General features: G+C 44.5%; 4 protein-coding genes and 2 long non-coding RNA genes across 16 annotated transcripts; 3 read left to right on the forward strand and 3 right to left on the reverse strand.

The window, feature by feature from the left end:
* The first annotated feature begins 1,556 nt into the window (after positions 1-1,556).
* On the forward strand, positions 1,557-7,450 carry LOC309524041. Its single transcript, XR_014215765.1, has 3 exons — positions 1,557-2,661; positions 3,371-3,785; positions 5,268-7,450. It is a non-coding gene; the product is annotated as an uncharacterized lncRNA (long non-coding RNA).
* A 6,083-nt stretch (positions 7,451-13,533) lies between these two features.
* On the reverse strand, positions 13,534-35,530 carry UTP14A (UTP14A small subunit processome component). Its single transcript, XM_082207553.1, has 14 exons — positions 35,261-35,530; positions 34,095-34,168; positions 33,913-33,977; positions 33,303-33,445; positions 30,064-30,219; positions 27,056-27,175; positions 26,839-26,933; positions 25,403-25,526; positions 25,214-25,291; positions 23,760-24,057; positions 19,350-19,699; positions 16,992-17,182; positions 16,803-16,902; positions 13,534-15,998 (listed from the first exon to the last, which is right to left on the reverse strand). The coding sequence occupies exons 1-14, from the start codon at positions 35,330-35,332 to the stop codon at positions 15,708-15,710; spliced, it is 2,157 nt and encodes a 718-aa protein (XP_082063679.1). The 5' UTR covers positions 35,333-35,530; the 3' UTR covers positions 13,534-15,707.
* Positions 35,531-36,085: 555 nt separating this feature from the next.
* Positions 36,086-57,483, forward strand: ZDHHC9 (zDHHC palmitoyltransferase 9). 6 transcript variants are annotated; one of them, XM_082207589.1, is made up of 10 exons: positions 36,088-36,438; positions 38,875-39,139; positions 49,269-49,429; positions 50,131-50,289; positions 51,161-51,298; positions 51,464-51,510; positions 51,673-51,777; positions 52,590-52,693; positions 54,876-55,026; positions 55,279-57,483. In XM_082207589.1, exons 2-10 carry the CDS (start codon positions 38,973-38,975, stop codon positions 55,378-55,380), a joined length of 1,134 nt encoding a protein of 377 aa, XP_082063715.1. In that variant the 5' UTR covers positions 36,088-36,438; positions 38,875-38,972; the 3' UTR covers positions 55,381-57,483. The 6 variants fall into 6 exon arrangements, with proteins under 6 accessions (XP_082063719.1, XP_082063715.1, XP_082063714.1 ...); XM_082207588.1 differs by having other exon boundaries at positions 36,088-36,408; XM_082207590.1 differs by having other exon boundaries at positions 36,434-36,541.
* SASH3 (SAM and SH3 domain containing 3) lies at positions 52,716-71,050 on the reverse strand. 2 transcript variants are annotated; one of them, XM_082207595.1, is made up of 9 exons: positions 70,851-71,050; positions 66,911-67,006; positions 65,299-65,451; positions 63,635-63,746; positions 62,980-63,146; positions 60,762-60,968; positions 59,598-59,748; positions 59,131-59,309; positions 52,716-53,397 (listed from the first exon to the last, which is right to left on the reverse strand). In XM_082207595.1, exons 1-8 carry the CDS (start codon positions 70,905-70,907, stop codon positions 59,137-59,139), a joined length of 1,116 nt encoding a protein of 371 aa, XP_082063721.1. In that variant the 5' UTR covers positions 70,908-71,050; the 3' UTR covers positions 52,716-53,397; positions 59,131-59,136. The 2 variants fall into 2 exon arrangements, with proteins under 2 accessions (XP_082063721.1, XP_082063720.1); XM_082207594.1 differs by lacking the exon at positions 52,716-53,397 and having other exon boundaries at positions 58,029-59,309; positions 70,851-71,047.
* Positions 71,051-74,461: 3,411 nt separating this feature from the next.
* Positions 74,462-110,616, reverse strand: XPNPEP2 (X-prolyl aminopeptidase 2). Of its 2 annotated transcripts, XM_082207566.1 has the most exons (21): positions 110,410-110,611; positions 106,433-106,506; positions 105,198-105,308; positions 104,250-104,313; positions 102,291-102,395; positions 99,133-99,219; positions 96,844-96,990; positions 95,547-95,648; positions 94,606-94,687; positions 93,423-93,621; positions 91,496-91,585; positions 90,668-90,777; positions 90,067-90,144; positions 85,784-85,855; positions 83,735-83,795; positions 79,202-79,271; positions 78,116-78,220; positions 77,489-77,548; positions 76,877-76,953; positions 75,585-75,683; positions 74,462-74,954 (listed from the first exon to the last, which is right to left on the reverse strand). In XM_082207566.1, exons 1-21 carry the CDS (start codon positions 110,456-110,458, stop codon positions 74,760-74,762), a joined length of 2,037 nt encoding a protein of 678 aa, XP_082063692.1. In that variant the 5' UTR covers positions 110,459-110,611; the 3' UTR covers positions 74,462-74,759. The 2 variants fall into 2 exon arrangements, 1 of the variants encoding a protein (XP_082063692.1); XR_014215469.1 differs by lacking the exons at positions 74,462-74,954; positions 75,585-75,683 and adding an exon at positions 75,904-76,462 and having other exon boundaries at positions 76,777-76,953; positions 110,410-110,616.
* LOC309523649 lies at positions 93,955-133,133 on the forward strand. Of its 4 annotated transcripts, XR_014215488.1 has the most exons (4): positions 93,955-94,584; positions 106,177-106,243; positions 112,573-112,748; positions 133,064-133,133. It is a non-coding gene; the product is annotated as an uncharacterized lncRNA (long non-coding RNA). The 4 variants fall into 4 exon arrangements; XR_014215489.1 differs by lacking the exon at positions 106,177-106,243; XR_014215490.1 differs by lacking the exon at positions 112,573-112,748 and having other exon boundaries at positions 133,064-133,125.
* The last annotated feature ends 8,943 nt before the right edge of the window (positions 133,134-142,076 follow it).

Below are 142,076 nucleotides of genomic sequence, written 5' to 3' on the forward strand. Positions count from 1 at the left end.
CTTTCGACTACAATTCCCATAATCCCTGACCACTGGTCCTACTAGCTAGGGATGATGGGAGTTGTAGTCCAAAAACAGCTGGAGCCCCAAGTTTGGGAAACACTGGATTATATATAGAGCGTGGTGCCATGAGTAAAATTCCCCAGTTGATACAAGTCAGGAGTTCCCAAACTATGGTCTGTGGACTGCCAGTGGTCTGCTAGCTTCAATCAGGTGGCTGTGGCATGTCTATATTAAATATTCATACTGGTTTTTAATTGTACTTTAACTGCTTAAAAAAAATTATATCTTATTGTATTGTAGTTTGAATTCTATGGAATGCAAATTGTACTACAATGAAATACAAGATAAGAAACAAAAGAAGCAATAAAAGTATTGTTTAAAACTATACAGCATTTAGCACAGCTACTACAGGCAGAAAACTTGCTGAAGTGGTCCAAGACCCTCAGCAATTTTCAAGCAGTCTGTTAAGAAATAGATGGGAAGCCACTGGTGTAAGAGATCTTATTATTTACTGTTATAACAGTAAGTGCATTTTAAGTTCTTAGGAATTTTCAGACCTCAGACACAGGGGCTGTGGCAGAAGAGGGTGGGGACTTTAGGAATGAAGGAGACAACCCCCCTCCTTTTTTAACACAGTTCCCTCAACTTGTCAGATCCAAAGCACACACAGGATGGCTTTCGTAAAAGAGAAAACGGAGCTTGCTAAACTACTCCAGCAGGAACGTCAAACTCTCCAATAATTCAAACTTTCCTGGTCCAGAGTTTTACAGCAACAAGGATTTACTTGCAGCTAAATCTGGAGCACCCTCCAAATATGTTGCAAACAGCTCCCCACCACCACCACCACCTTCAGCTATAACCAGCCGTAACAAGCAGAACATCCTCCCCATGTGGTAATGTGGCCATAAAACACACACACACAACCCCCCTTTTTTCAGAGGCTGCATTTCAGGAATCCAGGACCAAGGGTCACAAAAAGCTTCCCTAGCATACAGCAAAGAGAAGGTAAGAGGCCACAACTCACTAAGGGAACTTCTCCTGTGCAAGCCTCACTGGTATGGCTGGGAGCACATGGGGGCACCACAGAATGTTGGGGAAGGGCTGTAGCTCAGTGGTAGAACATCTGCTATGCATGCAGAAGGCCACAGGTTCAATCACCAGCATCTGCAGGGAGGGCTGGGGATGTCCTCCACCTGACACCCCAGACAGCCAACTGCCAGGCGGTGCTGACGTACCAATGGACTAATCTGGTATAAGACAGCTTCCTATGACAAAAAGCCATAAATGGTTCTTCCCTGCTTTGTCCTGTCTCCACCTGTCTGGCTGCCCTGGCCAAGCCTCCACACAACCTGTCTCCGCTCCTCCACATGCAGCTGCTGGGTGACCTTGGGCCAGTCACACTTCTTTGAAGTCTCTCAGCCCCACTCACCTCACAGAGTGTTTGTTGTGGGGGAGGAAGGGAAAGGAGAATGTTAGCCGCTTTGAGACTCCTTAAAGGGAGTGAAAGGCGGGATATCAAATCCAAACTCTTCTTCTTCTTCTTCTTCTTCTTCCTTCCTTCTTGCCATATTTCCTGACCCATCCTGCTGAAATTCAGCGGCACTGTCTGTGGTTTCAAGCTGCTGCAGAGACTTGGGCGGTCAGAAAAGGTTGAGCAACCTTGCAGAGCAGAACAGCCATCATTTTATCACTCTTTTTTACTCAAACCTTGAATCAGCTTTGGTGGCCCAACCTCAGTTCCGGGTGGAGTAGGAAGGAGCAAGCGCTTTTGTAAAGCCTGGAGTCCTGGACTCTTCCTTGAGAAATGTGGAACAGCAGAACACCTCCTATAAGCAAAGTATTCCCTCTCTTGCTACTCAATTCCTAATTCCTAGCCTCTTTCTCTACCAACACCAACAAAAGGGCTCTCATGGGAGCAACCCTCACTTTCACCGCTTCCAAGTCTGGAGGTGGCATTTTTAGGCAAGGCTGAAATTACCTAATGAACTGGTGATTCGCCTAAACGAAAAAAAGATTAAGAAATGTTTGAGTTAAAAGTGGCTCCTGGGTCTGAGAAGGCTGAAGTCTACTGACCCCGAGAAGCCCAAGGCTCCTTTCCCATGTTTTGCACTTCCATCGCAGAAAGCAGGTTGTGGGAAATAGGTTGTGGGAAAGGGACGGCTACCCACATGTCGAACGTCACATGGTATGACAGCACACACGTACATTTGGCATACCTGCAAGGGAAGCCTCAGCCAAACTAGAGTTACGCGGCTACAGCAAATTGCACTCGTGACTATCAACTGCCCCCACCCCGCCAAACATTCGTTACCACAGCGGGCAAAGTCGCCTTTAACTATGCTCCCGCAAGAGCTTTGCAGACGTGCGCGGTGTTATGACACGAAGTGGGGACACAGAGAATAGAGATAGGTGTACCTAGTTTCGTGGCTAGGGAACGCATTCATTTTTCTTGTGGGTCCTGTGAAAGAAGCCGCGGCTCGAACATTACTGCGTCCCCACTTCAGACGTTCAGTGAGGCTGGACGAACGGGGGTGACGAAGGGGGGCATCCTGCAAAAAAAACAACAACACCTATCCTCGACGGCACCAAATCACTGACGATTTATACATGCGAGTTGCCCGCACGCTACTGCCTGCAAGGAAGCGCTTTCCTTTCCAGGTAAACGACACGTGTGTAATGTGTGAAGCGGCTGTGCATGGCCTAGAGGGAAGGATTGGGGGGGGGGGATTTGGCTTGCATTTCTCTCCAGGAGACGGCGAGGAGGAGTCCGCCGCCTAAGGGCGTGAGCGCGGCGTTTGTTTGTGTTTTTCTAAACGGCCGCTTCTGACCCTGGTGGGAACCGGACTCCGGAGCGGCTCCGGCACACGCGTTTCTCCCCTTGAGTAAAGGCCGTCTTGGTTGCGAATCTGCCCGACGTGTAGTCGGGGAAGAGGGTGGAGGGTATCCGGGTGAGCACGCAGCGAGGGAGGGCGGCAAACCAAAGAATGGGAAGCGACTCCCTTTCTTTTCTTTGCAATTTTTTTTTTTTGGCTGTGGCTGCTTTCTCCCTCTAAACCCCGCCGCCGCCAATCTGTTCCGCGAAGCTGGTAGGGGACGCGCGCTTTGCTTCTGCAAAGTAGGCCAGGCAGACTCTGCTGCGGCCGCTCCGCTCGCCTTTGCCGCAAGTGAACCCTCCCCCGGCACCACCCGCCCTGCAAGGTGGGGAGGCGACGGGCCTTGTGAGTGTGTCGGAGCCGGAGAAACATATCTGCTGGCATTAGCAGATCGAGCGGTCGCAGGGAAGGAGGGAGGTTCCGCAACTAACTACATCCTCCGTCTCTGCTTGCAAAACCTGCGTGTTTATTTCACTTTTCCTTTTCTCCGCCAGAATCTGCATTCCTCTCTGCGCCCCTCGGAATCATTGTGTAGCACGGCAGAGAAAGCGGAGGCTTTTCTTTCCACATGTGACGCTAAGAACCGCGTGGCCGAGCTTCTCCCTTGGTTATTTATTTATTTGATCAGTGCTTGCCAGGGGCAGGGCGCTGGAGTACATTTAGAAGAAGGAGGCAGAAACATTTAAATGCGCGGTAAAACAACGATCCATATCGCTGGTGTTCTTCCGTGCAGCATGTATGATGGTTAGAGGAACAGGAATAGGACCTGGGAGACCAGAGCTCAACTTCTCCACTCAGCCGTGAAGCTCACTAGGTGCCATCCATCTTTCAACCTAAGCGTACCTCACAGGGTTGTTGTGAGGGTAAACTGAGGATGGAGAGAACCACCTGGAGCTCCTTGAAGGAAAGGTGGGATGTAAATGTAATTATAAAGAGAATAAAATTGTCAAAAAAAGAGAGAAGGGTCGGGGAGTCCCACACCTACCAGGAAAATATACCATTCTTAATTTTCTGGGGATGCTTAGTGAACTAACTAAGCTGTGTGCACATTGGAGGAGGGGTTCCTAAACTGTGGTCTAAGGACCACCATTGGTTCACAAGCTGCATTCAGGTGGCCTGTGGCATTTCCACATTAAATGCTCATATTGATTTCTAATTGCATCTTTGTGGCTTTTTTATTTCTTATATTGTATTTTTTTTTCTTTTTGAATTTGAATTCTATGGAATACGGATCATAATGCAAAAAAGCAAAAAACACACAGAAAACAATAAAAATACAATCGAAAACCATGCAGCATGTTAGCACGGCACATTACAATTGTGACAACAGGCAGGGAAAAAAATCAAGACTTATCAGCGATTTTCAAGTGGTTCATGGAAAGGGGAGATTGGGAACCAATAACATTGGAGCATTTGGGGAACACTTCTGATTCACGCATGTATCCCCGTTGCACATTGGTTGCTGTGCCTTCACACATATAATTTGTGGGATTGTCTGTAGGAGGTGGTGTTGGCTACTGGTTTCGCCCTCCAGATGTGGATGGACTCCAGCTCCCCTTCAACCCTGATTGTTGGTTCTGTTGACTTGGTGTGATGGAAGTTGGGTCCAGTAACACCTGAACTCTAGCATAGTAACATTCCTGACAAATGGCCACCCAGCCTTCACCAAGGGCCCATCACCTTCCAAGGCAAGTTGTTCCACAGCCTCCTAATGCAGGGAAGGGGACGCTCAGGCCCACGGGCCAAATGTGTCCGTTCCTGGTCTTTCTGGCCCTTGGGACTCTCCCAAGTCCACACACCTGCTCCAGTGACACCCATTAGTACACTCCATTTTATTCCTTAGGTAGTTTTGCAAGGGCTGGAATGTGTCTTTGAAACCTCATAATATATGTGTCTAGATGAAGGACTACTGCAGAAAGGCAAAATTTTGTATGCATGCTCTGCCTGCTTTTTCCTATGGTCCCGCCCACCACTGTCATGTGGTCCTTGGAGGGTTGCCCAGAAGGGAATGCAGCTCTCAGTGCCATTCTCATGTTGAACTAAAATGTGCAAGAAGCTAAGCAGGGTCAGGCCTGGTTAGTACTTGGATGGGAGACTGCCTGGGAATACTGGGTGCTGTAGGCTTTCTAAGGGAGTCTTTGGTGAGAAGGGTCAGTGCATCTGGCTGTTGGCCAGACGTTTGTTGGTTTGAGCCAACAAGGCAGCTGTGGGCAGTATTCCTGCATTGCAGGGCTTTGGATTAGATGACCCTCGTGGTCTCTTTCAGCACTATGATTCTATGAATCCCTGTGAGTTTACACCCATTGTTTCTAGTCCCATCCTCTGCTGCAATTGAAACCAAATCCTGCTCCATTTTCCACATGACATACCTCTTTCAACCATTCCTTATAGGGCTTGGCTTCCAGACCACCTCGCCATCCTAGTTGCCTTCCTGTTGACAAATGCTTCCATCCTTAAAATGTGTTGACCAGAAGTGGATGCAATACTCCCACCTGCAGTCTGACGAGCGCAGACTTAATTCATGAAGCCTCTGCCTACAAGTGCAGCTTCACCCTCCGCTAAGAATGCCACGTTACTTTCCAGTGAATGCAAGAGCAGAGAATCTCATTTCCCACTCACTCTCTGCCTTTCGCCTGCCCGGAATATCCACTGTTGTACTGCAATAATGATGGACAGCAGGCCAGTGATGTGCATCAGGTAGAATATCTCTCCTTGCAGGTGACGTAAAAAGTGCAAGAAAATGTCCCGGTTATTTGCTGTGCACTGATTGTCTGGCTTGAATAAGCTATTTAGAATGTGATTCTGATTTTGTATTTTTTAAATGACACAAATCAGGCAGATCTTATACATATCCTTTAGGTAGCTTTTATATATGTTCTTTAAAAGCTTCAAATTCTTTGCGCGCTCTCTCTCTCTCCCCACTTTTCTGCATTTGTTTGCAGAAGGGACCCCTGACCAGTAGGTCCAGTCGTGACCGACTCTGGAGTTGTGGCGCTCATCTCGCTTTATTGGCCGAGGGAGCCAGCGTACAGCTTCCAGGTCATGTGGCTAGAATGACTAAGCTCTGGTTATTTGTCTCCAATAGCAAGTTCTGAGACCTCTCATTCTAGAGGTCCAGGCAACTTAAGACTGGGGGAGCTGAGGAGAGCTGCTTCACATGTTCTCTCTTATCTACCTGGAACATATTTCTTTGTATAAAATATGGTGCATTTGGTGTGAATTGGATCACATGGGAAGTACATGAAAGGCCCATTTTGGTCCAGCACCCTGTTCTCACAGTGGCCAACCAGATGCCTAATGGGAAACCAGCCAGAAGGAACTGCGCTCCACTGCAGTCTTCCATGCTTGCAGATCCCAGCACCTGGTGTTCAGATGTAGAATGCCTCCAAACACTGGGAAAGGGCACTTTCACACATAGGTGTGCAAACACTTCACTTGCCATTTGGGAAAATTCTTAGCTCACTGGCAGGGTATATGCTTTGCATGCAGAAGGCCCCAGTTCAGTTGCTAATACCTTGCATTGCTGATTTTGCTCCTAGCAGGTGGCTGGACTAAACCTTGGAGAGCCTTCCCGGTGTTATAGTTCTCTCAAGTAAAAATATTTGCATGTGATAGTTGTCAGTCCAATTGTGTGGGGGAAGGTGTGAACCCCCGAGCATAGCTGTCAACTTTCAGATTTGAAAATAAGCAATCAGCAGCCTCACCTGTCCCGGGGACAGTCTACAGGATATCTAACAATCTGGGATAGCAGCTGGAAGCAGCAGGAACGGCGCTGGAATAAGGGAATTTCCTGCAAAAAAAGGGAAGGTTGACAGCTATGACCCTGAGCCTACTAGTTCATTTAACATTCATTCTGTGCCTGCTGTAATTATCTGTCCCTGGTGGAGAGGGGCTCATAATCTGTGCTTGACCTGGTCTTTAGCTGAACTGGGGGTGGGGTGGGAATGCAGCCCTATAATATTTTTTTAAGGCTTGGCCACAGTGGAAATAGAAGAAGAAATGAGGGAGGGAAATCCTATTTCTGAATGTTTGCAAAATGCATTTCCCTCTCTCCATTTCGTAACCACGGTTCCACCTCCTTCAAATCAGGAGGTTTGAGAAGAGGTGGGTTTCCAGTTGAGAAACAGCGTCATCTGCACAAGCTTGCGTTGCAGCAGCACTCTTAGGCTATGTACACATTGCCGTTTACTCTGGCTCCCACCACTGGTTTCTGAAACCAAGCGCACATGATGTTTGCCACAATCCATCTGCATCCTGTATCTTCTTGAGAAATATTGCTATTTGATACATTTCAAAAAGCCATTACACATGCACAAATGGCAGTGCATGTGCAGTTGACAGCTTCATTGAATAGGACTTTGGAGGTTTGGGATAACAAATCAGGTAATATGTGGGGGGAAGCAAGTAATGGTGTGTACAGCAACATAAAACACAGCTTGAAACACAGTGTGTGTATGTGTGTGGGAAATTACCTTCCTGTATTTTAAGCTGCTAATGTGTACATGTCATTAGATACTAGACCTGGGATGTTACCCTTCATGTTGCTAGATTGCATCCTGCATCATTCCTGGCCAAGGGCCATGCTTGCTGGGGGTGGGGTGGGAACTGGGAGTTCAGCAACACTTGGAGAGCCACAACTTCTTCACTCTTCTAAGCAGATTGATCCAGATGTTTGGTTCAAAACCCCGGTCCTTTTTAAACATGATCACCTTCCTTACGCTTTCCAGAATGCCGCAAATGCACACCTGCATAACTCACTGAAATTTAAGTCAGCATCAAAATAAAACATAAACATCTGCCTGAAAGCCTGTGTTAGTTATTAAAAGCTCATGTTCTGCCGTAATAAAGGTTTCTAAATTTAACAGTCCTTGTAGGAGACAATATGCATGTCATTTGGGGTGTCCTGGAACTTATTGCAGAGAAGCTGAATCTGTCTTCTTGCATCTGTCTTCTCAGAAGACGATATAAGACAAACCTTTCTGCCTGAAGTAACTTTTGCAGAAAGGTAGTTTGAGGAACTGAGGCAAACAGTGGTGGTAGGTAATAAGTTTTACACCTAATAGGCAAAATAAAAACCAACGAATCGCCAGGTCCAAAGGTGAAATTACTGGTCTTTCAAAAAGAATATGTGACTTATCCCTAGTGTCAGCTTTCATATCTAAGGACTAAAAAGTAGCCAATGCAATACCAATTTTTGAAAAAGGGATCCAGGAGGAATTCTGGAAATTATAGGTTAGTTAATGTATTTTGCTGACGGACAGTGTTGTTAAAGATAAAATAGCACTGTGTACGGTGTTGTTGAAGCAGAACAAGCATGGCTGCTGCCAGGGGAAGTCCTGTCTCATAACCTATAGAGAGTGTCAGCAAGCATACTGATAGAGGTGATGTGGCTGATGTGTTGGACTTCTAAAAAGCTTTCAGCAAAGTACCTTAGCAAAAACTGAGTAAACTTAGCAATCATGGAATGAGAGGTGAGGTATTGATCAGGATCTGTTTAAGTAACAGAAAGTAGAGCATAGGAGCAAATGATGATGATGGCAGGATATAGAAAACGGAGCCCACCAAGGATTGATACAGGGACCTGTGCTTATTTTATTTTACTTTTTACTTCCCTGGATGTTGTCGTTTAGTCGTTTAGTCGTGTCCGACTCTTCGTGACCCCATGGACCAGAGCACGCCAGGCACTCCTGTGTTCCACTGCCTCCCGCAGTTTGGTCAAACTCATGCTCGTAGCTTCGAGAACACTGTCCAACCATCTCGTCCTCTGTTGTCCCCTTCTCCTTGTGCCCTCCATCTTTCCCAACATCAGGGTTTTTTCCAGGGAGTCTTCTCTTCTCATGAGGTGGCCAAAGTATTGGAGCCTCAACTTCAGGATCTGTCCTTTCAGTGAGCACTCAGGGCTGAGTTCCTTAAGAATGGAGATCAAGAATTTGATCTTGCAGTCCATGGGACTCTCAAGAGTCTCCTCCAGCACCATAATTCAAAAGCATCACTTCTTTGGTGTTGCTGTGGCGAAGGGGCTTGAATAACTCAGAGAAGCTATGAACTATGCCGAGCAGGGCACCCAAAATGAACAGGTCATAGTGGAGAGTTTTGACCAAATGTGATCCACCTGGAGCAGGAACCGGCAAGCCACTCCAGTTTCCCTGCCAAGAAAACTCCATGGACAAAGACAATATCCCTGGAAACTCCACCCAAATACATTATGAAAAGCAGTATTCTCATACATGCACCTCAATTTTTAACTGTATACATCTGTGAAACACATTCTTATTAAGTGGTCTACAAGTTAGTAGAAACCTTTGGAATTAGTCTTTGGTTTTCTGGAGAGGACCTGTGCTTTTTAACTTGTTCATGATATAGAGTTGGGGATGAACAGTGAGGTAGCCAAGTTTGCTTATGATACGGAGCTGTTCAGGGTCATTAATAAGGGATTGCGAAGATCTCCTAAAATATATCTCCCAATTGAGCAAATTGACAGTTAAAATTGTTGGTTAAAGTTAAAAAATAGGTATATAGAAACCATAATTCCCTGGATACCAAGATCTAAGTTGGAGGTAAGTACTCTTTGATGAGAGAACCCCAGCAGAGATTTTAAAATGCACCAAAGTAAAGCATGGAGATATGGGCTGTTAGACCTTTAAAATAAGCCCTTCCAAGTTCCTTCCAAAGCTTCCCACTTCCCCTAGCATAGAAAAGGACGATTCATTTTGTAAGCTAAAAATTGTTTATTTACACACTCTCCAAAGGTCAGGTTCATGTGCTTTACTATATAGCATTCAGAAAAGGTTGCACAGGCAGTAAAACTTTAGTTGCAAAGCAGTGAAAGTCCCTAAATTATTGGTATAAGAGCTCAACAGAGGCTTGTAATAGCCATGTGATCTGAGCCTCAGCAGTGAGCTCAGACTTCCTCACACATTGAGCTTCTCTGGTAGACTCAGTGGTAACAATGGTTGTCTATCTAGTTCAGGCATAGGCCATAGCTGTCAACATTTCCCTTTTTAAAGGGATATTCCCTTATTCTGAATAGGATTCCTTGCAAGAAAAGGTAAAAGTTGACAGCTGTGGCATAGGCAGATTTGGCCCTCCAGATGTTTTGGGACCACAACTCCCATCATCCCTAACCACTGGTCCTGTTAGCTAGGGATGATGGGAGTTGTAGTCTCAAAACATCTGGAAGGCTGAGTTTGCTTATGCCTGACCTGGTTCCTCCCAAGGTGAGCTAAGCCTGGCAGGACAGCTTGCAGTATGGTATTAACCCCTTCATTCATTAAGTAGACTTAAGCAGGTTGGTTATCCCACAGAAATGGCTAATGCAGTTCCAGGTAAACAAGTGTAAAGTGCTTCAAGTCAGGACAAACCTCTCCCAGTGGATTTGATATTGACAATTCACAGGGGTAACTATGCATTCCTAGGCAGACATCTTGCCTTCTTCCAAAAATGGGAACTTGAGAGGATGGAAACTATATTTAGCAAGTCTGTTGCATGGCTCCCACAGGAGGCAGTGATGGCCCAACTTGGGATTAGACAAATTCATGGAGAAGACTGTTAATGGGTACTGGCCATGATGGCTCTGCTCTGCTCCCATGATCAGAAACAGAAATGCATCTGAATACCAGTGGCAAAGAGAAATTTCCAAATTCTTGTGGGAAGGGAAGAAATCTAGGATTAAACACCTGATCTTAATAGACATAAAAGAGAGAGGAGGCTTTTCCCTACCCGACCTAAAACTCTATTACGAGGCAGCCTGTTTCACCTGGCTAAAAGATTGGTGCACATTGCAGGATCCGGACCTCCTGGACCTGGAAGGTTTTGACAACCATTGGGGATGCCACGCCTACCTAATATATGGAAAAGCAAAAATTCATAAAATTTTTACCAACCATATAATAAGAAGGTCACTCTTTGCTGTATGGGAAAAATATAAAGATCTGATGGAGCCTAAAGTCCCGTGGTGGACTTCTCCAGTAGAAGCCGTAGCAGTAAAACGGAAAAATACTCAGGAAAGCTGGCCAACATATAAAATAATTCTAAAAAATGAAGATAACCAAATAAAATTAAAGAACTTTGAGGAAATAAGAGAACACATTTCAGACTGGTTCCAATACCATCAGTCATTTGAAAAATTTAAATCTGACAAACAAAAGGGGTTCTCAACAGAAATTTCCCGATTCGAATCTGATCTTGTAAATTCTGAAAGAAAAACTCTTTCCAAAACTTACTGACTCCTCCTTGACTGGACAGTCAAGGAGGAGGAGGTAACAGTGGCAATGGTGAGGTGGTCCCAGGATTTTGGCCATTCAATAACCATGGCCCAATGGGAAAATTTATGGAAGATCAATTGGAAATTCACAAATTGTTACACGATTAGAGAGAACTTTCAAAAAATGCAACATTGATGGTATCTAACACCATGGAAACTTTCAAAAATGTATAAAAATGTGTCAAGTAATTGTTGGAGATGCGGAGACTCAAGAACATTCTACCATATGTGGTGGACATGTAGGAAAATACAGGTATTCTGGGAGAGTATACATGCAGAACTGCAAAAAAATGCTAAAGATCTCTTTCAATAAAAAACCAGAGGCCTACCTCCTAGAAATAACAGATTTGGATATTCCACAAAAGAGGAAGGGTATCTTTTTATATGCGACAACGGCAGCAAGAGTTTTGATCGCACCAAAATGGAAGAGTAATGAAATCCCCTCTATACAAGATTGGATCCAAAAGCTGACAGAATATGCCGAATTAGATGGTTTATCAGAAAAAATAAATAATAAATCAAAACAGGAATTTGTTTCTAAATGGGAGGTTTTCAAAGAATATCTGAAAAATATAGTAGTTTAAATTCTGTTGCAGCATTCAAGGAACTTCAGTAATAGTTGCAAGGTAGATATAAGAAATTAGATTTATTGAGAATAAGTTTAATTATGAAAAAAATGTGTATTGGCAATAAGTAATATGAATTTGAAATATGGAATAGACGGGAGGTTGGGTCTTTAGTGTTAAGACCAATAGATGTTTTATTGTTTGCTAAGAAAATTATGTGTCTATGGTTACTTTTGTAATTTGTGTGTAATTCGGTATTTGGGTTTTTTTGTTGTTGTTTTTTCTTGTTGTATAAATAAAAAACTTTATTAAAAAAAATACCAGTTGCTAGAAGCTGCAGGAGGTGAAAGTGCTATTGTGCTCATGTCCTGCTTGCAAACTTCCCACAGGCATCTGCTTGGACACTATAAGAACAAGATGGTAGACTAGGTGGGTCACTGGTCTGATCCAGTTGGGCTATTCTTACATTCTCAACATGCATGTTTTTAAATATGCAAATAGCAGCCTCCAGACCATGGGAATCGGAGAGGAGTTGGATCCTACTGTACCTTGAGCTAAAAGCTTCCATTGGTACAAAGAGCAGCCCAGTGAGGGCCATTGTGGTGTATTGGTTAAGAGTGGTAGTCTCGTAATCTGGTGAACCGGGTTCGCGTCTCCGTTCCTCCACATGCAGCTGCTGGGTGACCTTAGGCTAGTCACGCTTCTCTGAAGTCTCTCAGCTCCACTCACCTCACAGAGTGTTTGTTGTGGGGGAGGAAGGGAAAGGAGAATGTTAGCCGCTTTGAGACTCCTTCGGGTAGTGATAAAGCGGGATATCAAATCCAAACTCCTCTTCTTCTTCTCCTCCTCACATCTCATGCAACCAATAGCTTCTGGCAGGTGATTTCCATTGGGACCATGGGCATGCGTAGGGTTAATCTTCCTCTCCAGGTCCTAAATCATGAGTAGGCAACCTAAGGCCCATGGGCTGGATGCGGCCCAATTGCCTTCTAAATCCAGCCCGCGGATGGTCCGGGAATCAGCATGTTTTTACATGAGTAGAATCTGTCCTTTTATTTAAAATGCATCTCTGGGTTATTTGTGGGGCTTAGGAATTCGTTCTCCTCCCCTCAAAAAAATATTGTCCAGCTCCCCACAAAGCCTGAGTGATAGTGGACAAGCCCCCTGCTGGAAAAACTTGCTGACCCCTATCCTAAATGCTACAGGCATTAACTTGGTCATGTGAAATCATGTAACTCTGGGCATCAGACAAATGTGGACATGCCCTAACATCCTTTTGTGCAGCACCCTTGCTGTGTCCCCAACCTCCTGTGTGTGGAGCATGAAAGGTCTGCAGGGCTTTTTGAAAACTTCTGTTTTCTTAAACATAGAACATCTCACATTGAGGACTCTGATATACCTTTCCCACTTAACATTGGGCACAGTGCACCTTGGGAGTGGGGCTGCCATGCAAACCCCTGCTTTTGCCCTTGGATACAGAGTTTGAGAGTTCAGGCAAATACCTGAACACTCCTTATCTCTATAGCAGGCTGTTCATATGTTGCAGCAGGGGCAATGGAAACACGTAGCGTGACAGTGCTGATCTGCAAAATATTCTTTCAGTCTTTAGAGCCAACACAGGAACGATTTGCCATAGAAGGGTCATTTGTAATTATTTGTATTCTGCACTCTCACTCTCATTTCTGCTTATAAGGTGTAGTTGTTTTCTACACACACATGCACACAATTAACAAGCATTTTAAATGTGCAAATATTAATAGGAAGCTTTCAGCACCAATTCTGAGATTTACACCTCAGGAAGTCACAACAACAACAATCCCACACATGATGCAATCAAAGGTAGAAGTTTTATTGGAGATAAATACATGTTAATAGCTTTATTTCCCTTGAGCTTGTTGAAGTAGCAGTATATTTATAGTTTCCCCCCATAGTAGGTTGAGTAGAGTGTGGCAATTAATCTTGGAAGAGATGAACAAACCCAACTGCATTATTTTTAAAGTAATTTGCTTATGAAAAAGAGCCAGGTATTAAACATATCTTTCAATACAAGCTTGCACTTTTAAACCAACCAACCTTGTCACCAAATTCGTGGCTAGTAGACCAATGTCTTCACATGGAATACCCTATCCCATCTTCCCTTCTTTCCCTCCAAGAAAACACAACTGGCTGAACTCACAGACAGCTAGCTTCTTCAGTTAAGTGGAAGCTAAACACTAGAATAAATTCCAGTTGGCCTCAAAAAGCTAAATGCTGGAAATTTGGTGATGGGTCTGTCACTTGCCTCATGATGTACGCGCATATGGGCTGTTGAGTTATCAGGAGAAAATGACATTGAAAATTTGACATTGAGGGAACAACTGGCAAATTGTATTTTGTTAAATTTGTTTATTGATTTCTCAAAAAACAAATAACACTTATTTAAAAAGACAGAGTGGTGGTGACGTCATCTGCGCAACGGTCAGACTTACCCTCTCAATTTATTTGCTGATTATATCGCACTGATGTTCTCTGATCCAGACTAATCACTGTCAGAGGCCAACAGGGAGATGGAAAGCACATGGTAAAATTGCTGGGCTATCTCTGAACAAGTAGTTGTGTTTTAGTTTATCCTGTGAATTGTGATACATTCAAAGTGATCACAGGCTTTAAGATCTGTCCCCAGCATGTAAAATATTTAGGAATTCTTGGGTAAAGCTTGATAAAAGTATTTTTTTACCATTACTAAAGATACTGTTAAAGACCGTAAGTAATAGGCACAAGTTAAACCTATCATGAATGGTAAGAGCGTCATCGGTAAAAATGACGGTATTACAAAAATTGTTTTCATTTCAGACTATTCCTATTTGTATATTGATCGAAACTCTTAAAATTATTGGTAAGGTTTGTCCATTAAGGCAAAAGGCCCAAGATTGACAGTGATTTACCAACACTTCCAGAAGTATAATGATGCGGCTCATCTACAAAATACAGTTAGAATGATAATATGCAATACAAACCTATGCTTTTCAAAATACTCAGCCAACTAACAATTGGACAACATGATCATGTAAAGTGGCTGTGGGAAACTGATTTAGCATAGAAAGTGAAGATGCGGATTGGAATAATTTATGGGCCAAAAAACCCTTAGCATTAGTCTCAACTCATATATGAGTGATTACATTTAAGCTGTTACATAAATGGCATCTGACACCACTAACATGCAGCTATAGTAATAAATCATTATCATACTTGTGTTTGTAAGCTTGCAATACAATTGGTACAATGTTCCACATGTGACTTATGTACATCCTTTTGGTAAAAGGTGTTCACAGGGTGGGGGGAGGAAGCCACATCAAGGGGCAACATGCAGATTGCACATCAAGTTTAGGACTGTTAACCATTTCCAGGGAAGATCAGCTTAATTTCAACTGCAGCAATAAAACTACTAACACATTTGTAAAGCTGAGCAGGGTCTGGTATGGTTTCAAATTGGACGAGGGATCGCGTATTGAGATTCCTGCATTGCAGGGGTTAGACTAGGTCACCCTCGGAGATCCCTTCAAACTCTACTGTTCCACGATTTTATACAAATGGTTAATTGATTCACTTTCCACTTGGTAGCACAGAAATGGAAGAGACTGGATCATTTACAGAATTCTGTGTGGAAGCAAGATGTACGGACAATTTCCCTTACTGGAAAAACGAACAAGGCGAGTACAAGCACTGAACAGCACAGAAGACATAGATGTCTGAAACTTGTCATCCTTTCATTGGGTTTTCAAAATGATAACCCTGATGACCGGCATCCACCTAATTCACTCAATGGACTCTGGCAGAATTTAATAAACTGATTTGTTCCGTGGGAATAAATGGAGGAAGGGAGGGATGGGAAACGAATACATTTGTTGTATGTGTTTCTGTGCTATATACTGAAAATCAATAAAATTGACTGAAGAAAATAAGAAGACAACAACGCCAGTTAGCCGAAGGAGTCAGGCCTGTATGGCAGAGTCCCTGTAGGACCTAGCTCCGCCGAGCCTTCCTCCTTGAGGCATGGCGTGGGTGATGATTGTGGGGTGACAATGACAGTGCCAAATCCGGCTCCCTTCCCATGCCGTTTGCCTTTTCCGCTTTGCAGAGCAGCTCACTGTCCTCAGCACTGATGGGCCGGATGATGTGGCCAGGCTTGGTGACAATGTGAGGAGCTGTCAGACGCTGGAAAGCACGCTGGGTGTTCCAAGTGGGGCCCATGGGTGCTTGGATGCTGCGTTCAAACTGCTTGCTGTTCTCAAAGGGGAAGGGCAGCTGGCTCACCTGCAGTGTAGTGAAGAAGTAGTTTAATGGCACCCTGAAAGTGGAAGGCTAGGAACAACACACAGCTAAGCAGGCACTTCCTGGGAATGAGGTGGCACGTGCACAAAGCCTTGGTGAGCTGCTTGCATTTTTTAAATTTTGTAGTTGCAACCTGCTCTATCAACCTTCAGGCAGATAAAACAATCCTTATAAAAAAGAATTGCTGTCAGGTCAGGTACATAGGACAGGCAGTGACCATTTTCTGCACATCTGATTGTAGCCTGGCCTCTGACATGCGTGCTGCTTTTGGCCCCGTAACAGGGCAGAACAGGCTTCTGCGCAACTGCTGATGCGTGCGATAACCCAGAACACAACCCCCATGCAAACAGGGTGTTGCCTGTACATACCCAATCAAGTACATACGAATTTGCCTTATAACAGGTTGGACTATTTATCCATCTGTCCCAGAACTGTCTACTTCTCAGAAATCCACGCAGACCTCTTTCCCATCACTTCATCCTTTTGACTGGCGAGGCAGGGGATGGAAACTGGGACTTTCTGCATGCAGCGCAGATGCTCTCCTGACTGAGCTATGGTCTTTCCTCAGTTAAATTCACAGAATTTAATTACATTCCTGCATAGCAGGGAGTTGGACTAGACAACCCTTGAGGTCCCTTCCAACTATAATTAAGAAGAAGAAGTCAATTCTAACATCTTAGAATTCTATGATTCTAAGAACATTTATACTGCATTTTCTTTTCCCTACATTGTTTCTGAAGGTGAAAGTGTGAACGGCAGTCTCCCAGGCCAGAGTGATAAACTCACCTGATGCACCGCTGCTGAAATATTGCGCTTTTCACTCAGGATAACATTGGGCAGGTGCCTGTCTTTCCTTGGGGGCCCAGCTGCTGGTTTGATAAGGAACCTAGAGGGCAAAAAAGAAAAGGAAGAAGGGAGGTGAAGCAGGTGACAGCTGGCAGTGACAGACCACCAAGCTTCCACCCTGAAACGTACCGTCTCTTCTTCGTCTTACTCGGCTGTAGTCCTGCGCCTCCCCACTCGCCCCATCCTGGAAGAACCAGATTGATAACTTTTGGTTTGCTGTTCTGCTCTGCCCGACGCTTTTCTTTCATAAAGTCGGCAACGACGTTGTCACTTGCAAAGGCCTCCCGGATCACCTGTCGCTGGTCTTTGCCCATCTCTAGCTGCAAGGGAGAAAAAGATCAGCAGGCAGGTGGACAAGGAGTCTCACAGGATTTCCAGACAATAGGTAACTAAAACAGGAAGAGTATAATCTAACAGTGACCTTGATGCTCAATTGGAAATGTAATTGTTTTACGGAAAATGCTGTTAAGCTTTCTTGAAGGCCCTGCTGGAGCCAAAAGACAGGTGTGCAATGAATGAAGAGAACAGACAAATGAGTCTCCTCCCCACTTTGCATCCTTAACCAACAAGGAGCAAGATACTGCTGAGTGGCACGGAACTGCATCCAATGAAAGCTCATTTGAGGAGATTGCTGAATTGCTTCTGCTCACAGAGTCTGACTCAGTGCAGGGATTTGGAGCAGGAAGGAATTTCTCTGCCCAGAGCTCTGGTGTTTGGATTTTAAAACACCTCCTTCCCTTTCCCAGTAGCATGTGACTCAGCTCCCTTGCAAGAATTCTCTGGAGCAGTTCGGTCCTCGAATACTTTCCTGTAATACACAAGCTGTTTGCTTAAGACATGCTGGCGTGATTCAAACTAAATGACAAAGCATGCTTTGTCACATTGCAGCCTACCCCAATGTGCCCCCCCAATACTGATGGACTCCAATTCCCATCATCCCCCAGTTAGCAAAACCAATGCTTACAGATAATGGGAGCCATAGTCAAACACCACCTGGAAGGCTGATCAGATAATAATACACTTGCATAACAAGAGGGTTGGACTAGATTACCCTCATGGTTCCTTCCATGGCTCCTTCCAACGATTCTATTAGCGTCAGTGTGCTGCTGCTGATGTCCCTTCCTCTCTCCCTTCTTTATGTGAAAGGAGGTTGAAATCACCTGCTTGTAAGCTCTGGACAGTTCCCTGGTATGTCTGCACTTGTGGAACAGAAATTTGTTTTATCTGCTGTTCTTTAAAAAATAAACCAGCATATTGAAGACACCTAACCACAGTTCCTCAAGTTCGGACTTAACAGGGAACTGTGATTAATTCAAAAGTGAAAGCATAATAATGTCCCTTTGGTTATACAGTGGAACCTCGGTTCCCGAATGCCTCCGTTGTCATATGTTTCGGTTCTCGAACACTGAAAACCCGGAAGTAAATGCTTCTGTTTTTGAACGCTTTTTGGAACCCGAATGTGCAACGCGGCTTCCGCTGAGTGGAAGAAGCTCTTGAAACCAATGGGAAGTCTTGCCTCGGTTTTTGAAAAAGCGAACGGATTTCGTCTGAGAACCGAGGTACCATTGTATTATTAGTTGCTCCTATTTAATGTCTATGTTTCTCTAGGCATATAAATCGTACTAATGTTAATAGCCCAGTTTTTGTTTTTTGTAATTGCTGTTGTTGATATTTAGGTGCTTTCACCAGGTTTTTATTCTTAATACTCTATTAGTACGTATGTATGCATATATGTGTGTGTGCGTGTGTGTATATATATATATATGTATGCATACACACACACACAAAATATGTGTGCATTTAAATAAAAACATTTTTTAAAAGGGGTAAAGTAGAAGCTTTCAGCCTCCTCATACATGTGGAGGAGTGCATGAGCCTCAGGTTTCTTCTTCTAACAACAAACCCTAATTTGCCATTCATTTCTGAACTGGGCCAGCCTGCTCTGAAAAAGCTAATCTGTGAAGGCAATTATTGGCTTTCTCATACAGTGAGACAGTTGGTCCTTTTAGCTCAGTGCTGGCTCTCCAATAACTCTAGGCAAATATAGCTTCCAGTTCTGCTACCCAAAATCAGTTTTTAACGAGAAACAAAACAAGGAATGAACCAAAGCTCTTCTACATGTGATGCAAGGAGACCTCCTGATGTTATTGGACTACAACTACCCTTAGCATAGTTGGCTATGCTAATAGGAGCTGATGGGTGTTGACTAATGACATCTGGAGGGCCACAGCCCCATCCCATCCCTAATGTAAAGCATGTTCTCTCTTCCCTGATGCATTGGGATAAGGCTCCCTGCAGCTGGAAAACAAACACGCCAAGGAGATTAAACCTTCTTCCTGACATACTAGCTTTCTTCCATTGGGGAGCTTTCAAAGATGAACGCTTCCCACGCCGTTAGCCTGAAGGGGCACAGTGCAAGTAAAGCGCTAGCACTTAGCTCTTCCGGATCCATGGAACCCCTGATTAGCCCCTTCTAATGGTGCTCACCTCATCCTGTACAGCAGAAGGCAAAAACGGACACTGTATGGGACGAAGTGGCTGAGCCAGCACTGCCTTCAGATCAATCAGAGCCTTGCGCTTGGCTTTCTTCTTGGAGCTCTGGGTCTTGCCACCCTTGGGCAATGACTCAGCTTCCGGAGGCTGCTGAGGTTCAGCACCTTTGACTTCTGGCATTCCATTTTCCAGTGGCACTTCCTCTGTCTCTATGGCCTCCATATCCTCTAAGGTACGAAGCCGCTCCAGCTTCTCACTCAGGAGTGGCCCCTCCGGCACAGGGCTTGGAGGTGCTGGTAAACGCACGTCCGTCAGCTTGGGCATCGCTTCCTCACCGTTAAGACCTGAAGCAAGAACACGACATAAATTAACATAGCATCTGAAGGGCACTGTTGGATCAGACATCACTCTAGCCCAGCTTCCTGCAGAGTAGGAAAATAAAGGCTCTCTCTGTGTTGCTGCTCTTTAGCAACTGGTACTCAAGGGTACACTGCCTTGGAATGTGGATACTCCATATTGCCATCATGGTTAATATCAGCAGACCCAAAATTTTCACTGATTAACTTTTTGGAATACATCCCCCCCCCAGCAAGCCTACCCAGGCACATCGTTTTAATACATCCAATTTTATTTCTATTTATTCTGAGTTTTAAAATAAATGTTGACCTGCTTTTGCATTTGTCAGTATTTTTAAAAGAAAAATTTCAGTTTGTTCCTTCTAAAACCGTGTGGAGATTTAAGCAGTCAAGTAAGCAGTATGCAAACCTCTGTCAACTAGCTAAATAAAATGATTGCTTCTTACAGCCGTCAAAATATACTTTTTCCCCCTGAAGGAAACACACGTAGCAAACAAACACAAAATAATTCTGATTGATAAAAAAAATTAGGAATGGATTTTATTTCAGCAGACAATGCTAAAAGACGTGGTGTAGTATTTTATATTAAACCTGCACTTGAACCCAAGCTAATCCAAAAAGATAATAAAGGGAGGATTCTAGTGGTACAAATCAAAGTCCAAGGAGAAAAGATAAAAAACCAAATAAAGACATGGTTAAACAGGCAATTAAACTATTACAAATTCAATACTCACTGTTGATTAATGAGGAAATAAGCTGGAAAATTAAAAGGATGAAACAAAAGTATTTTGAACATGCCAACAAGCCAGGGAAATTACTGGCATGGCAAATGAGGAGAAGTGAGCAAAAAAATTATATAAATAAGATAAAATATAATGGTAAGGTCACTGACAAACGAAAGGAAATAAGGGAAGACTTCATTAAGTACTTTACAGATCTTTACAAAAAAGGAATTGAAAAGAAGACACTGATGGAAGAATATATAAAAAGCAGCACTCTCCCAAAAATAAAAGAAAAACGGATACTATTAAATGGCGAAATAACATCGCAGGAAATATTAGATGCAATAAATCAAGCAAAGACAGACAAATCACCAGGACCAGATGGAATTTCAGCAAAGTATTATAAAAAATTAAATGAACAGCTTGTGATTCCCTTAAAATATATGATGAATGAGATTTTAAAAACAGGGGAAGTCCCAGAAACACGGAAAGAGGCCTATATAACATTAACACCAAAACAAGATTCAGATATAACATTAGTAAAAAATTATAGGCCCATCTCACTATTAAGAAGAAGAAGAAGAGTTTGGATTTGATATCCCGCCTTTCACTCCCCTTCAGGAGTCTCAAAGCGGCTAACAATCTCCTTTCCCTTCCTCCCCCACAACAAACACTCTGTGAGGTGAGTGGGGCTGAGAGACTTCAGAGAAGTGTGACTGGCCCAAGGTCACCCAGCAGCTGCATGTGGAGGAGCGGAGACACGAACCCGGTTTCCCAGATTACGTGACTACCGCTCTTAACCACTACACCACACTGGCTCTAAACAACAATTACAAACTGTTTGGATATATCCTTGCTAACAGAATGAAAAGTTCTTTGGAGGAACATTTACATCAAGACCAAGCAGGATTTTTTCCAGGTAGACAAATGAAAGATATTATCAGAAACATTTTAAACATAATTGAATACCTGGAAGTGCAAAATGAAAAATAAGCAGCATTGATGTTTATAAATGCAGAAAAAGCATTTGATAATGTTTCTTGGGACTTCATGAAAAAGTTCTTGAAAAAATGGAATTTGGAGTAAAATTTAGCAAGGGAATAGATATTCAGAACAGAATGCAAAACTGATTATTAACCAGGTGATAACAAACCAATGTAAAATACAAAAAGGAACTAGACAAGGATGTCCATTATCACCGCTTTTGTTCATTCTGGTCCTGGAGGTTCTGGCAAGGAATATTAGAATGGATAAAGAAGTAGCAGGAATAAGAATAAAGAAAAATGAACATAAATTGAAAGCCTTCGTGGACAATTTGGTTATTACTGTAGAAGATCCAAAGAATTCTCTTGCTAGAGTAATAGAAAAAATTCAAAAGTTTGGACAAGTGGCAGGTTTTAAACTTAATAAAAACAAAACAAAACTGTTAGCTAACCCAGAAATATTACCTCAGGTTAAGAACTTTGCTTCAGGATGAGAAGAGAAATCATGCAGCGGCGGCGCAGTGGCAGCAGGAGGCCCCATTAGCTAAAGTGGTGCTTCAGGTTAAGAACAGACCTCCAGAACGAATTAAGTACTTAACCCGAGGTACCACTGTATTTACAAAGACAATTATGAAAAAAAATTGGAATGAAATAAAAAGGAATTTGGAAATATGAAATGGGATGAACCTCTCTTTTTTAGGATGAATTGCTGCAATAAAAATGAATGTATTGCCAAAAATACTGTTCCTTTTTCAGACAATTCCGATAAGTAATGCTGCTTGCTTCAAAACATGGCAGCAAGATATTTCAAAATTTATCTGGAATGGGAAAAGGCCAAGAATAAAGCACAAAATACTTGCAGACTTACAACAGTGAAGAGACTTTTCTCTTCCAGATTTTAAAATTTACTATAAAGCAGCATGCCTTATTTGGATTCAGGATTGGATTAAATTGGAAAAAGAGGAGGCAATAGACTTAGAAGGACACGACAACAGATTCGGTTGGCATTCATATCTGTGGTATGGAAAAGCAAAGGTACACAAAGGATTCCACAATCACATAATTAGAAAGTCCCTGATAAGGGTATGGGAAAAATACAAAGAATTACTGGAATCCAAAACCCCATGGTGGTTGTCACCTATTGAAGCATTATCACTTAAAACATTAACAATGAAAGGAATATGGCCAACATATAGAGATTTATTAGTAGAACAAAAAGGAAAGTGGAAATTGAAAGATTACGATGAGATAAAGGAACACCTTCAGAGTTGGTTGCATTATAGGCATTAAATGAAATCTTCACGGAAGATAACAAGAGAGGATTCACTTACACAGTTTCCAAATTCCAAAAGGATATCATAGATGATAATTCTAAATTGTTAAAGAAGGCGTCTAATATTCTGTTGGAATGGGAAACTAAAGACCAAGTGGGCACAGAACATAGGTCATAACATACAATTTGAGGATTGGATAAGGCTTTGGAAAGTGAACTTGAAATTTACGGATTGTATATTGTTGAAAGAGAATTATATGAAAATGATGTACAGGTGGTACTTTACACCATTAAAACTGGCCAAAATGTACAAAACAGAAGAACTTTCGGAGATGTAAACAAGGGGAAAGTACATTTTATCACATGTGGTGGGATTGTAAGATTATTTTAAAAAATTGGGCAATGATATATAATGAATTGAAAAAAATGTTTAAAATAACCTTTGTGAAAAAACCAGAAGCCTTTTTGTTAGGTATTCTAGGACAAGAAATGCCAAAGAAAAATCGGACATTATTCATGTACGCTACCTACGGGAGCAAGAATCCTAATAGCACAAAACTGGAAGACTGGAGAAATACCATCTAAAGAACAATGGCAAGAAAAATCGATGAACTATGCAGAACTGGCAAAATTAACAGCCACACTGCGTGAAAAGAGCAATAGTGACTTTGGAAAAGAATGGGAACCTTTTACAACATACTTGCAGAAACAAGAAAAAACATGGACTCGTTGTCAGGATTTAAATAAACATTTACAACTTTATTTACAGATAACAAGAAATATAATTAGTGATAACAGAACATTATGTATAAACAGAATGTGACAAACCAGAAACAGAAGTTGGGAGAAGTCAATAGGGAGGGGGGGAACTAGAAAATGGATGTTAAATGATGATATTGAATACTTGTTATGAGAAAAGAAAATTAATTTAAAAAAAAATTGTATCCTGAATATACAGCCTATCGTTTTCACTGGATGACCCTGCCCTGGTATTATACAAGGAATAAAAGCACATTATCTGTTCATTTCCCCCACACCATGCATGGTTTTATGGCCCTGACCCTGCTGACCTGCAACAAAGCCTTGCAGCAAAGTCTCCTCCTTGGCTGCAGGTGGCTCCATCTCTTCGTCACTCTCTTCGCTGTCTTCTGGTGCAGCTGGAAGGTCCTCCTTGGGCTCTGGGTGGGGCCGTCCCAACATCCAGGGGTTGTCTGGATCCAGCCCAGCAGGCCTCTCATTGACAACACTTGGCACGAGATCCCCCTCTGCGTCAGTGTCGTTGCCACCTTCCTCGCTATCGGATGCCGGGCGTACTTTCTGGGTCAGTTCTTTGTTCCGGGCCAGCTGCTCCTGCATGGCTTCCCTAGCCTAGAAAGGCAGGCAGGCAATAGCATTTACTTGCAGACCTTAGGCTTATGAAAGCTATTTTTTGCTTCTTCACTAGAACCCTCCCAGGTCCATCCAACCCCCAAAGCCAGATGCAAAGAGTAGAGCCTTTGAATAGGGTTGCCATATGCCTGGAATTTCCCGGAATACTGCAGATAGAAGCAGTGTCCAGGTGGAAATCAGCAACACGTCTGGGAAAATCTGGACATATGGTAACTCATGTCAGCAGTGTTGTTTTTGCCTATTTTCCATAAAATAGATTACAAAATGTCTGTCACACACACACACAGCTCAAAAACTCTGGCAAAAAAACAACCAGCCAAAATCTCAACAACTTTTGTGTCCGGATTTTCACTTTTTGAAATATGACAACTCTACCTTTGAAGGTGGTGCCATATGCAAAATGGAGGCTTAGGGGGAGGAGACAGTTATCTGCTGCACCCCAAAAGTCAACATGGATACTGGGATGGTTTGCATAGACAAACCTGTTTCTATATTATTTCAGATAAGAGCTTGAACGGTCTGGTGCCAGAGGATTCTTTTTGACCCAGCTGTTGTTAAACAATCAGAAGTCAGAAACCCTTGCTGATCTACTGCAAATTGTCCAACAATCTACCAGTAGATTGTAGATCTATCTTTGGCCCTCCCCTGACTTACAGTATCCCATGTTTTCAGCCACAAGGGGATCAGCAAAGCATACACCCATCTAATAACTACCCAGGAAGCAAGTAACATATTTAACAGCCCAACTTACAATAATTCACTACTATTTCCTCCCCCTCCCAAGTAAGAATTTCAAACAATACTCTCCAGAGAAAGTCAATTTCCCAGGAGAAAGGGTATGAATTGCAACTGGCCAGAAAATGTTTTGCCATCTGTTTTTGGCTTTGGATGTAAATCCACCCAATGGCGGGAAGGCAAGTGGACAAAAGAAAGGCCTTTTATCACCCACTTGCAAATGTTGTTAAAGGTGCTCTAAAAACCACTTCTATGGGAATAGCCTGATGTTTTCAAGCCAACCCTTTTCTGGAAGGTACGTTTCAGCTCAATCAAATCTCTCAAGCACCTGCCTTGGTTTAATTACATGTTAAGAGCGGGTTTTGGCTGATAAAACCTCCTCGCTCCACACGTCTCTCACCTCTAGGTTGTACTTTGCCATGAGGACTGTAGATTTGGCCCACTTGCCCTTGTTCTGGTGTTTCAGACTCATCCTCTCCTGCACAGAGAAATAAGGCAAAATGTCACGATGGTGGAGTACAGTAAGATAGCACCCCCCACTAGGCAGAGGGGCCTCATCTCGGTACCACAGGAAGAGGGCTGCACTCACCTCAATACGCGCTTTCTCAATTTTAGCTAGCTCTTCTAGAGCTGCCTCAGGGTTAGTTTTCCGCAACGTCTCGAATTCTTTCAGCACCTTGCGTTTCCTGCTCTTCCTAAGCATCCTGTGATACCTTCAGGAAGAGGAAGATAGCAATGTCTGAGGCTTGAATAGCCAGGCCAGAGGGAAAGGACACACAGCTAACTGACATCACTGCCAACTCCTGATTCAAGGGAGGCAACAGAGCTGGTGTCTAGAACCTGTTTGCCCTGGCCATTGGCAATGCTTATTGAGGCTGATGGGAATTGTAGTTCAGCAACATCTGGAGGGACAGAGCCTGCAGCTCTGTGAAGGCAGAGCCTTCACATTCAGTGAAGTGGTTAGAGAAGGGACAAGAAAACTGTGACTCTAAATGTTGCTGCCCTCCCCTCAACTTCAGCCAGTACAACCAATGGCCAGGGATGGTAGGGGTTGGAATCCAGCAACTTATTGAGGGCTACTAGTTCCCCACCCTTTGTGTGGAGTATCAGCCTAAGACCAGAAAGTCTCAGTTTCAAATCCCTGCTAGCTGTCAAGCTCAATGGGTCACCCTGATTGAGTCAATGTCTCTGCCTTACCCACCTCACAGGATAAAGATAAAATGGGCATGGGAATGTTAAGAGAGAGGGGGAGAGCAATGTATACCATCTTCTCAAGAGATCATTGCAAGAAAAGTGTAAAAAATAAACAAACAGAGCCCACACCTGTTGGGGAACAGAGAACCGTACATGGGGCTGCATGTTTTCATTTTGCGTACACAGGGATTTGAATCTGTTTTAGAATTCCTCATTCTAACATACTCCAAATGTTATTTATTATTTAATTATTTTTAAAATTACATTTATGTCTTGCCCTTCCCTCCCAAAGGAGCCCAGTGTAGCAAGTCGCAAGATGCCTAGTCCTTTGTGGGCTGCAAGGAACTATGCAGAAACTGAACAGGGCTCATCCACAAAAGTGAGAAAAGAACTTTTCCCACCCAGCCTCATTTCTTTTCGGCAGCCAACTTGAAAGGGTGAAGGTAGGTTGGATGGCTGTTCACAATTTTTCTCCAACTTAAGTCAGCTGATCAGCACTTACAGCAATGCCAGCTTTGGGCAGGGATCAGTTGATCAAGAACTCTGTAGTGCAGCCAATCCCTGCAGCCTTGCTGTCGCGACCAATCATCTGATCAGGACTAACAGCAAGTCTTTCTTGGAACACGAACAACTGGGAGCATACTTTGCAGCTTCCCAATTCATCTTCCACACCCATGTCTTTACCTGCCCCCACACCCAATGTAAAATTTGATATCAGGTACGGAGCAGGTAACTGTGCTTGAGTGAAGGGGGGAATAACAGTTTTGTGGTCCGCTATCAGAACTAATGGGACTGTAGGTTCCCAGCCACTGCTCTACAACAATTGCTTACCTTTTGCTCTTGATCTTCCGCTGACGTCGTGCCTTAGCCTCGTAGTAGGACTGCAGGACTCGAGCCTTCTGGCGCTGCATACGTCGCAACTGTGCCTGAAAATGCGCACAAATGGAGAGGAGAGCTGACTGTAAAAGCTTACAGAGCAAGGCAGCGTGGGATCCAGGAGGGAGGGAGAGATGGAGAATAGGACAGAAACAGCTAGATCTAGGCTCACCTCCTCCAGACTCATGGCCTGCAGCGAGGACTTCTCTTGTGGCGTCAGGAGTGGGTCCTTCACTGGCTGCTTTCCTCTGTGCAGAATATCAAAGATTTCTTGCTCCAGGGGTGTTCGTGCCTTAGAGCAGGTGAGAAAAGGGAAGGATGGACACAGAGAGATAAGTTTCAGCTTACTCTAAAGACTAGTCCAACAAGTTTGCAAAAGGTCACGAACAAAACAGGGGACCCCCACCCACCCCGACCTCACAATACTTTATTTGCCAGTCTGATTTAGGTGAAGGGATACTACCTTTTCCTTTGCAGACTATGCTTGTCATTGCTGCCTCTGGAGACTATCTGGAAACTTGAGGCAACATAGGAACTTAAGAAGTTATGAGCATGTTACACAGGTGCTTTCCCATATTCACTGGCTCCAAGTTAGTTCCAAAGCTCGACTGGTTTTGACATTTCAAGCCCTTCATGGCTTAGGGCTGCAGTATCTGAAGGATTGCTTCATCTCACTGTGTACCCACAAGTGCCCTGAGATTATCATTGGAGGGCCTTTTCTGGAAAACTCTGCCAGCAAAGTTATGGTGAGAAGACCACCAGGTAAAAGGGCCTTCTCTGCAGTGGCCCCGGCTTGCATAAGACCCTCCGCAAGAGGGGATTGCTTGAACTCTAAATGTTGTTTTATAACCAGGTAAAGCCTTTAAAAGGGGGGGGGGACCCCACAGGCATTCAAACTCTGTTTATTTTACCCCGAAATGTTTTAGCTTCTGATTAGATACTGTCATTATGGTTTTAGCTTTTCTCTGTCCCTATGCAGACTGTTGTAATACTACTTTAAGAATTTATTTCCTATTTTATTGTTTCACTGCTTTTATCGTACCAGGAGCATGTTAGTTATTGGCCGAGCAAAAACCATAGCAGGCAGATAGAGAGATGATAGATAGACAGATAGATAAATAGAATGTATTATTACAGTGGTGCCCCGCAAGACGAATGCCTCGCAAGATGAAAAACTCGCTAGACGAAAGGGTTTTGCAGTTTTTGAGCTGCTTCGCAAGACGAATTTCCCTATGGGCTTGCTTCGCAAGACGAAAACGTCTTGCGTTTTTTGCAATTTGGTTTCCTTTTTCTTAACACCGTTAATACAGCTGCGACTTGACTTCGAGGAGCAACTCATAGAACGCGGTGTGGTAGCCTTTTTTGAGGTTTTTGGCGATTTTTGAAGCTTTCCCAAAACTTTTCCGACACCGTGCTTTGCAAGATGAAAAATTCGCTAGACAAAAAAAACTCGTGGAATGAATTAATTTCGTCTTGCGAGGCACCACTGTATTTATTTGTTACATTTATATTGCACCCCTACTGAAGAACAACTCATAAATAATTTCTACACGACCCTCCTTTTCAAGAAAGGGAGAATACCACACCTTTCAGAGTCTTTAGTAAGGATAGGTTTTAGTTCCAATACAGACAAGAAGCTTTAAGAATGAGTGCTCTCCAAACATGTTGAGTGGGAGGGCTGTCTTGGCTGAAATGGCAAAGCTGTATAAAAGAACTGGCTCATGGAGACCAAACAGCATGATAGAGGCAGGAAGAGCAGTTAAAGCGACAGAGCTTGAATGGGCACAGAAACAGAGGGAAGTGGTTGGTTGCTACCTTTTCCTTTTCTGTTGCACTTCCCAGTTTTCAAAGTGCCACATCATCTTAAGTAAAATGTAAACACTTATAAAACTTTCAGAACGGTACTTTTCTTTCAGAAAAATGCACCCATGGCTAAATTCTCTAGATTTTTCTTCAGCTGCCTTTTAAAAGTAACTCAGAGGTATGGACAAAGATCAGCTGGAACTGGATAGCCCATAGAAGATAGCGTTACCACATAATTGCCATATATTATTTCCAGCAACAACAAAAAAAGAAGAAAAAAAATTCCAAAGCCTGTATCAATAAATTACAGTTATTAGACCTTTGATGATTTTTTTCCTACTCAGTACCACTACTGGGCAAATTGTATTCTTAAACTTCAGGTTAAAGATATTGATGCAAATTTCTCCATGACAGCTGCTTATAAAACCTGCTCCCCAATTTATCTTGATTTGTCCACTGACTGCTTCAAGCGTTGTGCCAAATATATGGATAATGTGACTGTTCCCAAATATTGGTTGATCTTCTCTAGGACCAAATTTAATTGCCTTAATTGCCTATTGGGGTTTTCTTACAATGAACAATTCTGCCCTTCATGGGGATGGAGCGATAGAAATCCTAATATGTATTCTTTTTGTAATTTTTTAAAGAGATGAGCAAAGCAAATTTATTCCTGTCTGACTAAAATATCCAGAAAGGTCTTTTGAGTGTTATTTAGCTTGCTTATTGGCTGATATGAATAAAACAGTAACAGAAACAGTTCATAGATATTCATTTCCCATAACAAACCTTCATGAAAATATTCTAACAGTTAAGTGTGGTATGGGCTGTTTTTCTTTTCCCTGTTTCATATACACCTGTGAACCATATCAAATTTTATGCTAGAAGTTATATGGTTTGGGGGTTTCCTTTGTTTTTGAATGGGTCTGTAACTGCATAGTAACATTGGATTGCCTAACAACTTATATGGTATTAATCTGCACAATAAAACAGGTAAGTGTCTCTCTAGTTCTCTTTTTTTTCAGAGGAGGAACTGAGAAAGCAACTTGGTAAGTTCTGCTCAAATAGATTAGAGCTATGAAGCTGAATAGCTAAGTCAGAGTTCCGTCTACCAGACCACAAGCTATAGAAGCCACAGTAGATGATTGGCACACCCACATACCTCCCAGGTAGGGCTGGGAGAGAACTGTGCCTGAAACCCTAGAGAACTGTTGGCAGTCAACGCAGAAAATATTAAGTTAGATGGGATACAGCAGAAGAGCAGTTTCCTACACTCCTAGGGATATAGCTTGGCTTGAACATGAGGCAAGAGCACCGTGCAACAGCTGGGTCCAGCTCAAGCCTAATTCTCACTTCTTGCTGAGGTCAACCAACACCCACCTGCCATCCATTTATCACTTCCTCAATGGCCGCGACAGTCACTTTCTCCTGTTGCAATGGGAAGACTAGCTGCTCAGCACGTCTGTTTTGCTGCACCACTGGCTGCCACTTAGCTAGGGCTTCAGATGTCTGAGTGTAGGCAGCTTCCCTCACCACCTGCAGGTAGACAGATAAGGCAAGCACAACCTTCAGCAGGAAGATCCCAGTGACACACAGGTATTTCTTTAAGGAGACGTGGGAGTTGTCAAGCCAGAACCCACTTCTGGAAGAACATACTATAAAAGTGTGACCCTCCGTTGGCTCCGACCAGTCTGAAACATATATATATAGAGAGAGAGAGAGAGTGAGAGATACACACACACACACACACACACACACACACACACGCATGTATGTATATGTATAAATAAATATATGGTAGACCAGCTACAGCGAGCTTTCCCAGAGGCATATTTTAGAGCACCCACTATAAAGATGCCCATAGTCAAGCCTCCGTATAAGTTATTTAGGAATTTACTTCACCCAGAATATGATGCAATCCCATTGTTGGAATCTTAATACTTCATTTAGTGAGAGCTGGCAATGTAGCCAGGTATCAATTCCGCTCCATCTATTTGATCTGAAACCATTAACACAGCACACCTAAGTTAAATTCACGTCCATGAACCCCTCCTCTTCACAAGGCAGAAAAAAATACCTTGCTTTATAACACAAGACAGGAACATTTAGTTCTACATTCCACCTGATGGCTTTTTCCTGTTTATGCTGTCTAGCATACTGCCTCAGAATTGTTCTGTTAGAGCCGATAACCCCTGATGGACCTATTCCTCATTAATTTATAAGACCCTTTATTTATTTTTTAAAAAGGATAAGCCTAGGAGCAAACCTTGAGAAAATGAATTTGACAACTTAAAGAAGTATTAGAGGAGATAGAACAGTTTGGGCAAGTGGCAGGTTTTAAATTGAACAAAAGTAAAACTAAGATAATTGTTAAGAATATGAAACAGGACTTGGTTGATACATTGCAGCAACAAATAGGTATAGAAGTTGTTAAAAAAGTGAAATATTTAGGAATTTGGTTAACTCCTAAAAATACTGATCTGTTTTAAAATAATTATACGCCAATGTGGAATAGTGTCCAAAGAGATCTAGAGATATGGGGGAGGTTGAAGTTATCATTTTGGGGTAGGATTTCAGCGATAAAGATGAATGTGCTACCAAAGATGTTATTTTTGTTTCAGACAATTCCTGTAATTAAAGGGGCTGCAATATTTAAAGATTGGCAAAAGACAATTTCAAGATATATCTGGCAGGGTAAGAAGCCGAGAATTCAATTTAAGTCATTAACAGATGCTAAAGAAAGAGAAGGCTTCACCCTGCCAGACTTGAAATTGTATTATGAAGCAGCACGCCTCTGTTGGTTGAAGGAATGGATGAAACTAGAAAATACGGAATTGCTGGACTTGGAAGGTTATGACAATAGATTTGGTTGGCACACTTATTTATGGTATACTAAGACGAAAGTCCATAAAGGATTTGGAAACAATATTTTTCGAAGATCTCTAATAGAGGTTTGGGATAGATACAAAAACCTATTGGAACAAAAAACACTGCATTGGATATCTCCATTAGAAGCGATGAGTGTGAAAAAGGTCAATATGAGTGGGAAATGGATAACATATGGGAAACTAATAAGTAAGGAAGATGGTAAATAGAAAATGAAACCATATGGAGAAATCAAAGATTATGTTTATGATTGGTTACATTATTACCAGGTCAATGAAAGGTTTAAACAAGATTTTAAAGAAAGAGGATTTGACAAAAAGGAATCGAAATTTGAACAAGAAATATTAAATAATGATTTTAAAAATTTGTCTAAAATGTATAAATTGCTGCTGGAATGGCATTTGAAAGATGAGGAGGTTAAGTCGGTTATGATTCATTGGGCTAAAGATTTTGGATATAATATACAACTGAGTGACTGGGTGAAATTATGGAAAGAAGGTTTAAAATTTACTGCATGTAATGCATTAAAAGAAAATGTGATGAAAATGGTGTACAGATGGTATATCACTCCTGTCAAGCTAGTGAAAATGTATAAAACTAGTAATAAATGTTGGAAATGTAAAGAAAAAGAGAGAACATTCTATCGTATGTGGTGGGAATGTAAAAAGGTGAAATGTTTTTGAGAGATGATATATAACGAGTTGAAATTTTTTTTTTAAATATACATTTACAAAGAAACCAGAAGCATTTCTATTGGGAATGGTGGGAAGTGATATAAATAGAAAAGAATGTTAGCTTTTCTTATATGCAGTAACAACAGCTAGAATACTATTAGCCCAGAAATGGAAGCAAGAAGAATTGCCAACGATTGAAGAATGGAGGATGAAGTTGATGGACTACGCAGAATTAGACAAATTAACAGGAAGGATCCGAGACCGGCGGGACCAGAAATTTACCAAAGACTGGAGTAAATTTATGAACTATTTGAAAAGTATTTGTGATGATCAGACGATGTTTGTAGGTTTGCAAGAAGTTCTGTGAGGAGTATTGTTGGAAATATTGTAAAAATAGAAAAGGGGGGATGATAAGTTAAGAGAGGTAAAAACAATATAAAATTAAGAATGCATAAAATGCATTTTAATGCATAAAAAGAATGCATTAAAATGCATAAAAAGAGGTTAAGACGGAAGATCATCAGAGGTGCTGATGGAAGTCCAAAAAAAAAGGTGTATTTGTAATAATTTGTGTGCTATGTTTTATAATTTGCATGTTAAAATTAATAAAAATGTATTTTTTTTAAAAAAAGAGAAAATGAATTTGACAACAAAATTTAAGAGATGTACAGGTAACTTCCAACATACACACATTGAACTTGCATGCATTCAGCTTCATGTGCTTGGCGAACAAATTTTGTAAAAATTTAAAAGAGGCAGGGTGTATCTGGGGGAAAATGGCAATCCCACCCATCACTGTACCCAATGTGCTGTGATTATATGTGATTTTGGCTTTATGCTGTGACCACAGAACATAACAGTATACCTGTACCACAGGAAAAGATATTTTTGCCAGTCTATCCTACTTGTGCCAACACACACACACTTTTCCTCTGTTCCTCTCCTTTTGGTTTCTCCCTCCAGTGCCCTTTCCTTCACATTTCTACCTCCAATGGCAACATCTTCCTTCCTGCCACCACCCCAAGCACAGCTGCCCCAAAAACAGCCGACTGAACTCACCCGCTCATTCTCCTCCTTGCTCAGTGGGAGCTGGATGGCTTTTTTGTGCTGGGATTTCTTCAGCTGCTTCTGAATGGAACTCAGAGCTGGTGAGCTGGAAGCTGGTTGCAGCAGTTCTGAGAGGAGAACTTTTTCTCTGGCATCTGCAATGCACAACACATGGTGACACTAGATGACAGGCCAGATCTGGGTGCATCGTCTTGTCCAGTATCATCACTCTGATTAGCAGCAGTTCTTCAGGGTCTCAGACAGAGAGACCTTCCCCATCACCTGATTTGTGACCATTTAACCTGGAGATACCAAACAAGGGACTTTCTTCTGCATGCAAAGCATATGTTCCATAGCAAGTGTGGGGAACCTCTGGCACCTTCAGATGTTGCTGAACTACAACTCCCATCAGCCCCGCAAGCATGGTCAATAGCTAGGGATCATGGGAGTTGTTGTCCAGTAACATCTGGAAGGCCAAACTTGTTCTATAGCCATGCATCTCAGTTCTCTAGAGATTGAGAAATGGTACATGGATCTGGTCACATGCTCCCTCCTAGCTATGCCCCAGGGGTAAGAGACGATCCATCTGTGCCAGTGATTGCTAAGCTCCAAGAGCTCTCACCTCCACCACAAAGATCAAATTCTGAGATCTGTCTGCTCGCCTCAGTGCGTTCAACTGCCCTCCGTCTGCAAAAAAGAAAGAAAGGATATTGACCTAGTTAGGAATGGAAAATCAAGCTATTTAGATTGCTCATTCTTTGTCTCCATCACCAGGGCTGTGAAACAGTCTCCCTTCCTTCTTACCGCTTCGCTCCAGCCAAGGCAGTGAGTGAATCCACAAGCTGGTGGTGCTTCTTTGTTGCTTCTTCATTGTCCGCCTGGGGAACAAAAGGTTACCAATGAATAAGAGCCAAGGACCATCTCACCGAGGGCTGAACCCAGACATCCTTGCAACATGATGAATAATAACTTCAAAGGGTTCCACTGAGCATACCTAGCCTCTAGCATGACAGTGCTAACCTGTGAGGAGATGCAGCTGCCAACTAATCAGACTGACCTGCTCACTGGACTTACTGCCTTACAGCCAGGGCTTTTTTCCCCAGCTGGAAGTTGCCGGAACTAGGTTCCTGCACCTCTCAGGTGGGTGCCATTGCCATTTCAAGGTGAGTTCCAGCACTTCTTTTAATAGAAAAAAACACTGCTTATAGTTTTGGAGAGTGGCCGTAAGGAAAAACGCAAAAAGGAAAGGACAAAGGGAGACACAGATGTCGGGATCAAAACTCAGGATTAAGAGTAGAATTTTCAAAAGCCGTGTAAGCCTTTGCAAGGAGGCAACAATCCAGTTCTGCTATTTAATCTCTCAGAGCTTGAATATATTTATTCCTTATTGCATAAGCGTGGCCAGAATTTTTGTGGGGGGTGAGTCAGGACGTGGCTGGGGAGCAGGACTTTTGTTGGGGGGGGGGCAGAACCGACGTTCCTGCCCCCCTTCCCCCTTGGCTACGTGTATGGCATGCTGTCCTGGGCATCTTTCACGGGGCAAAGAAATCCTTAAAGCCAACTGCATTAAATACCGCGGCACGACGAGAAGGCAACAAAGGTATCCCCCCGAGCTTACAGAGCGCTTCTCCCACGCGCGGATGGCTCTAAACCACCCCCTCCTTCACACATGGGTTCACACAGAGTACAGTGGTACCTCGGGTTAAGTACTTAATTCGTTCCGGAGGTCCGTTCTTAACCTGAAACTGTTTTTAACCTGAAGCACCACTTTAGCTAATGGGGCCTCCTGCTGCTGCCACACCGCCGGAGCCCGATTTCTGTTCTCATCCTGAAGCAAAGTTCTTAACCTGAAGCACTATTTCTGGGTTAGCGGAGTCTGTATCCTGAAGCGTCTATGACCTGAAGCGTATGTAACCTGAGGTACCACTGTACAGCTTTGGAAATAAATACGGTTGGGCTTGAAAGTTCACCTCCTTCTCCTCATCGTCCTCACTCATGACCAGCCCGTTCCTCAAGGGATGTTCCTCTTCTGCGGCCGCCATGGGGGGGGGGAGCTCAGACACCCCAATACTCCCCTTCCCTTTTTCTTCAGTCCAGGAAGTGAGGCTGAGAAAGGGAGATTGAGCACGTGGATGGTCAAGCCCCGGCAGGGAGCAAATAGCACCCTGCGCGCCGTAAAGCACGGCAGCACTTCCGGCTGTGAACCTAATTTTTTGCGGTACTTCCCCTCCCTCCCCCACTGGTGAGGCCATAGGGACCGCTATTGCGCTGCTCTGGGAGGGCAAGGACATGTCGCACGTGACCCGCCCTTATTTAAATATGCCAATTAATTATTTAAAATATATGCAAATACGTGCAACGACACCCTTGCAATCTAAAAGGGAAGTGAGCAAGAAGGGTACAAAGGCTTCTTCCCTGAGGCTATTGGCTATTTTAATAAGGGGCGTGGCCAGCTCATGACCACGCCTAATTGGTGTGGACAAGACCACAGAAGGCGGGGCTTAGCAAGAGCCAATGATGTGCCCGAAACAGCAACCACGTGAATGCCCGCCTTTGATCCATTGACGCAAAAAAACTCTGGTCGGGTCCTGCCCTTCATCCCTGCCCGTCAGGCCGTTCCGCCCCCCTCGTGGCTTGGTTTTTTTTTTGGAATGACGTGCGGTTCGGCCAATGAAAATGCGAAAGCAGGGATAGCAGGCGGTTCTTGAGAACGAGATGCCCAATGGAAAGCCTAGTTCCTCTCCTCAGGAGGGTGAAAACCTCCCCCCCCGTTTTTTACTACGATCCTGACGTAAACAACCTGCCGCCCCGTTGCCGATGAGCCGCTTTCTTGGTCTTAGGAAGCGGCCTCTGAGCCAAGCGCACTAGTGCTCGCCCCCCACTCAGGATCCTAATGGGTGAGGTGGGAGGGAGCGAGAAAAGGCCCCGCAACTTAGCCTCACCCTCTTCCCTTCACCACATTGTGAGTGAGCGATCCTCAGCTCAGCCAATCGAGCCATCCCCTCTGAGCTGGGAGGCGGTGCTGAAGCACAGCTCAACCAATAAGCAGCCGATCTGCCAGAGAAAAGGCCTCGGCAGCACGCAACCCAGCCTCGGCCCCAACGGCGCTGAGCGGCAGGTGAGGGGGCAGAAATACGCGAGCGAGCCGGTGAGCGGGAAGGGAGGAGGATCGGGGGAAAAGGCAGTGGGAAAAAAGATCCAGAGCCATGGCAGAGGAGAATGAAGCACTCCCATACCCGTTCCTGTAACGGGTGAGGTCGGGGCCCCGGGTGTTCCCTCAGGACAGCGCTCTGTGCTCTCCGCCCCTCACACAAACGGCCTGTCCTGCTCCCAGTCGCGGCGGTGGGCGTGGTGTCCCCCTCCCATCTTTCTTTTTGTTACGCGTGGGGCGTGGTCCGCGAGTGGGCCCCTTTCCCTGTCACCCCGACACGAGCTTCCCTTGCTGTCATTCTGATCCGTGGAGCCAGCCGTGCACGGCAGGAGCGCGGCTTCTCTTTCTCCCCATTGCTGCCGCTGAACGTGGTGTGTGTGTGTGTTTGCGTTTCTTGTGCGGCGGTTCTTCTCTCGCGCCGCACGTGGGAGTTGGGAGAGACACGTGTCGGACGATCGTCGGGATCCTTGCGGATGGCGCAAGGTCGCGGAGCGCCCAGCTGGAAACAATGGGCGGCAGCCGCGCGTGGGTCTGGGGAGCCCGTTGCAGGAGCCAGGTTGTAAGAGAAGGTGGTGTGTGTGTGTTATTCGGTTGTCATGTTAATGGTGGTTGCTTTTGTTGTGCTCGGGTTGGGAGTGGGCATGGGTGGGGTGGGACGAGAATAGAAATCACGCTCAGTTTTGTAATGCATGTTGTTACTGTTGTTCTTTGTACGTTTAATTGTCTGTGCAGAACGACAGGCATTAAACGTGGAGACGGCAGAGAGCCGCTGAAGAAAGATGGACCTTGTAGTAATCGAAACCAAAATAAACAAAGCGGGCGTCTTGGGCGGGTGCTTTTTAATCCCAAAGAAAGAAAGACAGATTCCCCAGTGTTTTCATGGGTAGGCGCGTCAGTACAATCGATAGCCCCCCTCCCCACCCCGCACATTCCCCTTCCCCAAACAGGCTCCTGCTGTCCCACGTGCTGAAAAACCAAGGAAAAGGAAGAATAGGCAAATATTACATCGACAAGAGCCTAAGCTTCGCTTCTGTTTAGCTAGGCTGGGTTATTTCTCCCTACTGCTCAGTCACTGTAGTGCAATGATTCTCACTCTTCATTAAAAAACCTGCTTCTTGAAGGTGTGAAAGATTATTAAATACAAAGAACCTTGCTGCTTTCTTGTTGTTACTACAAAGGGTGGCTAGAAAATTCTAATGGGAACGAATATGTTCTAAGTTATTGAGCCTGCGTCCAGAATCCCAGACAATTAGAGGCCTATTTCATTTCTAGAACACCATGAAGAAACCTATATTGCATTGACCATATCCTTGTTGGATAGTTTAGAGAGCAATGGCTATGAGAGGATTTGTAAAGCCAAGGTGGAAAGCGAAAGCGGGGAATTTTTCTTCTTCATGGTTGTCTGTTCTTATTGCTGGGCAACAACAGAGAACCAAGAAATAGATGGGAAGGTGATTTTTAACAGCTGTTGGACAATACTCTGTAGAAACTGAGTGGGTTCAATCACTGGATTATTCTGGGGCAAAGCACCAGGGAGGTTTTTTTTGTTTTGTTTTTTTCATGCTGAACCATAAACTCTGGGCTGGATCCAGGAGCTGCCTGCTAGAGAGTTCTGTGGTCTATGTGATGCAGGGTATGAAAATGGTTGATGTTCATTTAGTGTGGAAATCCATGTGCCATTATGGATCATACTATAATGTAAAGGTAAAGGTACCCCTGACCGTTAGGTCCAGTCGCGGACGACTCTGGGGTTGCGGTGCTCATCTCACTCTATAGGCCGAGGGAGCCAACCTTTGTCCGCAGAAAAAGACAGCATGACTAAGCCGCTTCTGGTGAACCAGAGCAGCAGAAGGAAACACCATTTACCTTCCTGCCAGAGCGGTACCTATTTATCTACTTGCACTTTTACGTGCTTTCAAACTGATGGTGGGCAGGAGCTGGGACCGAACAACGGGAGCTCACCCCATTGCGGGGATTTGAGCCACTGACATTCTGACCGGCAAGACTCTGCTCTTTGTGATCCAAACTGGCAAGTCATTGGGAGAAGAGCAAATCTATTGCAATTCTTGGGACCTATCTGGCATCCATCCTGGTTGAGGTATAGGGAAGGATTCTGAGAAACACACCCAGCCACAAGTGTGTGTGAGGTCTCTTTTATTGCAATTGTTGATGAACTGTAAAACATTGGGAGTGTGTACGCCTTCCTCATACTAGAGATATGGCGCAAGCCATATTCTGTGCTTCCTGTTGGATAAGATATGCACTTAATGTCATTTAAAAGAGTGCTTTTCAGTGAATGACTTAAGCTTGGGAGTAGGATGTGAGTGTACCAGGAAGGAAATGCTTCCAGCAGTGATATTTCAGACAATTTTTTTAATCCAGGTGTCACGTGACAACCATGCTAACTAATATCCTTGTCTTCTACCTCTACAGGGGCTGAGGCTGGATCTCTGAGAATGGTGTGTGGCTAGTGTGGCTAGTGTGGAGATCGACTGTTGCTCAGTTGTCCTGCCTTCTGTGAAGGTGCAGCCATGTCTGTGATGATAGCAAGGAAGAAAGTGATACGGAAATGGGAGAAGCTGCCAGGAAGAAACACATTCTGTTGTGATGGACGCATCATGATGGCTCGACAGAAAGGCATCTTCTATCTGACCCTCTTCCTCATTGTGGGAACTTGTGCTCTCTTCTTTGCTTTTGAGTAAGTTCACAGTGGTTGAAACTTTTGTTTGTGTGGGTGTTTTCAAGGCTGTGGTTGGTTGGAATGGCTCTACTCTTTGAGTTGCTTTGACTGTTAGAAGAGTACATATTCATTGGAAATACTGAGCTGCTGCCTGCTATTGTAAGTAGATTGGTTATCAGATGTCTTTATCCATCTTGAGAAGTATTTGTGAAACTATGCTGATATTTTTAAAATCCTTTTTTGATTCATAATCTGACACAGCCAACTCAAACTTGTGTGAATATATTGAAATCATTTTGCCTTTGTCCCATGCAAGGCTATGAATAAGGGTGAGGCCCTTTAGATCCACAGGGCTTGTTAGCCTCTATAAAGTACTACTGTACCACCTCTGAAAGGTGTTGTTTTTGGTTGAGGACAGAAAATATGAATATTGTATCTTAGTGATTTGCTGCTGCCATTGTGGATTTGATATGTGTGAGTTGCTTGTGAAAAGATAATCTGATTATGATGGCTTGTAAACTAGGAAGTGGCATTGCAGAAGATGTTACTTCAGTTTTGTTTCTGCCAAATATGCTTACAGCGTCATTTGTGAGAACCATTGGCTTGCTAACTGAACAGCTCATCACTAGAGCTTATGAATCATTTGGTAACACAAAGGATCTGAAGTTTATCTACTCAGATTGTTGAAAGTCCAGGTTAATAAACTTATGGCTAGTCACTTACCCAGGACAAATGAGTGTGCTTTTTTGGAAGGAGCTTTCCAGATTAGCTATTGAAACCATGCTGCAATACAGTATGCATCAAGAGAGACATCTCTGAGTGTAGATTATGTGTTACTGTAAGTAAACTTTGGAGCCAATATTTGTAGAAAAAAATAAATATAAGAAATAACCTTCTAAGAATCCCATAGTTCACCTTGATTGCATTGTTGAGAGCTGAAATTAGGATCATCTCTGGGAATACAGTGGCACCTTGGGTTAAGTACTTAATTCGTTCCGGAGGTCCGTTCTTAACCTGAAACTGTTCTGAACTTGAAGCACCACTTTAGCTAATGGGGCCTCCTGCTGCCACCACGCTGCCGGAGCTGGAGCATGATTTCTATTCTCATCCTGAAGCAAAGTTCTTAACCCGAGGTACTATTTCTGGGTTAGCGGGAGTCTGTAACCTGAAGCATATGTAACCCGCGGTACCACTGTAGGTGCCAGTTTTTTAACTCTTAAGATGCAATTGTTTTGAATTCATGTGTCATTGCAAGAAATAATATAAAGAAGAAGTTATTGAGACTGGGAATTTTTTGTGAAGGCTTCTAAACTTTGATATTAACATTTTATGTAGCCAAGCATGAAGTCTGTCAACTAATTATAACAGTGCAGATTGCTAGATTTAACTCTGCTCTCATCAAGAATCAGCTTAGAAGGCACCTCTTCACACTAGTAAACTTGAATTCTGATTTGGAACCTAAACATGGTCATATTTGCTTTATTCTGAATGTCTCTTCTAAAATCATCATTATAATCTGATCCTATGTACATTTACTTGGAAATAATCCCCAGTAATTAATGAAAGATGGTACATTATACAGAAAGAGGTTAATATAGAATCACACAATCACTTAAGGGTTATGATCCTTTGATTTCTTAATCAATATATATGTCCAGATATATGTCCAGGTATGTCCATATCAAGATCCTGAAATCATGGATGCTGCCACAGGTTCAGCCTTCTTTCTAAGAGATTTTGCTACCTTACGTTTGTAATGAGCCCCTTAAGACACTGTGCATGTGACATTCTGGCAGATAATAGACTGATCCATTTTCTACCCAGCAGCTGTTGCGCAAAACTAGATTGTGTGTTGGCACTCACATCATTTCCAGCTCACCTTGCTAAGCACTTAAGCATTTGCTGATGAGATGGAGGGAGGGGTAGGTAGGGCTAAGCTAGTATTTCTAATCCAGCTTGGAAGATTCAGGGCAGATAAAAGAAAGTACTTCTTCACGCAGCGCATTGTTAAACTATGAAACTCCCACTCACTGGAGTCATTAATGACCAGTAACCTGGATGGCTTTAAAAGAGAGTTAGATAGATTCACTGAGGATAAGGCTATCAATAGCAACTAGCTATGACAGCTATGTTCTATCTCCACTGCCTGAGGTAGTATTCCTCTAAATACCAGTTGCTGGGAATCACAAGTGGGCGGAGTGCTCCTGTACTGCTTGCAGCCTTCCCATTGGTATCTGGGTTGGCTACTTTAAGAACAGAATGTTGTACTAGATGGGCCATTGGCCTAATCCAGAAGGTTCTTCTTATGTTCAAATTCCATGCTGTTGAGTCTCCAGGTTTATCTGCCTGAAGGTTTACTTTGACTCTCTTCTAAACATGATACAAACAAGTTGACAGATCTACCCCTAGGAGCCAGCTACCTGTGGGAAGCATATGAACTGATGCTTCAGAACTAGCATAATAGAGTTTATTGTTGTATTTTAAATCCTGCCTTTTCTCCAATAAACTTAAGGTATACATGGTTCTCTTCCAGCACCACTTTTATTGTCACAGTGCCACTGTTAAGTAGGTTAGGCTAAGACAGGGGTGAGGCCATCCAGATGCTGGATTCCTGTCAGTGCCAACAAGCATGGCCATTGTTTTAGGATGATGGGAATTGTAATGTTGTTGTAATGCAACAACATCAGGAGGGCTGCAGGTTCCCTATTGCTGCAGTAAGAGATTTTAACTGGCTCAAGGTGATCTAGTGACCTTCATTGCCAAATGGGAATTCAAACCAGGGTCTCTCTTGATGTACATACACTACTGTAGCTGCTATACCTCACTGACTGTTGAGAAGCTGCCCTCTGATCCTGGGTTCGGAGTAATGATCATCACTACTGTCATAGTAGTGCCCAGCAAGTTATTGCCAAATTAGCAGCAGATTCTGATAAAACAGTGAACACCCAAGACTCATTTGACTGTTGTGTGATTTGGCATCTTCTTGTTGAGTGACACATGCTCCTTGATGGGTCCTTGTTTGGGTAAGGTAGATCCCTAATTGAGAACACTGAACATTTGTCAAGCCATTTAAATGTTTTTGACAATAATTGACTATGGATGGGAAGAAGTTTTGGAGTAACCAGGTCCTGGCACTTTGTGCAGCTCTGTCTCACTATATTAATTTTATTATTTATACCCCACCCATCTAACTGGGTTTCCACAGCCATTCTATTTTCCTGATGCACATTTGAAAGCAGATTGTGCAGGGATTTTTCTTTTCATCTGTAATGTTGGGGAGTGCTTTTAAAGGGAAAAGAAGAGTTTGAATCTTCGTACCACTCCAGTTCTCTTGTGTTTCTCTAAGGTCCTGGGCACCACCTCCTTACGCAAATACAATAACAGAAATGAGAACAGGACATGGTGAAGGGTAAAATCAAGGACTGCTATGTACATTCATTGTGTACATACCCTGGAACTTATTGCTGATTCTGTTGTATTGGTCTAACCTTAGGGGTCAGGTTAATTGGTTTATTGCGATTTGTTCCCCTTCTTGTGGTCAAAGTGAAACAAATTTTTTTTAAAAAACACATTTCACTTTTGAAATGGCGTTGTGGAGAAAGTCTGGAATGTTCAGTGTTTGAACCTGTCTTCTAGAGGAGGTCAAATCAGTGTCACAGATTCCTGAAAATCTTAATGTACTATTCATTTGACTGTTACTTGAGTTACTCTTTGGGTAGAAGAGTGCCTATTTGCTGCTGTTTTAACTATAGCAATGTTGTGTTGCCTGCTGAAACTGAGTTAGGAGCTTGTTGTTCAAGCCATGGAAGAAATCTCAGGACACTTCTATCCATTTATCCTTGGATTAGAAACATAAGTTATACTGTGTCAGACCATTGGCCTGTTTAGCAGCTTCAAAGTACGGGTCAGAGTTCTTTGTAAGAAACTTGTAAAGAGTCCTGCATAGTGTTTTAAAGTCCTGGCATTGCTTGGCATTGTGTCATCAGGTGATTGACAGATTGGTGGCCCTACCCATTTGTCACATTGGGCCCATAGGAGGTAGGTGTGTGATGATCTGACCCACCAAACAGATCCAGTTTCTCACCCCTGATTTAGCTCAGTTTTGTCTACACTCTCTTGACAGCTACTCTCTAGGGTTTTGGATGGGTATCTCCCTACCCTGTCTGCAGACACCTGGACTGAATCTGCGACCTTCTACCTGCAGAGCAGGTGCTGTCCTAGAGCTACAGTCCTTTGGTGAAAGTCAGCTTCTCAATTACTCTTTTTGGGGATGCATGTGTTCTCTCTAGTTACAAGAACTATCTAAGTTTTATTATATTCTGTCTGGCATGACCTCAGTTTGCTCTGTTATTGTTGTCATGTGGCAACTTGGCTTTTGTCCCAGCAAGGTGTAGTCATGTTTTGTATATGCACCATCTGCCCTTCTGTTTTTATTTGTAGAGTGCCTCCCAAAATGTGGCTTCCAAACCTGATGCAGTGAATTAAACCTTTGAAAATGTGTCTTTTCTTGGGAAATACTTGCACGAGCAAAAGAGAAAGGGAAATAAACGGTCATTCAGTTTAATCTTAGTGTAGCCATGCTCACTTGAGCTTGGATAAACAGACCCCCATGTTCCTATGCTCTGGCCACTTCGCTTCACATCTGCCATTGATTACTTGCTGACACTGCTACACCTCTTAGCATTAGCACCTAAACCTGGGACTAGCAGCTTAAATCCCCCTGGCTGTGTATTGATTCTGTAGTTTTCAAAGAGCTACTGGCCTTTTAAAGCAAAGGGGTGTGAGAGACTGTGCTGAGAGAGTGTGCCACTGGTACAACCAGTGTATTTGGGATTTCTGCATGGGAAAGAAGTGCAGACCCACTCCTGACTGTAAATGACCCAGCAGTTGTATATAACAGATGGGGAGAAGAAGCTGCATAGACAAGTGGAACAGGAGATGAATGATCATCCTCAACATTATTATTCTTCACAAGGCTGTGTCAGTGGGTGTGTGACTTGCTCTTTGCTGCCCAGTAGGCATTCATTTAAAGCTGGTATGCCATGTAGTCTGTTTTCAGTAATGTGTTTTGCTATTTTGCTAATGCGATGCGATTGTGTCAAGACACATTTGCTTCCTGGTACAATTTGATCATGACTATTTAAGCCTTGCTATTATGATAGTCATGTGGCAAAGGAGGCATGCCCAGGAGAGCCTCTTACATCCCCTTCTTTGCCCAACTCTGCACAACAGCTGTGCAGTGTTATCAGTTGGGTCCTGCTCTCCGATAGTTGCTGCCACCCTCCTTTTTTGTCACCCACAGCCCCAGAGGCAAGGGGGAAAACTGAGCGTGCACAAAATTAATTTCTAAAAAGGTTCTGAGCCAGTGTACTCTGCAGTCCTTGGTTCAACTTGCACACAACTTGCTGGGAAAATCAGGGCTAGCTTCCAATTGCCTTCTCCTACTCTGATATCAAGGCAGCTTTCTCGTTTCCCTGTCATACCCCCCCTCCCAAACTTCCTAAAGCCCAGGAATTCTGGGACCAATGCACCCTTCATTTCCCAGACAGTTACCTTCTAAGTTATTCAGAGTTTAAAGGCAGTCCACACTCCCTAAGACTCACCCAGATGGCACATGGAGATTTTAGAATCCTGAGATTGGCAATTGCACACACATCGGTGGCCAAATTGTGAAATTTTATTAGAAGTAATAGATAGAGGAGGAGCAAGTGGAAGGTAAAAACTGAATACAGAATAAACCATAGCACTGTGGCGCTAAAACTGGGCTAATCCTAATTCACCCACTACAATAAAATACTTCTAATATATTTAAGAGTAGGCTTCAAGGATGGTCAGCTTCCCAGTGGCATGGAAATCCCAATCTTCAACCCCCCTCCCCCCAAGGCAGGCAGCTCAACTTTTTAAAGGCTCTTTACCTCTCTTTTGAGGGAATGACCTTTGACTCTTTCTAACCAATGGGGAGCCAGAGCTAGTTGGGCAGATAACTCAAGTCTCCCAGGTAGGCATCTTAATACCTTTTTGCATTTGAAGAGCACATGAGGAAGGTATATGACAGCTTGACTTAGGAATGGTGGGGCCAGGAGATTCTTCCTTCACAAGTGGGACTTGCTTGTTGCTTTTGCTAGTGCTGCCTCGCTGGCTGGTGTTTGGTTTTGTGGAGGAAAGCCCAGCAAGCTAAACATTATTTAATAGGGAAGAACCCTTATATGATATCCTGAGAGGGGAGGTGGAATTCCCAAGGAAGCTAGTGGGCTGGCAAGAGTTTCACGTGATGTGTATGTCTTCCTGATGAGTCATGAATCTGTCCAAATTCTTTCTAAAGTTATTCTACCTAAAAATCTGTCTGGTGAAATAGATCTGGATATATCAAGTGACTTGTGCACATGTAGAAAAACAGACTTAAAATGTGAGTCTTGGAACAAGAAATGACAAAGAACAGGCTTTTTTTACTTGACACCAAGAACAGAGATTCTCTTTTAGGGTGATGCACAATGAACCTGCAGGTTTGGCTAGATCAGTTTCATAAATGATGGTATGCAAAATTCCTGTCAAAGTACCAAGCTTCTGTGTCATAGTTGTGCCTACAAATAAGGTTTTTTTAAGTCTTTTGCTCGTATTTCCATGAATGATTAAAGTGCCCTTTGAATTTGAACATATTCCCTGCCTGCCACCAAACTTCTAGTGCTTTCAAATAAAAATTTCCATACTAAATATTTAATCTCTCTTTTCCCCCCAGATTTTTTTATTGGTTTTCCAAATTTATAATGAACATACAAAGAAAACATTACAATAGACAAACAAACAAACATATATCTTAACTGTTAAAGACCCAGTTTAAATAACATTGTTAAATGACTTCCTCAGATCCGCCCTAACTGTGTTTCCATAGTACTCATTTTAGCAGTTTTCCAAAATCCACTTTCAAATAAAATTAACTTGTTCCATTAACATCTTTCTTTCTTATTAGTCTTATTAGTCCATAATGTTATACAATTCAATCTATTTTACTCCTAGGCCAATTTGTTACTTACAAGTAGTTCTACTTAAATTATGTTAGAATATCTAGCCAAATAGTCCTTGAACTTCTTCCATTCTTCTTGATGCTCCTCCTCCTGATCTTGGATTCTTCCAGTCAGGTCAGCCAGCTCTAAAAAGTTCATCATCTTCATCTGCCATTCCTCCATTGTTGGTATTTCTTGTAGCTTCCAATTTTTGGCTAACAAAATTCTTGCTGCAGTTGTGGCATACGGCTAAATATTTAATCTCAGATATTGGAGGCATTTTTCACTGAAAGGGTTGTGGCTGGCAATCCCACTTGCTAGTAATATGAAGGTTGCTTGGAGTACAGAAGAGTGCATTGAAAAGTATTTCACTATGGATGCTGATGAGCTTTTAGCATTGATTGATTGAGGGGTGGGAAAGTCACCACTTGGCTGGATTTGGGTGGTGGTTGCTGCTGCTCTTGCATCTGTTCCTTCTATTTTTGTGTTTAACTGTATTGGTTGGTTGGAATTTCTATTACTGTAAGCTGCCAGTTGGAAAGATTTTAAGTATGGTCCATATACTGAAAATTTCCTATTAAGGGATGGAGGGAGAGGCATGGGCTGTTTTTGTTACTTGGTAGCCACTATCAAATGGGGCTTCTGTTTGGCTTATGGGCATACTGGACATTCAGCTAAAGATTCCTCTTTCTGGGGTTCTTCCCATATTCTCTCTAATGAGGGCGTGGAAGGAAATTCTGTCTGCCAGTTCCAGTTGATTTGTTTTAATGGTGACACAAGTTTAGCTGGCTGATGCACGTGACCCCGCCCTTGTTCATATGGTGGTGTTTTTGTTTTGAAAGTTTAATTTTAGTTCGCTAAAGAGAGCATATCAGATGAGTAATGAAACAAGCCTTCTGAATGTTTGGAATGCCAAAAATATGTGTGAAGCAACATTAGAATGCTGGGAGAATGTAGTTGCTGGAGTGGATTTCTAGTGGCTGGTGCAAGTTACTGATTTCTAAAGTACTAGACATGGGGCCAAATAACAATATAATTCATTCTTCTTTCTTAAAGTGTGTTTAAAACTGACCCACCTTTATTTTGGAGAAAGCAGCTGTGAGACCCCATTCCAGGTTGGTGGCCCATACCAGTGTACTCCTGAAAGGTAGGAGTTTTTGAACAGAAAACTACTTCTGGTTCCTAATCTGGATTGGGGCCCCACAACATTTTCTTCCAAATAAAAGTGCTCATATTTAAGCACATACTTTTTATGAAGTGTAAATAATGTAACATGTATTTAGCCCCCAGATAAGCTGGTTTGAAAACAGTAAAGACTTGTTTGTCCCTGATACTAGTAAGATCATCTATTTTCTTCCAAATAAATGCTCTAAAATGGCGCAAGAGGCACTGGAACATTTACAGTGGTTTTCCATTTCCGAAGGCTGTTAATTAGCCTTTTTGACCTTTCAAGTTGACTCCTATCTCAATTATAATTCCTTCCCTCCCTTCTAACAATTGTTAAAACAGGTACTGTTGTAAACACCTCATTCTTAAAAGCAGAATTATTTGTGCAAAAGAAGTATGTGCACACTTCCATGATTAATTATTCTGACTCCCAAATTCAGAATTGAGGGGTCTTGTCATATCAGTGAGCTGTTAAACCAGAGGTAGAAACTTGGAAATGGTGTCGCAGCATTTCTTGTTAGATATTAATTCAATAGGCGAGTGTGTGTAAAAAAAGAAAACCGGGGGGGGGGGGGAGAAGAGAAGGCTTCCAGAGAGTCAGCTGTTCTTCATGGGTTGTGCTCCCTCCATGCAGAGGTTGTTCCCTGCTGGCTCCAGCAGGGATGTGGAGGCCGCAGAGCTACTGTCAGCATCCCACTTCCTGCTTTTGCTGTAGGAAAGGGGTTGTCTCCCCTTGTCCTTTGTTTCTCTTGTTCTTGCTCTTGCTAGATTTTTCTTCACAGTTTACCTACCTCCTTGTTGTCTTAGTGATAGCGTCCTTTTGGGCAGGAACATTGTTAAGATAGGCATAGGATAGACATAGTGATGCTCTGCAGATCTCTGTTTCCTGTCCTTTTTTTTTTTTAACTGTAAAAGGTCAGGATGGTGATGCAAAGGTGCATGTTGTAGCAACCATTCTGAAAGTAAGCTGGTGGTCTCAGTCCAATCGGCACTTGGGTGGGATACATATTTTGCAGTAAGAACATCCCAGGCTCAGTCCTACCAGGTAGGCCTGGGAAAGACTTCCTGTCTGAAACCCCGGAGAGCTACTGCCTGTTACTCTGTAGACAATACTGAATTAGATAGACTGTTGATCTGACAGCTTTCACAATCCAGGAACCCTCTCCATGTCACCTTCAGTTCTGACTGGAAGAAGGTGGGTTATAAAATGGAAATAAAATCCCAGGTGGTGGCTGGAAGTGGGTGTCATTAGCTGTTAGAAAATGGTACAGTGTGCCTATTCTCATACAGGGCTTTTCTCCTCCCCCTCCCACCCCATTTACATCTCTAAAAGTAATTGCTGTTTGAGTCCCCTGTATTTTGGTGCCCACAAGGCTCGGATGCTAGAATGGAAAGTCCAGCCTATATTATGGATGCAAATACATTGTACTTGAGGGCTGTTGCCAGAGTCTTGCTTTCAAAAGACTGCCCTTTGATTTCAGTGCTTCCTGGGGCAGATAAATGCTTTCAAACATTAACTTTCAAACATAGGTATATGAGAAGGCCCCAAAAGTGTGCTGTGTAGACTTTGTTCGATTATCAGACTTCACTAGCATTTGCTCAGCTTTTTCCTAGTTCTTCTCGTCAACAAACAATGGAAATGAAAAGTGTATTTTTTTAAAAAATGGCAGAGTTAAAATCATGTTTTGAAAAGAGGGGTTCTCAAAATAAAAACACAGAAATCTGCAGCAAATATCAGTTTCTACCCTCCAGCCAGGGGACTTTGGAAATCCATGACGTTTGCTTTAATCCTGATTCTATTGGTACAAGGTCTTTTTTTCATGCCTCACTGCCTCTGAGCATCAAGGAGACATGAAGTCAAAGGGCAACATTTTAAAGCAATTATGCTGGGGGGTTTTTAGCCCCCCCCCCAGCATAATTTGGCACACAACAGGCTTTGTGTCTGATTTCAGTTGCTATGGGCTTTTCTTGCATTGCAGGTGTCGCTATCTTGCTGTCCATCTGTCCCCAACTATCCCTGTTTTTGGAGCTGTCCTCTTCCTATTTGCGATGGCTACCCTCCTGCGCACAAGCTTCAGTGACCCAGGAGTGATTCCTCGAGCCTTGCCTGATGAGGCAGCTTTCATTGAAATGGAGATTGGTGAGTGGGTGGCATCTTCCTCAAGCTTTCCAAACATAGTTCTAGCCTGTTGGGTGGTGGCTTCTTCAAACCTTCCAAGCATAGTTTAACCACTTGAGTCTGTAGGTATGGAAAGAATTCCCCCACTGCTCCTGTATGATGAAGGGTATGAGAGGGTAGGGTCCTGCCCAGAGATATGGGCACACACCACTTACCTTACGCTGCATATCAGGGTGCTGAACCCATGGGCTTAATCAGGCCTGCCAAGCTGTCCAAAGTGGCTTGTCAGCCCCCCTGTAAATGCACCTTTCCCTCCCTTTGTGCACTGCCTTTGCTATGACATCAGAGTGCTTTGGAAACAGGAAGTGCTCCTTCCTGTTTCCTGAGCACCTCTAAGCCATTAGCAAGAGCACAAGGGGAAGAATAAACACTGGCAATAGCAGGAAGAACTGTCTTTGCTTCCTCCCAGTCCAACCCTGTGATGGGGAACAAAATTATGAAGAAGACCACCGTCTCCAAAGAGCAGAGATTTAAGTTTTGTGGAGTGGTTTGTGCATTGTGTGTGTGAAAGATACCCTTATATCTGTCGAGTTGTCTGCCTGGGTGGGTGGTGATTATTCTGTGTGAGAGAGTGTAGACTGGTAGTGCCCACTTTCACTTTTACCCTGGCATACAGCTCTCAGAAGTTTGACTGCCTTATTCAAAGTGGTTTCCATTTGCAGAGGCAACCAATGGGACTGTGCCTCCAGGCCAGCGGCCACCCCCACGCATTAAGAACTTTCAGATCAATAACCAGATAGTGAAGCTGAAATACTGCTATACATGCAAGATCTTCCGTCCACCACGTGCCTCGCACTGCAGCATCTGTGACAACTGTGTGGGTGAGTAGTGGGACTGTGATTGTGGTTGAAAAAGGAAGCTTAATAAAGGAGTTCGCCTGATAATCTGTGGCAGAGGTCACAAGAAAACTGTTGTACATTTACTACAAATAAAGAAGCTCCCTGCTGTGAATGGCTGAATTCTGTGTCCTGGTTCTGTTAGTCACGGAAGGAACACTGAATTTCCATCTTTACGATATGTAAAATTTGACCAGGCATGGTCTCCACACCTTCAGTCCTCTGTTCAGCCATAAGGGCTAGGAACTTGATTTTGGTTTTGTTACATAAAAGCATTCTCAGTTTTTTTCACATTCTCAGTTTTTGTTCTTGGTGCCTAGACAATCATCAGGCAGTCTGGGTGTGCTATGATCTGGAACCTAACCAATAGCAAGGTTAGGTTACCTCTTCCTGAGAGTAGTACATCAGCAGTTGTGTTTAAGAGTTGTCACAGATTCAGAGGGAGGAGGCATTGCCCTACACCAATCCCCTCCCCCCGCCAAAAATAAATAAATCCATGTGGTAAAACTGCTTGTTCTATACCTGTGAAAGGTTAGAAAAGAAGTGTATTTTTTTCCTGGGATGTGGCCACTTCGGATATAATCACAAAAGCCTCCTTCCAAAAGGGCAGTTTTTACCATGTGGGTTCTAAAGCAAAAAGTTGCTCCTTGGCAGTTGTCCCACCCCCAAAATGGGTGTGTGAATCTGTCCATTAGCAACTTAGTACAGGAAATTGCAATGTATCTTTGACATGTTAGTGGAATTCAAATACATATATATTTATATATGTATGTACTGACTTCTTGCTGAGAGTTATACGGCTAGGGTGGAGAGGTACAGCTTTGGCTCTGCTGATGTGCTTGTCTGGCTCTTGCAGAGCGGTTTGATCATCATTGCCCCTGGGTGGGCAACTGCGTGGGAAAGAGGAACTATCGTTACTTCTACCTCTTCATCCTCTCCTTGTCTCTTCTCACAATCTACATCTTCTCCTTCAACATTGTCTACGTTGCCCTGAGTGAGTCCATGTTTTTGGCGGGGGGGCGGAGGAGGAGAAGAGGGGCTGTGTTGCTGGTGATTGAAAGATCACTTGGGAAGGGGGTGGTTTTATTGGGAAACAATCCCTGCTCTTCCTGGTTTGTTTGGCACCTGTAGACTAACTAACTTTTCTCCTTTCACATAGAATCCCTGAAGATTGGCTTTTTGAATACTCTGAAAGAAACCCCAGGGACATATCCTTTTTGCTTCCGCTACAGCTGTCTCTAACCTGCCTGTTGCAGGAGAATGAGAGAGACCATCTGGAATGGAGGGGCATCAGGGTGGGGTTGTCTGCAATGTGGGGGGAAGCTAAGCCATCTGTAGTTCAGTTCTTGTTCCCTAACTCAGCTGCTCACAGTCCTGGAGGTTTTGATCTGCTTCTTCACACTTTGGTCTGTCGTGGGTTTAACTGGCTTCCACACTTTTCTGGTAGCGCTGAACCAGACAACTAACGAAGATGTGAGTGTCAATACAAAGATACACCCCTTCCAGCAAGCAGCCTTCCAGCTTCAAATGTGACTCCTCACACTCTTTATAGGAAGGCTGCTAAATGCAAACATGGGTTGGGAATCCTGATGGGCAGGAGTGGTTGAATACCATCAGAACATGGTCCAAAACATATCTTGGATGGATTTGAACTAAATCGGATTCCTTCAAATAACATTGCAGAACCTTTCTTTTCTTTTCTTTTTAAAATCTCTAATTCTTTCTGCAATGTTTTAGAGGTGGGGGGAAGGTGCAGCTCTGGCTTCTCTACTTTGGGAGCCTCTCTTTCAGTCATAGCCTCCAGAGACTACCAAACTGGAAGAAACGTTTTCAAGTGCAGATTAATAGGCAAGATAAAAGTTTTGCTGGACAACAGTTTGTCGAGTCTTTCAGTGACGTACCAGATTCTGGGACATGGGGATAGCCAGGATTTATGTTAGCAGGGGGGGGGGGGCTGGGGGGGCAGAACTGAGTTATCTGTGATGCGATTGGTCAGTTAAGTATTTTTATTATTTATATGATGGGCTCCACCACCCCACCCCTGGCTGCACCCATGTTCTGGGAGCAAATCTGCTCTGTAAATGAGGAAGGCTTCTATTAGGACCAAAGTAATTAAGAAAGCAGCAGGGACCATCCTCTTAGAGAAGCGTAAGGGGGAGAGGGAGAATCAGGATAACAAGACAGGTGCTTTTTTGGTTTCGGGGGGTGGGGGGAGGTCTGTCATCATGCAGATGAGTGCTAATTTTGCTGTTTGGCCTTCCTTCCACCTTTTGCTGTTCTTTCAGATCAAAGGTTCCTGGACAGGGAAGAACCGTGTCCAGAATCCCTATAGCCATGGCAACATTATGAAGAACTGCTGTGAGGTCTTGTGTGGCCCTCTGCCTCCCAGGTAATGGTCTGATTTGGGCTTGGATATTACATTATGCCTCTGAGAATAGTGCTGGGCATAGTAGGGTATGGGGTGCTTGGACTGAAGGCCCTCATGTGCATCTAAGTGATGAGAGACTAATGGCAGTTTCTGGGAATTGGGTGGGATAATCTTCCTCCTTGACTACCAGCTCCCTATTTTAATTCCTCCTGTTTCCATCTCCCAGTCTTGCTTCAGGTTGAGGTCACAAGGAGAGATGGACAGATTCATCTGTTTCCAGTCCATTTAATTTAACTTATTTTAAATATTCTTGACCCACCTTTCATCACAAGTGATCCCAGAGTGGGGTACAATAACTGAATTTACAAATAATATCCATCAGCGCAGTAATATAAAATAAGGGCAGAAAAAAACAAATAACTAAAACAACCAGTTAGAATGGCAGAAACATGTCTTTCTGCTAATCTGTAGAACTGATAGCAATTTATGCTCCTATATGGCTGAAGATACTTTTACAGACACGTGCACAAAAGCTGATCATGTTATAGTTTATTACATCTGGCATGGGGAACTTGTGGTCCTTCAGGCATTGTGGGATTATTGCTGTCCTCATTCCGTGTCCCTCGGGTGTGGTGGCTGAGTCTGATGGAAGCTGGAGTTTTAACAACAGGGCCACAGGCTCATGTCAGTTCTGCAGGTGTTGATTTATACATCTGTTCCATTCACTTTCCATATGAGTCATTAAAAAACACATAATTGCATAGTACTTAGAATGTATTTCAACAACATGTATTTAACAACTTATTTTATTTCTAAGTACACATTATTTTTGGTACTTGGTGGTGGTTGTTTAGTTCAAGCACCATAAAATTCACAGGAGTACAAAACTGGACAGCTAATCATGTTCTGATATGTATGTCTAGGAGGTGTGGTGTGTGTGTGTGTGTGTGTGTGTGTGTGTAATATCACATTCCAGGGAAATGGATAAGGCAGCTTACATTGCTACTGCTTCATTGGGCTAGTTCCTTGCTACTCTTCCCAGTGGAGCAGGGAAAGCATGTCTCAAGCCTTCTGTGTTTGTTTATCTAATCAAATAGTTCCATTTGAACTGCATATCTTTAAAGCCCAGTAGTAGGTTGAGCTAGAATTAATGACAGGCAGAGCCACACCCTCAGTGGTTATCATAGAATTATAAAGTTGGAAGAGGGACTCCAAGGATTACCTAGTCCAACCCCATTGCAATGCAGGAATCTCAGCTAAAGCATCCAAGACAGATAGCCCAGCCAACCTCTGCTTAAAAACCTCAAAAGAAGGAGAGTCCACAACCTTCTGAGGGAGACCATTCCACTGTCAAACAGCTCTTATCGTCAGAAAATTATTCCTGATGTTTAGTCAGAATCTCCTTTCTTGTAACTTGAAGCCATTGGTTCAAGTACTACCCTCCAGAGGAGGAAAAAACAAGCTTTTGCTTCACCTTCTCTGTGACAGCCCTTTAGATACTTAAAGATGGCTCTCATATCTCCTCTTTTCCAGGCTAAACATACCCAGCTCCTTCAACTGTTCCTCAATAGGCTTGGTTTTCAGACCCTTGGTCATTTTGGTTGCCCTCCTCTGCACACATTCTAGCTTGTCAGTATCTTAAACTGTTGCACGCAGAACAGGGTACAGTATTCCAGGCATGGTCTGGTCAAGGTGGAATAGCAAGGTACTATTACTTCCCTTGTCCTGGACACTATTTCTGTTGATGCAGCCTGGAATAGCATTCATTTGTTTTGCTGCTGTATCACAATGTTGGCCCATGTTAAGCTTGTGGCGCACTAAGACCCCCAATATCCTTTTCACATTTACTGCTTGTAAGCCAGGTGTCCCATATCTTATATTTGTACAGCTGGTTCTCCCTGGTGGGTGAGGGCTTGCTGAGAGCAACTGAGGTTGGTGCAACAGTGACCCACTATTATTATTACTATTACTATTACTATCATTTATTTATACCCCACCCTTTCCCCTGAAAGGGAATCAAGGCAGCTTACAGAAAGAAATAAGAACAGCTAAAAACATAGGAGGGGGAATAATAAAAAAAGCATAGACCTATTCACCCATCCAGACTCCACTCATTAAAACACAATAAAAGATTTTTATTTTTAAAAGATCAAAAATGTATACTACTATTCTTGATTCACCCCACCGCATCCTTTCCTTGTAGCGTGCTGGATAGGCGAGGCATCTTGCAGCAGGAGAGTGCTGCCCTTGAAAGCAGTGCTGGACCTGAGCCCAACACTCAAGAAGAGGGGACCACAGAAAAACCCAGTGCCCAGGAAACCAGTGGCGACAGTGCCCTCCCAGAGGAGAGTGTGGTAAGTGTGGTAGATGCCAGCTTGCTTTGAATGTACTCAGTAAGCAGCTCTGCAATCTGGTGGCCAAGGGCAGGGAATTTGGTTGGGGTTTTCTCGGGCGGGGTGTGTGTGGGTGTGATTTCTGCTATGCAGTCCTAAAAGAAACCTCCAGGAATTGCCAGTTTTCCTTCTGAAATAGATTTTTTTTTTAATACTCTGCTGTGACTCACCCTTCATTCTCTTCTCCCTCTTTTTTTCCTTTCTCCTCTCCAGCTCCCTGTGCCAACAGGCAAGGTGCCACAGGAAACAGCGCAGCCCCCTTCTGCAGCAGAACCATCTGTTCCATCCCTGGATCACGAGCAGACAACGCACTAGCCTTCAAAGTGGACATGAACGCTGTTTTTGTTTGGCATACTCCTTGTGGAGAGGACCAGGGCAGGAAACAGCTTGGCAGGACAGTGGCCTTGCTGTTCCCTTTGGCTGTTTGTTCACCAGTGGTTGTGACCTGTGTCTACAAACTGATGAGTGCCAGCACTCCCCTTTCTAATGGATGCTGAGCACCCACTATGCTGCTGAGGGACCCTTCCCCCCTCAAAAGGCAATTGCTGCTGCCTAGGGCAGGCCCACTTCCCCTGTCTTTGGTCTCTTAACACTACTAAGTGAGTGCCTCTCTAGCCTGACATCGCTGAAGCGTGGAGCCAGCTGGGAAGAAGATGGAGCTGGTGGCACTTTTCTGTACTGTCTTTCTACCTGTGGTTGCAGTATTTTATGTTGGCTGAACTCAGCAGCCAGCAGAGCCAAGTTGATAATGGGAACATAAGACAACCAGGTTTCTACATAGCGCTCCTTCCCAAATGTTTCCTGCCGGACCGTGCCATATGGTACCTCTGAACCCCAAGTGGTCCTAAATCATCAAACAACCAGCCAAGGGAGCTCTAGCTTGTCCTTGCCCCCCAACTCCCTCTATTTGTCTAGATATTGAAACTCTGGTACGTTTTTCTCTTTCCTCTTTTATCCCAGTTAGTATGTCTTCCTGGTCTTCTCTCAGTCCCTCTTCCCAACCATTCCAGTCTTCTGAGGTAGCATTGGTAAAAGCTGGCCCCTCCATTCTGCTGAGCTGCTCAGTCAGGGCTACTGAAGGGGCAGGGTGGACCACAAGGTGGTAAAGTGACTTGGGAGCAAAAGAGCCGGTGGCATTTGCTCGGAAAGGATACTACTATACAGGCATAGGAGGTATGCCCTTTTTCCATTACTTCCTTGTGGCCCATAAACCACCTGGTGCTCTTCAGCTCAGTTGATGCAGTGTTGAGTGATGCTCTTTGTATTATCTGGCTAAATGGTAATTGCTCTGTCCAGACCTTCTTGTGCCTCCCAATCCCTCCTTGTTTATAAGTGGAGGGGAGTTGCCAAAAAAGGGCTCTGAATGAGTGGTAGTATGTTTGGGGTGGGTGGGTGGAGTTAGCCTTCAGTGCCATTTCAAGCAAGACTCATACAGCTTAACTGCACATCATCAGGATTCTTCACCATAGGATAATTTTTTGGCTGCTGGTCAGACTGTTGGTAGGAACATGCTTCTTTTTTAAAACTCTCCCTCCGCATAAGAAGCCAATTACATTGGGGAGAAGACTAGCTGGAACCCTCACTCCCTGAAAAACTAGCTTTCTTCCTGCATCATGCAATTCTAATGTAGGTCAGCTGTCACTGAGTAGACCATATCCAAAGTGCAATGAACAGCACCTCTGAGGTGGGAACAGAGCATTGCTTAGCCTATTCCTAATATTTAGCTAACTGTTCAGGTCAGGGCAGCAGAGAAGCTTATCTTCCCCTCACCTCTCCCTGATGGTTTGCAGCTGTTAGAGGTTATATCTCAGTGTATCCCCACTTGGCTTAGGACAGTCACATCACCAGTTCTTCCCACTGTGTTTCCAAGTAGTGAAGCACTCTGGCCAAGTTTGTGCTCTCTTCATCTGCAGGGGTAGAATCAGTGTGTTACCAGATAAGGTTACCAGATGTCCCTGTTTCCCGAGGACAGTCCCTGGATTTACAAATCAGTCCCCATACAAAATCCATTGATGTTGAAAAGTGTCCCCGGATTCATTGAAAAAAATCTGGTAACCTTAGTTTAGCAAGTCCCCTGCAGTGACTGAGAGAAAGGTGGTTCCTCTTCTAACATGGTGGTGTGGTCCATGTAGCTTCCTTATTTCCCCCACTGGGCATGGTGGGAGCCAGGAATAGGCAGATGCACCTCCAACAACCATTGCTTGATGCCTTGCCAATGCTGCCCTCCTTCCTTGAGGCAAAGGTAGAGGCTACTCCCGTATTTCCCCAATTACTGACCAAATCTCAAGTGTTGCAACCATATTGTTTGGATTATATTTTCTAATGTACTGTGTCAAATTGCTCCAGGGAGCAGGATGGTCCTGGCTGCCTTGAAGCTTTGGTGTGCTCCTCTGATCTCAATGAAGGTATTGGAATTTATCTGGTGTGTTATGTGTGTTGCCTTGGCACTAGTTTGTCTCCACTGCTAGTCTCCATTATTGGTGTTAGGCTTGTAGGTAGCCTGGTCCCCCTGCCTCTGTTTATGGTGCAGCATTTACTTTAAACTGAATCTTCCGTAGTAAAACAAGAGGCAGCCTGCCTTGTGAAGCAGTACTTTGCCAGGACACCACCCTTTTGATACAAACAGAGAAGCCACACTGAACCAGTGGCCATAACTCTTGTCAAAGTGGGAGAACCAGATGTGGTATACTTGACTTCTCTTCCTGCCAGTCATTATCATGGAAGCTTGCTTGGAGGACTGCCTTCAAGTTTTCATAAGACGTGGCTTCTGTGTAGGCTGGCGTAGGGCAATTGAATGAGGGGCTGATGGAAACAAACAGGATGAACTGGCTGTCACAGTTGTGTGAGAGGGGTCAGTATGCCTCACTCCACAACAGAGTGGAAGGTTTCTTTTTTCTGCTGCTTGGGTAGAGGGTGGTGGTTTTAAACTCACTTTTCCAAAAGGTACTGTACCAGACCTGTGCTTTGGGATGTAAATGTGCTTTATTGGGATCCTGTACAAAGAGGCTAAATCTGACCCAAAGAAACCCTGGTTCAATTTGCCAAACACAGCTCAACATCCCCAGCCAGTAAAGTGCAGACCTCCTAATCCAAATGGTGCTGCTTCTCAGAGGCAGCTCAGCCAGCCTGGGAATTATACCTACCTGATGTTGACCAGATACACAGGAAGCTTCCTTATATTTAGCCAGACCAATGGTCCATTGAGCTTTAGTCCACACTGCCAGCAGCATCCCAAGAGTTTCAGACGGGAAGCATCCCGTGGCCCTACCTGGCTATGCCATGAATCAAACCTGGGACTGTCTTTGTGAAAAACATGCATTCTGCCACTGAGTTATGGCCCTTCCCTGCTTTCTTTCTCTCGATGCAGTACCACACGTCATTTTAAACAAGATAATTATGGGTATATTCAAAGCGGAAAAAAGTAGCAAATTGTCCATCTTCATTTCCTCCCCACATTAGAGCAAGCCACCCTGCTTTTTAGGTCGTCGTTCCTCCTGGGGAGCCTTTTTCCACTCCACAACACAAAGAAGGGGAAAGCAGTGGCTACGTTCAGAGCATTAATCTCTGCATCTGCTGCTCTTCTTCAGGGATACAGACCACAGTTATTTAGTTCTACCTCCAGCCTTCAGTCATGACCCCTATTGTGTCGGTTCTGTATTTTGAGTAAGGGGGGTGGGGTGTCCTTTGAGCCAGAAGGTACTGAGTCTATGGGGAGAACAGTAACTATCCTCAGCTCAGCAGCATGTTCAATAGTTCTCAGTACCTGTGGGTAGAGGGACAGCTTGAGCCAACTGCATGCAAGAAGGCTAAACAACAAGCCTTTCTAAATGCAAAAACCTGTTCTTAAAATTTCTAGCCTGGGGAAAGGCAGAGTTTCTGGGACCTGACAGATTTATTGATTTATCCAGCCAATACTCCGGGAGTAGTAAGGCTGCAGCAATGCTCTTGCTCTTTCTGAAGAGGGAGCTTTTGATTTTGCAGCTGTATCTTCTGTCTTGGAGGCAGGCGCATTTTGGATGACTGCTTACATTTGCCAAACCAACCCCCAGGATGAAGAAGAAAAACCTTTTCTCAGCGTGAGCCAGCCAGAGAGAGATTTTGCAGCTCTTCCCTCAGTTTAGAGTCTTCTCGCCCGCTGTCCAGTGTCTCTGTCCCTTCAAAGCAGCCAGAATCACGGGGAATGTCTCCCTTTGGCTCTCCAGGGCCCCCCAAGCTTCCTTCTTCATCTTCAGCCTCACTGCTTGCTGGGGAGAGAGAAAGCAACTATTGTTACTGGAAAGCCCACCTGTAGGGAAATGGGAAGCTGTTGGACATGAGGCCAGATTGTTTGGCCAGTGTTGTCTACCCTTGAATGCAGTAGCCTCCCATGATTTCAAGTAGAATGGGGTATCTTCTATTGTCTGCTACTTGACCCTTTTAACTGGAGATGGTAAGCTTTGAATCTAGGACCTTCTGCAGGCAAAGCAGAAGGTCTGCTAAAGAGTCTGTGAATGGGAAGGGAAAGAAACAAGCTTTTTAATAAAAGCACTTACTGTCATAATCAAGCAGGAGGTCCGCTGCTGTTAGCAGCTTGGCACGGTGTTGTGGGTCAGTTATATTCAGTTCATTCAGGTGGGTCTCTTGCAGCTCTTTGAAGTCCTCCAAGGTCTGGTAGCCATTCAGTAGCAATGTAGAGGCATACTCCTGATGAATGGGAAAGAGCATCAATGTGCTGGCTATGAGCAGCTAGCCAGGTTCAGTGACTGGGGGACTTCATGTGTAGACTCTGGTAGACTTACCTGACATTGACCACAGCAGCATTCTGATCAGTGCTAGGCTGCAGTTGCTTCCATTTAAATTTCCCACAATGCCCCAGAAGTCCTGAGCATTGTGGGAAATTTATTGGTGGCTACCAGACCCAATCACCCAGTGCTAAGAAAGCAAATTGTTTCTTCAAGTGGAGTCCAAAGCAAGGATCTAGCCCCTGCCCCCAACAACTGCCCTAGGGTCCTACATGCTGATAAAAGAAGAAGTAAGTCTCAATGTAAACCCCCAAAGGGAGAAACAAGAGCAGAGGCAATAACAGTTCTGACAGAGGCCTCTGTGCAACAACATAAATACGGTAAGTGTTTTTATAGAGAGAGGGAGGATTTAAAAAGTGGGGACTAGCAGCTCAATGGAGCTCAAATGCTAGTTCTTGTGGAATTTTTGCCAATAAGTTTAGATCCTTCATTGCTGCACTTTTGTACTAGCTGCAAGAGCTTTTATGCAGTGGCTATGACAGCTCTATATGGTTGAACTCAGGCTGCTAAAATTCAGGCTGGCCTATTGTTCCTTTATGGGGAATGAATTACGGCTGTATGTACATATGTGGACTATATGCTAGCCTGGGCTAGTTAATCACATTTGTTTCTAGCCTCTCTGTACAGCAAAATGCCAGCAATGAGCTAGAGCTACATGCACCCTCCAAACATTCCTCAAAAACAACTCCACCAAGTCAAACCATTAGCCCATCCAATGTCTATCTAACTATAGTTTGCTAATTAGCAGTAAGGCCCAGAGTTTCAGACAGGTATCGTTTCCGAGCCGTATTTGGAGATTCCAGAGATGGACCCTTAGATGTCCTCCACGCAAAATGTGTGCCCAGTCCCTGAACCACAAACCCAACCCTCTAGTAGCCTTGCTGTTTTGCTCTACTGGTAGGGCAACATCCTCACCTCAAGATTCATGCGTTCCAGCAGTTCGTGCAAGGTTTTGGGTTTGGGCCTCTTGCTCCTGCTTCGCGAACTGCTTTTTGCAACTGGCGCAGGGTCTTCTGGGATGATGTCCACATAGATGAACTTGAAGGAGCCCACTTTGTTGTTCAAAAGACCAGTCCAGGTACCTGCAGGTGCCTTTGCAATGATGTGGATGACATCTCCTTTCTATGCCAAATGCAAAATCATCACATCTTTTAGTTGATCTTACAGCACCACACAGCATGACTATTCAGTCCTACAGGAACACAGGTGCTGGTATCAGCCTGGTATCTCTCTACTTCCTCCCCACCCCACCCCCGAACTGAGGATGTGGGGTTTCTGTGACCTTCAGGTATGGTTCAGTCAAGCTACTGCCTTCCTTTTTTTTTATAATATTTTTATTGCATTTTTTCAGATAGAAATAAACAGCACAGAAGAAATCAACAAGAAAAGAGAAGATAGAAAAAAAAGAAAAGAACAGACCATTTCCAAATCTTTTTTCAATCCACCAACGGACTTCCCCACATCTCCCGCACAGTGCATTCTCAACAATAAATTTGACAGCAAATTATAACCTTATTTCGTGTGTTTCTTTTGTAACTTCAAATACATTTTAAGTTTAAATTACTTATTATCCAAATTACTCATCCTTTTTTTTAAAAAAAAAAACCTTTAAACCTTGGTTCTTTCATAATTATTATCTAATTTCATATATATTCCACTCTCGTTGCTGGGGCTAACCTTCCGGATCGTGCAAATTCCTATAGTTCATATAACTTATAAAATTTTTGCAAATAATCATTAAATTTTTTCCAGTCCTCCTCCATTGCTTCTTCTCCCAGATCTCGAATCCTGACAGTCATCTCGGCCAATTCCATGTAGTCCATCAATTGCGTTTGCCACTCTTCCAGTGTGGGCAAATCTTGAGTCTTCCAATGTTTAGCGATAAGAATTCTTGCTGCAGTGGTTGCATACATAAAAAATGTTCTATCCTTCTTTAACACTTTTTGGCCCACAATGCCCAAGAGGAAGGCCTCCGGTTTCTTGGGAAAGGTGTACTTAAACACCTTTTTTAACTCATTATAGATCATTTCCCAGAAGGCCTTCACTCTTGGACAAGTCCACCAAAGGTGAAAGAATGTCCCTTCAGCCTCCTTACACTTCCAACATTTATTATCAGACAGATGGTATATCTTTGCAAGCTTGACTGGTGTCATGTACCACCTATATATCATTTTCATAATATTTTCTTTCAAGGCATTACATGCCGTAAATTTAATACCAGTGGTACATAACTTTTCCCAGTCATCAGACATAATGTTGTACCCAATGTCTTGAGCCCACTTTATCATGGCTGACTTAACTGTCTCATCCTGAGTGTTCCATTTAAGCAGCAAGTTATACATTCTCGATAAAACCTTGGTCTTTGGTTCTAACAACTCTGTCTCAAGTTTCGATTTTTCCACCTGGAAACCTGTTTTTTTGTCCAGCTTAACCACCTCATTAATTTGGGCATAGTGAAACCAATCTTGCACCTCAAGCTACTGCCTTCCAAGAGAGGAGCTATCAGCCTAGATCTGTCTTGTTTGAGATACCTAACCTCTGAAAACTAGTCCCACTCTTCATGTTGCTGTGGTGTTGCCAGCTGTACACAAGTAATGACCACACATCTATTGCTGCACCCACTTTTTGCTTCTGGCCTTGCTCACCCCTGGTGTGCTGATCTTGGGAAGTTGCCTAAGGGAATGAGGCCCTTTGGCTGAAAAAAAAGAGAGGCTTCTCACCTGCTATTATACTGAGTGAAGGGAAGACAGCCAGAACCAACACTTGAGAAGTGACAAAGGTTTTTTTTAATTTAATTTATCCCTCTCAGTTGTTGAAGTGCTCCAGTTTGTGGAGTTTGTGGTCCTGCAGGTGTTGCTGGACTATATTGTCCATCTCTGACCACTGGCCATGCTGGCTGCAGTGTTGGGACTTGGGATTCCTACAACAGCTGGAGAGCCAGCTCTTGCTACACAGTCCTAATCCTACAATGGGTCACCATTTTTCAGGATGATGCCACATTGGCCTGATCAATAACATGGCATGAAATAGTTCCTTTGTAGGCTGATGACAAAAGAGATCTCTCTGCTAGAACAAGTCTGCCTTTGCAGACTTGCAAGGGAAGATAAATGCCAAGTTTTGCATTGTTGCTTACCTGAAGTTTCAGAGAATCTTTATCATACGGGCTGGGGAGGAAGTCAGTGTGAACTTTGGCTTTTCCACAAAAAGGGCCAACATAGGGTATGGGGCTGGCCTCGTCTCCCTTCTTGCTGCTGCTGCTGCAGCTGCTTCCCATCAGTCTGGGATTGGACAATTCAGTCCCTGCAGGAGGAGAGGTTCAGATCAGAAGGAAGAAATTGTAGTGGGTGGATTTTGCTGGGGCTTACAGTTTGGACACTGGACCTCTGGTAGGTTCAGTGAAATGGAGACAGAGTGATTGATGGATGTAAACTGCCTCCTCCCCTTTCAGCAGGGGGTGAGCTATTCAGGGTTTAGGAGATCTCGTCAAGCCACATCATTCAGTGTGTGGCAGTGTGTGCTGATATAAAGCTATCCTCCAAGCTTGTGGTCTTTCTCCTGCTTCCTCCAGAAAAAGAAATCCTTGCAAACAGAAAGCTAGTGTGCCAAGGAAAAAAAGCGATGTTCGAACCCTTCTCCATGAAGCCTCGTTTCCTGTATGGAGGAAGCTTGGTGTTGGTGTTGCAGGGTTTTATTTGTACAGACAGGCGTCCTCTTATGAGAGCTTCTGTCTGCAGTCCGAAGTGTTTATATAGCCCAGCCTCAGTGCTAAGCCTCCATGCTGGACTCACCATTTGGTGATTGAGAGCTGCTGGTCTCCTCACTTGATTCTGGAAAGACTGGGCCTTCGTCTTCAGTGGGGCTGCTGATGGGAGATGCAGCAGCCTCGTCTTCAGCCTCCCCCTGCATTAGGGCAATAAGGCACAATGAACACTTTGCTCGGGTCTAGTGTCTAGACCCTGTTTCTTGCAGCATCCTGCTCGGTTCTGTTCTTCCCCCAACTACCAAAAGTCTTTCCCAGCTGGGCAACCCTTTAAATGAACTTAAAACATGTGCTCTGCATGCCCAGTGGTCCACCACTGAGCCACTAGGGCCCATATATTTTGGAATTAATGGTCGTATGTTCCTTCTCTCCCCACTCCCAAACCTTCAGAGGGTATCATGAATTATGTCACTCCCTTCAAAATACGGTATGTAAATCCTACATAAGTGTTCAGATGCCATGCTGCTGAGTTGGGACCTGGATTTCTCCCTTCAAGTCCTAAACATCAAGCTTAGCTGTGGGTGCTTAACATGTCATTAGCAATCATGTATCTGTTCTTACACACCCACACAGGGAAGGGCCAGAGCATCTGCTTTGCATGTGTCCCAAATTGAATCCTTGGCATCTCCTTGTAGAGTTGGGAGAGAACCCTGTCTGAAACTCCATAAAACATTAGCAAGTAGAGACAGTACCAAGCTAGCTGGACCTTAGGTCTGATTTTGTATAAGTCAGCTTCCTATCTGCAGCATTCTGGCCATTTCTTACCCCTGCCGTGTGCTCTTGATAAGGGTTTCCCAAAAATGGGTCTCCAACTGTTTTGGGACTACAACTCCCATCATCCCTAGCTGGCAGGACTAGTGGTCAGAGATGATGGGAATTGTAGTCCAAAAACAGCTGGAGATCCAAGATTGGGAAACCCTGCTCTAGATGAATATCCCCTTGCCCAAGCTGCTATTAAGCTCAGAAGGAAAGTTCTTGCTGGTGTTTTCTTGATGGGCTAACAGAAGCTCATGGATCTCTGCACCTGTTATAAATTTTTAATTTTTTTAAAAAAAACACAAACAAACAGTGATTAATGATGCATTTAAATGTCATGTCTTGTTTGGTGCTTAGGCTTCAGTCTTATCAGGCTCTGGGCAAGTATTCAAAGAGTTATTATTAATAAAGTATTTATAAGCCACTTAGCATCCAAAAAAAATCGCAAAGCAGTGTAGAAAAGGATAAAAGGCACACGGTGCCAACCACTGAAATAAAACCTGTTCAAGCATCACAGTGGCCAAGTAAGAGACAATAAAATGCACAGCCAGCGAGCTACTCCATAAAGGGTTAGGTGAAATGAAAAGTCTTTAGCAGGTGTTGAAAGCATAAGGTTGCTGGCCCCTTGACCCAAGGTGTGCTAGGTGTCAAAGCATCACAGACCTTGGTGGTTTTGTTTCACACAAGACACCAGACCCAGGCCTTGCTGCATGAATTGACATCACCAGGCAGCTGTACAAGGGGCCTATTGCTGATCCCTAGAGCTTCTTCGCTGGCGTTGCTCTTCGTTTCTGTTGCTGCCTATTCACTTTCCCCTCGCAAGCATGAGGGCTGAGAAAAGAACAAGAAAAGAGCAAGCCTCTCCCTTCAGGCAATGACGCAATTTAGGTCCAGTGGGAAAGGAAAGTCGGCTGGTCACACTGCCTCGTTTCTCACCTGCTCTGCGAGAGCTTTGGCGGCTGCTTTGCCGGTCTTCCTGTTCATGGTCCGGGAGATGGCAGCTCTCCATCTCTTACCCAGCTTTGAGGTGCTGCTTCGGCCTGAGTCATCTGGGCTGGGCACAGAGTTTGTATGACTGCCTTCGGGGACCTGTACAGAAGAGGAAAAGTATTGGGAGCAGCTGGCCTGGAGAGGAGGATGCCTCCTTGCTGGGTGTGGGTTGCGGTGAATCAAACCTTCCATGTGCCCCCGGGAACAGATATGAAGAGGCCTGCCTTTTCAGACAGGCTGAGCTATTGTACGGCTGTCTACACACCCTTTTCCCACTGAATATGAGGGGGGGAAGTGCAGTTGCTGAACTGTAGCTTTTGAGATGGGGCAGAGATGGGCAGCACAGCGTTTCGGACAGTGCAGGAACCACGGAAGTGGGGAAATAAGGACCAGGCGACATCCCTTGAAAGGGGCAGAAGCTCTGACATTGTCAATATAAAACAGAAATGGGGAACCCGTGGCCATTTGGATGTTGTTTGGGATGCAGCTCCTGCCATCCTTGACCAATGGCCATGTTGGCTGAGGCTGATGAGAGTCCCAACAGCTCTGGGATGTCACAGGTAGGAGAAGCTAATACGAGCTGCAATACGAGAGGCAAATGTGATGCAGCTGATTCAGGGCTGCAGCAGTGGAAGCCCAAGGCAGATAAGAGCAGGACTGACTGTAGGCAGTGGATGGGAACAGGTATGGTCCCAAGGCACATGAGACCACTCCTTGCTTTGCTGAAACTGGTGGTCAGCACCTGGAAGGTGATTGGTCGGAGCCATATTGTTATGTACTGAGTTGAATAGGATCCAAAATGCAGCAGTCTGATTGGTCCTAGAACAATAGGATCCAAAATGCAGCAGTCTGATTGGTCCTAGAACAATAGGATTCAGAATGCAGCAGTCTGATTGGTCCTAGAACAATGCAGCAGTATGATTGGTCTGCAGGAGCCACCCAATCCAGCTCCAGATGGAAGTGAATCCACAACCTGATTGGCCTACAGGATAATTCCGGAATTAGCCAATCACGTGCAGCCCATTGTGTAAATAATGTATATAAAGCAGATTCATTCCTCCTCACCACTATGAGCTGAATAAAGAGCATGAAATCCACTCTTGACTCAAGAGTATATTTCACATATAGATGTTGCCTGGTAGCACCATACATTTAAAGCACACACATATTGCTTAAACAGTCATGGCTTCCCCCAAAGAATTGTGATTTGTAGCTACAATTCCCAGCACGCAAAGCAAATCACAGTGCATAGATAGAATTTTTTGGAGAAAAGAATGTGACCATTCCATGATGGATAAAAGGTAGGATATTAGGGTAAGAAAATAAACAGATTAATATGTGAATGAGCCTGGGCAGAGTCGGATGCTCTGTGATGAAGGTGATATGGTCAGAGTATTAGAGCCTAGAGTTCGAATCCCCATTCAGCACTGAAGCTCACCTTGGGACAGTCACTGTAGCTCAGGGTTGCTGTGAGGATAAAACTGGGAGAACCACCTTGAGCTCCCTGGAGGAAAAGGTGTCCTACAAATGTTATAGGTAAATAAATGGGGGTACTCACCTCCTCCTCTAGGTTGAATTCCTTCTCACTAGGTAGAGGGGAGCTGGGTTTGGATTTAGGAAAGTCCTTGAAGCTGCTGGATCGCTGCAGGGACAGCTGATAAGGGGAGCAAGAGGGTGCAGCATGTAAATATAGGAAAAAGCAGGGAGCATACATCGGAAAACGGGTGGAGGGGAATGTGAAGGCTCAGCCTCCTAGTCCTCATGTTGTAACCAATTCTGCAACCAAATCCAAGCTGGTGTAACTGGAGAAAATACAGATTCTTCCTGTTAACCCAGCCTCTCATTTCCTCATTCCTCTCTTGCGTCCACTGTGCAGTATTTTTAGATTTGAAAGCTCCGCGGGGCAGAGATCTGGCCTCTTATGAAGTGCCACGCGCACGGATGGTGGCACCCACGTCAGACTAGCTGGGACTGATGGGAGTTGTAGTCCAAAATAGCTGGAGCAGGTACTAACTTAGCGATGGCTATACCTTAAACAACAACAACCTCTCCCACATCAAGCTCTGTTATTAATATGTTGGCTGGGGAAGCGGGGGGGGGAGTAAATGGGGAACTGTGGGAAGGCGTGGCTCGGGAAGGAAGCAGGCCTTTTTAAGGAAGCATGAACTGTTGTTACGAGGGAAGTACTGTAGAAAGCTGCACGTCTACGCTCCTCGCTAGCTCACGATCTGACTGTACATTTTGGTAAGAGGAAAGAGCAAGTCGCTCCTGTCCTGCTCTCTCTCCAATTAGCATCACTTGGAGTCCCCCGTCCTCCCATCTCGCAATATACAGTGGTACCTCGGGTTACAGACGCTTCAGGTTACAGACTCCGCTAACCCAGAAATAGTACCTCGGGTTAAGAACTTTGCTTCAGGATGTGAACAGAAATCGTGTGGTAGCGGTGCGGCGGTAGCAGGAGGCCCCATTAGCTAAAGTGTTAAGAACAGTTTCAGGTTAAGCACGGATCTCCGGAACGAATTAAGTTCTTAACCAGAGTTACCACTGTACATGCATTGCTCTGGATCGTGCACGCCATCAGAGACGGGAAACGGGTGCACGGAAGAAGCATTGGCCTTAAGCCAACCTGGCCGTTCCCGCTTTCACATCTGGCGTGCATCTCTTTTTTTTTCTTTTGTAAGGTCTTTACAAAAATCGCCACTCAGCGAATGAAGCGCGTGGGTTGGCACCACCACCAACAGCAAGCTCTCTCGAGCCTAAGCGCTAGAGCGGCGAAGGTGTGCGGGAGGTGGGGCTTGGCTTACGAACAGAGAAGCTGCCGAAGTCAGAGGACGGCTATTGCGTGCGTGCGTGCGTGTGTTTGTGTGTGTGTCCGCACGCGGTGGCGCATTTGAGGTCCGAAAATGCAAATACTTGCAAAGCAGAGTTCACGCCTCGGTGCATAAGCAAAGCAGGAGGAAGGGGTGGATGTGGGGAGCTGGGAGCTGCTGGTAAGCCTACACCAGATCCACACAATACGAAGCCCACGACTCCGCCCCAATGCAAAAGCTGCTTATCATCGCAGTGCCCCCGCCCCCTGAGAAGGACTATCAGCCGGTCATACCAAAAACACACACAGTCAGTTCTTTTGCGGTAGCCCTCCAGTCACACGTAGGAAGGCTCGCCTCAGCTCTTGTCGGAGTGGCATGCTTGCAGCGCTGTGCAAAACTCGGAACTGATTTGCTCAGAGGGCTCCCCAGGTGGGGCGGCCGCAACGAAACTGTGCAATGACAGCTCTACTCGCGGTCTGTAGTTGAGTTGCAGCTTGAGATCTCACGGGCTGCAGCCCATTTCATCAAATGCATCCGAGAACAGATGCATCTGATGAGGTAGGTTGTTGCCTAGCAAAGCTCTGTCCCCCTGTAAGAAGCCAGAAAGAAGATATTCTAGAGGGGGTGCTGTTCTGTGGGAATTTGAACCATTGTTTGGTTTTGGAAGAGAGAAATGAGGAAGTGAAAAAGGGGGGGGGTGACAGGAGAAGATGGAGAGGTGAAGGGAACAACATCCCCCAAAGAATGAGAGAGGAAGAAACTGGGGCACTAACATTTAATCCACTAATGAGTGAGATAAATGGGAAATAATATGCCCCGAAATCAGGCTGCCGTTTGGAAAATATATAAAAGCTGCAGAGGACAAACACCATCTTCCTTGTTTTAGGTCCAGGAGGAAAGCAGCTTTGAAGACGGTGCAAGCTACGCAACACATGTGAAGAGGCTAAAAATTGGGAGAAAGTCATAGCGCAGCCATAAGGCATTACATTTGCATACAGAGGGTCCCAGGTCCAATCCCTGGCATCTTCAAGTACAACCGGGAAAGATCCCTGCTTAAAAGCCTGGAGAGCTGCTATCTAGCCGGTGTAGACAACACTAAACTAGATGGAGTCAATAGCATGAATGCAGCTTCTTGTTCCTAAAACAAACTTATTGCTTCATAAACATTTGCTTCTAATGTGTGCAAATTTAACTGAGAGGTTAATGACCAATACTGTACTCATATTATAAATTCTTTAACATTTATTTAATAGGCCTAAGAAAGAGCACCCTCTGTCTGCAGAGAACAGAGTGGGCACTGAGCTCTGATCTTTCATGTTTCTATGGCTTGATCATTTCACTCCTCTTTTCTCCTGTGTTTCTGGATGAAGTCTTCCCTCCCCTTTGCCCTGGCATAAGTGCCGCACTGTTTATCAGCTGCTGTTTTCCGTGGTGTGGAAAATGTCCCTGATGGATTTCTGCCCATCATACCACTTAAACTAGAACAAGCTCAGAGTCAGAAAACAAACACACAAACACATCCACATATGCAGTACACAGACACTGCCTAACAAGGATGCCTGTTGAAGGAAACTGCCCCCCCCCCCAAGAAGCAGGGATGGAAGGCTTGGATAGCCACAGTTTACCCACCCCTGCCCATGAAGCAAGCTGGAGGACTCGTATCTAAAAAGCATCTGTCCTAGACAGTTTGGTGCAGGGCTGTCAACTGTCCTGGAGAGCCCCTCTAGGATTGTGGCACTCAATTTCACTGGTGTGACAGCCTCACCCCAAGGAAACATTGCTGCCCAAAGAGACCACTTGAGCAGATTTTGCAGTTGCTGTGAACCTAGCTGGATCCAGCTTTGCCTAACATAGCACAACCACAAAGGGACCTGAGACAGCTTCTACAGCAGCAGGTGCCAAGCAGCATGGGGGAAAGGGGAACACAGAAGCTGCCATATTTTCAGAACCTTGCTACAGCTACCTCAATATTGTCTATTCTGGCTGGCAGTGGCCTTGCAGGGTCTCAGCTAAGAAGCTTTTACCATCCTTACCTGGAGTTGCCAGGGATTGAACCCAAGACCGTCTACATGAAAAGCAGATGCTCTACCACTGAGCTACAGCAACCCTTGTACCAAAGCGTAGCCCCTAAGGCAGGGGTCAGCAAACGTTTTCAGCAGGGGGCCAGTCCACTGTCCCTCAGAGCTTGTGGGGGCCCGGCCAGACTATATTTTTTTGGAGAAAAGAACAAATTCCTATGCCCCACAAATAACCAAGAGATGCATTTTAAATAAAAGCACACATTCTACTTGTGTAAAAACACCAGGCAGGCCCCACAAATAACCCAGAGATGCATTTTAAATAAAAGAACACATTCTACTCATGTAAAAACACGCTGATTCCCGGACCGTCCACGGGCCGGATTTAGAAGGTGATTGGCCCCCCCGTGCCTTAGTTTGCCTACCCATGCCCTAAGGAAATCCACAACCCCTAGCCTCTGGCTGGCAAACTATGCCCCCCCCCCAAGTCTTCTAAAAACAATAGGTACAAAGGACTAGCATGAAATGTAAGGAATTCAGGCCTTGGTGCTCTCCACAGCCTCATCCCATTGGTCAAGTGCTGCTGTTGTGCCCCTACTAGCAATCTGTTGGGCAAGAAGAGGTTCTGGGAAGAGGTGAGGACCTGGTGCTTGCCTCTCCAATCACTCACCTTCCTCTTCTGCACTGGGTCCTTCTCACTGGCATTGGATGGCTTCCGGCGCAACATGGTGCTCTCTCTCCAGAGTACATTAAGTGACAGGCAGAGCGAGAGAGTAAGCCAGAGAGAAGCAGCAGGCGACTACGAGAAGCGACAGAGGCCAGGAAGTAGGCAGGAAATCACTGCATCACATGGGCTCCTTTCCCAGCAACTGGGCCTCAAGCAGCAGAAGTCGGGGGCCCAGCCCCACGCTTGCACATTTGCACAGGAAGGAAGTGGCGACTTACATGCAGAGGCAGACTTCTCCACCCAAGACCAAGTGAGAGGTTGATGCCTGTCTTCTGGAAACGAGAGACTCAAAAGGGTGCCTCTCCCCCTGAAAACGCAATAGTGGGGGCCCTGCTGCGATGGTGTGGGTCTTTGGAGCACAGGGGTTGTTTGGAGATCCAAAGGAAAGGATTATCTACTAACACTTCCATATTTATTTCCATTTTAGCCCACCTTTCCTCTAAGGCAGATGGGGGGAACCTTTGGCTCTCCAGATATTGCTGAATCACAGCTTCCATCAGTTGCAGCACACATGCCCAATGGCCAGGGGTGATGGCAATTGCAGGCCGGCAACATCTGGAGATCCAATGGTCCCCTGCACCACCTGCTGTAAGGAATTTAGCAGGCACTCCACTCCATTTCATCTGCACAATAGCTGTGAGAGGTAGGATAGGCTCAGAGAGAGTGTCTAGCTGAAAGTCACCCAGTCAGCCTCCAAAGTCACATTACATTATGGGCTTTGTAGTTTTCTGAACAGCTTAAACAGGCCACCACAATACAAGTGTGACGTGCTGAAGCCTAGTGAAGTCAACGGGCTTAAGTGCACCTAACTTTGTAAGTTGGAATGAGGCCCTGGTGGTTTCCTGTGCAGGATAGTGACAGATTGCTCACTGCACAAGCACTAAAAGCAGCACAGCACTTCCTGGGTGAATACTGCAGTTGATTTCAGAAAGCCTCTGTATAATTTCAGAGCATGATTTTGCACTGTCAGGATACTACATTTTGACACAAACTCCATTCTGTGCAGGCCCCCTTCCAGACAGACTTCTCAATGTGACTTCATGATGATTTGTGCCCACAATTCTATTAGGGTGGTCATGTGCAACAGCAATGGGTTTAGGGCACTGCAGGTTGCCCCCCCCCCCGGGAGCTGAGCTAAGAGGGCACATCATCATACCTATATTTATGTGGGTACCTACTGAGAAGATCCTGAAAAAAGCAACTGTACCAAAATGAATTATTGTGAGGAGTGGGGGTGAGCCAAATTTTGTCCTCAGTCAGGGCACCATATTACCAAAGTCCACCCCTGTGTGCAATCTCACTTTCGATACTGTTTGTCACCTGAAAAAGTTTTTAGGTGATCAAACCGCTTCATTTCCAGTCAGTATATATCCCGTAACTTAAAACCTATAATTTTTAATGCCACAAATGGGCAATAAGGTGGTAGCATTGAAGATGCATCACAGAGTAAACTAAAGCAGAATAAATACTAGCGCACGAGTGCATGATTATTGTGCCAAGAACATGTTACAGAATACACCCAGAATAAAACAATAGTCTGGTAGCAATATTGGCCAGCATAGTAGGAGCTGCTGAATTTTTCAACTTTCAAATTCAGCAAATGAGAGGTGCTAAAAGGTTGTAACATGACTTGGAAATTCAAAAGATACTTTGGTTGTATTAAAGTAATTTAGTTTTGCTTGGTAAGTGAATTGTTAAATTGCATAGAACTCATTAAAAATGATTGTCAGATATATGCATTTGTTTGTTTGTTTGTTTGCATTACCTGACATTTTCAGAAGGTAAAATTAAAATTGTTTGATTTTCTGAAAGCATCTTGATATGCTTCTTCAACACATGTAGATTTACCAAGCTAAACGTTTAGTCACGAATAAAAGCAGATCTGAATTCCTCACACCCAAAAACATAGGGTTAAAACTCCTCACTGAAGAAATTCACAAAAATTAAGTTTAACTCCCTAAAATGGCATGCCCTATCTGCACAGTAAATACACAACCTGGCCGTATGCGCTTTGGGCATGTGTTTTGTTTGTGCCTGCGTTATGCGCTCTGTGGCGCAGCTGCTACTGGGACCATCTTATTTTCCCTCACAATGAATCTCTCCCACAGAAGATGAGTATGACCTTGGTGATTTGAAGCAGCAAGCTCAAGCAATAAAAATGGAATCCAACAAAGTGGATGAATAATAGTCCCAGGCTGAAAGCAAAAGAGGGATGTCTTTTAGAAAGGGGGGGTGGGGGAGAAGAAATAAAAGAGAGGGAGAAATTAATTACATTCCAGCCCTGCCAAGGAGATGGTAGGCACACAGAACATACAAAATGTTATGGGGCTGCGTGACATTTGCAATCCGGCTTCGTGCGATGTCAAGAATGAAGGACGCACGCTGCTCACGTCAAGAAATACTGGAATAATTTGTACTTTATTTTAAAAATAGTAAAGGGTTTCTTGTCCATGCAAGTCATAACACGTGACGTTGACATTTTGGCTTTTTCGAACACTTGACATTTATTATGGAACTTTGTGTTTTGTTCATTTGCTTTTTATAGGACACCTGCATGATACCATGATCAAAATATGCTCCTCTCTTGTTTTGGTCCATTCGCCCTCCTCCCATCTCAGAAAATCAGACTTTTAAAGCATAATTGAACTTCTGTGCATTTCCCCCAAGGGTAGATGGTCTATTGCACAGCCATTTTGTCTGGTTATGGCCCTGTATGGGTTGCTCTAAAAGTTTCCTTCTCTATGGTCCATCTCTCTTCTCTCTCCCTGCCCCCACCCCCAAATTGCAGCAGGGCAGAGATCATGATCGTAAGTGCAGTAAGAGGGAAGAAAATATATAACCTTCTGATCTGTTTGCAAGGTGGTTTTATACAACAATGAGTGTTTGTCCCACATTCATCTTAATTTGCTTGCAGGTGTTTATACATCATTCTTTCAAGCCACACTTTCGAGACATTTCTCTATTGCTTTCCAAACTGCAAAAAGTCTGTTTCTTTTTTTTAAGTGGATTTATTGAGCAAAGGCAATGGATCACTTAGGCCCACTTTAATTGGAAAAAAACTGAAGTTACAATATGCACTTGAAATTGGGCTTATCAACATTTACCTTTCCTCTGCTCTTCCCAGGAACAGTCTGTACTTTAAAGCTCCATGTCAAAGCACCTGTTTTTGTTTGTGCTTAGGAGCTTTCTCTGCAAAAAAACCCACTCTTTAAAACTCAATCGGAGCAAACGACAATCCACAGAAAATCCAAACTGAGGTTTCCCAAGCCTGGTGACCTCCAGATGTCATTGGACAGCAACTCCCATTAGTCCCAAGGGGGGACTGACTCAAGGGAATCAAGTACATTATTTCCTCCTTTTATATTTCTTTGGGGCTATACATATACTGCTGTATTAAATCCTGATGTCAAATAGGGATGTATCTTTTTCTGCGTGCCATTTTTACATACAGATGTATTTTTTTTCTTAACTGGGGGGGAAATGACACTGACACATAATGCAGTAAGAATGAAGGAGGGCATTGAATGAACTTTCAGACATGGACATCTCCGGTCTTCTTTTTAAGGCCTAATGGCAGAGCCCTTTATTGGATATACTGTAGGTAAAGATGAGCACAGATTCTCCAAATTCTCAGAGCAGACTGGATCTCTGTAGATCAAGTGCTGTTTGCATATATTTTGTCCTGTAAGGAGCCGGAGATTTGATGGGCAGAAGGCTTTGGAAGCAACAGCGTCTGGCAGCCATAGATGGCTGCTAACTGTAGGCTAAGTTTGGAGGTGGAACAGCATGGAGAGGCAGGCTTAAGTGCAGCAATGTGGACCAGTGAAGTGGTATAATGCCCCCAACTCAGCCCTACATCCTAGGCAGAAGAGTAGAGGTCAAGGTGCCTACAGCCAGGGTACTTAGGGATGTTGCCAGCAGGTTGGTGTGAGAAAGGGGCTCTGTGTTCTGCTCCAACCACAAGTATTCCTCATCCAGTTTGCGTCTCTGTAGCTCACGGCCGATGTGCTCACGGATGGACTCGTAATACCTGTTGATGTATTTGATCTGGGGTGGGGGTGGGGGTGTGGCAGGCAGAGTGGGAGAGACAGAGAGACAGAGAAATGGAACACTGTGTTTGGTGTGGCAGGCTCCTCCCCTCTGCACGACCCTGCTCTCTTTACCCACCAGGCTTTTGCTAGAGATGCTTGAGGATTTTAATCAGTCTGTAATTTTAAGCAAGCAAATCTAATTCATACACCCTGGGCCCTTCTTTGGTCTGTTTCAAATTGTTTCACTGGGTTTTAATATTCTATGAGTGCAGGTTTGCAACCCACCCCAGGACCTTATGCTGAAGGGCTGGTAGGAAATCCTATTAAATTAAATAAATACTAGTTCACAGATCGAGCACAGTTCTCTTCTAGCTTTTGCACTTCTCCAAATTTTGCAGTTCTTGGCTCAATATACCAAAATGCATACAGAAATGCATGTTTTAGATGCACACCAAATACATGTTTTATGATCATTTATGTACCCCTATCAGGGCAAAAACGCATATTTTAGGATAAAGTGCATGCAAATATAATGTTAATTTTTGTATGTGTTTTCTTAAAAATTGCAGATGGGTGTAGAAATGGGCTGGAATGAATGAACAATGCCAGAAACAGACTGATCTGCCCACCCTTAGCTTGCACCCACCTGTTCCGAGGACAGGAGGTTCACATCAATGAGGTTCCGGTCGTAGGGCACTAGGGACACCACCTCAAAGGTCAGGTAGGGTTCTTCAGACATTTGGTACTATGGCAGACAAAGAAAGGAGGTGGCTCACTTTTTTTTCAGCAGTTGCATCAATTTTGTGAGGTTGAGTTTTGCATGTACATTCTCTCTTCTGTAGAATCAAAGAGCAACTTGGGCGTGTGAACAAGCCAAAACCACTCAGGGGTTCCTCACATACTACAGTCCTAATGAAAATTACACACCACATTTACTTTTCTTTAAAAACAACAACAACAACAACAACAACAACAACAACAACCACCACCACCCATGGGCATGGTTTGCCACGACACCTTTAGATTCACATCTTGTCTGGCCCTTAGTCTGTTCACATATATAATTGCCAGTCATCAAGTTATAACGTGAAGAAGTCAAATGTTGTCCATACACGACTGAGTTGACTCCAGGGAAATCCAAGGGATGATGGGGTTGTCGCCCACCATCCTACGGGTGACAATGACCACCTACCCTTGCCCTGGATATTGCGTTATAGCAGGTATGAAGAACCTGTGGCCGTCCAGATGTTGCTAGACTACAGCTCCCACCTGACCCTGCCATCATGATCAACTGTCAGGGTTGATGGGAGTTCACACTTCAGCCAAAAAGGCTCCCCTTGTCCTCTTTCTATGCAATTGGTCCTGGATTAGGGGCTGCAGTTATTTCACACAAAGGACAATTATAAATGCTCCCCCCCTTTTAACATGCAGAAGGGTCCTCCTTAGACTGGGAAATGGGAATGAAAGAGACTTTGAGGATTCCAAATACCTTAAGGCCTGACCTGTATGTTGCAGAATCTCTACCTGTTTAAGTTACAGATAGGTAGCCGTGTTGGTCTGCCATAGTCAAAATAAAAAAATTCCTTCCAGTAGCACCTTAAAGACCAACTAAGTTAGTTCTTGGTATGAGCTTTCGTGTGCATGCACACTTCTTCAGATACACAAGTGTGTATCTGAAGAAGTGTGCATGCACACGAAAGCTCATACCAAGAACTAACTTAGTTGGTCTTTAAGGTGCTTTGTGTATCTGAAGAAGTGTGCATGCACACGAAAGCTCATACCAAGAACTAACTTAGTTGGTCTTTAAGGTGCTACTGGAAGGAATTTTTTTATTTTACCTGTTTAAAGTTATAGCTCATGGTTTGTACAGAAAATGTCCTGCAGGTTGTCTTGCGCCCACCCATTAGTGACCTATCAAAGGCAGAGAAGGAGCATCACCTTGGTCTTTGCTTCTACCACAACAGCAATGTCCTCCAGGCGGATCCCAAACTCACCATCCTGGTAATATCCTGGCTCTGGAGAGAATGGGGCAAAGGAGAGAGGAGGCAGAGAGAGAGTTCAGAGTGCTTCTGTGCCTCCCCCGCCCCTCCCCCTCTGGCAAATCTTCTTACTTCATTGCCCAAACCAGTCAGGCTGTTTATTTAAATGAGACCCTCTTTAGCAATGCAAATTCCTGGGTGGGGAGGGTGGAAATTCAGAGGGAAGGTGGTCTTACGAAATGGGCTCAGAACGACAGACACTTATGCTGCAATAAATCTTATTAGACTGAAACTGTGGACAGCTTTTACTACGGACACACGAAGACTTTTGGTAAGCACGCACATTATTGTGATTTCATGTGGTTTAAAGAACTGCAAAAAATCTTACTTCTGCTCGCTGTAACAGACTAACACAAGTACCCCTCTAGAATATGGTGTAGTGAATAAAACATTTAGCAGTTCCCAGATACAAACGCCAGAAAGAAAAAGAATCCCTGCCTGCGATTCAGGATGGGGAGGGGGAAGCAAGGCTTGGTGGCATCAGAACCAGCGAAGATCATGTGGCACTTACCTATGGAGGTGAACATGCCTTTTCCCAAGGGCACATTGTTAGCCTGAAAGCCCACAGGCCCTAAAGGTGAGAGGATCAGTTATTGCTATCAGAAAACCAGCCCAAGAGATTTTGCCATCCCTACTGAACTATGAAGTCTTCCCCTCTTAACGCAATGAAAACCAATTCTCCCATGGCATTTCACCAAAGCTACACAACTCCTGCAAACAGACATAATATCATGAGAAATCTTGGTTTTCATTTTTTCATGTTAAAACTCCCCAAGTTTCTAGTCCTGAATATTACAGAGATCATCTTGAAAGTATCCTGATAGGACTGAGCTTAGTTAAATGTCCATAGTATATCTGCAAGGAAGGAGGACGGGGAGGAAATTGGAATAAATTGGCCCCACCTCCAGTGACCCCCAAGCTTGGCAAAGCTTCAGTGCCCTGTGCAAATTACTGGCCTTTGCTACAGCAGACCCGATCTATGAACAAATGTGTAGGGCAGGCTGTTATATAGATTTTCCAGAATTCAGCTTCTAGTAGCGTAGAAGGTGGATTACCATTTTTAAAATGTTTGTTTCATTGTTTGTCACTGTTGAAGGGCAATATAAGCGCAATTCAACTTGACCCTGGTGCGACTTACACTCATGAACAGACAAAAAGTTGCCAATGCCATGACCAGTGCCATGGCCGTAGTTGAGCCCAGCTTCCCATAAGGCTCGGCGAGCAAGGGCCTCCACAAATCTCCCTAAAACAGAAAAATCAAGTTTTGTTGAGGAACAGTAGGAGAGAACACTTAGTTTTTCCGCACACCCTTTCCCACACCTGCAAATCTCAGCAACAGGTAATAAAAGGCATACTGTATTTTTCGTTCCATAGGACGCACCGGCCCATAGGACGCACCTAGTTTTTTTGGGGGGGGGAATAAAGGGGAAAAAAATCCTTTTATTTCCCCCCACCAAACCAGGTTGGGGAATCCAAACCAGGTCGGGGAACAGCGGGATGGCGGCGCTGCGCCTCCCCGCTGTCCCCCGAGCTTGTGGGGCTGCCCGATGTCTGCCCGAAGCACGGGGCGCTCTGCTTCAGCACTCCCCGCGCTCCATGCAGCAGGCTGCTACCCGCAGCCTAGGGATCCTTGCGGGAACTCCCGCGGGCTCCCCAGGCTTGCTGATAGCTTCCTGAAGCCTGGAGAGCGAGAGGGGTCAGTGCGCACCGACCCCTCTCGCTCTCCAAGCTTCAGCGAAAGCCTGTATTCGCCCCATAGGACGCACACAGATTTCCCCTTCATTTTTGGAGGGGAAAAACTGCGACCTATAGGGCGAAAAATACGGTACTTCCTTTGACGTGGAGGTGGAACATAACCAGAATGCCTAGTGGCCACTGATATCCTCCAAGAATTTGTCTAACTCTTTTTTACAGCCACCCAAGTTGGCAGCCATCACTACATCTTGTGTGACATGGCCTGAGAGGTGACCCCTGATGCTGTAGGTCTGGAGAACTGCTTGGTGGGTCAGGGTCTAAGTAAAACTGAGACACGGGAGGAAAGCGGTGTGGGAGCAAAATGTCTTGTACCACATTCACACCATACGTTTACATGCTTTAAATGTGTTTTAGATGTATGGTGTGGGTGTGACCTTGGGCTGCACCTCCTAGAGCTGAAATTAAATTTGGAGGAGGCAAACACTCTATATCAGAAGCTGGGCTGACTTTATTTGGTGCCCCCTCTCACCTGAAGTTCTGGATGGAAAGACGAGCCTAGACAGGTCAATGACTCCCATCAGCACACGGGTATAGGCTTCCTAAGAAGTGGAAGAGAAGAAGAAATAAAGAGATGAAAGGAAGCATGTCTGAAATGGAAGGGGGGGAAGATGAGCCAGATTAATGGAAAATTTATATGCCGTAAGAACACACAAAACCTGCCCTATACTGTTAAACCACTGGTCCATTTAGCACTAGGGACAGCAGGGAGGGGTGAGGAACCCAACCCTGATCTAGCACTTAGGGATGAAGCGGGGGGGCGGCGGCAAATTTTCCAAGACCTCTTTCACCCACCCACTCAGAGTCCTTTCACCCAGAATTCTCTGGGTTACAGAATAATCCCTTATTTGTTGTTCCTCAACCAAAGGTATTGCTTTCCTTTCCTTTGGACCACATCAGTGAGGCCGAGGGGGGGGGGTGTCTTGTTGTTTGGGCAGCCCAGGACCTCCATACACACTGCCTAGGTTTGTGCCCCAGGGACGTCACTTCGGTGCTGCTAATGCAGCAGTTTGACTTCACCCTCGGAGGCACACTCCATTGTCTCTCGACATGGATGCCAACAACTTGCTGTTGTGAAAGATAATAAAACAGTATGTTTTTATTAAGCACCCAGTTTCCTTGTCTGGTTTGGGAAGCCCCTTGCAGAGCACAGCAGATGAGTTTCCATTCAGAGTCATGAACTGAGACCAACATGCAAATCCTGCAACAAAATGTTGCAGTGTTGAGTGTTGCTGCCCGGCCACTGCCTGCCCTGCAGTCCATTCCTTTACCATTCCAGCCCCACCCTCCACATTCTGTGGCCATTCCATTGAGCATACTTATTTGTTATTCAGCTGTTTTTGTCTCCTCCCCTTCCCAGAATCCTCCCCTGAAAAGTGTTGTTGGTTGTGTTTTTTGGTACTTTTGCAAACCCCAGGGTTCCCCAAGCCTGCTGATACTTCCTTCTTATGGAGGTGCTGGGAATTGCAGCTCTGGGAGGGGTACACTTTAAATGCATGGTGGGAGGGGGGAGGGGGAGACCGGTACCAACTCTCACCAAGTGCCCAATATAGGCAGAGGTACCAGGGACACCAGTTCCAAAAGGGAATCAATATACCGTTTGGCTTGGTTACTGCTGGGGTCTCCCTAGAGTGGGGACAGGTTTCAGGAGGTAAGCCAGTTGAGATATTTCTGCCCAAAGTGATGGCGCCTTCATTATACACCTTTAGGCACCAGGCAAAAACTTAACTTTTTAACCAGGCCAACCTAGCAGTTCGAAAGCACGTCAAAGTGCAAGTAGATAAATAGTTACCGCTCCGGCGGGAAGGTAAACAGTGTTTCCGTGCGCTGCTCTGGTTCGCCAGAAGCGGCTTAGTCATGCTGGCCACATGACCCGGAAGCTGTACGCTGGCTCCCTCGGCCAATAAAGCGAGATGAGCGCCGCAACCCCAGAGTCGTCCGCGACTGGACCTAATGGTCAGGGGTCCCTTTACCTTTACCTTTATGGTTGATCTGTTTGACATCTTATACCAGGGGTTGGCAACGTTTTTGGGGCATGGGCCAGTTCACAATCCTGCAGACACCACGGTGGGCCGGAGTGCATGTGTGTGTGTGCACAAGCGCATGCATGCATGCACAAATGCTATTTCCAGCGCTCCTTCCGGCGCAGAGGAGGCGTGCACAGCTTCCCATTGGCTGGAGGAGCTTCCTGCAGCCAATGGGAAGCCGCCCAGCATTGCGGAAGGCGGTCCCTGCTCTGCTCTGCACCGGTTTAGCGCGTTGCATGGGAGCCAACCGAGTGGGTGGCGGGGGTCCATGGGCCTTAGGTTGCCTATGCCTGTCCTATACCCTTCTAAAATGTGGCTCTTTTCAGGTGGGGTGTTATTGGGTTGTTGTTTTTATTCTGATTACAGTGGTGCCTCGCAAGACGAAAATAATCCGTTCTGCGAGTCTCTTCGTCTAGCGGTTTTTTCGTCTTGCGAAGCAACCCTATTAGCGGCTTAGCGGCTTAGCGCTATTAGCGGTTTAGCAGCTATTAAAGGCTTAGCGGCTTAGCGGCTAAAAGGCTATTAGCGGCTTAGCAGCTTAGAAAAAGGGGGGAGCGGGGGAAAATCGGAACACTCGCAAGACGTTTTCGTCTTGCAAAGCAAGCCCATAGGGAAATTCGTCTTGTGAAGCGCATCGAAAAACGGAAAACCCTTTTGTCTAGCGGGTTTTTCGTCTTGCGAGGCATTTGTCTTTGGGGGGCACCACTGTATATATGTTGTGATCGTTTCTGTGAACCGCCCTGAGACCTCTGGGTATAGGGTGGTATATTAATTCAATTAACAACAACAACAACATATTACAGTAGGATCCAAACAATATAAATTAAAAGCCTTTGCTGATGACTTAGTATTGACATTACAAGACCCAGACTCCAGTGCAGTAAAAGCACTGGAGCTTATACAGGAATTCGGACAAGTAGCAGGATTTAGATTAAATAAGAGCAAAACCAAAGTATTAGAGAAAAATCTGGACAACGATGAAAGAAAACTACTACAAGAAAAGATGGGCCTTGATTTTGTGAAAAAAGTTAAATATTTGGGGTGATCCTGTCTGGGAAAAATCTGAACTTGTACAAAGATAATTATGAGACATTATGGAATGAAATTAAGAGAGATTTGGAGGTATGGTCAAATTTAAAATTGTCATTAATGGGCCAGATTTCAGTGGTTAAGATGAATGTGTTGCCAAAGATGCTTTTTTTGTTTCAAGCTCTCCCAATTATAGATAATGTGAAATGTTTTAAAGAATGGCAGAAAGCTTTATCTAGATTTATCTGGCAGGGGAAAAACCCCAGAATTAAATATAAATTGCTTACGGATTCTAAAGAAAGAGGGGGATTTTCCCTGCCAGATTTGAAAATCTATTTTGAAGCAGCAGCGCTTTGCTGGATTAAAGAGTGGATACAGCTAGAAGATACTGATGTATTAGATCTGGAGGGATTTGACAATGTGTTTGGATGGCACACATATTTATGGTATGGTAAGGTAAAGGCCCATAATGCATTTAAATATCATGTAATTAGGAAATCGTTGTACAATGTTTGGATAAAATATAAAGATCTTTCAGAAAGGAAGACGCCCAGATGGCTCTCACCAATGGAGGCGAAGGCCCAGAAAAAGTTAAATATGGATACCAAATGGTTGACATATTCAGATTTATTATTGGAGGATAAAGAAGGATATAAGTTAAAACCATTTGATCAAGTTAAAGATAAGTTAAATTGGTTACATTATCACCAGATTAATGAATTGTACAAATTAGATAAGAAAAATGGTTTTGCTTCTGAAAAATCTAAGTTGGAGACGGAGTTGGTGGACACTAAAGCTAAAAATCTGTCTAAAATGTATAAGTTACTTTTGGAGTGGCATACAAAGGATGAACAAGTTAAATCAGTGATGATAGATTGGGCAAGAGATGTAGGACATAACATAATGTTTGAGGATTGGGAAAGATTGTGGAAGAGAGGGGTCAAGTTTACTGCATGTACAATGTTAAAGGAAAATATAATGAAAATGATGTATAGATGATATTTGACTCCTGTTAAATTAGCAAAGATTTATCATAACTGTGACAATCTATGCTGGAAATGTAAAGAGAAAGAAGGAACTTTTTATCACATGTGGTGGACCTGCCCCAAGGTGAAAGACTTCTGGGAAACGATTTATAATGAATTGAAAAAAATGTTGAAATATACATTTATAAAGAAACCAGAGGCCTTTCTTCTGGGAATAAGAGATTTGGAATTGCCCAAGAAAGATGTTAAATTATTTTTGTATGCCACAACTGCTGCTCGAATTTTACTAGCTAAGAAATGGAAAACGCAAGAACTACCAACTGTGGAAGAATGGCAGATGAAGATGATGGACTTTTCGGAGCTAGCCGACCTGACCGGAAGAGTCCGCGACCAGAATGAGGAGTATCAGGAAGAATGGATGAAATTTAATGATTATTTAGTTAAATATGTTAAGTTAAAATAATTGGAAAAAGCTTGGAATTACCAGTTAGGCTTAGGACTTAAATAAGTAATGTGATGAATTATTATGTTTAATGCTGAATTGGGAAGAAAGAGTGATGTTAAGTGATTAAGTTAAAATTATAAGAACTTTGATTTGGAAAACCGTTAAAATAATAAGCACTGAAATTCAACCAGGGGGATACGAGGAAGTCACTTAACAATGTTAAGAAGATTAGTTTTAATAAGGTTATGATTTATGTTTGTTTGTTTATTTGTTAGTGTGTTTTTAATTTTGTGAAAATCAATATTTTTTTTGGAAAAACAACAACAACAACAACAACAACAACACACTTGGGAGCCACCTGCTTTACCATAGCCATCCTGAAAGTAGCAAGAGAAAAGGAGGGCAAAGTAACTTAGACAAGGGGGTGGGGGTGGAAATACAGCAGAAGGAAAACAAGACTTTGTCCCCGAGTCCCAGGTGTGCAATCCAGGTGTACGGGTAGGAAGAAGAAACAGTACCTTCTGAAAATCTGTGGGCTCCCCCCAGTGGACAGTGCGGGTTATGTCCGTTGTTCCATCTCTGCAGGGGTGAGAGAAGCAAAGCGAAGGGAGCTTTGTCAGGCAACGGTGCCCGTCAGGTCAGGATTTTGCAACAGAGGTCCAGAGCCTCACTTGGCGGAAGGAGCTGGAGGGCTTCCCAAAATGTAGCAAGGCTGGCTTACCACATTTTGAAGCAAAGTCGGTAATACAATTGCAGGGCAAAGAGGCATTTCCCCCACTCCTTAAGGAGTCAGAGTGTATAAAACTACCTAGTTTTAGGTAGTAAGGAGCTGTTTTGGTGGATCGGGCTCCCCTCACCTGGCTCCAAAGTTGTGCCAAATATATATAGGGGGGGACGTGGAGAACCTTTGAGAGCAGCAGTTCGCGCTTTGCTACGTGGAACCTATTGCTCCCAGAGACTTGCCTGACTCTTAACCCTGATTTAGGACGTGAGGGTTTCATTTTTTAGCAATGCCTTTGTTCTTCCTTCTGGTTACCTGTTTTATTCTGAGTAGCTGTGTTTTTAAATACCATTTATTGCGCCTCAACCCTGGATCTTCTCCACAAGACCTGTTCCTTGAGCAGGGATCATAATGAATCTTAACAAAAAAATAATGACATTTTGGGAGCACGTCTGTTCTTCCTCCTAGGCATAGTTTGATATTTCAATTGTATCATGTGATGGGTAGTAAATATTCTGACAGTTTAAACAGTAGTACCTCAGGTTAAGTACTTAATTCGTTCCGGAGGTCCGTTCTTAACCTGAAACTGTTCTTAACCTGAAGCACCACTTTAGCTAATGGGGCCTCCTGCTGCTGCCGCGCCGCTGGAGCCTGATTTCTGTTCTTATCCTGAAGCAAAGTTCTTAACCTGAAGCACTATTTCTGGGTTAGCGGAGTCTGTAACCTGAAGCGTATGTAGCCTGAAGCATATGTAACCTGAGGTACCACTGTATGTTGTAACCTGTTCACAACATTTTACAGACTTTATAGAGAAAGCGGCCAATCATTTGTAACACCAACAAGTATTATGACAAAATCATTACCCGCCCTTCACCAGCAGGTCCCAGTGTGGGTTACAACAATTTAAAAACAGTTTAAACAAATCACAGGTGAGTCCTAAACCACACATACCCATTGTCAAAACCAAGGTAAAGAGGTGTGTCTTCAGCACAAGACAAAAACTACATAATGTAGGTACCATATGCACCTCTGTGGGGAGGAAGTTCCACAATTTAGAGGCTGCCACAGGCACAATCCCTCCATTGCAGGGGGCTGGGCTAGATGACCACAGGGTCCCTCCCAACTCTACAAGTCTATGATTCTACCACCTCGAGCCTGTGAGGGCAGCAGAACTATCAAGAGGGTCCCAGCTGTTGCTCTTAATACTCCATACAGTCAGTGGCAGACGCTGAGTTCTCAAATTTTAGCGGCGTCCTGTGTGATGCCAAAATTTGGTGCCCCCACCTCTTTCATTGCATTCTAAATAATAGTTGTGGCATCCCCAGGTTCCACACCCAGTGCGACCAAACCAGTTGCACTCCCCTAAATCTGCCTCTGATGCAGTCTGTAGGGTAGGACGCTGTGTTTCAGAGATCAATAGATGAAACCAAACCCTAGAGTACAAGGAGTTGTCACTGGGGCATACTCAGAGTGCTTTCTCCTTGATAGGAGAAAGCTCCATAAATCCAGAAGCAGCTTGCTTGGTGGGGAGGAGTCTCTTTGCTACCTTCTCAGCAGATGGCTCACTGGTGTTTACCAGGAGACGGGGGTGGGTGGGTGAGGCAGTGGAGAAGTTGGTGATGTGCAAGCACATCAGCAGGAGTGCCACATTGGCTCTGCCAGTGTGTTTGCACTCCGCTGACCTTCCTGCCACTTTCCTCTCTCCCTCCTACAGTACAGTGACCTGCCTGCCAGCAACCTAGCACAGAGGCTCTGCCCCACAAGGTGAGCTGCTTCTCCATAAAACCCGCTGCCAGGTGCAGGCACCTGAGCCTGGCCAAAGAGAGAGAGGGCATCCCATACTCACAAATATTGGCCCCCTGAGTCCAGCAGGTACATTTCATTCACAGTCAGGTTTCGGGCGGTAGCATTGGATGGGCTGAAAGAGGAAAAGAAAGACACAGAGAGGAACATCAGAATTAGCATGTTGGGTCAGGCAATTGTGCCTCCAAGCTCAGTGTTCAATCGCCAGCAGACGCAGGGAAATTAAAAAACAGGATAAGGCGGCAACATTCACAAAATAAGAGTAAAGGAATATTATATGGAAGCACATAGTTTCCCCCAAAGGCTCATGGGAACTGTAGTTTACCTCTCACAGAGCTAGAATCCCCAGCACCCTTAACAAGCAGTTCCCATAATTCTTTGGGGGAAAGTCATGTGCTTTAGAGGCATGGGTTGTACACAGCCTCTGTTTAGATGATGGTTTTTATTCCTCCCCTGCCCTTCACTACAAAGTCCTATGGCAAATGACAACAATAGAGAAACAAAAGATCACAACAGTTTACAATCAGAAAAACAGAGCAAGAATGTAAGAAGCAACAGTGGCCCAAGGGGTGGGAATGCGCTGCAAAGCCATCCTCCCAGCACCGGGGCCGATGCAGCTTATCTGAATGTGCCTTGTGTGGAGTGAGGTTGTGGTGAGGCTGGGTTGTGTGGCTGCACCGAGTGCCAACCTGCCACTCTCACTAGTGCATCCCATCCGAGCCACCACCATGGGTCACCCAAGTCCCACCCAGTAAGTGGCAGGGATGCTGGTTTCGGGAGGCTGCTCCACCTACACAGGCTGCTAGTAAAAAAAAGAAAAGCCCTGCTGAATCAGACCAAAGGATAGACTAATCCAGCACCCTCTTCTTGTTTTCTACAGTGACCAACCAGGGCTACGGTATGTACACACCATACATTTCAAGCACCACCCCAAAGAATCTTGTGAATCGTCGTTTACCCAGAGGTGAACCTAGGTGCTTGTGCCCTTGGCAAGGAACTGTATTGGAGCCTCCAAAGCCAGGAGAGACTATGGAGTAGAAACTTAAAGTTTGCTTTTCTTCACCTTCTGTACTCCGACAGCGATTTCCTGGCCATCAGAGTTGGGTCTGCTCTGTTCCCCATCCCCCCAATCATTCTGTCTGCCTGTCTGCCTACTGCCTCCTTCTGCTCCATGCTTTCCCTTCTGCCTCCTTCTGCTCCCCTTCCTTTTTCCTCCTCCTACAACTCTTCCCTGCTCTCTCTGTCTTTCTTCTCTCCGAGCCCCTGCTCACACTTCTAAAAGCTCTGACAGCCAACTGGAGAGGGCTCCACAGGGCTGCTGCAACAGTGAAGTAAAGGTAAAGGTACCCCTGACCCTTAGGTTCAGTCCCGCTCCTGCCCACCTGGCTACAGCAGTACACACCAGCAACTGGATTCCTCTGCAGAGATGGCCAGAGGAGCCTGTATGCCTGACCGAACAGTGGAGGAGCAGCCCTCTCCAGTAGGCTGGCAGAGCCCTCCAGTATGCTCACATACACAAGGGGTGTATGCAGGCTCCTAGCCACTCCAGGCCAGAGGTGCAATTCTTGTGCCTTCCTAGGCCTGTGCCCTTGTGGGCTAGCCTGGCCAGCCCCTGAGTTTACCCCTCACAGAGTTACAACTCCCAGCACCATGAAGAAGCTAGAGTTCTCAGATACTTTAAATGCACTGGGTGTCTACACCTGGGTGTCTCTGGAAAGCCCACAGGCAGAGCAAGAGAGCGACAGCTCTCTTCCAGGATAGCTCCCCAGAGAGACAGCCTGCTTCTGAATCTGAATGTAGCATACAAACAGAGGAGTTAGCAACTATTGGCAGCCATATCCTCCACAAACCATCTCCTTTTAAAGCCATTGAAATTGGTGGTCATTATTGCCTCTTGTGGGAATGAGCTCCCTAGTGGCACCTCCATGTCCCAAGGCTCCCAGGTGGGGATATAATTGCCTTTGTGCCTTTCTGTGAGTTTCCTGGAAGCGGTCTAGCAAGTTTGAGAAAACAGGATGCTGAATTCACCAGCAGGGCTCTCTCCCCCTGTGCTTTGCAGAGGCAGGTGTGACATGCACGCTCAGGAACCCATGTGCACAAACCACAACCTATATTTGGGCATGCCATTTTTAGATCCTGCCCACCCCGGTTTGTGCAGATTCTTGGCAGCTCTGGGGTTTCCCTCTACACGCTCACGGCTTTTAGGACTGGCTCCTTTATGTGAGCATTGCAGACCAAGGCTATGTGCACATCAGTAGCTTAAAATGCAACAAAGTCTCTCTCTCTCTTTCTCTTTCTCCCTCTTTCTCTCTCTCTCTCTCTCTCTCACACACACACACACAACAACAACAACAACAACAACAACAACAACAACATCGCGCTTGCATGTTGCTGTTCAAACCAGTGAGGGGGTGGGGGAATGTCTTCAGCTGATGCACATTAACTGTTTGATTTCTCCCCCCCCCCGGCCCAACATTGCTCTTCGTGAATCTGCCATCTGTACATGTGCAGCATCTGCTTCGAATGTTCCCACCTCAGCTTAACTGTGAAGTGAATGTAGTTTAGGTTTTCAAACCGGGTAGAAGCTGCATCAAACAGCAGTATATCTCAAGAAACAACAGTGCGGATAGGGACCGTGGCTCAGTATCATGTGTGCATTGCTTCAAACACCAGCGGTGGGATTGCACTGGAGCCAAAGTAAGTGGTAATGTGTGCCAAGCCTAAGTTCTCAGAGGCTGTGACGCCAGTTTTAACAAACCCAATTTTTCAACTGTTCTTGTGGAGAATGCAAGGAGGCAGTAAGGCAGAAGTAGGGAACAATCAGGCCCAGAGGCCAAATCTGCCCCTCCAGACCTCTCTGTTTGGCCCTTTGGGGCTCTCCCTTGGACTGACTGCCTCTCTAGGCCACACCTCCTCTCCCCTGGCCACGCTTCTCACCACCCACATTTTGTGCTCTTCCTTGGGTGCTTGTGTCTGGCTGAAAGATGGGGATAGAAGAGGCCACACTGATGCATTTCAATCACATAAGGTAAAGGTAAAGGGAATCTTGACTATTAGGTCCAGTCATGACCGACTCAGGGGTTGTGGCGCTCATCTCACTTTATTGGCCGAGGGAGCCAGCGTACAGCTTCCAGGTTATGTGGCCAGCATGACTAAGCCGCTTCTGGCGAACCAGAGCAGAGCACGGAAACGCCGTTTACCTTCCCGCCGGAGTGGTACCTATTGATCTACTTGCATTTTGACATGCTTTCGAACTGCTAGGTTGGCAGGAGCAGGGACCGAACAACGGGAGCTCACCCCGTCGCAGGGATTCGAACCGCCGACCTTCTGATCGGCAAGTCCTAGGCTCTGTGGTTTAACCCACAGTGCCACCCACGCCTCTTATTTCAATCACATGGCTTCCCTCAAAGAATCCTGGGAGCTGCCATTTGTTAAGGTTGCTGGGAACTGTAGCCCTGTTGGGGGAAATTACAGTTCCCAAGGTTTCGAAGGCAGCAAGCTGTGACTGTTCAAGTGGCATAGATGTGCTTTAAATGTTATCGTGTGGATAGGATCGTGCGTTTCCGGCCTGATTTCTGTGTTGCTGGAATGTAGCCTACTGTAATGCTCTATAATTTAAAGTAATATCATCCCCCTTTAAACAGTCATGGCTTCCTCCAAAGAATCATGAGAACTGTGCTAAAGGTGCTAAGAGTTGTTAGGATTCCTCTATTCCCCTCACACAGCTACAATTCCCAGAGTTCCCTGGGAAGAGGGATTGATTGTTAAAATACTCTGGGAACTGTAGCTCTTTGAAGGGGCAACACCTCTCAGCAATCTTAACAAATTACAGTTCCCATGATTCTTTGAGCGAAGCCTTTACCGTTTTAAGTGGGGGTGATACTGCTTTAAATGTATAATGCAGTTGGAGCCTCCAAATGTGTACATCGGTCAAAACTGCATACAAAAAAAAACCTGTTTATTAGGAGAAATTTGCACTAAAATGCTGATGAATTTTCACAAATCACAGATCGCTGCAGAAATGTGGAGAACTGAATTTAAGAGTGGGAAAATGAGGAAAGGGGGGAACTGATAAGGGCAGAGCCCTCCATCCCTATCCATCCCTAATTATAGGCCCTAGTTAAGGAGATGGAAATGGTGAGTGATATGAGAAGCAAATGGTAGAGTCCTCCACTACTTTCATTCTGAGAGAGGGAGCTGTCCACATGTTTTGGGTTGTGGAACTGTGAATTTCAAAGGTTACCTGTGTTTCGGTTCCTGTATTGTTTTGGTAAATGTGAATCAGGTAGGTTTGCAAACCAAACCAAATTTCTCCTCAATCCCTACCTGTAATGGGCCAGAGCTGCATTCAGTCCAGTGGCGGAGATTGTCTCAAAGCTGGGCCCCTTGCAGTTGGCCTCTTCACTGTGGAGGGAAAGAGAAAACTCTGGTTGGCACCCTTTTCACCCTCCCCAGCATCATCACCACTGATTGATTTTCATACTGTTTACATGCCACAAAAGCTTCTAAGCCATTTACAAGCATAAAATCTACTATAAATTCCATATATAATTAAAATAAAATAATAAAACAACTCTACAAAAATAGTAAAACCGCTCAGATTTAATACCATTATTTTTATTATTTATTTAATTTCTATACAACCCTATACCCGAAGCATAACTATGAGACAGTTTTTAAAACCCCCAATTAAAATAGATAGGTCAAGAAGTTCAAGTTCAGGGGAATGAATGCTTGTCTAAGCAGGTGTACCTTCAATAGCCGGGGGAATGCCAATATAGATGGGGCTTCTCATATTTCAGCAGAGAGGCATTCCACAACACTGGTGCCACCAGTAAAAAGGCCTTCCTCCATGTTCTCACAATGTGATAATCATCAGACCATGGCAAAACTAGCCTAAATGAAGCATTGCCCTTTTCAGACTGACCTACGCAACTGGTCTACATAACGGGCGCCAGAGATTTCATTCACAGAACCGGTGGGAACATTCTTTTCCAGCCAGACCAAGTACCGAATCACTGCAATGGCATCTCGTACCTGTGGTTGTAATCATTGTTTAGTATTTCTATCCTGCCTTGCTATAATAAAACCTACAGCAAAATAATAAATAGCCACGTTGCAAATTTATGAGCATGTCCAAAAACACCCTTCTCTCTCTCTCTCTCTCTCTAAAAACCAAATGGAACACATGATTGCAATAAATATTCAAATATCATTTTATCATCATGTCTGTTCTGGAATGCACACATCATTCACAGATGTCCCATTTTGACTGTCTACACCCTGCATCAAGTTTTCATCTGCAGAAGGCATCATAGTTGGCTGGAGCCACACTATATGGCTGCAACATGGCCTCATGGTAAAATCTCTTCCAGCACCATGTCTAGCCCTGACCTGGTACTGGACATGGGGTCCTCAGAAGGCAAAACAGACACCCCATGAGTTGAGAATCTTGGGGAGCAGGCAGCATCCCCAGAGTTCAATGCTGAAGATGCCCTTGTGGGTCCTCCCCCAGGTTGATATTTGATGAAGAACCCCTGAAACTGTCAAAGATGAGGAGCCACCCTCTCCCCCACCAGTCCTGATGGGTGCCAGCCCCAAAGGCTTCAGGCAACACTGTCCAGACAGTCATGGGTAAAGGATCCACTTGCTGTGGTTTAGGAGAACTCCCTTGAGCTTCGACCCAAATCTAAACTCACAAGATCATTGCACCACAACATTCCACTGCTTTTGCACTCGCGGTGGGCTTACATACATGGGCAGCTCGCAGCATCTCTTGCTCCTTGGCGTTCTTGACTGCTTTGGTGATCATGACAGGAGAGTACTCCTCTACCAAGAGTTTTTCCTGTAAGACAGGAAGGAGGCAGCCATGTCAACAGGCCATTCTCAGGGGGGATGCACCTGTCGGCTTACCATGAAGCAGACCAGCTGGAGGCAGGCCTTTGTCATCACTCGCAGAGCATGTTGCGCAGTTCCCCTTTGCTTATGCTGCATTCTATATGTGGCAGTTCTCACAGCATATATTAGAGAGCCTGCCTGCATGCACGCACGATCATCTCCTGATGTCTGCTGTGTCCTTCAATGAACTCCATTTGAGGCAGGGCTCTGGTCCTGGAGCCTGGTTTCATTCCCAGAGCTCAACATTAAAAACACTTGTGAAGTAACAAACATAAGACATGAGGAAGAGTCCCTCTGAATCAGATGAAAGGTCTATCTAGGTTTAGGGGGATTAGCAAATCTTCCAATTTCAGGCTGAATTCACATGGCATTTTATTTCATTTTCACAACTTTCCCCCTGTTAGTTCTACAAGGCATTGTGGTGAAATACAGTGCAGAAAAAAGAGACTTCAGTTACACCACCCAGGGGAAAAACCACGCCTCTGCACAGGTAACTTTCTCTGCAAATGCATATGCCCTAACCAGAGTGAAAGGAGAGGTGTGCCTAATAATAGCTTGTGTGACCTAAAAAGCAAGGCTCGGCAGCTCAGTTGTCATGCACTGCCACCCACTGCAAACATTGTCAGGTGGTGCAGAAACTTTGCAGGATTTAAGACAGCAAACAGCATGCAAAAACCATGCAGGGAGCTTCCTGTGCAGGAAGTTACTAGCTATGTTGGTTATGCTCTCAGAGACAGCGTGCTTTTGAATACCAGCTGCTGGAAACTGCAGGATGAGAGTGCTCAGGTCTTGCTTGCTGGTTTCCCGCAGGCATCTGGTCGGCCACTGAGAACAGAATGCTGGACTAGCCTGATCCAGCAAGCTCTTATGCTCTTAATTGCACAGTGAATGGAGGCAATGCACTATTCGATGCCATATGAAAACATAACAAAACTTTTGCTTTTAGCAAACAGAAAGGGGTTCCCGTATGGATGGGCCCAGGGTTGAGAATACGAAGCTAGGTGAATCAATTGTCTGACTTGATACAAGGCAGATTCCTATCCTAAGTTTCCAAACTATGAGTGGTGATGATGGCTCACTCTCTATGTTCTTCCTTTTTACCTGGGAAGGGCCATAGCTGAGTGGCAGAGCATCTGCTCTGCACAGAGACGGTCCCAGATTCAATCCCTGGCGTCTCCGCATGGGACTGGGAGTGCCCCCCATCTGAAACCTTGGAGAGCAGCTGCCAGTTAGTGTAAGGTAAGGTAAAAGGCAAAGGACCCCTGGATGGTTAAGTCCAGTCAAAGGCGACTATGGCGTTGTGGCGCTCATCTTGCTTTCAGGCCGAGGGAGCTGGCGTTTGTCCACAGACAGCTTTCCAGGTCATGTGGCCAGCATGACTAAACCGCTTCTGGCGTAGAGGGACACCGTGATGGAAACCAGAGTGCACAGAAACGCTGTTTACCTTCCCACTGCAGTGGTACCTATTTATCTACTTGCACTGGCATGCTTTTGAACTGCTAGGTTGGCAGGAGCTGGGACAGAACAACAGGGGCTCACCCCGTCGTGGGGATTCGAACTGACAACCTTCTGATCGGCAAGACCAAGAGGCTCAGTGGTTTAGACCACAGTGCCACCCACATCCCTGACCAGTCAGTGTAGTAGACCATACTAAGCTAGATGGACCAATGGTCTGACTCAATGGAAGGCAGATATCTATGCTTTCCCCCCAGTTTTTCCAGTGCAGCCTCCTCTCTGGTTCAATGGTTCCCTTGTACAAGAATCCCTCCATCTTTCTTACTTACCAGGGGGATTTCTCGATAGAGTCCTAGGGTGGTGTATTCAGTCCCGATCCAGATTCGAACGCCATCCTGCTGGGCATACTTTCTCACACTTGGGCTTACTTGATTATAGTCCTCCACCTGCACACACAGGGGCCCTGGGCACTGAGAGACCAGCGACTGGGATGCCTCTTTGCTCAGTCGACTCTGGTTCACAAACAGACTAAGGAGGGGTGGGGGCAAACCAAGTGAGATTGGAAGAACAAACAACTGTGTGTTACTTTGTTGATTCACTTTGGCCCCCTCTAACACTAAACATTTAATGTGCTAGTAAACAGCTAAAATCGCTTTAAACTAGGGGTAGGCAACCTAAGGGCCGGGGGCCGGATGCGGCCCAATCGCCTTCTAAATCCAGCCTGCGGATGTTCTGGGAATCAGCATGTTTTTACATGAATAGAATGTGTCCTTTTATTCTCTGGGTTATTTGTGGGGTCTGCCTGGTGTTTTTACATGAGTAGAATGTGTCTTTTATTTAAAATGCATCTCTGAGTTATTTGTGGGGCATAGGAATTTGTTCATTCCCCCACCCCCCAAAAAATATAGTCCGGCCCACCACATAGTTCTGAGGGACAGTGGACCGGCCCATGGCTGAAAAAGGTTGCTGACTCCTGCTTTAAACAGCCATGGCCTCCCCTGCCCCAAAGAATCCTGGGAAAGATAGTTTGCTAAGGGCTCTGAGAGCTGTTAGGATGCCTCTATTCTTCTCACAGAGCTCCAGTTTTCAAGAGTGGTTTAAAAACAGCCCATCCCTCTTCTCAGGGAACTTATGGGAATTTTGCAAACATCGTTTGGCTGGAGAACCGCACCACAGAATTCAGATAGGTGAGAATTTTGAAGGAGGGCTGTGTTTCCTGGAACGAGATGAAGACTGAAAGTGAGAATTTGGTAGCGTTGCCTGTAAATACAAACTGCATAGAATTTCTCCCTCATCCCTAATGCTTAGTCAAGACAAAATGCTGAGTTTCTGTTTGGGGGGAGGGGAGGTAAAACAGGAAATGGAGGATAGGAAATGGAGTGTTATGGAAGAGGGCATGGCTGGCTGGCATGAACCCCGAGGAGAGCATCTCACACTGCAGCCATTTTATTCTGGATCCCATTTGTTTGAACCAGACCCTTGTCTGAGACGGTGAGTAAGTTGCTCAAGTACCTGATATCTGTCTTGGTGAGAAGTGTGTAAGCGTAGAAGACAGGTGTGTAAGGGATGTCATCTCCCCGAAGATTGAAGAGCCCTGTGGAAAGGCAGGGGTTTCTTACAAATTCCATTTTTTTCCGTCTTCTTCTTTTCACCTAGGAGGCTTTTAAGTGGTTGAAGGAAGCAGGGTAGGGTTATGGGGAGAGTGGCTTGCAGAACGGAGACAGGATTAGAGTCACGGGGGAAGCAGAGGAGAAGGCCCTGAAGTGAACGTGTGTCATCCTGAAATCCCTGGAATCTTGCACAGCTCAGAGATTGGGGTGGCGTGCAAACTGTATATAAGGGCACATTCAGATGACCTATTATTATTATTATTATTATTATTATTATTATTATTATTATTATTGCGTTCATTCTGAATTGTTTGCTGGGAGATCAGATGATGGTGGATATTTATTGTGCATTCATTCTGATTTGTTTGTGGGGAGGTTAGATGACATTGCGCCAAAGCAAATGTAATCTACACATTCTCCAGTGCATTTCCCAATCACTTTCCTTATTAAAAAAAGTCTGATCTTTTGGGGAGAAAGAGTTTGACGTGCAAGATCTTCCCAATCCACTGTACAATTTTAATTGGCAGGGATGTGATTGGTCCATCTAGCTCAGTGTTGTATAAAGTGAATGACAGCACCTCTCTGGGGTTTCACAAAGGGAACTTCCCAGCCCTACCTAAAGAAGCACAGGACTGAACACGCAACCTTCTGCTTCCAAAGCATCTGAAGCTTTCCTAACAATGCCACTCTCTGGAGCCAGCCCTGGTGGGAGTAGCTCAGGAACAGCAAGTGAGGACAACAAAGGGAATGTGTACTGACATAGCTGAGGAGGCTGCAGAAACAGGGAATGTGGAAATATAGAAAGCAAGCTGTGCATTAATTTGATTACAACGGAGCACTCACAGGCGGTTTCCTCGAGACCAGAAAGCAGGACTGCTGTGGGCTTCCTGCCATGATTCTCCATCTGAGTCCGGATAACAGAAATCTTCTCTTGCCAACTGCTCCCTGAAAGAAGAGGAGGTGAGATGCAATGGGAGGTGGGTTGGCACCCGCCTGTCCCTTTGCTAACCTTGTGGCTCCATGAGGGCCACATGCAAGACCATGTGCAGTTAAGAACCAGTTTTGATGGTCCAGAAATGAAGGTATTAGAGGCAGCTGTAAAAACCTGGACAGCATCGGGCTATCAGTGTACAGGACACATTACGGAGTTACATAAGCAATAGGAGGAGAGATAAACCAAACAGATGAAAATAGGAAATATATACAGAAGAACTTATCTGCCTGATGCCAAGTCAAACTAGGGAATATTAGAACACTGAAGCATGCCAACTTGAATGTCTTTTCTTGCTTCCCCTGAACTTCATTTATGTTAGAGAAAACAGGCCAGTCTTGCCAAGTAACTCTAGTGTAATGTATGAACATAGGAATAATAATAGTAATAAATTTTTATTTATACCCCGCCCTTCCCAGTTCAAAAACCAGGCTCAGGGCAGCTAACAACAAATTTAAAACACTTAATTTTAAAAGCAGCATAAAATACAGTATAAAAACATGAATAACAATAAAATTCAAAATTCAAAAATCAATTTAGGGGAAATAAGCATTAGATAACCCCCAGGGCTAGCTGGCTGAATTGGTCCTACTTGGGCCAGCGAGGAGGCCAGGGGAGAATTAGCTGTGGGGTCTCAGAGCGGGTGATCTTCATAAAAGGGGAGGGGGAGAGAAGAGAAGGGAAATAAATGATCAGGCTGAATTCACATTAAAGGCCAGACAGAATAGCTCTGTCTTACAGGCCCGACAGAAGGAGGTTAAATCCTGAAGGGCCTAGTCTCATGGGACAGAGCATTCCACCAGGTTGGAGCCATCACTAAAAAGGCCCTGGCCCTGATGGCGGATAGTCTGACTTCCTTAGGGCCCAGGACTTCTAAACTATGGTTATTCATGGACCTTAAGGTCCTCTGCGGGGCATACCAGGAATCCATCTTATAGTCATAGCATTGGCCAATTAGCTCAGTGCTGTATACACTGGCTAACAGCAGCTCTCCAGGGTTTCAGACAGGGGTCAGGGGATATTCCCTGCTGTACCTGGAGATACTGGGGATTGAACCTAGGACTTTGTTCTGGACAGGAGCTCTGCCACTGAGGTGTGGTACTTCCCCAGGAAGGCCGGCACCAGTCCATGCATGGCTCATGAACATACCCACAAAGTTGTCACTGAGTTGGTAGATGGTGTTGGTGGGAGGAGGAGGTCTCTGTGCTCCCCAGGCTTGGTCCACCAGGTTGTCCTCTAGGGGAATGAGGATTATATCTGAACCCTCCAGGGCCTGGTTGTAGCTCTCCCAGTTTTCTGCGGAAAGAGGATGTCAAGCAGGTAGATGCGGAAAAATCACCCGTGATTGTAAATATCATTTCCAGAAGAAATTAGTTCCAGTTCAAATTGAACAGCAGCCAAGAACGATTACAGAAAAGGAACTAATTTTGTTCCCAAAGGGAATTGATTCCGTTCCAGTTCAGTCCACAATTAAATTCAGTTTATTCATGTCATCCTCAGTGGTTTCCCCCCAGCCTTCAGTATCTTACAAGTCGTTCTGCTAAATTAGAATATATACTTAAAAGAACATCGAAACACACTATGTAATGTGAGTGGTTGTTCCTCCTCCCCAACAATTACAATATTTGAACTTAAATAGCAGCATTACAGTCATACCTCGTGTTACGTTTGCTTCACGTTGCGACTTTTCAGGTTATGAATGCAGCAAACTCGGAAGTGTTTACTTCTGGGTTCGCCCCGCGCGCACGCGCAGAAGCGATCTGTGCGCTTCGCGCATGTGCAGAAGCGGACTATCGCACTTCGTGCACATGCAGTAGCGGCACTCTACTTGTGGACTTTTCGGGGTGCGAATGGCACCCCGAAATGGATTGCATTTGTAAGTAGAGGTACCACTGTACTTTTTAGATAGGTAAAAATGTGAAATGCAGTGACCATACTCAAACACAGAGTTAAACACAGTGGAGTCCCGTGTATAAAATTATTGAATGAAAATGAAAATTGAATTGAATTTATACAACCTCCCCAAGTTCCGCTGCAGAAGGAACTGAGGGCTTATCTTACTTCTGTTTTCCCCACTGCTTTCCCCTGGGAAAACCCATGGTTTAGAGTTGCATTGCAGCAAATGGCAATCAGGTTTCCTGCAGATTGCCATTTGTTCCGATTAATTGCTAAAGAGCATGTTTTCTGGGGGAAGCAGGGCGGGGTGGGGAGCAAAGGTGAAACTGCTCAGACCCTTCATGCTTTCTTTGCACTGGACAGGTGGAAGTGAGGACGAGCCATTAATTCACATTCAGTTCACCTGGAAATTATAGCAACTGCTTTCATGCGTTATTCAGATTTTTTAAAAAAAGTTAATTAAACTGAATTAGTTCAATCCAGGGACTGAAAATGACTCCATAGCTGCCCACAGGTACAGAGCAGCTTTCCTTGGCCAGGGTCTTTGGGAGAGGGGAAGAGCAAGTCACCTGTAGTAGAGCAGTTACTCTTAGACTCTGGGTGGACTTAGGCCTCTCCGTCCCTCTTAGAAGGTAAAATCGCCCACTGAGCAACTATCCAACTCCTTGTGCTTGGGAGCCCTGCAAGTGAATGCAAGCGAGGGACACTGAGCAACATAATGGGAGGGGTGTCTTTAGCACTAAGCTGAAACTGTGAAGCTCTCTTGTTATTTTTCCTATTGGATGCTGCATGTTGTTTAAGTAATCTTGTTTTATTTATTGTATTATTATGAATCTGTGGTGCAAGGCAACCTGAATTCTGGATCGGGTTAGTGTTAGAATTTAATTAAAGTTGGGATGCTAGAACCAGGAAATAGGCGCACTCATGTGTGTTTAACATAGATCCATGTGTGTATTTGACCTGTGTCCTAATAATTTAATTAGCATATTATGTCGGGCAGACTTCCTGTGTTGGGTATTAGGCACTTCTTAATGCTAGGAAATGCATTACTTGAAAGTAATGGAGTCGTCTTAATTCCCTTTGAGGTGATGGCCTGAGGATAATGAACCATTAGCATCACGAAAGGGTAGGGCCTCTTCCTGAGGTCGAGACAATGAAAGCTTGAGAGGAACAGAGTGATGCAAGCTGTCAGGGGAAAGTTAGAGATGAGTGATTTGCTGCTGAGCTGCAAGGCTGCAACCAGGGGGGAAATAGAAACCTTGTGGTATTCTGTATCCCTCTCTAGCTAGGCTTCAGGTTGTATATATGTGTAAATAAACCATGTATCATAAAGACACCATAGTCTCTGCTGTGCCTCATTTTTCCAAAAGGAAACACAGACCAGAAGTGGAATAAGGGCTGTGCGAGCTGGACCTGTAGTTTGTTAAGGCTGCTGGGAATTGTAGCTCTGTGGGGGGTAAGCTCCAGTTCCCAGGATTCTTTGGGGGGTGAAACCATGTGCTTTAAATGCATAGTGTGGATGTGACAAACAGTGCTTCCTACCAATAGAAAAGAGGAAGGGATCCAATCCAATTCTCTCCCCAGCTGAAACTTCTTGAAGAATCCACTGCCCAATAGAGTTGATCCAGACTGCAAGAGAAAGGAGAGTGAACACTGGTGAGTGTTCCAGCAACTGCATAGACCACCTCAAGAGAAGAAGAAGCTAGCTGCAATTCCATTGGTAACATTGGCCATTGAGTCAACTAATGCCATAGCTCAATGGCAGAGCCAGTAGCACCCAGTGTCATTGGGTGGAACTGCCTCCCTGATGCTGACATCACAGGAGGAGGAGTTTGGATTTGATATCCCGCCTTTCACTCCCTTTAAGGAGTCTCAAAGCGACTAACATTCTCCTTCCCCTTCCTTCCCCACAACAAACACTCTGTGAGGTGAGTGGAGCTGAGAGACTTCAGAGAAGCATGACTAGCCTAAGGTCACCCAGCAGCTGCATGTGGAGGAACGGAGACGCGAACCCGGTTCACCAGATTACGAGTCCACCGCTCTTAACCACTACACTACACTGGCTCTCACACAGCAGCATACTTGGATGAATCTGGACAGGGCAGCGGGTATGGTTCAAGTGGGTCCAGGATGTGATTAAGGCATCTTTGCAGGGTGGGTGGGTGGGAGTGGTCCTGGCGATTGTCAAAGGGGCAGTGATTTGATCACTCCTGAAAAAGCCCACACTGGATTCATTTGCAGTGACTACTGCCCAGCTACAAATATTCCCTTTTCGGATTTAGGGATTGAGAGGGTAGTGGTGTAACAGCTCCAGGCGCTCTTGGGTGAAACCAATTGTTTTGATTCATTTCAATCTGGGTTCAGTCCTGGTTATGGGACTGGACTGGACTGACCTTGGTTGCCCCAACAGATGACTTTTATCAGGAGAAAGGTAGGGTGATGCTGTTATTTTTACTTGCACTCTCAGAAGCGTTTGCTGCCACTGTGCATGGTATCCTCCACAGACTAGGGTTGGGGGGGGGGGAAAGATGGGTGCAAGAGACACTGTTTTACAGTGGCTCTGATACCACCTCCAAGGTTGGTTTCAGAGAATAGCCTCAGGTGATTACCTTCTGGCTCCCAGGCAGCTGTGCTGGGGGGTTCCAAATAGTACCATCTTGCCACCAATGTTATTCAATAACTATATGAAGCAATCAGGAGAGACTGTGCCAGCCCTGGACCAGTTGCTCAGTGATGCGCTTGATAAAGCTCAGCAGACTTGAGTCTGAATCCTAGCAAGATGTAGGTGTCATGTGTCAACGGTTCCTGGGTCTGTGTGTCTGTTTTTCATATATAAATTCGCCTAATTGCTTTTATTCCTGATGTGAATTTATTGTGAAATCATATTGAGATATTTTATGGGCACTGATTAATGAATTGAATTAGTTAATTAGCTATGCAGGTGCCTCATTTAAAAAAGTGGGTGAACAGAGCATAGCTGTTTCACAAGAAATTCACACGGTGGAAGCAGCCCAGGACTTGTGGTTGGAGTACAGTGGTGCCTCGCAAGACGAAAAGAATCCGTTCTGTGATTCTCTTCGTCTAGCGGTTTTTTCGTCTTGCGAAGCAAGCCCATTGAAGGATTAGCGGATTAGCGCTATTAGCGGCTTTTAGTGGCTTATCTGCTGATCGGATCAGCTGATAAGAGGCTTAGCGGCTTAGAAAAGGGGGGGGGAGGAAAAAAAACCAGCAGGAACTCTCAAGACATTGTCGTCTTGCGAAGCAAGCCCATAGGAGATTCGTTTTGTGAAGCACCTCCAAAACGGAAAACTCTTTCGTCTAGCGAGTTTTCCGTCTTGCAAGGCATTCGTCTTGCGGGGCACCACTGTATCTGTTTGACCTGGTCATCCATTTCACACTGAAGTCTCCTAGGACACCTGCTTTAGTCCAGAAGGGCTTGTCCGCTGATGTGTGGCACTAGAGATGAACAAACCTGTCGGTTTCAGTTTCTCATTTTTCCAGTCTTATGTTCACTTCTCAGCATTTCCACATCTGGGTGCAATATATATATATATATATATATATATATATATATATATATATGCAGGTTTTGGTGTCTTCGGGTGTCTTCCCGTGTAGGAGTTGGGGTGTCTGTGCGACGTTTCGACGAGGTCTCACTCGTCATCTTCAGGCTGGTGCTTTCGGCTTCTTGTTACTGGAACAGAGCAGAATCTGGTGTTTGAGTTCCTATAAATACTGTTGAGGGGTGTGGTGTATAGCCTCCAACGTTCTGGGCAGAGAGGAAGTTCCTAGATTAGTGTGCCTTTTCTTCTTTTGTTCCTTAATTACTTGAGGGATATCTTGAGTGATTTCATGAGTGATATTCTGAATACCACTGGGTGGGTCATTAAGTGTAGATTAGTTGCTAAAGCTTTTGTGTCTTGACCTCTTGAGCTTGTGAAGAGTTTTTCTGAGAAGATGGCTGTGCTGCATTTAGTTGTGGTATTCAGAATATCACTCATGAAATCACTCAAGATATCCCTCAAGTAATTAAGGAACAAAAGAAGAAAAGGCACACTAATCTAGGAACTTCCTCTCTGCCCAGAACGTTGGAGGCTATACACCACACCCCTCAACAGTATTTATAGGAACTCAAACACCAGATTCTGCTCTGTTCCAGTAACAAGAAGCCGAAAGCACCAGCCTGAAGATGACGAGTGAGACCTCGTCGAAACGTCGCACAGACACCCCAACTCTTACACGGGAAGACACCCGAAGACACCAAAACCTGCATTCCTGTACCCGTGAAAATCTACGAAAGCATATATATATATATATATATATATATATAGTTTTTATGAAAATTCACCAGCGTTTTAGTGCAAATATATTCATTTTCACATTTTTGTATGCACATTTTCACAAAGCAACTTCCCCTAGTACAATGCATTTTTGTATGTTATTTTCACTGATATATGCATTTCTATGCACACTCTGCCCTAGTTTCTTCACATTATTTGGCTGGAGGACTCCACTGCAAAATTCAGAAGTGCCAATTTTGAAAGATGGCTGTGTTTCAGTCTGCCTATTGTTTCAGGAAAAGCTAATTAAGAAGGTTCGCATTTAATTGTGAGCTGAATTGAATTTCTCCCTATCTCTATGCAGCCCTGGTGGCCAGAGGGGGAACTGCACCCCAATACATTTTTATGGTGGGCACTAACTTGATTTCTGCAGCTCCCAGTTGCAATCCATTTGGCGCTCAGCTTGGATCCAGTAGCGACTGTCAGTGAAGAGTGCAGCCTTCTGCAAAGTGACCACACCAGTCCCTACAACAAACAAGCAGAACAATTTAATGTTTGTGTATCATGATAAATTCCTAAAATCAGAGTTGCTATGACCTCAGCTTGCTTGAAAACACATTCCTTAAGTGTTCAGCCCTAGTTTGCAGCACTTGCTGGAACTGGTTACTACTTGGTGAAGGAAATACACTCTGTACATGCCTAGAAGCTTCTTTACTACGTCTTGGTATCCCAGAGCTAAACAAGGCCTAAATAAAAGATAAAGGGTAAAGGACCCCTGGACGGTTAAGTCCAGTCAAAGGCAACTATAGGGTTGCAGCACTCATCTCGCTTTCAGGCCAAGGGAGCCAGCGTTTGTCCACAGACAGCTTTCTGGGTCATGTGATCAGCATGACTAAATCGCTTCTGGTGCAAGAAAACACCGTGATGGAAACCAGAGCGCATGGAAATGCTGTTTACCTTCCTGCTGCAGTGGTACCTATTTATCTACTTGCACTGGTGCGCTTTTGAACTGCTAGGTTGGCAGGAGCTGGGACACAGCAATGGGAGCTCACCCTCTCACAGGGATTCAAACCGCCAACCTTCTGATTGGCAAGTCCAAGAGGCTCAGTGGTTTAGACCACAGCACCACCCACATCCTAAATAGGTCATATCCAAACCATACATTTAAAGCACATGTCTTTTCCCAAATAATCCCGGAAACTGTAGTTTATTAAGGGTGCTGGGAACTGTAGTTCTGTGATGATAAACTACGGTTCCCTGGCTTCATTGTGGGCGGAGGGGGAGCCATGTGGTTTAAATGTCCTTTATATGCATGGTGTAGAATGGATGTGGCAACATGTTTTCACAACTGATGTTGTGAGTGCTCTTTCATGTGAAGTGTATCATTTATAAATGATGTCAATGAAAAGACACAGAGAACATGAGCACCAAGTTTAGGCCACATTTGAATCTTTGCCAATGCAAGCTTCACACTCACATTACAGGTGTGAGAAATCAGATATGGGGAATTTCTGCCCTTTGTGTCCCCCTCCCCTTTAATTTTTTTATTTTAAATGAGCAAATACAGTGCCTTGAATACGACACCTCCCAACATCTTTAAAACATTAAATGCAGCTACTTTTCTTATTCAAAAATTCAGAAAATTCATTTATTCCCTGCCTTCCTTCCTTCGCATGTTCATAATGAGTCAATTGACAGTGATCATGCCAAGTGCTGATGGGAATTGGAGTTCAGCAACATCCAGAGGATCAGGGGTTCCCCACATATGGCTTAAGGGTTAGCTCTGTTAATGCTAAAGTCAACTAGCCAAGAGGGAAACAGCCAGGCAGGGGGGAATGATATTTGCTGAGGTAGCACATGCCCTGATTGGCTGTGTAGTTCTGAGGGAATTCTTTTCTCTGTATGTTTGGTTATGTGGATGTTGTGAAGTAATAAAGACAAAATCTCTTTGTTCTTTTCTTCCCAATTTATATACTGTTTTGTTCAGCTTTTCTGAGTAACGTGTTATCAGGATTTCATTTCACTCTGGACTCCTGTGTTATAGAAGCGACTTTGCTAACAATAATGTGCTGTTATTATTTCAACGCACATTCCATTAACTTGGCATTCAATTTAGGTGCTGGTTCTAACTCCCAGTGAACAGAAGTCTGTATTAGGCCTAGGCTGGGGATTGGAAACCTGGGACCTAAATATTTCTGAACTACAGAGCTCCCATCCCCCCTGATAACTGACTGTGCTGGCTGGGGCTGATGGGAGATGGAGCCAACAACTTGCAATGGGCCACACGTCCCCCATTTATTGTCCAGGACCTGTGTATCTTAGGGTACTGGCCAAGGTAGACCAGGAAAAGTGGGGTGGTAAGTCTGAAAGAGTATTTACCTGATGATCCTGTGAAGCCTGTCATCCAGGATAGCCTCTTGTCCCGTTCACCAATGTATTCACTCTGGGAAACAGAAAAGCCCTCTGAGTTCAGGGAACTGTCTTCACAGAATCATAGATTTGTAGAGTTGGAAGGGACCCTGAGGGCTGTCTAGTCCAACCCCCTGCAATGCACTTAAGTGCAAGAAAGGTTCCCCTTTCTAATAACATACCAGTATATCATCTCCTCTTAAAAAACCCAAAAGAAAACAGAAAACTTATGCAGCTAGGAAATCAAAATTAAGTGTCCAGAAAAACAGAATTCTGCAATCTGCATACATTATACAAAGTGTGCAGATATATGCAAATTAAAAGGTAAATGGTAAAGGGCCCCTGGACGGTTAAGTCCAGTCAAAGCGATTATGGGGTTGCAGCGCTCATCTCGCTTTCAGGACAAGGGAGACGGCATTTGTCCAGACAACTTTCAGGGTCATGTGGCCAGCATGACTAAACTGCTTCTGGTGCAACAGAACATAGTGACGGAAACCAGAGTGCACTGAAATGCCGTTTTCCTTCCCGCCACAGTGGTACCTATTTATCTACTTGTACTGGTGTGCTTTCAAACTGCTAGCTTGGAGCTGGGACAGAGCAATGGGAACTCATCCCATTGTGGGGATTCGAACCGCTGACCTTCTGATCGGCAAGCCCAAGAGGCTCAGTGATTTAGACCACAGTGCCACTTGCACCTTTACCATATGCAAATAGATTGTTTTGCATAACCTATCCTGCTTCTGCTAGTCCTGGGAATCTGAAGCCACATACAAGGGAAGGTCTCTTACGAGGCCTTGACACACACTTGCCATCCTATCTTTGTAGCTTCAGGTCTGGAAACGTAGTGTTTCTTTTTGGACAGAACCCAGTCCCTTCCCACCCCTGATAAAGGTGGAACAGCTGCACCCTTTGCCTTACCATGTGTGAATCCGTGGCAGGAATGATGTAGGCAGAGAAGTTGTGAGACTGCATGTGCAGCCGCAAGGCGCTCAGGCGCTCACTCGTATTGGTGACTGTAGGAGGCAAGTGCTGAAAGCACAAATGGATGATCAGTACAAGGGCAGAAGAGGAAGAAATGGGGTCAGGGCAGCCGTTCGCACTCTTCCACTGGCCCCTTCTCAATGTTGCCTCACGGTCTCAGCACAGCACTGACACTTGGACCCAGTGGCGTAGCGTGGGTTGTCAGCACCCGGGGCAAGGCAAGTAATTTGCGCCCCCTAACCCGTGGATTTGCGCCCCCTAACCCTAACCCCGAGATGTTGCGCCCGGTGCGGCCGGCACCCCCTGCACCCCCCACGCTACGCCACTGCTTGGACCTCAGAGGCTGCCAGACTAGATGCTTCATAGGGCTGGACTACACCTTCGTAGGGATCTGTCAGTTTTCGTTCTCTCGGTTTCTCATTTTTACACGTTTCTGCAGCAATTTGCAATTCGTTTATTTTTAAATCCTCATGACAATTCGTCAGCATTGTAGTGCCAATTTCTCTGAATATACACATCTTTGTATGCAATTCTACCCAATATGCACACTTTTGTACAGTGGTACCTCAGGTTACACACGCTTCAGGTTACAGACGTTTTAGGTTACAGACTCTGCTAACCCAGAAAGAGTACCTCAGGTTAAGAACTTTGCTTCAGGATGAGAACAGAAATCGTGTGGTGGCGGCGCAGTGACAGCAGGAGGCCCCATTAGCTAAAGTGGTACCTCAGGTTAAGAACAGTTTCAGGTTAAGAACAGACCTCCAGAACGAATTAAGTTCTTAACCCGAGGTACCACTGTATTCAGTTTTGAACTAAAACTCACATTTTTGTGGTGCCTTTTTTGCATGTTATTTTCATGAGTATATTTATTTTTATGCGTGTTTTAACCTAATACATACATTATTATTTTTTAAAGGATGGTTGGAGAATTGCACCACAAACTTCAGATAAGTGCTAATTTCAGAGCACAGCTGTATTTTAAGGTAGGTGTATTGTTTCAGTTAAGTGTGAATTTGATAAAGTTGATTCAAATGCGAACTGAATAGAATTTCTCTGCCATCCCTAGATGCTAGACATTTTGGGAAGGGCATTCTCTCTCTCCTCACCCCCCATGCACACACACAAACACAAATAATGGATTCCTCAATTTTGAGCAATATTAAGGATCTCACCGGAGGGGTGATTGTACAGTTTCTGATGTCTTCTGATTCAGAACTTCTTCTTCTGGGGTAACCTGTGATGAGGCCTAAAAAAGAATGAAACACTCCATTCATATTCGAGTAAGAATGTATGGGTTGTTTATGGGGAGCGGGGGAGAGGATGTATGGCCCAATGCTCGTTCACACGTCCTGTTGCAGTTGTTTGCTAAAATGCTAAAGTCCTACTCAGAGACCCATTGAAATTATTGGACCTATGGCAGTCATGCCTGTTATCTCAGTTGGGTCTAGTCTGAGTAGGACCATCATTGGAAGCCAATGGTTAGATTTATAATTCACTGAGCGCTTGCATGGAATATTGAATTCACATCTCCTCTTGTATCACAGAGGTACCTAGCAGAAAGAAAATATAGCCTTAAATATCTGGAGAAGGTGAGCAGGGAAGCCAGGCTCCTGCAGGTATCGTGCTTCGGGGAATAGGAAAGTCTCTAAAAGTAAATATGTTGGGGTGGGGGAACCCTCCACATATGTATAGTCTTCTTGGAACATAGAAAGCTGCCTTATATAGAGTCACACCATTGTCCTATCTAGCTCAATACTGTTTACACTGACTGGCAGAAGCTCTCCAGGATTTCAGGCAGCGGACGTTCCCTATCTGGAGATGCTGGGGGTTGAACCTGAGACCTTCCTGTTTGTGAGGCAGAGTCTCCACTTCAGCTTTCCCCTCTAGTCTTTTAAGAACCAACCAGTGCTCCTGGTTCTATATCTTTAAACTGGACTTGACGGCCCTTCAAAGAGAGGGCTGTCTTCTGGCAACCCTTCAAACAGAGGACTGTGTTGCAAATTAAGACACATTAGAATGGGTGGCGCTGTGGGTTAAACCACAGAGCCTAGGACTTGCCGATCAGAAGGTCGGCGGTTCGAATCCCCGCGACGGGGTGAGCTCCCGTTGCTCGGTCCCTGCTCCTGCCAACCTAGCAGTTCGAAAGCACGTCAAAGTGCAAGTAGATAAATAGGTACCGCTCCGGCGGGAAGATAAACGGCGTTTCCATGCGCTGCTCTGGTTCACCAGAAGCGGCTTAGTCATGCTGGCCACATGACCCGGAAGCTGTACGCCGGCTCCCTCGGCCAATAAAGCGAGATGAGTTCCGCAACCTCAGAGTCGGCTACGACTGGACCTAATGGTCAGGGGTCCCTTTACCTTTTACAATCTTTAGACAAGACCTCTGGTGGCTAACTCAGTGGTGGCATATTCACACATGCAAATCATCAGCTGGTCCTGCAGTGATCAACCTGCAAGTGTGAATGAGGCTACCTTTGCCAAAAATTACCAACAAGATACATAAATATTTTAATCTGGAATGTAGGGAACTGCTGTTCTGTGGAGTCAGTTCATTGGTCCATCTAGCTCTGTATTTCTTGCACTAGCTGGCAGCAGCTCTCCAGAGTTTCAGGCAGGGAGCACTCCCAGCCTTCCCAGAGAAGCTGGGAACTGAACCTGGGAGCTTCTGCATGCTATGCAAATGCTCTACTGCCTCTGAGCTATGGCTCTTCTCCCTATTCGCTGAGTGTAGGAGTCCCAATGATTATTAGCCTTTGCTTCTTTATTGATTTCAGGTGCATTGCACTGATCCTAGTTGCCCAGGCAAACCATACTTTTTCAAGTTTACTGCCCCTGTTGAGAAGAGGCTGTGCAGAGCTGATCCCATTGGATTAATGCTACCATTGGTTTCTAGTAGAGAGAGATGACACTTGGCCTGAGAGTGTGTGGTCCGTTCCATTAGCAAGGATGGCAAGAGAGTAATCAGCTCTAGCAATTGGCACCAGATGTGCCACGTTTTCCCTGCTGGCAGCAGGCAGAGGTTTACATCATCGGAGGAGCATGCAGTGCTATACAGTACTTTGGCTCTGTGTTGCAGCCTTAGAAATTCAGCTAGTCATGCCCACAGCTGAAAGCATATTTAGATAGAGTTAATGGAGTACAGGGAAAATTTGGGGGGTGGGTCTGCTTTTATTTTTATGCTCCTGTTGGGTTTTCTTTTCAAATTAACAGTCACCTGATGACAGGAAGAAATCAAACAAGGAGAACGATATCTGTCACTTTTATCTTCACGCCAGGAAAAGTTCCCTTTCCCTAATATGGTCTGCATGCTGAGACACTGTTAAAGGACACATAAATAAGTAGGTACAGTAAACAAAGAAAAATGGTTTGTGATCCTAGGAGTCTTTTTAGGCTCCTGGGCAGTGTTGGCTGGTGCCCATTGGGATTGGGGGGGGGGCAGACAGGAGAGAAGTAAGTGGAGGCAGAGCCAATGGCAGGCAGAATCATCTAATGGTAGTTTGATTACATCTTCCTCCCAGCTTCTGCTCCTTTTAAAATTGCAAAAGCCATGGGAACGGGCAGTGTGTTTCTCGCCCCCCCCCCCGAAAAAGAGGTGCAAGGGGGGGAAAGGCCTGGGAATGAGGTAGGGGAGATAATTTGATTTGTACTGTTGTGAGTTTGGAGAGTTAGCCTGCGTGATGTCTGCATCCAGTGCTTGCATTGACAGGTGCAATTAATGACAATTCAGTGTCTGTTCTCTGCCGCTGCTCCAAAGGGAACAGCAGCTGATAACAGGGTGGAAGCCCAATGACACAAATCATGGAACATGACAAGCACAGACTGGATGGTTCTTGGCTATGTTTGGCACAATGTAGGATTTGCTGAGCATCCCTCCGGCTTATCATTTTAAGTTCCATAAATTGACTGGAGAATGCCATTGAGCAGTTTACCAGAGTCTGAGTTGACGAGGCACCAGAGTTAGCCAGGACTTGAAGCAGGACGTTTCTGCTCTTTCTACAGGTTCCCTTTGTGAAGAGTAGGGATGGGTGAATTTCTCAGATTTTGTCTCTCTCAGTTTCTCCCCCTCCCCCTTAAATTCAGTTCTCCATATTTCTACACCAGTTTGCTAAAAAAAGAAAAAGGAAAAGGAAATAAAGCCCTCATGAAAATTCATCAGAATTTTAGTACTGATTTGTCCTACTATACATTTGTTTGTGTGCACAGTTTTGCCTAATATATATATTTGGGTAAAGCACATTCTCCTAATATAATGCACATTGGTGTTTTGTTTTTGCAGTTTGGAAAATGACAGAGAAATGCACTGAAAAGTGTGGTTGAACAAATGATAAATGGGATGATATGTAAGCTCCCTGCAAGCAAATCAGAATGAATGCTTGATCCAGATCGGGGAGAAATTATATTCATTTCACATTAAAAGCTAAATTTGCAGTTTCTGAAACAATATGAGAACTGAAACACAGACATCCTTCGAAATTCCCACTTACTAAATTTTGCAATGCAGTTCTCCAGCCAGAGTGTTTACAAAAAAAATCACGTATTAGGAGAAATTGTGTGTAAAAACAAATATATTAGTGAAAATAACACACAAGAATGCATAATATTAGAAGAAATTGCTTGCAAAAATATGTACATCGGTCATAGCTACATATGAAAATGTGCTTATGAGAAGAAAAGTTGCACTGAAATGCTGAATAATTTCCATGAGTACTCCCCCCCCCAAGTAGCAAACTTCTGCAGAAATGTGAGCTAAATTTAAGAATGACAAAATGTGAACTGAAATTATAAGATCCTCCCATCCCTAATGCTCAATGAATACTATAATCTAACCTCTGTGAAAGCTTTGTGAAAGCAAATCGGGATGAATGCTCAATAAACCAAGGCTTTCCTCATGGCCAGCAGGTGCTGAAGTGTTTGAATCTGCAGGCCCTGAACAATCTGAGGGAAGTGGAATGGTAAGCTGGATGCTCATGAGAAAAGCAACCAAAAATTTGTCAACCTTGTGTGCCAAATCAGCCCAGAAGATCCATTCAGTTCTGCCATACTCAGCATGAACATGTGGTCATATGGACTGGACTGGCCTTTGGGGATGGTTCTGCAGACAAGCCCTCCCTCCCTCTTTCCATGGTCCCTGTTTCACCAACGTACATACCATGAAGAAGAAAAATCCAGACTGCTATGATGTGGGTAAAGCAGGCCATGTCCTTTTCAGACTGGAGACTCTTCAGCAAGGTAAGGTTTTTGAAGAAAGATTAAAACACCGGCCAGCGCTAGAAGACCTGTGTCTGCCAATACAGATGTGTGCGTCTTGTGGCAGAGTGGCCCAAGAGAGCCCAGATAACTTTCCAGATTGCATCAGTCTCTGCGCTCCAGAGATCAGGTTCTGTTCACCAGATAAAACAAACAGATAATGAGGCACATGATGGGAGTGCAAAGTCCAAATTCCAGGCAGCAGAGGAGTCCTGTTATTTCTTGGAACACTTTCTCATGATTTTTTTTGCAGTTAAGCAAGACAGATATTATTCGCCGAACGCTTCAAAGGTCTGAGGGCAAAACCGCACATTATCCTCACAAAGTCCTTTCCCAGTCTTGTGTCTTTTGCTGTTATAATGCGATTCAAGGTGGGGAGGGGTAATTGTAGGTGAAATTGGCAGGTGGGTGGGTGGGTGGGGTGATTAATACCTCTCTTTCCCACAAATTCTTCCCAGCACATACACCCGCCCACCCTGCCTCGTTTGTGTGGAATCATGATCTTATTATTCGTGGCATTGTTTATATCTCTGCAATAACCATTTCTCTTCTCAGAATCATTTTCTTTCTTGAGTTGTGGACCAGATATCATTGCTCTTTTCTGTACCTCTCAAACCTTTGTCTTGTTATATGTAATAAGCTAAAATAATTTAACTTGGCGGGATGTCACTACCCTGTGTGTGGTTGTGGTGGTTGGTTGTTTTTTTTTAGTGTGCAGGTGGATACAAAATGTGGAGCTGTAAAAAAAAAAGTTGTTTGGTTGGAAAGCTGATAACGATAATGTCAAGTTTGAAAAAAGCAGGGGATCAGGCACGTGAGATTCTGTGCTTATTAAGCACCTATGTGACAGGCAATGTCAGAGATAGCATTTACAGAAATGCTGTTTATAGTCTGTACATAAGGGTACAATGTGCTCAGTTTCCATACTTAGGCAAAACTGCCCAAATTATATTAAAACACCTTCTTTTGGGTCAGAAGCTCCTCTTCTCCTTCACCTTCCTCTTTGGGCAAGTAATGCTTTTGTTACTTGCAAATACTCTTAAAGTATTCCTGCCCCCCCCCCCCCGTTAAGCTACTTAACTAAGGCAGAGTCATAAATGAATCTACTATTACAGTAGATAAGAACTACTGACTTGTATGGAGAAACCATCACGGAAACGGTATAAGCAAGGAGCAAATATCGCTTTGTGTTAGTTCAGGTTTCCTTTCCTTTTTAGTGTAGGGAATGTGTGAAACTGCAAAATCTGCTCAAGATAAACAGAGTTTGGGAAATTTCAGCCTGAGCTACGCCTCCAGGTATGGTTCAACAACATTTGGGATCTGGCTGTCACTTAAGAGCGTAGCAAAAGTTGTTACAAAGAGATACCTTTGTTGAAACCTGATCTTCTTTCTTTTCATATGTAAGGGAAGAAGATAACAATTCACTCCCACCAACTACTCAAATTTGGCTGTGGAGAGGCTATATTAACCATTAACGTCTTAAGAATATGCTTGAAATGACACTACAAACTCAATGATTTTTTTATTTTTATTTTGGTGGAGATTGTATTATATTACTAGACTTGTACCCAGTTATTTTTTTGGAAAACAAAACAAAAATATTGCGAAAGAAAAAGAAAGAAAAACACCCCCTCCCTCAAGGCAGTTCTTTTCCCCTCAACGGAATTTTTATTTACAGTATGAGCTTAGGAGCATCGGAGGAGAGAACTGAACTTTGCAGGGAAGAAGCGGCACCGTCTGGGTGGGACTTTGGGGCAAAAGTCCAGGGTCCCACTTAGTAGAATGAACAAAAGCCCCCCCCCCCCCACGTTGCAGCTCAGCTGTTTATTCTGAAGTACGTTGAGTTAATGCACTCTCGCTCCAAACGCCCATAACCCCAATAACTCCAGAATCTAAAATTACCTAACCGCTGAAGGCAGGAGAAGGGTTAAGATATTGGGGAAGTCCGTGTTTATCTCAAACTGCAAGTCCTGCCCCAAACCAGAGTACGCAGACTGGTGAAGGTTTTGTCCTATCAGAGTCAATGTACTCTAGTTGAACTGCTCTGTGGTTTCATCTAACACAGATTGCTTAAAACCAAAGTGCAGCAACTTGAAAGGAGCTGAAGATAATAAACAGAGGAAATCGTCCTTTGATGCTGCTGACGTTTAATAGAGAGGAAGTTGATGGTGGTCGGCTTTGCATTTCTCTTGAAAACAGTCAGCCTGAAACCTGGTGGTAAAGGAAGAAATAAATTACAAGGTAGTTTTTTGGTTTTGTTTTAAGCACGAAATCGTTATTGAATAAAACACTAGGAAATGTCATTCCAGATAGTTCTGTAATGCAGAATAGATTGTTCATGAGCTCAAGAGCAGAAAGTTTGGTAGACATTCATTTAACTAAGGGTACAATGATGTGAAGGGACGCAGGTGGCGCTGTGGTCTAAACCACAGAGCCTAGGGCTTGCCGATCAGAAGGTCGTCAGTTCAAATAAATCCCTGTGATGGGGTGAGCTCCTGTTGCTCCTGCCCATCTAGCAGTTTGAAAGCACGTCAAAATGCAAGTAGATAAATAGGTACTGCTCCGGTGGGAAGGTAAATGGTGTTTCCGTGCGCTGCTCTGGTTCACTAGAACAGTGTTTCCCAACCGGTGTTCCGCGGCACACTAGTGTGCCGCGAGACGTTGCCTGGTGTGCCGTGGGAGGGAGGCAGGCGAGTCGGGCGGCGAGAGGTGGGCCGGCGGTGGCGAGGAGAGGCCGCCCAGCGCGGGGCTCTCGCCGTCTGCCTGCCTGGCTGCCTGCGTGGCGCTGACGTCACGGGGCTGTAACGTGCCCCACATAGGCACACGCGGGGCGGTGAGCGAGCTCCCTCCCACATCCCATCGCCGCTCGCTTCGGCCGGCCTACTGGGCTGTCGCAGGCGGAAGGCCTGCGCATGCGCGAGGTTTTCGCGCCTTCGGGATTCCCTTCACGCCTTCCTCCTCCCGGGTCCTTGAGAGCGCGGGAAGCGGCAGCGCGAGACCGGCGTTGAGCCTGGAAGGTATTGCGCTTGCCAAGGCAGTCATTTGGGAAATGAAAACTTGCAAAGCAAGCAACCAGTTCCATCTGAAGTACGTGTATGCTTAATATCCTGTATCTGAAACCTGTTCTGCCCCCTCCCCCACACTTGGTGCCATTTTCATCTACACATGCAGCAGAGTAAGTTGACCCAGAATAGTACCAATTCAGATGGCAGATGGGAGAATGACAGTGCTGAATGCTTTCCCATGTAGAACAGTCCCTGCAAATAAAAACCTAGCATATTTGGAAGAGGGATGCTAGCCTAACCATTACCTTCTATGCTGTTACTATTTTTTTATTTTTTTTTACATAAGTAAAAAGTGACCTTTCCCCATCTGGGCTGGTGGTGTGCCTCGAGATTTTTTTCATGAAACAAGTGTGCCTTTGCCCAAAAAAGGTTGGGAAACACTGCACTAGAAGCGGCTTAGTCATGCTGGCCACATGACCCGGAAGCTGTCCGCAGACAAATGCCAGCTCCCTCAGCCTATAGAGCAAGATGAGCGCCGCAATCCCAGAGTCATCCGCAACTGGACCTAACAGTCATGGGTACCTTTACCTTTACTTTTACAATGATGTGAATAAATTGTGTCCAAATGTACGATTTGTAAACCACTTTGAGGCTTTATTACAATAAGAGGTATATGAATCACGTGAAATAAATAGATTTTCCACTCAAGGAAAAATGTTGAGTGTACACCAGACTTCTTTTATGCTGCATGCTGTGGTTGTGATGATTATTGTCATCATCATTGATTTGTTAAATATTTAATTATTAGGTATTTATTTCAGAAATTTCTTCCCTGCCCTTAACTATAAGGTCCCAGGGTAGGTTAGAAGCACATAATATTAAAATCCAAAAGAAGCAGCAGCAGAAATTTCAAGCAAACCAAAGAATGGTCTCATCCACACCAGACTTTTAAAGCACTGTTATACCACATTATCAGTTGTGGCTTCCCCCAAAACATCCTGGGAACTGTAGTTTGCTAAGGGTGCTGAGAGTCGATAGGAGACACCTATTCCCTTCACAGAGCTGGGAAGAGGGATCAGTTGTTAAACTGCTTTGGGAATGTGTTCTCCACACCTGCTGTAGACTACCAAGGTAATCCTAGGAGTTCGTTTATGCTCTTGGATGGGGTTTGGGGCCGTACCTCCCCAACTTGTGAGGGCTGGGTGTTTTAAAGGCGATTTTGCAGCCCAGAGAGCTGGGCCTTAATTCGCCCAAATAAAACATTTCAGGAAAGAACCCCCAAAACTAGCTAACTCCAAGCACTGGCAACAATGCAAGGGTTGCTACTTACATCTTTGTGGGTAAAGAAGTGGAAGAGCTGTGTTCAGGCATCCCTGGGGATGCTGTCACCATGGGAACAGCATCAACAGCCTGGCATTGGCTCTTACAACTGGTACATTTTGCTCCGTTGCCGCCCGCTTCTTTCACTGCTTGTACAGTAGCCGAGAGGGCCAGAGAAACACCTCTGCTTCCCTCCCAGCCGTTTCCAGATTGACTTTCAGCAGTAGAGGATTTCACTTGCCATCCATGCCCTTGCTCTGACTCTGCTGTTCAAGAAGGCAGCTGGCAGAGAGTGCCACAATCCGCCTGGGTTATGTAAGTCTAATAAATGCTCTTCAAATTACAGCGGAGACGGCTGTGCCTGCAAGGCATGACTATGAACAGGAGTCTCTCTAGGAAGCAGGAGAGTCAGCTGCTTTCCTTTCCATGGGCTATGCCAAGGCACTTGCCCTCAGCGGGCAGCTGGTGCATCATTTATTTCCTTCTGGGCATGGCAATCCTCACCCGGGGGTGCTGGCAAAAGGCACACCATCACACCTCCTCCCTCCCCCCTCCCTCCCTCCCTCTATGATCATTGCGGGAAGCCTCTCATGATTCTGCTAACGTGCAGAAATGCACGCACAGATTCCTGGAAAAGCTTCCATTAGCCACTCCCTGATTTTAGCGAGAGTTTTGCTGCCTAAGATAATCTTCCGTCTGCTTCTCCCTTGACTGCTAGTGCTGTGCGAAAGGAGGGCACAATCAAAACCTGCAGGCTGTTCCAGGGGTGTTGTTAGTTCTATGCTAACAACTGCTGCCAAATGCAAGGAGGGTATTTCAATGCCTTTCAGTTTCAACTCCTGAAACTGTCTAAAGAGACACTGTTTTTCTCTGGTGAACTGTGAGCAGCATCTGTCAGAAGTAACAATCCTGCTGTTGAATCTATCCACAAACACTTGTCCAGAGATGTAATGACAGACCACAGACATTTTGGATTCACATTTCCTTGCTTTCCCTGAGCTTCTGAATATTGTTGCACGCCACCAGTCTCTGAGCGGTGCGGGATTCTGGGGGTACCCAAGGTTTGTGTTTCTTTTTGGAATGAAGCACAGTGGAAACTGGTGTCTTTATGATATGTGAGGCTTTATTAAGCTGTGATGGAGGGGTGCAGAGCATCAGCACCCCCAAAGGGTCTTGTTTCTCCCAAGAAACAAGCAGAAATAAAACATGGATCTCAAATGCTGATTTGACTCTCTCTCCGGCTTGCTGCTTTTCTTCTAGATCACATCACTGCCTACTTTAAACTCCAGCTTTGCCATTCTAACCATCTCTGAGTTGAGTGAGGAGTATCTCTGAGTTGTCTTCTCATTTTCCCTTTGCTCTCTTAATGGCCCATAACCCAGGAGATCACCTCAATACAGGAAGGTAGCCTGGAGAGTATTTTAATACTTGCTGAATCCAGGGGTTAGAAGGCAATTGCATGCAGCCTGCTTCCTCCGTTCTTCTAATGTGCTGCAGCTGCTGCCACCCCGTCACAGAGTCCTGTCCTAGGGAACCACCTAGAACTGTCTTGTGGAATAGTGAGGGCTCTGCTGGGGCTTCTAATGAACTGTTGCTATTGTTGCTGTCGTTGGCTAGGACTCTCTCCCGCCTACCACTGAGCCTTCTTGTATCATCAAGAACGTTCACCCAGTCAAAGGCAAATTCCAAGGGAAATCAATCCCTTACACTGCAGCTTTCCCAGGAAGCCTCTTCCTTGGCTGCCAACACAGAGAAGCCGGCCAGCTCAACACTTTTAACTCCTTCCCATTGCTTGCTCAGCTGGTGCATCACAGTCTCCTGAAAGCATTTGTAAATCTTAACATGCAAAGTGCTTAGGAAATCAGGTACAGCAGAAAGTGAGCAGAACAGGCTTGGGGTAGCCAATGCCTTGTTTCTGAAGAAAGTTCCTTGCCACACTTGGACTTGGAGGATTGTACTGGAAACTGCAGCTCACCTGAGCAGGTGAAGCTCCCAGCACTAGCATGGCTGTCTGCTAATGGCTGCGCACCAAGCAACAGTTAAGGACAGGGTGGAAGCAGCCTGCTGAAAAGTTGGGAACTCTAGTTGCTTCAAGATCCAAGGCCTCTGGTACACATGCAGAATTTGTTTTGCTTGCTCTGGGCCCATCCACTCTTGTGCTGGTCCTGTGCTTTCTAGACACTGGTCTCAGTGGCTTTGCCACACCACTTTCCCTCCCGAAACTAAAAACGTCTGCTAAATTGTAGCAAACGTCAATCTGGAGAGAAGCTCATTAATGTTTGCTCTGATTCAGTGGTAATCTGCAAATTTTGCTAGGGGAAAGCTCTCTTTTAATTCCAAAATTACCAAATTTGCATTTTGTGAAACAATATGCAAAGCAAAGAACAGCCATCCTTTGACATTTACATTGCTTGAATTTTGCAATGCAATTTCTCCTGCCCAGTAATGTGTACAAAAATGAACATATTTGTGCATAATATTGCGTATATTTATGAAAATAACATAGAAATGCATGATATTAGGGGGAATTGCTTTGCAAAGATATTAGGCCTGCATAGGCGTGCATAGAAAACTGCATAGAAAAACAGGTTTATTAGATGAAATTTGCACTAAAATGCTGATGAATCTTCTTTAGGTTGTTGTTGTTTTTAACCACAGATTGCAGAAATATGGAAAACTAAATGTCTTTTGAAAAACAGGAAATCAAGAGAATTGGAATTGGCAGATCCACCCATCCCTACCCCATACTGATAAAAGTTGTGTCGACAGATGATGCATCTGTTGATTTGGCAGAATCGTGTTGCCAGTGGGGCCTGCTTTACAGAGGTCCACAGCAAGGCTCTCTCGTTCAGGAAGGCTGACGGCATGTGGAGCTGCAGAGCTGCTCCTCAAGGTCTCCAAAGGGCATTCTCCAGCTCTTCCCTTGGGGCTGACATTGGGCCACCTGCTTTAAAGCTGAGGAGCTGGACTTGACAGAGAGAGACAAGTCCAGCTGCAGTTTCTACAGCTTGACGTCCTTCTACAGGAATGGCCATTGGCATCCCGCACATGGCTGCAGCAGCAAAACCGGACCTTTGGATCATTTCCCTCATATTGGAAATATGCAGCCCTAATTGCTCTTTGCTGAGCAAAAAGAGCGAGCCCTGCCCATGGCCAGGGATGGAAAACTAGTGACTGTAACTGTTATTGTGTCTCAAGCTGTTTATTGTTTTGTTTTCCTAGAATCCAAAAAAAGATGTGGGAGGGGAAGGACTTATCCTTAGCCAAACATCTGTACATTCTCAAAATCCAGCCATTTGTTCAGCAATCTGTTGAAACCAAAAGACGTCTGATGACCAAAAGTTAATGGACTTGCAGAGATTGCTTGAAATGTGGTGGTGCTTTTATGTTGCTGTTTTGAGATGGGCCAGGAGTAAGGCTAACTGGGGGGGGAGGGGCAGTGATGGCCTGAGGGGGGGGGCAGTGTCAGGCAGTGCTTAAATCCAGTCCCCACCAATCCAACCTAAAATAGTATAGGAATAGGGATGGAATAGGGAAAGACAGTAAGGTTTAGTCAAGAGTGGGGTGGGGGCAAGACAGAAGAATGCCTATCTTAACATTATGATGGAACACAGGAAAGAAAGCTATGGGGAGGCCAAAGTCTCAAACTGCTAAGTACTTAGGTGTGGAAGCTGCCTGACAAAGCATTCTATGTAACTTGGAGTCTTATTCTTTTTACACTAATGGTAGAGAAAATTTGTCAACTTTTCTTATTCCATATCTCAACAAATGTCCAAACACCTCGCTGGAGGGTCTCCTGCGAGTCTCCTGCATTGATGTTAGGAGGAGCCATAGTTCACTGACGGATCATCTGCTTCGCATGCAGAAGGTCCCGGGTTCAAACACCCCCCCCACCAGGTGGGCTTTCAGGCAGTGTGGACAATAGTGAGCTAGATGATCTATTGGTCTGCCTAGGCAGTTTCCCTTGACCCTATTTTGTCTAGGAATAGTGGCACAGGATCCAAAGACCAAAGGATATGGTTGTATCCATCAGTGCAGCAAAGCACGACGACAAAACAGAGTCCTGCAATAAAGGGAACAAATAATTTAAAATAACAAAATGTCCCGTATAATAATAAATGACTACCTGGAAGCATCTTGGACGTACCACTAGGTGGCAGTCCAGTCGCATTGTATATTGGCCAGGTGCTGGTGCTCTCAGGAAGGTGCTGAGGCCCTTTTGTGAAAAGCAAAAGGGAGGTTTGCAGGATGGCAGTGAAACATGTTCTGCTGTGAGGCAGCGGAGAGCGCAGGCGTTCCCTGGTTGAATGAATACTTCTGCAAGGAAGAAGGCTGTTCAAGGAAGTAACAGTTATGAAGTGGTCCTGCTTTGAGTTAAACCTCTGGTGGATCTAGCCTGGTGCTTCCTACTGCGTCTGTGGTGTCTAGTTAGCAACTTCAAAGGGGGTTCCCCTCAGCCCTGGTAGCTGTGAGTCTGGTGATGGCAAGGAATGAACCAGGGACTGCTGTCATCCAAGGAATATGCTCTCTACTCTTGAGAAATGGCCCCCTTCTGATTCCCGTTGCCATCCTAGGGATATCTGTCTATTTCTCTATCTTCTAGTTTTCATCTACCTGCCTCACAGATGGGGAAACCTTTTCAGCCTAAGGGCCACATTCCCTTAAGTGTAAGCTTCTGGGGACCACATTCCAGTGGTGGGCAGAGTCAAACGCAAAATGGGTACATTTCCACTGTACAAAATTTAGGGGGTTCTGCACAAGCACACAAAGACGCACATCTCTTTCCCATATTGGGGATGAAAGAGGATTTAACTGAGATAGGTCTCTTTAAAACTCAGGCCTGGTCCTTACTATATTTCCAACAGCAGGGCTAGAACATACTGTTATGTTAGGGTTCCTTTGCGATTAATTGATGTCAAGACTCTGCTTTCATAGCTGGGGCTGAACGCTGGAACTACGGTTGCCAGACCTCCATTTCTGACCAAAAGCCTCCAGGTCTACCTGGTCCCTTCCAGGTGATGGAATTGGATCTGCAGGTGAGTGAAAATTGTTGTTGTTGTTTAGTCGTTTAGTCGTGTCCAACTCTTCGTGACCCCATGGACCAGAGCACGCCAGGCACTCCTGTCTTCCACTGCCTCCCGCAGTTTGGTCAAACTCATGTTTGTAGCTTCGAGAACACCGTCCAACTATCTCGTCCTCTGTCATCCCCTTCTCCTTGTGCCCTCCATCTTTCCCAACATCAGGGTCTTTTCCAGGGAGTCTTCTCTTCTCATGAGGTGGCCAAAGTATTGGAGTCTCAGCTTCACTCCTTCCAGTGAGCACTCAGGGCTGATTTCCTTAAGAATGGATAGGTTTGATGTTCTTGCAGTCCATGGGACTCTCAAGAGTCTCCTCCAGCATGAGTGAAAATACCTTTATTTAAATGGAAGAAGAAGAAGAAGAAGAAGAAGAAGAAGAAGAAGAAGAAGAAGAAGAAGACTGTAACTTGCAAGCTTCAGTACAGCAGGAAGCAGGAGCTGGCTGCAAACAGGGCCAACCCAATACATTTTTACTCCTGTAAAAAGGTAAAGGTAAAGGTACCCCTGCCCGAACGGGCCAGTCTTGACAGACTCTGGGGTTTGTGCGCCCATCTCACATCTATAGGCCGGGGGCCAGCGCTGTCCGCAGACACTTCCGGGTCACGTGGCCAGCGTGACAAAGCTGCATCTGGCGAGCCAGCGCAGCACACGGAACGCCGTTTACCTTCCCGCTGGTAAGCGGTACCTATTTATCTACTTGCACCCGGGGGTGCTTTCGAACTGCTAGGTAGTGAACCATAAAATGTTGACTCCCTCCACCAGGGAAGAAGGGGTGAGTGAAGAGCGACACTAAGAACAAAGGGGGACCAAAGATCTACAATGAGATCAAGGGTGGGAGAAGAAGAGCCATGCCCCCAGTCACCAAGAGGCTGCTGCACATGTGGCACTGGGGAGCAGCTGCCAAAGAGGCGACAGATCCGGCCTCCAAGGAGTGTGCCACAGCTGCTGTTTTACCACAGCAGCAGCAGGCAATGCATTCCCTGGAGGCCAGGTCTACTGCCACTGTGGATCCTGCTGCATGAGGCAGTCACCTCACCTTACCTCATGGGTGGACTCTCCCTGCCTACAAATTACTCTGAAGTGGGGCGGGGTGTCTTCCCTCCACTGTTTCCCTCTCCCAATTAACCTCTGTCTCCAGGGCTCAGCCCCATGATATTACCAGGGGCAGCCCCTAGATCTCAGATTTGGTGTTCATGCAGGTGAGCAGGAAGGCCCTAATATAAGTCAAGGATCCATCCCAGAACCCCTGAGTTTACTAGCAAGGCTTGAACCTGTGACACATGAAGTAATGATCTTCTCCTGACCTGGAACAGAGTTATTGATTATTTATTACATTTTCATGCCACACTTCCTGCGTTTGATGGAGACTGTATTGAGTGGAGGATAGCTCCATTATGGGGTTCTGAGAAGCAAGGCCCCACTTTTATAGGGATTTCGGGGGACTTTATTACAGAGAAATGCAAAACTAATGCTGGAGACATGCTGAAATGCTGGGGTTTCCTTTGAAAGGAGGAAGCCCCCGTTTAACGTGCGTTAGCCATCAAATGGGCGTCATATAACAGTGTTATTTTTCAGGAAATGGTTTTTAATGCGTTTAAAATCAATCTCAGTTCAATCAAGGGGGTGCTTTGACATTTATATTAATTATCATAGGCAAATAAGCAATGATTGGTTTCTCCCTCTACCACCACCCTGGAGAAATAGCAGCACCCAAGATTTTCAGGTATGGAGAACTTCCAACTAACTACTTTAGGAGCCATCTTGATTCCTTATTGGGGCCTGGTGATGGAAAGTGGCTTGGCAGTTCATGTCGCTATGGCAACCCAAGTTTCAGGTTGATGGGAACTAAAGTTGTCATGGCAACAAGGAGGCGAGGGTTTTCTTTCCACTGCTGCTAGTAATTAAAAATAGCATCCTGACTGGCCACTTCTCTAGCCTGCCATTCATATGGCGACCAGCCTGCTGTTTGAGGATCTTAATTCATTTAATGGCAATCTAGATAACTCAGCCTAGCATCATCTTCCCCCACAGCACTGTTCAAAATTATTGGGCAGGGGAAAAGGTCTCATATTTTGCTACTCATTTTATGCCAGAGATAGGGATAATATTACCAGGTAACATTTAATTCTGCACAGGTATCCAAACATTAGGTGAGGGGGACTGGATGATTTGGATGCTTCGTCTTTTTAGTTTATTCCTTGGAGAATGGACATAGCTCAATGATAAACCATCTGCTTTTCATGTTTTGCATCTCCAAAAAAAGTCTGAAGTAGACTCTTACCCGAAACCCTGGAGAAACTGCTGCCAATCAGTGTACAGCAGTGGTTTCTAAGCTTCCCCAACCCCCCAGACCACTTGAAAATTGCTTAGGGTCTTGACGGACCACTTAAATGATTTTTCTGCCTGTAGTAGCAATTGCTCTGCTAGATGCTGTATGGCTTTAATTGTATTTTTATTGCTTCTTTTATTACTTATATTGTATTTTATTGTATTGCAAATTGAATTTCATAGAATGCATTATGAAACAAAATATAAAGTAATAAAATACACTATAAGAAAGAAAAGAAGCATTAAATTCAATTAAAAAGCAATATGAATATTTAATGTGCTGCACCCGCTATTCATAGCCGCTGCTCCTGCTGATCTTCGAAGAAACATTCCACCTGAATGAAGCTGGTGTAGCAAATATTAAACTAAAAGGCCCGTAATGTACATTGTATTCACGTTACACTGTGGGGAGGGAATCTTGTGTGTGTGTATTTGTTCCATATAAGATAAAATCCCACAAAACAACACATAATTTTTCAGGGTCATCCAAGCCTTTGGCAACATGGTAATTTATGAGTTACTTCTTCAACTCAAGCTAAACTCCAGAACAAAACCAGAAGTAGCAAATCCTGCAAGGTTTTCCACTCTGGGGCACGTAAGCCACGTATATCCACGTCAGGACTTCCTTTCAACATCCCATAGATTTCGTAATCAAAGCTGCAATGAAGTTGGAATGGGAAGCTTGAGTATTTTTGGGAAGCTTGAGTATTTTTGGGAAGCTTGAGTATTTTTGGGAAGCTTGAGTATTTTTGGGAAGCTTGAGTATTTTTGGGAAGCTTGAGTATTTTTGTCATTTCTTGGCAAAACATTGTCTAGAATTTGAATACCTATGGGCTTTCTGAATAATTTTAATCCATTTGGACCTTCAAACAGGTTTCTGAATACAGTGGTACCTCGGGTTACATACGCTTCAGGTTACACACTCCGCTAACCCAGAAATAGTACCTTGGGTTAAGAACTTTGCTTCAGGATGAGAAGAGAAATCATGCAGTGGCGGCGCAGCAGCAGCAGGAGGCCCCATTAGCTAAAGTGGTGCTTCAGGTTAAGAACAGTTTCAGGTTAAGAACGGACCTCCAGAACGAATTAAGTTCTTAACCCGAGGTACCACTATAGAGAGCTTCCATCTGAAACAAAAAATATCAAGTCCATATTTGTGTTTGGCGTTTTGTCCCACAGATACTGAGTATTTATAGAGTGGAAAGCCTTATAAGTTCTTTATATATAAAATAAGTGGGGAAGCGTTGGGCTGGGTACTAAATATGGCCATCTAGGCTTAACTCTATGCCGCTTAAAATTCTTCCCAAGCCACACCACCTCATAAGATAATGCCTTTGGGATTTTGCCCATCTAGGTAGAGAAAAGGTGCAGAAAGCCTATAAAAGGCAAAATTTGCCTTCGTTGTTCTGCTCGCTTCTTCCTCTGGTCCCACCCACTACTGATATGGCCCCTGGAAGGCTTCCCAGAAGGGAATGTGGCCCTCAGGATTAAAAAGTTCCCCAACTCAAGGATGGCTCAAGGGTTGGAAAACTCCATACCATCCAACATTTCTCCAATGAAAATAGGGACGTCCTAAGGAAAAGTAGGACATTCCAGAAACTGAGACAGCTTCTCTAAATCAGGGATGTCCCTGGAAAATAAGGACACTTGGAGGGTCTGCTCTGATACATATAATAATATAAACAAATAGTAGTAGCCAAAGATATGCCAATGTATCATATCAGGTGAAACAAAACTAAAAAGTGATGAGGCAGCTGGAGACTGACTTTCCCAGTACTTCCATAGAGTAACACCACATAAGAGATGGAACTAAAATAGGGCTGCCAACTTTGAACTGAAGCTGTTCTGTTAACAGCAATTCCTTCTGGCTCAACGAGCAAGTAGCCTTTACTTGTTGACTTCTGCATAGCAAACATCAGGAAAATGGGCAGTTTTTAAGTTTTTTAAATTTTACTTTGTTCTGACCTGTTGGAAACTCTAAACTTGAACCCTGACTTACTTAGCATTTCAGTGCATCGAAACTCCTCTAAATACCTTGCACCAAACACTCCTTTTCTGGAGGAAACGAACGAACAAATGATCTCTTTCTAATATATTCAACCAAGTACAAGTTATAAATGATAAAAAATGTATGGGTGTATGTGTGCAGTTTTGCATGATTTGAATAACTTGGCAGCATTTGGAAAGCAACATTCTAATACCTTCATTGGAGAGATCTATGTCCTTTCCCAAATATGACTCTGGGGTCAGCAGCGAATGCTGTTTATTGATCCTTACCTGCATGGATTGTGAGCTGTGAACATGTTCTACTTAAGCTGAGCATAAACAGATGGCCACAGGAGAGGGGTGACACCAACATAAATTGACTGAGCTAGCAGCACAAGTGCCCGTTTTGCTTTAAGTTCCTATCAGGGGACTGTTACCAGATTTTCTAGTTCAAACCCTGGGAGGATTACAAAAAAGGGTTTCCCTGGGCAGCCTCATGATGACGCTTGGGCTTGGATGCAGCTGTGCAAGGATAGGAAGAAGGCATTTCAGCAAACAACTTGCGGTCGCTCAGCCAGGTCAAAAATACAGCCGAGGAGGGTTGTGTGTGTGCTTCCTTGGCTGCTCAGCTTAGCCTGTAAAGTATCACCATTTACAACCAGGTCAGAGGTCATGGCCTGTTAGGCCACAGGGCAGGGCCAGCACCTCTCACCCTTTGTCAGTGATTCTGAGCCTTTCATTCCTATAAACTTCCCCAGGCTGCTGGTTAATGTCCTTATATCCCAGCGCTAGAGATTGCCACTAATCGGTTTCTTGGAGGGGAAAGGGGTTAAGCTTTGAAGAGGCAGATCATCAACTTTTCTGTCTTTCCAATATGCCTGCTGATACCTGGAAACGCTGCTGAAGAAGGGAGCATAAAGCTCCTAGGATTTCCCCCCAACCCTTGATCCAGAAATCCCTGATCCTTTTCACAGGACTAAAATAAAGCCAGGAACACAAAGCACCGGTTCATACATCCCTTTACATCACTTGGTTTCTCCTTACTGGGTTACTCAGCAAACAGATGCTGACCAGTAACCGAAAGTGTGAACTGGCTCCACGCTGAAATACACTGTGTGCTTAAGATGACATGGAAGCTTTTTCTGCTATTTGATCTGTAAAGACTCACACTTACATGTGAGGCCTCAGTGGAAGCTGCAGTGATCACATGATGAAAAATGCATGGGTGAATCAGCCCCAGATCCAGTATAGTGTGTGGCACAGGGATGGGGGACATGTGGCTCTCCAGGTGAACAACTCCCATTGTCCCTAGTTAGTATGGCTAATATGCAGGGATCATGGGAGTCGTAATCCACCAACACCTGGAAGGTCACTGATTTCCAACCTTTGGTGTAATGGCTGGCATGTTGGACTACATTTGGGAGACCCTGGTTCAAATCTCTGTTTTGTCATGATGGCATTGAAGCTCTGGGTCAGTTGTTGTTATGATGATAAAAATTAAATGGGTGAAGCTCTGACCTCTGTGGAGCGAAGGTAGAATAAAAGTGCAATGTGAAATAATAATAGATCAGGGATTAGGTGGTCTATATTTATGTTCATTCCAGGCACTTGTTGAATGGCATACTAAAAGCAAAGTATGACACTGTCTTTTGTGGACTGAGGCCCTGTGCCGTGGCATAACAGGTAGAAACCAGCAGGTGAAATTTTCCATTGCTGCATCATCATGCCAGGGGAAAAACTTCTCTTGCCAACATCTGTCTGTTATGGAGCAATTAAGGGCATTATTACAAGTGGAACATAAGGATTGCTACTGATAAGTTGGAATAGAGTGTTTCTGTTTCAGATGTAATTCTCAAATCAGTGCCCAACACTCCCTCTGCGAAATAATTATCCATCTTTTTTGCTCAGTGGTAGAGCACACATTCCCCAGGTTCAATCCTTCCCATCACCAGTTAAAAGGATATCAGAATTTAAGGGTGGGAGAAAAATGTGATTCAGTTTACATTTTTCCATGAACCTTCATACTTCCTGAAATATGAGCCTTGCTTTTCAGATGTGCCCATATCCAAATCTTGTAGTTCTCCCAGCAAACAGTATGTACAAAAATGCAAACATGAAAACCTTATATTGGGGGGGAAATAACACACAATAATGCATTATGTTGGAGAAAATTGCATGCAAGTAATGTGCATATTAATTAATTAATAAGGGATGCAGGTGGTACTGGGGGTTAAACCACAGAGCCTAGGACTTGCCGATCAGAAGGTCGTGGTTCAAATCCCCACAACGGGGTGAGCTCCTGTTGCTCGGTCCCTGCTCCTGCCAACCTAGCAGTTTGAAAGCACGTCAAAGTGCAAGTAGATAAATAGGTACCGCTCCGGCGGGAAGGTAAATGGCTGCTCTGGTTTGCCAGAAACGGCTTAGTCATGCTAGCCACATGACCCGGAAGCTGTACGCCGGCTCCTTGGCCAGTAAAGCGAGATGAGCACTGCAACGCCAGAGTCGGCCATGACTGGACCTAATGGTCAGGGGTCCCTTTACCTTTACCTCTTAATGTGCATATTATTAAAAAACAACAATTGCACTAAAATGCTGACAAGTTTTCACGAGGACTTCAAAAATTGTAACTGCAGACTGATACGAAAATGTGGTGAACTGAATTTAGGATTGGCAAAATTAGAAGCTGAGAGAAAACCAGAATTGACAGATTTACCCATCCCTACCTCACAACAGAAGTGCAGGGAAAGATACCCACGTGCGATCCTGGAGGATCCCTATCAGTCAGAGCAGAGGAAAGTGGGATACATGGATTAGTGTCTTGACCCAATATAAGGCAGATTTATATAATATAGGAGGATTGCATTTTCCGTAGGGGTTACATTCCAGAGGAGTAGCATGGAAAAGCAAAATCGTGTAAAGCCAGAACAATTCCTTGGAACCATCACCCTATGTGTGCCATCTTACCTTCTGGAGCCAGCACAAGATCTCACAGGACCGTTCAAGATCTCATGTGATCTCACTAAGGCACCCAGAGCCTGCGTGCAACCTTCCCAGAGCCCAGTAAGCAAAGTGGAGGGCTTAGAAATGTTTTCCGTGGTGGGAACACCCGCTGTGGAAAGAACTTTTAAAGCTCTCTAACCTGCATATAGGGTGAACTAAAGGTGAGTTAAGTTAATTTGGGGGTAAAACTTGGAATAATGTCTGCTTCCCTCTCCCCCAACCCCCAGCAGGAGTCCCAGACTCTGGTTTACCTTTATAAACAAAAATGGAAGCTAAATCTGACATCACTAAAGAAAGTTAGAAAGCAAAATATGGAGGCAGTTTTCTAGGACTTATTAGGCACATACGGATAGGCTGCTATTGCTGAGGACATGTGAGACATTCTTGTATCTTCCTTGCTGAAGAAATTCATTCTCTTCAAATATGAGTAACTTGCAGGAAGATGTAGCCACTGCTATTGGGGGTCACTTTGGTGCAGTTATTTTCACCAGTTTGCCATGGTTTGGGAAGGGAAGGCAGGGTGGGGTAGGTTCTTGCCTACTTCACACTGTTTTTTTGTGGACAGTGGTTTGTTAAACAGAATAATTGGTTCAATTAATTTGGCCATCTCACGCTAAGGTTGAGAAGGGAAAACAGGAAAATGGCTTGGTGATTCCCCTTAGGCAACTTTGGAGGTGGTGGGTAGCTTCTAAGGCTCATAGCTCAGGGCTAAAGGGCGCAGTGGTGTCCAAACGTTTTTCAAAAAGGGCCAGATTTGATGAAGTGAAGGGCCGTGGGGGCCCACCTGCTTTTTTCCAAGGGCGGGCGGGACCTAGTCTACTTCTTCAGATGCATGAAATGTTTCCCTGAGTTATAGATATGTACCAGGTTTTAGTCTGTGAAATATCATGCCTCTGAGATGCTGCAGCCCACAGAAGCTTATGTCATAATGAACATGTTAATCTTTAAGATGCCACGAGACTCTTGGTTGTTTTTGCTGGAAAAGACTAATTAACTGGAAACAGTTAATTAAATTGTAATTAGTGGATGCTGCTCCATTAAGACAACTGGGACACTACCAGGGTATAAATAATTGTTGTTGTTGTTGTTGTTGTTGTTGTTGTTGTTGTTACCACCAACTTCGGACTGTCCTCAGCCAGTCTCCACTTGTCTGTCTTCTTGCTGATAGCCAATTGGGTAGGGGCTCTGCCTGTCATTGGGTCTGGCTTCATCTCCTGTTGGTCTCCACGCTTTCTGCCCTTCCAGTCCCAATGGGCACCATCTACTGCTGTCCATCATGTTGATATTTAATTGATACTTGACACCGAGCTGTGGAATTCCATCCCCACAGAAGTGTGTCTTGAACTGTCATGGTGTAGCTTTCCCTGTGTTCTGAAGATACACTTCTTTACCTTGGCCTTTTATATACATATATAAATATTTATTAAAGTTTTCACAGTATTACATAATGAAAAATGAAAAATAAAAAATAGGCAATAAAAAACAGTTAAAAATAATTCCATCTTTACATCACTTATCTTTCATTTACTTGTTTCCCGGACCTCCTCATACCTCCCTTTTTTGTATTCCAGTTCAATTTATTAGTTCAGCAATTCCTTTCCCTCCTTATTATCCTGATCTTTAATCTTAATATATTATAACATTAAATTTTTACCTATTAAAAATCCAGTTTTTCCATATTCTTTTAAACCATTACAGCTAGAAACCACTTAACTTCAATCCAACATCATTCTAACATTCCTCAATTTTGCAATATTTCTGTAAATAGTCTTTAAATTTCCTCCAATCTTCTTCCACCGACTCTTCTCCCTGGTCTCGGATTCTGCCAGTCATTTCCGCCAATTCTCTTTACCTTGGCCTTTGACACCTGAGTTATATAATTCTTAGGATCCATCCAATTTCATCTGGCTGCACAGTCATTTGTTTTAATTGATTTTAATATTGATTTTTTTATGTTTCTACAGCCTGCCCTTGGACCTTATGGCAAAGGAGTTGTAATAACGGATAATAACAATAGTATTCAGCTAAGCTTTACTCAAGAGTAGACCCGCTGAAATGAATGGGCCTAACTTAGGTTCTACTCTGAGTCTATTCAGAGTAGAACCTAAGTTAGGGTCCGCTCTGAGTAAAATGTGGGTGGATACCACCAAAACTCTCTGGGTATATAGAGACAGAGCCGGCCCACACATGAGGTGGGGTGAGGCAGCCACCTTATGCGGCACCCCCCAAGAGGCTCATCAACATCAGTGTAACCATAATCTCCCCCCCCCCAACCTTGGCAATTGCTGTAGCCGTTCTGACTCCAGGTAGAATCTCTGTAGTAGCATAGAGAGCAGTTGGCAGTGAAGAGAAATCTAGATGGCCCTACTGTGAACACAGAAGGTTAGTAAACCCAGTTTGAAAAACTTAAGTCACCAGGATAAAACTTGAAATGATTTTACACTGATGTTGATGAGCTATATAAAACTCCCCTTATGACATGTTCAGAATTAAATTCATTTTTAAGTAATATGTATTTAGTGCCATCACCTCTGTTCCACTGCCTAGCTTTGCTGCTGGTCTCATTGGCCTTCAGGGGCAGGAGGAGACTAAGGGCAAAGCTATGTGGAACACCTCCCCTCATGCTAAGCCAGTGAGAAGGGAGGCCTTCGGCCATCCAGCTTTGTCACTGGAGTGGTGGTGAAAGGCGGTGGTGATGTCCCTCAACCCACTCTGAAGGGGGGGTGTCCCCCACCCCACCTCTTGAAAGGAGGAGCTGATACAAAGCCCCTCTGCTGGGTGAGAACTGGAGTTCTGGAAGCCCCCTGTCTAGAGCCGCAACGTTTCCTTAAGTGCCTCTTGAGTCTTGGAGCAAATGTGCTGAGAGAGCCTTTCTGCTGGTTTCCCTTACTATTAGTGGGTGAATGTTGCTGTCTTGTCCTGTTTATGAATTTTCCTGGGGCTGCTGGCAACTGAACCCTGGAACTAGAAGTACCAATTGCCTGACCCAACATGTCAAGTCTGATAATAATGATTTTTACAGAAATAAAGGAGCTTGTGTGCTGAGCACATTTTCTGAAGACCTTAATGGGGCTGTGATGGTATCCGTCCCTTTGGGGATAAGGGGTATTTGCCAGCATGAGCTGCAAGTAAGGGTGTTTTGGTTCTCTCCGTTTACCAGTTCCCCTATCTTAAATTCAGTTGTCTGATGCAAGTTAATAAATTCATTATCTTTAAAAAGCCTTGTTAGTATTGTTATAGATTTAGGGTAAACCCTAGAAATCAATAAATTCTAGGATTGTGATTATTTGGGGTGGGAAGGGAGAAATACAAGCTGCAGAGGAATTCCTGGGCTGGCTTATGCAAACCAACTTGGCTGAGCTATGGCTATCAATAGAACAATTGAGGGCCATCAACATGACAAGGTCTTGGATCCATCTTTGGCAGAAGCAGACTGGAGGCTGCCTGCCTTGCTGCCTCTTGAAATGCCTATGCTGTAAGATCTGGACTCCCTCCATGTAGACTGAAGGTGTAAATAGGTGACTAAACCCTATTTCTTAAAGCACGACAGTCTCCGCCATGACTTCCATTCTCCAAAGGGACACAGACCCAGTGTACGTACCTAGGAGTCCATGGGCTTTTGCCACCACTCAGCAGACACCCAGGTTTTGTAACACTATTTTCAGTATTTTTTTTTTTTATGCTTTTATTAAATCCAACTCATTATACATTATCCGTTTTACAACAAATCATATGCATTTTCGACTTCCTTCAACGTCGCTGACATTCTTTCATAGTTATTCTTTTAGTACACATTCCATTCTTCCATATTGCCATTTACACCTCCTTTCCTCCTATATTTCTATTAAACAATATTCGTTGGTTCTTTACAAAGCCTCTTTAAACCCCACCAGCGTTGTATTTACACCATAATTATTTTCCAGATAACACACAAATTTCTCCCAGTCTTCTATAAATTTTTGGTCTTTTGTATATCTAATCTTCCCTGTTAATTTGTCCAATTCTGCATATTCTATTAACTTTGCTCTCCATTCTTCTACCCTTGGAATTTCCTCCTGCTTCCACCTCTGAGCCAATACTATTCTGGCAGCTGTTACAGCATACTGGAAAAATTTTCGGTCTTTTCTTCTGATGTCCTTCCTTACAATACCTAATAAAAAAGCCTCTGGTCTTTTCACAAAAGTATACCTCAATATCTTTTTCATCTCGTTATAGATTTCTTCCCAGAAGCTTTTAACTTTCTTACACTCCCACCACTGGTGGAAGAATGTACCTTCTTTAAGTTTACATTTCCAGCATTTGTTATCTACTTTGTACATCTTTGCCAGTCTCACAGGTGACAGGTACCATCTGTAAAGCATTTTCATCATGTTTTCTTTCAATGTCATACAAGCTGTAAATTTTATATTCTCTTTCCACAACCTTTCCCAATCCCCCAATTGAATATTGTATCCCAAATCCTTTGCCCATTGCACCATCACTGACTTCACCTCCTCATCCTTCGTGTGCCACTCTAACATTATTTTATACATTTTTGATAGGTTTTTAAATTCACTATTTATTATCTCTTTTTGAAAAATTGATTCTTTTTCTACATACCCCCTTTCCTTCAACTCTTTTTTAAACATTTCATTTACTTGAAAGTAGTGTAACCAATCATATGTTAATGCTTTAACTTGGTCATATGATTTCATTTTCCACTTCCCTCCTTCATTAATGACCATTTCTCCATATGTTCCCCACTTTCCTCTCATATTAATTTTCTTAACACACATAGTTTCTAACGGAGATAGCCAATGTGGGACTTTTGGTTCTAATATGTTTTTATATCTATCCCAGACCTCTATTAATGCTCCTCTAAAAATATGATTTCCAAATCCCTTATGTAACCTCTTTTTATCACACCATAGGTATACGTGCCACCCAAATTTGTTATTGAACCCCTCCAAATCTAATAGTTCTTTGTCTTCCAATTTTACCCAATCTTTCACCCAACACAGGCACGCTGCCTCATAGTACAATCTCATGTCTGGGAGGCCGAAGCCTCCTCTCTCCTTTGCTTCCGTCAATAACTTAAATCTAATTCTGGGCTTCTTTCCTTCCCAGACATATCTTGATATTACCTTTTGCCATTCCCCAAAAATTTTTGTGCCTTTTAATATGGGTAAAGTTTGGAATAAAAATAATAACTTAGGGAGCACCATCATTTTTACCATTGATATTCTTCCCCATAGTGATAGTTTCAATCTATTCCAAACCTCCAGATCCTTCTTTATATCTTTCCACATAGGGATGTAATTGTATTGGTATAAATCTATATTCTTATCCGAGAGCCAAATTCCCAAATATTTAATCTTCTTGACTACCTCAATTTCCGTTTGTTGTTTTAATACTTCAATTTTGTCTTGGTCCAAATTTTTCACTATCATTTTAGTCTTCCTCTTATTCAATCTAAATCCTGATAGTTTCCCAAATTGTTCCATCTCTTCCAGTACTTCTTTTATACTTTCTATCGGATCTTCCAGAGTTACCACCACATCATCCGCAAAGGCCTTTACCTTATATTCGTTAACACCTAATGTCACCCCTTTAATTTGCTTATTTTGTCTTATTGCATTTAATAAAACTTCCAGGACCACTATAAATAGTAATATTTTCAGTATTTTAGTACAAATTTCTCCTAATGGACACATTTCTGTGTGTGGGTTTTGACCAATGAAAAGATTTTTGTAAACAATTTTTCCACATTATGATGCATTCTTATACGCTGCTTTCAGATACATATGCATCTTTGTGCACAGTTTCCCTGCATATATGAATTTTTCTATGCCTTCTTTGGTAGGAGAACTGCACCGCAAAATTAAGAGAAGGGCAAATTTCTAACAAATGGATGCATTGGTTTGGCAATCAGGTAGGTTCTCCTTTAAGTGCAAGCCAAAGTAAATTTCTGCTCCATCCCTAGTTGCAAGGTGTGGAGATTGTGCCCCTGCCAAGCACCTGCTTCGGAGGGCAGTTCCCTCAGCCCCATCATCCCTTCCACCCCCAAACAAAACATTCTTTTGCAAACAGGAAATAGAATTTCCTTGGAAAAGGCACGTTCATTTGAGCTGCCAAGCTCATCTGCGCTGCTGTCCTCCGTTCGGAGTTTCCTCGAAGGACTGTGGCAGGATGCTTTCCAGGTTGGCCCGGGAGCGTGCGCAAGGGAGACATCCTCCCTTTGTTGGCTATTGTTAGCCTTCCGTCACCTGCAGAAGCCATCGGTGGCGTGACTCAGGCCCTTGCTATGTCTCTAGGAAACAGGATGCATGGCAGTGAGGTAGCCTGGGGTGGGGGCCAAGGAACGCAGGAATGCGGATACTGGGCGGGGGTTCTGGTGGAAGGAAGAGTTCCCCAGAATGTTGGAAAATTAGATGATTGTGGATTATGACGGGGGGGAGGGGGGGAGAAAGATGTTTCAGGAGAATCTGGAGTGAGCAGCTGCCAGGGACTGTAGCAATGGCTTGGCATTCTGGAGAACCAGATGGTCTCCTCTCAGGCTTCCTTACCATGTAACAGAGGAACGGGGAACCACAAACACAGGGGCCAAATCAGGCCTCTCAGACTGGTCAATGGGGCCTCTCCCTATGCCAGTCCACACCCATCCACATTGAAACATGTCCTTAGAATTGTGATGATGCCTGGATGGAGGATGAAGTGAGCTGTTCATACACAATCCTCTGGCTTTTGTATGGTTGAAATGTAGTCTACTGGTAGAAAGTTGTCTGTTCCCCTGCTCACTTTCCTCTCTCCCACTACCCTGAAGGGAGAAGGGAATTTTGTTTCACATGTTATCTCTCTGAAAGAGAAATAGCAATATATTTCACCTTAACACTCCCATACTAAGCATATTTTATCTGAAGTGAGTCCTGGTGATTTTTATGGAGTTAACTTGTCATGTAAACATGCCTAAGATTGCAGCCTTGTTTTAATATGAGAACATTATTGGATTCCATTTATGAATCGCTTCATAATGAATGAGAGAGCCTTGTTGGATCAGACCAATGGCCCATGTAGTCTAGCATTGTTTTCTCACAGTGGTCAGATGCCTGTGGGAGACCCACAAGGAGCACAACCCTCTCTCCCTCCTTAATGTACCCAACTGAATCTCTTCCATTACGGTAGCTACTTTCCCACCTTTTGGGGCCTTCATGTTGCCTTCGGTCATGTCTGAAGCCTCCTCTGAAGCTTCAGACAAAGCTCTGTCTATTTCTTCCTGGAGCTCTAACCTTGCAAGATTTGCTTTTTGGTCCCCATATTCCTTGGATCATCACCTTGCTGAGGCTGTGTACTGATTCTGGTTTAGATGTCAGTAGGATCCATTCCACTTAGATTTTGTCCTGGAGCAGGGCCGACAACTTGAATAAGGAGGGCAGGTAAGCTCTGCCCCACTTAATCAATCACAAGATGTGGCATGAACACACAATTTGAATGGCAATGCCCATCGACTGGGGGGGGGGGCCCAGCCCCCTCAAATATTTTATGGAGGAGGCCAAGGGGAGGTGACCAAAGCCTACCATGCAGGTTTGTCTCCATTGCTGAGTTCATCACATACTTTTACCAGATCGCCCTCCCATGTGTGATAGAGATAACAGAATCACAGAATTGTAGAGTTGATTCTCTTGTCATGACTCCAACACCACTATGTGCCCATACATTGACATAGCATTTGAATAGGGGCATATGCATTTATTTATTTATTTATTTATTTATTTTTTAAAAGACATTTATTAGACATTTTCAGACACTAGAAAGTTACAGAATTATAGATAAAAGAAAATAAAAAAACATAACAATACTAAAAGACAAAAGCAATACAAAAAATGCAAAGACAGAGCACATAAAAAATAAAGAAGAAAGTTTTAAAAAAAGAAAAATAATCAATATTTTCATGTCTTATATTTCATTTACTTATTTCCTGACCTCCTCACACACCCCTCTTCTGTATTCCATTTCACATAGTTAGTTCAGCAAATCCTTACCCTCTATCATTTATCTTTACTTATTGTCTTAGCCTTGAATAGGGGCATATGCATTTAAAACCTACCACCCATAGGCTCCGATTGCATGGCTGAGTCCTGGCTTTTGCCAGGGCTATTCCTTGCACCATTCAGGCTTACGTGCCTTGAATTTTATGTACATATGCACTACCCAAATGTTATGCACACATGCAAACATCTGGCAGTGTTGGAAGTGGGACTGTCAGGTGGGTGAGGGCAGAAGGGAGAGAAATCAAAGTGGTATATTGTCTGAGCATATAAAATTATGCATCTAGGTTAGCTCTATAGTATAGATATATCTATGGGTTGATTGATAGTGTGGAAGGCAGGGATGGTATTACTTGCTAGAGATGTGGTTTTCATCCAATCTGTTTCTTTTCATGTAAACTCAACATTTATTTTGCACGTACTGGGTAATTCCAGACTGTCACTATTTTTGAATGCAATTTAATCTCATACCGGCAGATTTAGGTTGCACAATTAAAGTGGATTTGTGCAGCAAGTGTGCTCTTGTGCAACAGACCCCCTTCCCCCACCCCCAAAAGGCAGACTTTTCACGACAAGGAAAGTGATAGAGAAATGTCCTAGGAAAACAATTGTTTGATGCATTGTGGCTTAACCTAGCCACAAATAACAATGGGTGCTCAATAAATAGCCAACTTTGTCTAAACACAAAACTTATGCAAACAAATCAGGATAAACGCTGAATAAACAATTCATCTGGAAGTGAGCACTGGTAGTTTAGTCCCACATTAGTTTCCTTTTTAAAGCATTTCCCTTCTGGACCACCATAAGCCATGATTGTTCCTTTTTCATACTTTGTCCTCAGGCTATGAAGAAAAGGAACAGCTTTGCCCTTATTCCCTTGTATATAGAGAGCGCTACTATTAAAAAGGTTTCTCTGCCCAACAGCTCATCTCTGTTGCCTCAGTAACTATGAACTCTCCAATTAGATTCCCCCTCCAAAACTATATGAAAGATGATATTCTTGTTAGAGAATTAAGAGATAAGCCTCCCCACCTCCTCTGCCCTGCCAATTTCCCTAACCATGTTTAAGCGGCAGTGGTGAAGCAGAGATAAGCTCCTAAGCTTAAAAAACACATTTTTAATAATACTATCAACACACAACTTTGGCATACAGTGGTACCTCAAGTTACATACGCTTCAGGATTACATACGCTTCAGGTTACAGACTCCGCTAACCCAGAAATAGTACCTCGGGTTAAGAACTTAGCTTCAGGATGAGAACAGAAATCGTGTGACCGCGGCGCAGCAGCAGCGGAAGGCCCCATTAGCTAAAGTGGTGCTTCAGGTTAAGAACAGTTTCAGGTTAAGAACGGACCTCCGGAACAAATTAAGTTCTTAACCTGAGGTACCACTGTATATTTTTTTTGGGGGGGGGAGATACCAGATTTGGGGGTTCACAGTTCATGGAGGACAGACATAGTGCCTTTCTCTGCATTCCTAAACTAACAGTGCAACCCTGTGCATTTTTTCTCAGCTGTAAACTCCACTATGTTCAAAATGGGCTTATCCCCTGGTAAGTGTGCATAAGGTTGCAGCCTGTGCAGCCAGGGCAGGTGTGGGCCTTCGTGCTTGTGCAAGTGTTGCACTTCCCTATGGTCATTATATGTGTGTGTGTGTGTGTGTGTGTGTGTGTATTTGTGGCACACAAGTGCGACGTTCTCTTCCCACCCCATTAAAAAATAACTTTTAAGCATCAGAATGAGAAAAAGCCAAACAGCAACACATGTATTGGAGAATCACCAGGATTTCTCATCCTAACAAGAAAAATTCACTAACAGAAGTGGGAAAGGTTGTGATTCAGCATTCCCACCCCCCAACCCCCCACCGCTGCCCATCAGCAGAGCCAGATGGTCAGCTGGCACCCTGGCAGGAGCTTCTGCAAAACCCTTTTAACTGATGGACAACAATCAACACAAATCCTAGGGATCCACAGAGCAATTTTGGGAAAGGCTTGGCTGGTTTGGTGGTCTCCAGTCTCCTAGATTTCCTAGCGCCTGTGGGGTGGCAGTGATAACAGTGAGTTTGACCACTGTAATTGAAGGCTACTGAAGGCTGGCTCCTTATGTGATTATCGTCGCGGCACAGAAAGCTTTTAAGTGGCTACGGCATGGTGTTGGGGGGTCCCAGTCATGTGACTCTGCCCCAGGAGCTTGAGACTGGTGCACAAAGTGAGTCTGTGAAGTGACTCTAGGGAATGGATGGGTGGCACAGACATTGTTGGCAGAAGATAGAGATTTTCTGCAGGGACATTCTGCATCCTCTGAATCTGGATGGCCTCGGGGGCAGAACATACCGTATTTTTTTGCTCCATAAGCCTCACCAGACCATAAGACGCACCTAGTTTTTGGAGGAAGAAAACAAGAAAAAATATATTCTGAATCCCAGAAGCCAGAACAGTAAGAAGAATCTGGCTTCTGGGATAGCCTCTTGCTGTCCTGGCTTATGAGATAGCCGTGCGCAGCATCTTCTGGGCAGGGGGAGCCTTCATCCCGCTGCCCGGGAGAGGCTGCGCGCGGCTATCCCATAAGCCAAGAATCGCCGGGCAGCGGGAGGAAGGCTCCCCCAAGAGCCGCGGTCCCTTTAAAGAGCGCGCAGAGCGTGTGTGCAGTTCTTAGGGGCTTTTCCCTGTGGGGGGAGGAAGAGGGAGAAGGACAGCCCGTCACACACGCTCCACATGGCTCTTAAAGGGAGCGCTGAGCAGAGCCTCCCACCTGCATTCGCTCCATAAGATGCACACACATTTCGCCTTACTTTTTAGGAGGGGAAGAGTGCGTCTTATAGAGTGAAAAATACGGTATATAGGACAGTGTACAGACAAACTTGGGCATCTCTCCCCAGTTCTGTTATCACAGAGTCATAGGTAAGGAGCCTCCTGCCCACCAGTTGGAATAAAATTCTTTGTGAAGTGGTGAGCTCTTCTTCATTGGGGGTATTTAAGCAGGGGGGCTAGGAGGCTGTCTGTCAAGGATGCTCTCGTTGCATCCTGTATCACATATTCGGCATTGAAGCAAGGGGTTGGATCAAATGACATCCAAAGTACCTTCCAGTTCTAGGATAACTGAAAAGGAAGGGGTGACCAAGGCTGTGTATACACCATGCTGTATAATATTGAATTTCTGCCCCATGGCCATTAAAATTTGGCATTGATCAAACCAGATGCTGCAGTCTGCGCAGATTTAAAATATCCAGCAAAGCTCTGTGTACTTTTAAATTAACTTAATGTATTCCACAATACTTACCTTTTTGCAATAAATTGTTCTAATTATGCAAATCAAGGGAAGGGGCAATGAACTATGCAAGGCATTGAAACCCCCATGCCACCAACTACTGAAAACCTTCAGCTACTCTTCTGGTTTTTGATATTTTAGCATGCACTGTCCACATTCTTGCAAGTAGTTCTTCTTCTTTGCATGGGTAGGCAAACTAAGGCCCAGTCGCCAGATCCGGCCCAATCGCCTTCTCTCAGTCCGGCCCGAAGATGGTCTAGGAATCAGCATGTTTTTACATGAGTAGAATGTGTCCTTTTATTTAAAATGCATCTCTGGGTTATTTGTGGGGCCTGCCTGGTATTTTTACATGAGTAGAATGTGTCCTTTTAATTAAAATGCGTCTCTGGGTTATTTCTGGGGCATAGGAATTCGTTCATTTATTTTTTCCAGAATATAGTCTGGCCCCCCACAAGGTCTGAATGACAGTGGACTGGCCCCCTGCTGAAAAGGTTTGCTGACCCCTGTGCTAGAGACTTTGTTCCTTTTTTTTTTTTAAAAAAAAGAAAGATTTTCTGGGAGCTGAATTCTGTGTTCCTCGTTTTGTGTTCCTTGTGCTTCTATAGAACCCTGCCACACACATGGTCTTTGAAAATGTCTCTTGGCACAGATAGCTGTCATCTTGGCTCCTGCTCCTTTGCATACAATACAGAACAAGAAAAAAAGGACACACTCTTTTTTTCCTGCTCAGCTGTTTCTGGTGACTAAACTGTTGACATGTTTTGGTTGAGTGCTTATTCAGGGCTTATCCATACTTACCTTTTCCCTGTAGCCCACACTTTAAGGTTTCATGTCTGAGTGCCCCCCCTTTTTGCTCCAGAGCTTTCCTTGCAAACCCCCCCCTCACTCTTTCAAGCTGAATCAGAGCAAACTGCAATTCGCAGAAAACCTAAACTGATATTTGCCTTGATTTAACACTAAAGAGTGGGTTTTCATGGGAAAAACTCTGAGCGGGAGGGGAGCAGGGAGCAGGGAACAACACCCGCTTGGACACAGAGCTTTTAAGTGCAGACCTGTGCCTACAAAGAGCACGGAAAAATATAAGTGTAGATAAAGCTGTCACACAAACTGTGGTTGCACTGGTGACAGCTGCCCCTTATCACAAATAAATGATTCCATCATTCACTTGGCACACAGAGAAAGTGGAGTTGTGTCAGCATTATAGCCTTGTGGCAACGTGGGCTGATGAGTGAAGTTTCAGGATCAGTCTGATTTTTATGCATTCTGCTTTGGTCTTATAAAGCCTCAGCATGGAGTTACACACATATCCAACAGCAAGCATGATCCAGATCTGGACCTTGGTGGGGGCAAAGGGGTAAATCTCCCCTCTCCTGCCAGGTCCCAAACCAGATTGTGCTGTTGCACTTTTTGTGTGTGTGTGTTTTTTTAAAGCACATCCACACAGTTACTGCAGATTAAATTTGGCCCTTAGCAACGTAGGTGAGAACGGTCGCCCTAAATCACAGAGATGACAAAACAGCCTTTGTCAACCTGGTGCCTGCCAGGTATTTTGACTACAGCTATAAATAATAATAATAATAATAATAATAATAATAATAATAATAATAATAATAATAATAATAATTTTATTTATACCCCGCCCATCTGGTTAAGTTTCCCCAGCCACTCTGGGACTCTGGGCGATTCCCAACAGAACACTAAAAACACAATAAAAGATCAAACATTAAAAACTTTGCTGAACAGGGCTGCCTTCAGATGTCTTCTAAAAGTCAGATAGTTGTTTATTTCCTTCACATCTGATGGTAGGGCGTTTCACAGGACAGGTGACACTGCTGAGAAGGCCTTCTGCCCGGTTCCCTGTAACTTCACTTCTTGCAGGGAGGGAACCACCAGAAAGCCCTCGGTGCTGGACCTCAGTTGAACGATGGGGGTGGAGACGCTCCTTCAGGTATCCTGGGCCGAGGCTGTTTAGGGCTTTAAAGGTCAGCACCAGCACTTTGAATTGTGCTCGGAAATGTACTGGGAGCCAATGTAGGTCTTTCAGGATCAGTGTTATATGGTCTTGGCTGCCACTCTCAGTCACCATTCTGGCTGCCGCATTCTGAATTCGTAGTTTCCAGGTCACCTTCAAAGGTAGCCCCATATAGAGCACATTGCAGTAGTCCAAGCTGTGCTAGCTGGGGCTGATGGGAGTTGTAGCCAAAGACCTCCAGAGCCACCAGGTTAGTGAAGGCTGGATTTGAATATTTCTCTTACCGCTCCCCCTCCCCACTTTATTTTGACACATTGGCACCAAGTACTTTGCCTTCCAGGATAGCACAAGTGAATCTAACTATCACACTTCTGAAAAACAGACATCATTGATGTAGAGAAGACTTACTAGTACCATTAGGCATGGACCATAATTCCAGGTCTGACTACTTAAACATCAGGGGTCTAGGGGGTCTTTACCAGCATCTGCTACTTCTTCCTTCTTTAACTGGAGATGCCAGGGATTGAATTTGGGGTTTTCAGCATGCAAACCATGTGCTCTGCCACTGAGCCTTGGCTCCTTCCTTGTAGCAAGCTCTGTGAAACCAACCCCCACAGATACCAGAGACATAGGGAGCTGGACAGGGTTTCCTTTGATTAAATAATAAAAAAATACCCCTAGTGTAGTGCTCTCTAGGACATGAACCCCAACTGAGGGGAAAGGACTTAGCTAAGTGGTAGTGCTTTGGTTGCTCCCCTGGGATAGGTTGTTTGACCATGACTGTGTCTATGGAGTAAGTGCAACAGACTTTGTGAAACTAGCTGCTAAATGTGTTGCTTGCTGGTTGACTTAGGGATTTTGTATTGTGATCTACTCCATATTTTGTTATGTTTAACATGCTGTTTGCTACTTTGGGAGCCTTCAGGTCAAAAAGTGGTGTATTAACAAACAAAACATGCATATGTCATTGCCTGAATTAGCTCCCACTGCAAGCTTTATCTTCCATTGGAATCAAAGTGGAATAGTGAGCAAGTGTTGACACTTCTCAAAGGGGCCCTGTTCCCCAAGAACAAAGAGAAAATAATTACCGGAGAAACTTAGCCATGGGTACATTTAGGGGAAGGCTCAGTGGTGGAGCTTGTTCTTTGCCTGCAGAAAGTCCCAGGTTTATTTCCAAGTATCTCCAAGTTGGACTGGGAGAGACTCCCATTGTCTGAAATCCTGGAGAGCCGCTGCCAATCATTGTGGACACTACTGAGCTGGATGGAGCAATGGTCTGACTCAATATAAGGCAGCTTCCTATGGTCAGGAGTAGTGATGTTTTAAAGATACCAGAGACATTCTTGATGATTAAGACACACAGAGTGAGTGGTTCATGAGCCACCAAAACTGCAATGGGCAGAAGCGGCTTTGTGGCAGATGCGCTTGGGGAAATGCTCCCGCCCCCATCCCTTCCCCCACTTTCCATCCAGGTCAATACTGACATTCCAAGAGCATGAGCTGTCTTGAGACCAACTCTGTCACGGCATCCTTCCTCTTAAGAGCACTTCCTTGGCTGGTTCCTGTTTATCCCCCAGACTCCAGGCCATTTGC

This window comes from Podarcis vaucheri, assembly GCF_965113315.1.
Source record: "Podarcis vaucheri genome assembly, chromosome: Z".
In the NCBI taxonomy this organism is placed as follows: domain Eukaryota; kingdom Metazoa; phylum Chordata; class Lepidosauria; order Squamata; family Lacertidae; genus Podarcis; species Podarcis vaucheri.

Coding starts and splice junctions, on each gene's coding strand:
- ZDHHC9 (XM_082207589.1), top strand. CDS start 38,973: ATGTCTGTGATGATAGCAAGGAAGAAAGTGATACGGAAATGGGAGAAG. Junction 51,299..51,463: donor CATTGTCTACGTTGCCCTGA/GTGAGTCCATGT, acceptor CCTTTCACATAG/AATCCCTGAAGATTGGCTTT. Junction 52,694..54,875: donor TGTGGCCCTCTGCCTCCCAG/GTAATGGTCTGA, acceptor CTTTCCTTGTAG/CGTGCTGGATAGGCGAGGCA.
- XPNPEP2 (XM_082207566.1), bottom strand. CDS start 110,458: ATGGCCTGCTTTACCCACATCATAGCAGTCTGGATTTTTCTTCTTCAT. Junction 90,778..91,495: donor AGATGCTGCGAGCTGCCCAT/GTATGTAAGCCC, acceptor TTACAACCACAG/GTACGAGATGCCATTGCAGT. Junction 79,272..83,734: donor AGCCCACAGATTTTCAGAAG/GTACTGTTTCTT, acceptor TCCACTTCTTAG/GAAGCCTATACCCGTGTGCT.
- SASH3 (XM_082207595.1), bottom strand. CDS start 70,907: ATGTTGCGCCGGAAGCCATCCAATGCCAGTGAGAAGGACCCAGTGCAG. Junction 63,147..63,634: donor CAGCTCTCAATCACCAAATG/GTGAGTCCAGCA, acceptor CTCCTCCTGCAG/GGACTGAATTGTCCAATCCC. Junction 59,749..60,761: donor TGGAACGCATGAATCTTGAG/GTGAGGATGTTG, acceptor CCCATTCATCAG/GAGTATGCCTCTACATTGCT.
- UTP14A (XM_082207553.1), bottom strand. CDS start 35,332: ATGGCGGCCGCAGAAGAGGAACATCCCTTGAGGAACGGGCTGGTCATG. Junction 25,292..25,402: donor TTGAGAAAGCGCGTATTGAG/GTGAGTGCAGCC, acceptor TTCTCTGTGCAG/GAGAGGATGAGTCTGAAACA. Junction 19,700..23,759: donor GCTGCAAGGCTTTGTTGCAG/GTCAGCAGGGTC, acceptor TTCTTGCTTCAG/GTCTTAACGGTGAGGAAGCG.